General features: G+C 43.5%; 5 protein-coding genes and 1 long non-coding RNA gene across 9 annotated transcripts; 2 read left to right on the top strand and 4 right to left on the bottom strand.

The window, feature by feature from the left end:
- Positions 1-1,178: 1,178 nt before the first annotated feature.
- On the bottom strand, positions 1,179-9,579 carry LOC144717446 (solute carrier family 49 member 4-like). The gene is made up of 10 exons (XM_078592845.1): positions 9,097-9,579; positions 8,425-8,518; positions 7,966-8,056; positions 7,021-7,216; positions 6,694-6,823; positions 6,440-6,548; positions 6,043-6,110; positions 4,606-4,733; positions 3,821-4,003; positions 1,179-3,064 (listed from the first exon to the last, which is right to left on the bottom strand). Exons 1-10 carry the CDS (start codon positions 9,437-9,439, stop codon positions 2,949-2,951), a joined length of 1,458 nt encoding a protein of 485 aa, XP_078448971.1. The 5' UTR covers positions 9,440-9,579; the 3' UTR covers positions 1,179-2,948.
- A 24,213-nt stretch (positions 9,580-33,792) lies between these two features.
- BAG1 (BAG cochaperone 1) lies at positions 33,793-38,376 on the bottom strand. The gene is made up of 7 exons (XM_078592846.1): positions 38,293-38,376; positions 36,261-36,389; positions 36,024-36,115; positions 35,771-35,884; positions 35,242-35,349; positions 34,923-34,985; positions 33,793-34,163 (listed from the first exon to the last, which is right to left on the bottom strand). The coding sequence occupies exons 1-7, from the start codon at positions 38,321-38,323 to the stop codon at positions 34,074-34,076; spliced, it is 627 nt and encodes a 208-aa protein (XP_078448972.1). The 5' UTR covers positions 38,324-38,376; the 3' UTR covers positions 33,793-34,073.
- A 4,948-nt stretch (positions 38,377-43,324) lies between these two features.
- Positions 43,325-45,317, top strand: LOC144717498 (uncharacterized). The gene is made up of 3 exons (XR_013585118.1): positions 43,325-43,449; positions 43,670-43,766; positions 45,216-45,317. It is a non-coding gene; the product is annotated as an uncharacterized LOC144717498 (long non-coding RNA).
- A 1,099-nt stretch (positions 45,318-46,416) lies between these two features.
- On the top strand, positions 46,417-50,621 carry LOC144717489 (uncharacterized). The gene is made up of 3 exons (XM_078592862.1): positions 46,417-49,101; positions 49,392-50,104; positions 50,456-50,621. The coding sequence occupies exons 1-3, from the start codon at positions 47,017-47,019 to the stop codon at positions 50,529-50,531; spliced, it is 2,874 nt and encodes a 957-aa protein (XP_078448988.1). The 5' UTR covers positions 46,417-47,016; the 3' UTR covers positions 50,532-50,621.
- A 4,617-nt stretch (positions 50,622-55,238) lies between these two features.
- Positions 55,239-76,393, bottom strand: NFX1 (nuclear transcription factor, X-box binding 1). The gene is made up of 24 exons (XM_078592851.1): positions 76,194-76,393; positions 73,235-74,510; positions 72,844-73,005; positions 72,610-72,687; positions 72,399-72,504; positions 72,206-72,277; positions 71,859-71,998; positions 71,259-71,340; positions 70,830-71,047; positions 70,378-70,475; positions 69,745-69,775; positions 63,470-63,552; positions 62,693-62,804; positions 62,042-62,161; positions 61,840-61,919; positions 61,444-61,710; positions 60,899-60,972; positions 60,501-60,602; positions 59,743-59,784; positions 59,507-59,602; positions 57,887-57,953; positions 57,440-57,585; positions 56,866-56,961; positions 55,239-56,628 (listed from the first exon to the last, which is right to left on the bottom strand). Exons 2-24 carry the CDS (start codon positions 74,505-74,507, stop codon positions 56,550-56,552), a joined length of 3,624 nt encoding a protein of 1,207 aa, XP_078448977.1. The 5' UTR covers positions 74,508-74,510; positions 76,194-76,393; the 3' UTR covers positions 55,239-56,549.
- Positions 76,394-86,271: 9,878 nt separating this feature from the next.
- Positions 86,272-121,498, bottom strand: LOC144717502 (F-box/LRR-repeat protein 20-like). Of its 4 annotated transcripts, XM_078592885.1 has the most exons (16): positions 121,361-121,498; positions 121,046-121,183; positions 118,851-118,915; positions 108,965-109,019; positions 106,526-106,600; positions 100,212-100,306; positions 97,821-97,889; positions 96,268-96,363; positions 95,732-95,858; positions 94,323-94,397; positions 89,149-89,279; positions 88,781-88,841; positions 88,607-88,651; positions 87,636-87,692; positions 86,919-87,131; positions 86,272-86,517 (listed from the first exon to the last, which is right to left on the bottom strand). In XM_078592885.1, the coding sequence occupies exons 2-16, from the start codon at positions 121,154-121,156 to the stop codon at positions 86,410-86,412; spliced, it is 1,383 nt and encodes a 460-aa protein (XP_078449011.1). In that variant the 5' UTR covers positions 121,157-121,183; positions 121,361-121,498; the 3' UTR covers positions 86,272-86,409. The 4 variants fall into 4 exon arrangements, with proteins under 4 accessions (XP_078449011.1, XP_078449035.1, XP_078449027.1 ...); XM_078592909.1 differs by lacking the exon at positions 121,361-121,498 and having other exon boundaries at positions 121,046-121,329; XM_078592901.1 differs by lacking the exons at positions 96,268-96,363; positions 121,361-121,498 and having other exon boundaries at positions 121,046-121,287.
- Between the last annotated feature and the right edge of the window lie 6,785 nt (positions 121,499-128,283).

Consider the following 128,283-nt stretch of genomic DNA (forward strand, 5'->3'; position numbering starts at 1 on the left):
TGAGTGTGATGCTATTTGCACAATTGCTCTGGCTATCATGTTGTCATCTCCAATAAAATGTCACCACAGAAAGGATCTGTAACTTAAATCTAACGTTTGATTTACACGCACGGGAATAAGATTCACAGTCACGTGTCACATAGCCGTGTTTCTAAATGCATGTTAATGTATTTTCCAGACTCAATGTTGGTAGATTTTGTTTAAGCTTTTTCTGACCAGGGTGGCCATGTAAGCCGAGCGGTACGTGAAGTAGCCACCAGATAAATGTTGCATATTGGGGGTTTACATCCTGCCGAGTTGTTTCTGTATTAAATGACCAAATGGCACATTTTTCCTGTGACAGCATAACAACACCATTGTATCGTGTTGCCATAGCTAATATCTCACTTGTGAAAAATTGTCCATGCTAATGTCATGATCAGTTATCCTTTGCAAGACAGCTTTTTGACGGCTTCTCACTTGGTTAGAGACCTGTGGTATCAAACAAGCGGAGCCCATTCATCACCATTATTGCATCACTTTTTTTAAAAGACCTGTTGTGTTCTGACTTTAAGACCTGGGGCTCAGTCCTGCTCACGGCAGCTTTACCGAGGCACAAAATAAATAAGCAGGATTGTCCCCAACATGTGTTCATGGTTTAAAATGTAGCTCCAGCATATTACTGCCTTGTTTGTGAAGTGTATTCGCAATGCCCTGTTGTATTATTTCTTACTTGTACAGTGTAAAGAAAACGTTTTTTTTACGAAAATTAAAATGACATTAGCCTCACTGGACTAAAATAAACTCTTAACAGAAAACCTATGGCCGTTTGACTTGTGGTATATTATGCAGTAACTGTATTATCCTGGGTGGTGTTTTGTTATTGGTGGGGTATGGGGCAAAGGTTGTGCACCAAAACCTTTGGTAAGAATGTTCGTATCCACGTCCTTTAATTCACCGGAATAACAATAGCTCTTATCACAGCCACCACCATTCTAGTGTTACAAATTGTAATGCATGGTTGGTTATGCTGGCAGGGATGGTGGTAGTGACTGATAGTGTTGGTGTTACTATGTCAGTAATTTTAATTGAATTATTGTTGGTGATGCTTGTGGTTGTGATCATGGTGATTTTTTGTTTTAAATGTTAACACATATATATAACAACCCCCGTTCCCCAATGACAATTTGGTTCAGTCAAATGAGACAAGTCACAAGGTGATAATTTATTCCATCAAGTGCACCAAGCAGTACATAGTGGGAATTAAAGTTATTTACAAACATCTGCTGCACAGCACCTCCATGTTTGGCTTTGTACAAAGTTAAGAAAATAACAAATGTAAATGTTTTAATGTTGTACAATACACAAGATTACCCAACAGTACATTAAATACGGTGATTGCAAAGTGTCCGTCATAGTGTCAATTGGCCACCAATGTCTATGGAAAAGACGACCACTCACCTGATGGAATCATTCAGACCTTTGTTATCCACGTTTCTGAGTTGATGTTTACACATCTTTCAGACACCAATTTTATTTGGTCAATTATGCATTCACCAGAATGCTTGTGCGACATAAAGCACAACACCCACATTTGGAACCAAAATATACAGATATCCTTATAGATGTACATAATTAACATGTTAGGATCGTGCATTTTATGTTCATAAAAGCCTCAGGTGAGTTACGTTTAGCATTGGAAGAGTTTTCTTTACTGAAAAAGTATTATCTCTGTGGTGCCACAAGCACATCCTCTGGAGATTTCAAATGAAGCTTCTATTGAAGCGAGTCATGCATTCAAGATGCTGCATTTTATGCAGAGCCATGGGTCAGAAGTTACCATTTTAAACCACCTACATTACTTAACTAACACCACTCCTTCTAAACACAACACATTGACATGTTCACCCAGAGTGAAAAAAACTAGAATTGGAGTAACGAGACAAAATACCCTGGTCAACTCCTTAAAGTAAACAAGTTAATGTACAAACTGACAATGTAAGAAAAGGAAAAACAAGGCACACATTAGGCTGGGTATTAGGAATGAGTTCACAATTGTTGCTATTTGCATTCATGGCACATCTGAAAAGCCAATGCCACACAAGCAGAGTTGGATAAACTTTTGGCAATAAATCATGAGCACTTACCCCATCAACTGCCCTGTCCATAATTCAGCCACATGCTCCATATGCACAGCAGTTTCCTTGCATTTACAGCATCAAACTGAGGCCCATCCAATACGAGACTTTAACGCGAGTAAAATCTATACATAACAAAATATTCCAGCCTTTCCAAAGGACTGAAAAATAGAATAGTAAAGTGCATTCAAAGCAAGTCCATAGGTGCTCACCCCCAAGCATGACATTCATAATCCACATATTAGCTAATGTACTTCCCGAATAAAAAAAAAAGATAATATGCCAACATGAAGTTTGTGAAATGAGGATTTTAAAAAAATACTTCATTGCACCAGTACTTAACAATACAAAAACGTTTGAGACATTTCGGGCACAATCCCTTCTGGAAAAGAAGTCATTCCACAAGGCAAAATAAATTAGATTTGAACAATTATTTTAGCAACATGTAGTCTTCGTGAGAATTTTTCAAATAAATTTCAAGGAATAGTCATCCAAAGTGGGGAGAACACGGTCAAGGCAAACCAACGAAAACTCACAATAAAAAATCTAATCGTATATACAAATATGTAAAAACATGTAACACTTGTTCTTAAATGCAACTGCTTCTAAATAACAAACGGGCACCTGCTCCATGTAACCATCACCACAATACTCACGTCTACAGGATTTTGGGGTACAGGCTTGTGTGTTACTTTGTCTGTTGCAAGTGAAGGTCAGGGAAGCCGTTCGTTCCACGCTACAATTTCTGTGCAAGTTTAGCCAGCAGTGCCCACTTCCTTAAGGTTTTAAAGGTTAGTGGGGGCAACACGACAGGATGGTCTGTGCGACACATCACACAGACAGGAACACGTCGAGGTGGAGGCGGTTGTAGGTTTCGGGCAGCAACAGTATCCCCAGCACGCCGCACGCGCACGAACCCGCCAGGCACCAACTCAGCCACGTGACCTCTGTAAGCCACGTGCACAAGAAAAACAAAAACAAAAATTCCCCATATAGCCTGAACAGACTGCTGGGGGAAGTACAGTTAGCGAGCACCTATGAAGGTTGGCATGGCACACGAGGGGGTGGGTGACCAGCACCACGCCCGGCCACCTTTGTCTCCCTTGCGGCAATGTTCACAAGCACAACCAGGTACTCAGATGGACGTGCAAAAATACACACACAAAACGGAAGCTTACATGAATGCACGGATGATTCTGTAAAATGGACACGATAAGCACAACTTTCCAGAGACTATTTCAGTGTAAGTGCAATGGTGTTGTCAATTAATCTGCAGTTTTTAAAAAGCCGTACTGTATATGAATACAAAGAAATCCAGAGCATTGATTGAGAATGTCATTTTGCTGAAACCGTCTCGTCACTGTCCTCTAAAGCACAGGAATACATGGTGCCTGTGTACATGCTCACATTCCATGTATTACATGGCATGGATTAAACAGATGAGCAAATATAGTTCTCACAAACTTTATAAAGAATTAGTGCGTCATTCGACTGTATCAATTGACGAACGTACAGCGATGCTCATAAGACACTTCTTAATTTGTGTAAAGTCGGAAGAAGAAAAAAATTATATGGCATTGCTAATAAATGTATGAACGTAGCAACGAGGCATGTTGCACATCCACCACCTTGCCACGCCATTGGCAGGCAACGATTCGCAAGTGAACGCTGGCAAAAGCAGAGATGCGCGTGTCGTGCCTCACCGGCAAAGTGCGATATGAGGACGTTGAGCGGGACACCGACCGCCACGACGCTGATGAAGGCGGCGAGGCCACAGCTGAGTCCCTCAGGCACGGGGAAGGTGGCCTCAACCACCAACTCCAGCAGCAATGGCACGGCACTCACCAGGCACGCCCCAAAAAGCACACATGTGCCCAACAGGTTCCCTGCACAACCGCCCGCGTATGCGCACATGCGCAGGGAAAATGCCTTCGTCGGGTAAGCAATAAAAACGTTATTGCTAGGCTACCTCGTGCTCATCTCCCGACATTAAATGGAGATTAAAGTCAAATACAAATCGCGTACCTAGGACGTGCGTCTCGGGCTGTCGGACACAAGATTTAGTATTCTCCACCAGGGCATGTTGTAGTGATGTCACTGCATCAACCGTGTGGCTTCACTGGAGTGCCAGAGCCACTCTTGACCTTTGTGTCAGTCTTTTTTTACATTAACAAAGACTCAAATGTATGTCAGACATGACAGAACAGCAGCCTAGGTACGTAGCTACAAGAAACATTTGATGGGCTGGGTATTCCTTGAAGCAGCACTCACATTTTTATTAACAAATGAAAACAGCTACCACTACCAACCACATCATCAATTTTGGAATCATTTTTGCAAAAACATAATGCTGCTGTGATGAACCCAAAAACATCCCTCCTGTCACTGTGTGACTTCACAGTGCCTTTGGACTGGGCGTGCTCAATCTCATTCCACTGCCAGTTGAGACGTGTGGAGGAGTAATGCCGAGCAGCGTGCGGGCTCAAACCTTTGTAAAAGTGGAGAAAGGGGATGAGGCCGAGGCAGCTGAGTGTGAACCACACAGACACGATGCTGGCTCCCGCCAGGAGGGTCAGCACAATGACCTTGAGTTGTCCCGTGAAGTAATCGGCAAATCTTGCGCACGTTCCCATTGCAATATGCAGTGTTACAAACCCGCCAAACTCAGTCAGCATGCACGCTCTGTATAACCAGGAGCAGGGCACGCCCCCTTTACAAAACACCCATTAACTGTGCCAATGCTCATGTAATTTACAATAAAGGTGAGCCATGTACTCTATCCTACAAATATAAATCAATCCTTGGAAATGTGATGAAAATCCTGACATGAAAGAACACAACAAAGCTAGTTTATTTGCTTACATGTTTTTGATATTGCTTAGAAGGCAACTATAAAGAATTTAGGTTGATGTAAACACTTAAGAAATTTTATTGTTGCGGTTTTGTTGCCATTAAATTCCATAGGCCATTGAAGCACACTTTCCTACAAAAACGTGACTGCACTTGGAAAGCAGTCAAAACAATGCTGAAATTTCATTTTTAAGCTTTAGGCAGCTCATTCAAAACATATACACAAAAATAAAAACTTGTCAGTTGGTTTGTCTTAACACTACCCAGCTGGGTAATGGCCGAATGCAGTTTGTACTGCTGACCTGATGCAAAAGCCTTCTGCCTTTTTCAAATTAGGGGTATATTTTCATTTTATTAGTCCAATGTATATTTGCCACACAGAAACAAACAAACATTATATACATTATAGTGATTCCAAAGGACATGCATTGCAGAGTGGATTCACATGGGACCGTGTGAATGTACACATTACACGCAGGAGCTATAAAAACGATTTTCTATGAAACAATGAAGGAACAAAAACACGTTGACGAAATGCTGCAGGGTTTTTTTGGTTAAAGATGACAAAGCGTACGAATAAAAAAGAAACCATGCAAATGCTGAAAGGAAAACTCAAAACTGGGTTCACCCTATCCTCAGGGTACAAGGTTGTGCCATGCCATGTGAACCTGTCATTCCAGCTTTCCTTTCATAATGCACTGGAAGAGCAACATCTTGCTCAATTGAGAACACTTTCAGGCTGTTGTTAAATGGCCCAGTGATCGTCAGACGCTTGTGTATGTGCATCGTTAAAAAAGCCATCTCAGGTTTCTTCTGAGCACTAACCGTAATACCTAAATTCACATGAAAGCTTCAACACAATTTCCTCCAGACATCCCCCAAAATAGCTTAACAGCTCCAACGTCCTTTGAACGTGATCATTAGCACAAAGTAGTTCAAATGCACATCCCGTTTACACAAGTTTCTTTTCCATCCATGCTCTAAAGTGCGACGGGAGTATACCAAGCAAGTAGTAAAAAAAATTGGTATCCTCAGCAACAGATTAATTTACGGAGATAAAAATACGACATCTCACCTCGCGACGACCAGGGAGCCTGCACAACCGGCCACAACGGCAGCTAAGCTGGCCCAACCTGCATCCGTCTTTGTCATCACAACGCCAGCAGCCAGAAAAAGACAGTAAACATGAGTAGCGAATTTGCGTTATGACACAAATCACTTTACCAGAGCAAAGAGCTCGCAGAGAAACAGTTGTGAAATTCAATACCATGTCTATATTTTGAATGACATTCAACAGTTAAGTGCTATTGATATATTATACAGATGATGTTTGTGTGCTCAGAACCACAAATACTGAAGATTTTTAATTATAATGTAAATAACAGAGCCGAATTAGGTATATGAATGCAGCAATTAAGTTCACACAGACATCAGACGTGGTTGCCAATTTTGTTTTTACTATGAGCACCCACCGTTGAGACCTTATCATGGGGAAGGAAGCAGTTCAGTTGCTTCAGCCAGGCTATGCTGACTGCCAGGGGCACAGCGTACAGCAAAATCGCCACCCAGCTCCATGGCCTTCTGTAAAAAAAGAATCCCACATGCTGCTTTGAACAGGGCAGTGGAGCACCAAGAGCATTTTTACCACCATTGCATTAGGAAGCAATCACATTGCTTCGTTTGTCACAATATGACAGTTGAATGAATAATGCATCCGTGTGCTTACGTGAGCAGGCGGCAAATTGCCTCACAGTAGCCCAGCCGAGGGGTGGCAGAGGAGATGCTGGGTGGAACAGGTGGATGAGCAGGGAAGTATAAAACCACAACCAAGAACAGTGCCATCACCACGACTAGCTCTGTGAATCAGAGGCCATACAAGGCAGAGACAAGACAAACATCAATTGCACAGACGTGAAAAACATCAATTCCCGTAAGTGTTATAATGGGTCCCATTTTGCTCCCTCACTGCGCTGGTTACCAATTACACGTGCCCATCTTAAACTGTACTTTTGCTGAGCATTTTCACACAGGAGAAATCATGCCATCCACTTACCAGCATAGAGCAACAGCTGAATTCTGTGTAGGGCCTCTGACGGGGTTTCCAGAGTGGGAGGCCTCATTTGGCCATCGATGTCATGGGGGTGTGGGGCAGATCCCATGTGGACAAGCAAGGGCTCCAGGAGGAAGGCACAGGCACCCCCCAGGTAACTGGTCAGTACCCCCACTGCCGTCCCTGTGGTGCGCTCATCCTGCAAAGTCAGCGTGTCAACCACAATTAACAGCCGCACTCTGTTTTACTACAATGCTTTCACTCGACACTTGGTATTGCAAGTGTTCATGAGATGGTAACTCATTTATGTAACAGCAGAAATTTCCAAATTGTAACAAATTCTAAAAATAATTTTAGATCTGTCACTTTAAATGATGGAGTCCATGGATGTAGCTGCTCACCCCAAGCTCTCATTACTTTGATAGTGGTATTGTCTTTGTGCTGTACGCCTTTTGGCATCCTCTGGTCTAACACCGTTTTGAGACTAGGCTCAAACGAAAGCTGTCTCTGGTGTGGATCAATCAGTTTCAAAGACAATGCATATATTATCAGAGTATGTTTTTTTTGTTTGCATTCTGACCACAAGTATTGTCGTTAATGCAGACATGATTCCTTGTCAAAGGTTAAAGTTTGGTGTTTTAACATCTTAACACCTGTTTTGTTGCCAGAAAAAAGGGGGAAACCTATTCTCATGGAGTCTTTATGTATGAATTCAAATAAAATATTAGCTGACAAGAGCGCAACAAATATTAATACATGAACTTTATATCAGAAATGCACAGTTTCTTTTTTTTTGTACAGGGTATGACATTTCCAATCAACAACATTTTGACAAATTACGCGGAACTGTCTATTTAGAGACAGCCGATGCCGAATATAACAAAGGCCAGACTTGTTTTTGCAGTATTTCAGCATGATGGAGTCAAGCGAGAGGTGAATTTCTTATACCTGTGGAAACCAGGCAGTCGAAAGGTATGGGCCAGCAGCCAGTGCCACGGGGCCAGCCATCCCTATAACCAGTTGTCCCGAGTGAATCAGCCTAGAGTGGGACGCCAAAGTAGACAACTCATCACTGGCTCACACCAACACGTTAACAGTCACGGTACATTATATAAGAACAGCATAAAATGGAGATTTCATGCAAGATACTTTCAAAATGAGCACTCCCGTCTCATTGTTATCTAGGACTGTAATAACACATCAAACTTTTGTTTTGTTTATGCTAAGAATCACCCACTGGATCTCCCTCACACGGCAGCCTGTGGCACTTGTAATTGAGTCCGTATTTTTCAGCTACATTCATCTGCATTACAGCGTGACCAAGGCAAACTCCTGCAAGCAGTGTGATGGACGAGGCCAGGGCTTATTGCTGTTACATAACCCTGGGGGGGGGGGGGGGCGACGTACCATCTGCGGACGTCGTTCATGTCAGTCGGAATGCAGCGGAGTCCGCATCCTGTCGTCAGCAGAAACAGCGAGGCCAACAGCGACACTCGAAGGCCTGGGCAGTGGACAGAGATCGCAGCGTATTAGGGGCCAAACAACGTCAGCTGCTGACTTACTGCCACCCTCAATGGAAAATCTTCATAGCAGCCAGAAACGCGTAATTTGCTCGTGCAGAGGCCAATGGTTATAACAGCCGTCGTGTAATTATGTACACATGGGCATAGCCTCCCTTGGCAGTCCACCGTGCTGATTGAGCAAATTATACACATAATCAGCAAAGGACAAAAACATCCTTCTCACCCGAGCCAATTCTATGGCCATGCCCACCGCGTCCTTCCACGCCACAGATTAACCCAAGTGTTCTGGACATGTCTTGGTCAACACTTTGTGCAGTATAGTGCCGCTATAACCAACCAGTGCCTCTTTACACCATAGTAGCGCCAACCAACTCTTGGTGTCCTGGTCAAACGCGTATGCGCCCATGTGCACTGGCCATAATCAGAGGGCCCCATCCATGACCATGCCCACGCACCCTGACCAAAGCCCTTGGGGCCCATGCCCCGCAATGTCGCTCGTGCCCCCCCCAATGTCGCTCGTGCCCCAGGCAATGCCCCCCACGCTGCACCCACGAACCGCGCTTGTCCAGGAGAGCCGCGAGGAAGGGGAAGGCCGAGAATCCGACGGCGCCCCAGTTCGCCAGCAGCGCCACGTCCGTGTCATTGAACAGCCCCGCGGCTTGGGCCGTGTCCTGCACGGGCAGCCACGCGTTCCGTGCCAGCCCCTGCATGAAGGCGAAGGCGGCCAGGGTGGCGAGGACGAGCCAGCGGCACGGGGAACGGGCGCGGGGCCCGGGCGAGACGCCCACACCGGGGCCTGTCTCGTCCGCCCAGAGGGTGCGAGTCCAGCCGCGGCGCGGCGAGGATAGGAGCCGCTCACGCTCGTCGGCCTCCTCCTCCTCCTCGTAGCGCGACATCATGGCGCCGCGCTCCTAGTCACCCTCGATTAGTAAACGGCGGCGGCGGCGGTGATGATAACAGTCGCCAATGGCCACGAATTTTCGGAGTCGTTCTCACCGACGGTGGCGGCAACAACAATAACAACCGCTGGTCACGCCCCCCCCCCCCAGTGAGCCGAGATAAGAAATCACAAGACGCCCCTGAGGCAGACATTGTGAGCGCGTAGCGACGGAGCGCGAGCGCCTCGGGTGCCCTCAGAACAAATCTTATAAGTGGAGTTGTCGGAGGCCCAAGTACCCGGATGTATACACAGTGAGTTGAGGTGACGTCACGCGGGGGCGGAACCACAGCTGACAGGGAGCGCGGGTGGGGGGGGGCACGTGAGGAAGGGGTGGGACCGAGATGGCCGGAGGCGTGGCCTGTTTGCGTGGATGGGCGGGGCAAAGCCGCACCATCTCTACATAACAAAGGCTCAGTCAACCATTCTACACAACAAAGACTAATTTACTGGCAGCGATTTCAGCCGCATCATCTCTACATAACAAAAAGGCTCATTCCCTTTTACATGCACCTTTACATCATCCGCACCTAGTTTACACAACAAAGGCTCATTCCTAACAGCGTGCTTCAGCCGCACCGAACCTCACAAAAATAATATTCAGGGCCTACCTTGGTTCCTCCCACCCTCAACCAGTATATATAAAAATACGGGTTTCTTGGAATTTCTCTCACTTGATACAGCTATCGTGCTGTGACTGTTCCACCTTAAGACGGGGGCTTGTGTTGCCTCCGAAACGTCGTGATTTTTATTTTATTTTACTTTTATTAATTTTAATTTTTTACCTACGTGACTTTACCGAAAAAAACCTAAGAATATGAATCCTAGCAGTCACGAAAGCTTCAAATCTAGAATGAAGGGGAGGGGCCAGGTGTGTTGGAGGGATGGACACGCGCGCGCATGGCAGAATCAGAAAATCTGTGTTTGTACTGGAGGAGGAATCCGATGAGCTTATAAGGCTCATTTTATCCTCACCGATGTTCCAGTAGGGGCAGGGGGTCAGAAAGTTGCAACAACAAGCAATACAAAGACACGCCAGGAGTGCTACTGTGTTAGGTCTTTAATTCACCCAGAATTAGGGTCATACAAACGTGGCCAAAAATAAAATCTACTTTTAATTATGAATACGTAAAGTGCACGAGTCGTTTAGAAGATTGCAATTGCAACTTGTATCAATATACCGTCTAAATGCGAAAACATACTGTTTACCAGAGGTGTGGACTCGAGTCATGTGACTTGGACTCGAGTCAGACTCGAGTCATGAATTTGATGACTTGCGACTCGACTTGGACTTGCATAACAATGACTTTGTCCCACCTATGAGATGTGGACTCGAGTCATGTGACTTGGACTCGAGTCAGACTCGAGTCATGAATTTGATGACTTGCGACTCGACTTGGACTTGCATAACAATGACTTTGTCCCACCTATGCTGTTTACAGATGTTTTACTCAACGGAGTAGTACATTATGACATTTTAATAATAGACTACAATAAGTAAAATGCATGATCCTAACAAGGGTCCACCACAACACTACAAAATCGCATTTCCTCCGAATCACGTGTTTCCAAACACACCTGGCCAAACTAGGGACTTGTATAAACTCTGCTAGATTAAAAATTGTAGGCAGGCAATTTAAGGCATCGCTTGAACATTTGAAGTAAGGTCAAGTCATACCGCGTTGACTGGTCTTCATTCTGCTGTAGGCTTGTTCTACATATTTCTAATGTATGACCGGTCAATGTAATGATCACGGTTTTATTCCCCACTGCTTCAATTGGAGTTCATCTGCTGAGGCTCTTTTTACCGACTCCCCGAGGATATAGGAAACACTGAGTTGACCCTGACCAGGATTTGAAATATATGCTAAGATATCACTCATTGTGTAAGTGATAAGCTGCATAAACATTAGCTTGTACGATCAATGGATGCTTGTGAAGTAGCGTATACAGTATTCAAAATAATTTATATCACAATAACCATTATTTTTACTTTAAAATGCCAGAAACATTTAGCAAGTTATTGTACTAACTGCGGAGCATTAATGCATGACTATGAAAAAAATAAGAATAGGGTTTTGTAGTCATTTTTGTATTGCTTTAGTGTAAATACATGTTAATTTTGATTCATATGTTGTTGTTTTTATGACATTATGTGAACGAAAACACACAATTCGCCCGTTTTCTCATTGAAAATAGGTAAATTTCAAAATATCAGTGTCCTGGTCACAAAAGCAAAGTTTGTGGGTAATAATAGCCATTTTCTGTACTTTTGAGGCATAAGCAATTAGGAAATAACAGGAACAAAAACAATTGTTACATAGTGTAATATATGCATTGTCTTTGAAACTGATTGACCTACACCAGAGACAACCTTCTTTCGAGCCTAGTCTCACCAGTGTCAGACCAGAGAACGCCAAAAGGCGAACAGTACGAAGACAATGCCCTAACAGAGCCTTTAGAGCTCGGGGTGAGCAGCTACAAAATGCATGATTGTTTTAAAAGCAGCTGAGAACGTGAGATGGAATTGATAAATGATATATGCCTGCATCACTTTTTTAAAACTTTTATATCTTCTTCATCGTGGCTATTTAGCCTTCACGCCCCCATAGTCACTGAACTATTGCATCAAGTGATGGAAATAATGCATCATTTCTTGCAGCTCTGTTGCAGACCAGACATCTCATTAGCTCGTATATATAACAGTTCTGTAACAAAAAAAACAAACAAAATGAAATTAGAGAATTGTGAGAAACGGCTGTTGCTCCCCAGCCGATGGAGGCGATGGTGGAGAGTTGACGAGCTGTCATCCACTGCATCAAACAGCGATAGCATCAGCAATTCCCAGGCACCACACTGAAGATTCGTCAAACAGCAGTGCCCACTGAGAGTTGAGGAGCACGAGGGAGCTTCCTGCCCAAATGTCACTTGCATCCTGTTTACTGTGTGCATCTGATAATATTGCAATGAGATGACCGTGAAGTCTGGGAAAGAAATGATTAGAAATCCTCGGTCTTTAAGGAGGATTTTACAGAGTATGATGCTTTGGTGGGAATGTGAATGGTGAAAACCCCCGTGACACCACAGCAAAACAAACACATTTTACTAAAAATAACCTGGATCTAATATAGGCTTTCATTCATCAGTGGACTGACAAAGAGCTTTGGAGAAAAATGCAAAAAACTAATATTTTTGGAGAAATGCATCACTGATCCTTAACACTCTTTCAGTATGGTGATGCTGGAGATATTGGTCATTATTGAGAATTTTGTGCGTGGGAAGAAAACTGAGTGCCACGAGAATGCCACGTAGAATTGCAGCCATCTTTCTGGATTGTATTCTAAGGGCCACATGGTAGCCCGCAAGTGGGTATCTCCCAAAAACTATGATCTCTGCACGACAACGTGATTCACCAAACCCACCTCCAAAGTGTTGGATCATGGGGCGTGCACCACCACACATGGCTGACATTTAGCATGTTTTATTTTCAACATGTGCCATAATCATCCTAAACAAACAGTAACATCTCACATTCTTACGGTACACTTTCGACAACATAAAATGGTGATGCATCCTAATAGACGACCACAGAAAAACACATTCCTGTGGAGGGAGCTGGTAGGAACGTTGGGTTGCTCGGTCAATGGCCAGGGTCAACGGCGGCATGGTGTATTCCGAAAATATGCCCGACTGTGAGGGCGGGCACAAACCGGCGTGAGTAGTTTAAACGTTGCGTTTTATAAGGGCACCACGGGGTGACCAGTCCCTCCCCACCCAGCCCCTCCCCACCCTCCCCACCCAGCCCCTCCCCACCCAGCCCCACCCTCCCCACCCAGCCCCTCCCCACCCTCCCCTCCCCAACCAGCCCCTCCCTCCCCACCCAGCCCCTCCCTGCACGACGGACGGACGGACACAATAATCTCCTGTGGGCTGGTGTAACCAGGAGGTTCCTACCAGTATTAAACTAATGAAGTGAAACCCCGACTAACGGGTAAGGTCACTTTCCTGTATCTCGGGCAGGTCTGCTCGAATATCCCTATGTTTAAGTGAAGCTCAGAGAGGTTAATTGAGTCATGTGCTGGAGTAGGAAAATAGGCCCTCTCCTCCACAGAACCTGGCCCTATGTGGATTTATTTAGTAACCAGAGTCTGCCTGCTGCAAGTCAGTCCCCGAATAAAGCCCGTGTCACTCACACGGGATAGTGACGGCTCATTCGCTCCTCACCACTATGCCTCTTTTTCACATATCTGACATCTCTTGAAACAAATCCATTATCACGGAGTGCATTTTGCACAGCTAAAGTAATGGTGGAATACATTTAGTAACAAAAAAACATCTATAGCTATATATTTTTTTCTCTAGAGAACTGGTTTGTAAGCATGGGCTGTGCGAAAACAAAGAGAGCGGAATAGTTTCCTCCGAATAGCCACACATTGGCAAGCAAACGCCTTCCTTTGGCTTATTTTAAATTCATGAGGAATGTCCTTACTTCAAGTCCAATGACTGCATTCCTTTACGAAATGTATAATACACATGCAATAAACATATAAGTGAATGCAGTGTACGATGCAGTGCTATTTAAAATGAATCTTCCCTGCAGGTTGTGCAATGCCGCGTCTAAGTGTGACTTCAGTGCAGCTGGAAGACATTGGATGTTTTTTTTCTTTTTGGAAGAAAAAAATAAATTTCTACAAAACTGAAAACATTCTTTTCACACAATCACAATTTTCACGCTGCGAGGCTGCATCCCCATGATGTAAGCCCAGTCACACGTTAAATAAAATATAATCATTTGTGAGATTTCAGTTGTATGAGATTAACAGAATCAGAGATTAGTCAAATGCTTTGGGGTGGCGGCGGTGGGCTCGTGGGCCGGGAGCCATGGGGGGGGGGGGGCAACACAAAGGGCCCTTCCAAAACTGCACGTAGTCACGGCGCCACGAACAATGAGCAGTCTCATGGCGCGGAGCGCAAGGCCTGCCGACGGGATTCATTGCGGGAGAAATTTGCATTCTAATTCCGACGTCCTCGCCTAGTATTGCCCATCGTTTTGTTGAACCGAAAAGCAGAGCTGTGACAGTAGCAGCACCAGTGGCTGCTGTGTCGTAAATCACCGCCGCTCCGCTGCGTTTGTCCTGAGCTGTCTGCTCAGCTTTTTTTTCTGGCAATTGCCTTAAAGATTTATGGAAATTCATTTTATAATGCTTCTTTGGCCTTCCCCATTTTACCTTATTTGCTTTCTGCCTTTGTGCGCCGTGAAATTTCCTACTTCCATCTGGCCACAAAGGCCCCGGGGGACCGTGTTTGGGAAATATTAGCGGAGGGCTGGCACGGCACGGGGAGTTTTCCCGATCACAGTTGCACACTGAATGTTTGGCGAAACAAGTCCCCACTCCCCTTTTTTTTACACAGCTTTCCTGGAAAATTACATTTTGCATTACTGCTAAACGTATATATGCAGCATGTGTGTAAGCAGTTGTCGAAATTAGCCGGTATACGCATGGTGGTAAGTCATGCGGCACTTCCCAGTTACACTAAACGTGTATACTGGCATTGTTTAGAACGCTTCTGATACCTCTACGACGATGTTTCCGCAGAGGGAAAACAACGGTTATTAGCATGGCCTACAGGACGAATGGGGTTCATCCTGGGACGTCCACCGCGACCCTCACCAGAACAAGCGCATTGACAAAACGAACGAACGTCTGCAGTTCCATGTAAACCACTGTATAGTATTAAATCGCAGATACCAAGAGAGATGGTAGACAGGTTGTGAAGGCTTTCATCTAGCGGTGGATCAACCATGTCTGATGATGACGCCACTGATATAAAAAAGGAGGAAAGGCAATTTCCTCTACCTTCAATTGAGCATTGGGTAATGCATTGGATAATGCTCAATTCATTTGGAAGTCTGGAGAGTTTCTATGATAAGCATTACTGTATTTTATTTGTCAAAATAATTTTTTATGATCCACGTGTCCTAGCTAGCCAGTGTTCAAGCCTAGAACCAGAGTGCTGCCAATGGAATTAACCAGCCAGAGAGGACATCCACTGCGGAGATGGAGAGATGAAATCAACTCGTGTGCAGGACCCGCCAGAGAGGACATCCACTGCGGAGATGGAGAGATGAAATCAGCTCGTGTGCAGGACCAAGGATCAGGGTCGGCAAACCTGCGGCTCCAGAGCCGCATGCGGCTCTTCAAAGACTGCTTCGTGATGTTATTTAGTAAGGACCAAGGCCGTAATTATAATATATATTGGGGGGAACACATCCCCCCTCCCCCCAAATATTCAAATATGCTCAAAATGTTCCCCCCAATATATTGCTGTAAAATAGATTTTTGTTTATATGATTGTGGTTATGGTTGTACTTTATTCATCCCTAATCTCTGCCATTACATATAATGAAACAAGAAAAGGTAAAAAAACAGAGCAATGTAATACATACACTATTAGACATTATTGTAAAAAATAAATAAAAAGTCCATCCTATGTGTTAGTGATTTTTTTTATATATTTTAGGCAGGAAATGGCAAGAAAATCGTTTTCAAATTTAGATTTTTTTTTCTGGGGTAGGACCCCCAGACCCCCTGGAAGATTTAGTCCCCCCCAACGTTGATTCCATGGCTACGGCCTTGGTAAGGACAACAGTCTCGTAATCGCATGCATTGCGTCTCTTAAGGTGCGTTGAGTTTTTGTACCGAATTCGAGAAAGAAATGGTTCTTCTTGTTACGTTGGTCGCCAACCCCTGGTCGAGATGGATTGTTGCATGACTAAGTCATGGACGAAGATGGTGACAGGCGAGAGAGGTTTTTCATCCAGCAGTTGTTGATGATAATGAGGACCAATACTTCTTCAGTAGGATACCCAATGCAATATTTCCCACTCACGTTACCAACCCAAAGCGATGTTAGGTTGTGTCTCTCCTCGACTCTGTGATTAAGTTAGACACACTGCCACAGCCCCACAGCCCTGGATGAAATGTATTAATACGGCCATTAAATACTAATTTGACCCACTTGAATCTAAGTTGTTTTAAATCTTCCTAGATTCACAATTGATCGCATTGCAGTGCCATTATGAAGAGAGAGAGAGCGATACATTGCCTGGTTTTCCCCAGTAACGTCATCATCTTGTTGAGGAAGCTGTCCAGGAAAACTTGTCGCTCCGGAACATTTAATGTCAATTTTTTTGTCAGTTGTCTAATAGCATTTACTAAACCCCACTCGAGACAATGCATTTGCATGTCGTTCTCCCCTCTTTCAGCATTGTCGTGAGATATTCTTCTACCCATCACATTTTCCATTTTTTTTGTAACCTCAGAAGTGGCAACCCTTGCACCACGTGGACAGCACCGTTGGCTTGTCCACGTAGCGTCTTGGGGCCTATGGTTGGGGGATTGCCGTACCTGCCGCGGTTGGTGCAGCCCCATGGAATTCACACTGTAAACAGTTCCTCCAAATGCATTGGAGCAGCAAATCCACATGTCAAACATGTCACTTCCTTGCCACAGCAGCTTTACAGCAGCTGTGCACGGACCTGCCTTTACCACCTAAAAGCTCAGAAAAATCCTCCACTTAAATCTTTACCTTGTAAAGGGCTCGCATTTTTGCAAGGTGTTACAATGTTCAAATGCTCCATTCCTAAGCATCACCTGTAACATAAAATCCCCCTTGTCTGACATAGTTGTTTATTTAAACAGGCTGTGCAAATGAAATGCAGTGCCAACATCAACTTTAAATAGTTTTTCCAGTCTAAGACACGTGAGTAGAGGATAACACCGAAGGCAGAGAAGCACCTTTCCCTGATGTCAGATGGAAACGCTTAACGGTCCATAACGGGTCTGTCAAAGGTCACGTGGAACATCTTCATGGTGATCTAAAAAAGGAAAAAGGAGCTTGATGGGAATTGCACAATACCGCGCGACCTTGTCGTCCGTGCCAATGGCGGTGTCACGTCAAATTGTTTACTGCAACAAAGAAGCGTTGATTTTCAGATAGGATTTCTCGCTTTGCTGGTGGTTCCTGCCCCCCCGCCCCTATCGTACCCATCTATGCATGCATGGTTGAATAAGGCAGTCGTGAGACAGGGCTCCAGATCAGATGGACGGTGAGTTCTGCCCCGGGTGTTTTTTACAGTTAAGAAATTCACGCAGCCAGCTTGGACAACAGATCCGGCAATAGCCCCAGCGCCCACTGGTGCAGTAAACAGAATCTCTGGTTTTACTGTTGCGTTGCAATTATTGTCACCAGTACATGTTACCTGCAATTACAAAAGTCGAGGCGAAGATCACTTCCTGCCTGACATTGAGCTGCAACCAATGTCACAAGAATGGACAAAGTCAGAACTGCGTAGCTTTTAGTTCATTGTAAATGCACATAATAAATGGTTCGTAAAATGATCAGAAATTCCTTCTTTTTAAACCCTTTATATTAAGTTCACTTGCTTGCTTGCGCGCTTACGACCGTGCAACTCTTTCGGTCGTTTTTTAACCCACTTCCCGTGATCCAATCGAGCTGACATTTTGCACACAGACTCGTTGTGCGTGACAATTGATTTTCGTGAATTTTTTCTCTCCAAATTTTTACACTTTTTAGGAATTTTTTTTTATATTTAATTACCAATTGCTTAATGGTGGCAGGCAATCATCTGACCCATAGGTGGCAGCCATCTCAAGCCAGAGGACGAGAGGACTCTAGCCGCCACGCATATAAAGGATTTATAGTGAAAAACTTAGTTTTTACCGGTTAATTTTTTCCATTCAGCAAAGCCGCAACTGAGTCTCATTTTATATATATGGGCGCTGCATGTTTTTTTTGTAACCAAACTCTAAATAAATTAGATGTTCAGGTGCACAGCTTGTATTTATTCTCATAAATGTGAAATTAGTGTTCACCAATAAAACGGTAATCGCTGTGTATTAGAAATAAAAACAACCAACATCAACAGCCACCATCGGTAGGGCCACACCTGCACCTCGGGCCCGGCTCAGTCTCAGTGGAAACGAACACCCGTCTCCTCCCCCACTAACCTCCACTCCCCCCGGGGCTGGGACTGTGGCCAAATGTAAGCGATGTCCTGCTATTAGTGTGTCCTCACTTGCAACGATAAGCCCCATGGTCGATGAGAGCCCAGGTAAGATGCTCTTGGCACAGACAGAGTGAGACACGGTCCCCTGCCAAGGGATCAGACTCAGCACAAGTCTGCCTCCACGTGGCTTCATCGTCAAGGGAATTGTTGTTTTTAATTTATTATTCGACCAGTTTCTTTTGGCATAATTTATTTCTGCTTTACCCGATTTTAAGGCGTTCGTACAAAATATGTGCTCAGTTGTGTGCACATCGCTCCAGCATTGATTTAATTTCGACACCTTTTTCAAAATCTGGATAAGGGCGTTTCAAACGACCGGTTTTGCTTTTCCCCCAAATCCTCACAAAGCCCCGTGCGCATGCAGAAGACAGGTTTCATGATCAGTTTCATACCAGCGCTGGATAATCCTGGAACAAAGGCTGCCTTGTGCCTTCCCTTCATCGCATCGGTGAAGCTGGCAGCCCAGCCCGATAGACTATCGGCGGCGGGGTAGGGTACGAGCCGCGGGTCGGCGGCTGGCTTGGGAGTTGTGGGGATGTGTGATGGGGCTGGGGTTGGTGGTGGGGGGGGAGTGACGAGACACCGGGAGACAAGGTGCTCGCACACCTGCAGCACAAGCCTCGTCTGTTGAGTCCGATCGCCACGCGAGAGTTCCCTTTAACACCCCGCCAGGCTGACGGACCTTGACCATCAAACACCACCGGTCACCCTTGAATGATGCCATGAAGCGCTGTCAGAGCGCTTCACACGCAACACAGTGAATAGCACCAATGCGGGAGTTGATCATTTCTGTGAACGTAATGACCAGCCTCGTAAGCTGAAATGTGCCCTTCGTATAAACGTTTTAAAATCCAAATACTCTGTCGTCTCATTTCCAACGCGCTCTTCTGCCGTTGTGACAGCATAAAGCCCTCGGCACGCAAGCATCGAGCTTCGTGTGCCATCATCACTACAGTCGCGAGAGCGCTGCTCCGCACGGGGACACGAGCCGCTGATCCTTGCGTGCACGGTTCGCGTTGCTTATCGCGACTCGACTGCACGTGCAGATCCACTCATCCCGGACGCCTGCAGGTAAAAAAAAGTTCAATATAAAAAGGGGCATTTGCTTTTGATGGCTGAAAATATCCCCTCCACGTGAGGGGATAAATTGCCCAGTTGTCTGCAGTTGACAAAACATTTTCCAAGGGACGTGAGGGAGGGGGGTGGGGGGGGGTCTTGCAGTTGGGCTGCCACGTGGCGGACTAACGAGCAGCTTCGCCCGCTCGCGGCGCGCCGAGTCAACGCCCTGCTTGGCACGTCTCCGTGGTGGTGGTGGTAATGAGTGACCTCGTCTGACCTCGGCATCGCAAGGAATAGGCGTTGTGAAGAAGAGGAAGAAAAAGAAGAAAAAAAAGAGGGGGAGAATAAAAAACCTCAAGTGCAAAGCGGAGTGGAAGTATCAGAACCTCGAGTCTCTGGAAAGGGCCCAGTTACGCACCCTCGCATTCATTGATTTATTGCAACACAGTTAACGAGCTAAACAACCCTACCGATTGTGTAGCGGTAATGTTTGTATTGTACCCGCATTCGTTTCGTTACGCACACTTTCCCAACTAACTTTATTTCCATTATTATTTTTTTTTTTATAAAAAAAAATAAGTGTTAGGGTGCTTAGTTCTTATTTTAGTACACGTTTAAATCGCTAAAATGTTTCATTGAGCATAATACGCTGGGCTGATCCTTAATAGCTGCTTGGCCATGTCGACGCTTGGTGGTGTATTGCCTTTAAGGTTTCTGCACACAGCACTATTATAAGCGTGCAGATGTGCAGACGTAATATACTTCGATACTTGTACCGTATTGTTTGCAACAGTAATCACCTACAACCTTATTGCAAGAGATTGCAATATCATTTTTCGTGAGCCAGCCTAGGCAGCGTTGCATCAGACAAGGTAGATTTACAAAACAAACGACGTCTGTGCAATGTATTGTTATAACAGAGGAACGTGGTTTACATTCAAAATATGGCAGAGGTGCGAGCACATAGTCCACACCCTTTCAACCGTTAATATATTGTACGATGCTTCTCTGAAATTATTAGGTTTGACAAACTTACCAAAGTTTCTCCTTAACAAAAAAAATATAAACGTGGCAAGAGAACTACGTCCTGGTATAACTATGGGTAAAAAAACCCAGTCGTGGCTGTCCAGAACACTTTGACCACGGGGCTTGTTTGAAAGAAAGAAAGAAAACAGCCCATCTTTTCTCCAACATCCTGGACCAATTGTGCGAATGCAGGATACGAGTTTCACAATCAGCCATTCAATACCCACTTTACGTAGAGCTCGCCCCGACCTGAGACCATGGCTTTACATGTATGCGACACTCAGCCGGCGAGAGTAGCTTGAAGCCAGGTTTTCACGTGCGTGTGATTGCACGCGCGCCCTGTGCGTGACACCGCTAACGAGGCACAGCTGCCATGCCGCCCGCCCGCCAGGCTCCGGCGAGCGCCCGGCTGCCCTTACCCGAGATTAATTTCCACAAAAAACGTCACATCTGTGTGCATTTAATGAATTTCCTGGGGGGGGGGGGTCTGATTTATTTCTCCAGATTGCGTGTGTGTGTGCCTGCGTACACCTCCGGAACGGGCAGTTTTTTTTGTCTCCTTGCAGGCTTCGCCCAGCTGCGAGCCCACAGGCGCGTGTCCCTTCACCGTCCACAGCACAGATGCCGCGTGCAGGAGCAGGAGCTGGTGGCGGCGGGCAATGTCCCGCGATGTTGAGTTCCCAGTGTAACCAGTTCGCTGGGTTTCATGGTTGTTTGTTTTTGCCCACTGGCGGCGTTTATTCGAGTGAAGTAAACGCAACGTTAATCTCAACATATTTTACCGGGAAATGAATGTGTCCTACTTCAAATAAACTCCACAATCGAGTGTTTTGTGTCAGATCGCGTAAATATAAACGTGTCGTTAAACCCGCCACCAATTAGTAAGGGTTGTCACGTAAATAAAACATGCAAATTCGTTGCTATAGTTCAGCACACCGGTGTGTTGGAGAGTAAACCCACAACATTTACAATGCAAGTACGACGTTTCGCCAATAATAACAACTAGCATCATCAGGCGACAGCCAAGGTGGTGGCGGGTTTAACGACGCATTCATATTTACGCGATCTAACAAAAAATACCTCTATTGTGGATAATATTGGTCGCGAAAGCCTAAGTGTTAAATTGAGATAAACTACTAGATTTGAATCGTCCTACAATGTATATGAAGCGCTCCGGTGAATGAGGGAGATATATTTTGAATTCGTCTACGCCAAGCCATATTCCCGAATTCAAAGTTTGGCCACCCAGTGAATGTGTCCCCTGGCTGGTTGGCCGTGCATGACCACAGCTCGGTGTCGGCACCACCTCTATTGGCTCGCTGCTTCCCTCACCTGCGGCACTCAACGTATGCTGTACAGGGATACCTAGGTTCACGAACGCTTCGGTTCACGAACAACTCGGTTCACGAACAGAAAATTTCATAAAAATATGTTCCGGTTCACGAACTCTGCCTCGGTTCACGAACAGGAGCCGCGGCCATTTTTATGCTAACTCCAGGCTGTCACATGGTCGTGACTTCCTGTAGGAAGATCGTGAAGAGAAGCAGAGACACAGAAAGAAGTACTTTGAGTACTGTGAAGACACTTTCAGTGACTTTTTGATTTTTGGTGTGCTTTTTAGCACATACAGTACTGTACTGTACTACTGTACTGTACAATACTGTACTTACTGTATTGTACAGTTCACCCGTTTGAGTGCTTACGGTCTCCCACCTGCCTTCCTCCATGCCAGAAGTCATCTCAAGCAAGGTTAGTGTTCTCTCTTTATACATTACTATACTGTACAGTACTACAGTAATGTGTTTTGTCATTTGTTTCATATTTTTGTGCTTCAAAAACCAAAAAAAAGGTTAGAACGGATTAACCGGATTTACATTGAACCCTATGGGAAAATGTGCCTCGGTTCACGACCAATTCGGTTCACGACCAGAGTCAGTTCACGAATTAAGTTCGTGAACCGAGGTATCACTGTATATACGTATGTTTAATTTCTTTACTTATTTCGCACCGTATACGTAGCCAACCGTGCTGATCGGAGGTGCGGGGAAAGGACAACAAACTAAACACAAAAAGCATTTTAAATAAATGAGCTTTCAAATTAGATTTTTTATGCATAGCCCCTGTGGCTTTCTAATATCTGAAGGAAGAACTACCCAATCCGTGAATTTCCGGTGTAGATGTTCGTCGTCTAGTGGACTTGCGCACTGCAGGTAAGGAACTCGCTGCTTATATTTCGAGGCAGATACACAAGCTGTGCTTCACTGAAAGTCCCCTTCATCCGGCCGCTTGCTTGTGCCCTGGGACTCTCATGGAAATTGTGGTGGCTATATCGAGTTGTGTGGAGATGCGAGACATGGGGCCGCTTTTTAGTGGCTGGAATGCAATGCACAATTAATATGCAGGTCCTCTGTTAATTCAGCGTAGATTCTTCTTTGTGGATAAAGACCGACTGTCCTACTGCTCAGATGATTTAAATAGCTTAGAAATTATCGTTAGCCGCTATGCCATTGTTTACTCGTGACCCGTAAGGGAATTTAAACACCTCCAAATCGTAGCACACTGAGGCTCAGCAGATCTAACGAAATACATATACTCTTCCATGACACGGTGGGCAGCCTCAAGCCCTCAACTATGATTTTGTTACACGCATTTAAACAAAGTTGTGTTAACTTTGTTGCGTGTATTGCGCTTATATTAGTCCAGCACTGATCCTGGAGGGGTTGGAAGCCACGTGCTCACATCCGCGGGTCCCTCTCTGCCGCATTAAGCAAGTCACAGCATGGCCTCTAGGCAATTATTTATCCGCAGCACTAAATTAGCACGTGCGTAGTCACGGATAAAATGTGTGGTTTGATTAATAAGGGGGCGGGAGTGGGAGCAAACAATGTTTTCTTTATATTTTGCACAATCGGTTGAGTTAAACGTACTCCAGGTGTACACGTCAAAACGGTAGACCAAGAAACGTTGCATTCGAATGCTTCTTTGCGCATTGTCTGGCTGTCGTGCAGCTCACTCAACTGCAGCAAGGTTGTCACGTGAACACCAAAGGGCCGCGAGGTGAGCGGGCTTCCTTTGGAATGCCTCGACCCATTCCACACCAACTCTTGAGGTTGCAAACGCGCGCTGCATGTTCTGCGAAGATCAATTGCGCTTTCGACAGAGTGCACCTTGCCGCTGGAAGATGGCTGTGATCGTTTGCAAAACGACATGCGCAGCCAACGTTCACCTCTTTCAACATGTCCGCGTGATAGCTACACCAGTCTTAAGATGGGTCCTCGTTGAGATTTTTGGGCATTTTTTTTTATTTGCACATTTTTGCGTGCAAGAGCCCCTGCGTGTCGAGCGAAAAATCGCATCCATTATGAAGGAAATAACGCTAAAAAATGTCACAGGTAGTAGTCGACTACTTTATGTAATGCCTACTCCAGGCACAAGAGCCCTCCCTCCAGGTGGACAAGATCGAACAATCTGCACGCGAGCTCATTAATCTTTCATGGGCGGGATTAAATAGAGGCCTGCGATCCGCACACGGTGTGGCATTTGCTGGACACTCGGGAAGGCATTAAAGGGGGGCTCGATGGCGCTCACACCCAACCTCGGCTCACTGCGTGAAACAAGTACACCCCTGGCAGCACCCGGCACTTGTCCCGTTAATCCTTCAGGAGTTTAAACAACGGGATTCGTTCATCCTTTATTTACCCCCAAAAGATCTGGTTTCCAACTCTTGTGTTTTTGTTAGCGTTAGCCGGCAGAGATGGTAGTCCAAACAGAAAGGTGCTTCGAGGAACAGCACGCTGCCACGGCTGCACTGCCGGCCCCCACACCGCTCCCAACTGCACTGTGAGCCGAGCGAGCGTCCCATGGGGGGGGGGAGGGGATGTGAGATGACCCAGTGTGAGGCCAGGAGGGGTCATGAGGTTCTCGTCCCTCGGTGCCGCCCCAATGAGCCGCCTCACCGCCCGTCTGCGTCGAGTGTTTACTTAGAAAGGGGACACGCAATGGCCTCTTGTTTTACCCACCCCATCACCCGCTGAAAAGTTACGAGATATGTCGTGCTCTCTCTCTCTCTTTGGTTTAACATTTCACACTGTCAGGTGACTAACTTTGAACCATGCGGCACATGTATGCATCGGGTACAAATGTGTTGTAGTACGGAGTTAGAATGATGGCCTTAATCTAAGTTGTCTTGTGGTTGTTGTTGTTGTTTGAATTGCATCCCACTGGGATTTTTGCACACAGCGTTGGTGTACGGTGCTTTTCTGGAATATTTAGCTGTTTTTTCCTGGATTTTCTGTTTGCACATAGTCACATAGTCACTTTAAGATGTTTTCTTGTTCATGTTTTAGTCTTTTGTTTGTTGCAATTGCACCCGATTCAAGAGCCGAATGGCTCACAAGGCTATACCAAATAAATGAAAACTCAAAAAAAACTGAAGCATGGTTAAAATATCCAAGTGGATTTAAAAATAAATATGAAATGAATTGAGGTTTTCGTTACTGTATCAGCAATCAGCTGATCACCTTGCTCGTGTTACAAAAAGCAAAACTGAAGTCACTAAATCGACACAGAAGGGCTCACATGTGTAGAATATATACTTTAGTACACATAACTTGATTACACTTGGCGAACCAAAAAAATCATTGCAAAATGTTGCGATTCTAAAGATCTGCTTACATGATTAAATTGTGAAATATAAAAACAGATCATAGCATCACTTTATTTGATCCTAACGACGAGATCATTTAAAAAAAAATAAAGCAAAACTGAACACAGTGATCATAAAAACCGTATGAACAAAGTTTTGCGTTTAAATGTTTAGTCCAACTGAACTCGATTAGTTCAACATTTAAGTCATATTTTCTTAAAAACAGTGATCTTTAAAATCAAACTCCACCATGAAAAAAATCGCGTACTTTTACCCCATTGGAGACATGGTTAGAATTAGCGTCACTCACTCAACCACTCAATCAGCTCTAAGACGTGGAATAAAAACCTTGCGTCTGAGTAGTGTCAGAAGCAGGGGCTGCCATCGGAGTTTGTTTAGCGAGCTAACAGAAAAAACGCGCCCCCCTTGGCGCGTCTGTGCGGTGCCACGCACGGCACCCAGACGGCACCCGGCACCCGTCTGGCCCCAAGGCGCAGTGGACACCGCGCAGGTTAAGAGGTCACGGGGTCAGCTACAGATCCCTTGCTCGCTCCAGGGACCGGGCTGCAGGGCTTATCGCTTGATTTGAGCCGAGTGCTAGGCGGCACGGGGGATGGTCATGTAGTATGAATCTCTACCTGCCGGTCTTGTGAATCCTTTAGCTTTGATCGCGATATGCCCCATGCGTTCGTCTTGCGATCTGGCTTGACAGTCTAAATGTCGCGATGATTACGGTACAGGTAATCAACAAAACAAAAACAGCCGTGGATCAAATTCAGACCGCATGATGCCCAGTGCTGTAGCAGTTTGGACATATCTGGAAATTCCTGCTCATTATGATAAAACACCGTCCTAACTTGTTGAGCGGTTTAGGGGTTACATTAACCACAGGGGATTAAACGAATACATAGAGAGATTGCAGACGTATCTCAGTGTCAGCATCGTTGCCTCCACAACCTGACGTTTGAACCTTCATATAAATAAATAAATACAAAAACTGCATTTGCTATATTAACCTTATGGCGGGACCCCGGGGTCCCGAATAAACGGAAGTCAAAATCGTAATTATTTCATGTCTTTTTGGCGACTCCGTCCCACCTCGCACATGAGCGCCACGACCCACCAGAAATCAATCCTCTCGTTCTTCACCAAGCACCCGTCGTTGCCAAAATTGCCGTAGTCATAAACAAAACTTTGATTCATCGTGTCGAGCTCGTCGAGAGGAATAGACTGCCGCATCGTTCGCCTTCAACAGACACAAAATGACGTCGCAACGCAGTTTGTGCGAGAACCGGGGGCTTATGGGACCCCGGGGTCCCGCCATAAGGTTACGTTATCTAGAAGAAATAAGTGGCGTTGAGATATCCAATAGCTTCGTTACAACGTGTTTCCCACATGTGAATGTTGGGCCTGGACATCACAATACAAAGCTGCCATATGTCTTCATTTGGGACAGGATGTAAACACACCTCCGAACAAAAATAAACATTCGGCACAAACGGCGCAGCACTACGTAGTGAACCAAACTCATTTTCTCTTCTGAGACTGACGAGCGAGGCAATGGCAGACCATTAAACGAATTATCGGGCTCTTTCCCGAGAGAATGATTTCCAGGCGGTGTGAGGGGTTGCGCTGGCGCACGTGCGCCTCGTTTGCCTGTGCCCTCATTACAAACGTACAGTGCCCCCCCTCTCCCCCTCTCTTGAGCCTCACGATGCATGAAAACGTAATAAGCAGCGATGGAAAATGAATCCTATAATCCTTCAACTCTCACTCCCCAGCCACAGCGCATGAAGTTACTTCTTTCGCACCGTACGTAGCCAACCGTGCTAATCGGAGGTTGAAGGACAGCTAACTAAACACAAAAAAATAGTTCCAAAGAAGTGAGTTTATAATCCAGATGTAAAAGTGCGTGGCACCAGTAGCTTCCTAATATCGGAAGGAAGAGCGCATTCCAGACGGCCACAGAAGCGCATCTGAAAGCGCGCGATGCAGTGACCGTCATCGTCGGATGGTGAGGCCAAACACCGCCACGCTGCCCTGAGAATGCCCCCGGTGTCTTTGTTCGCGCGTGCTCAGCAACGACAAACGGCCACAAATCATGAGACTTTGAACAGGCGAGAGAATTATGGAGAGCCATTTAGTGTTTGATCAATTGTAAACACGAGCGGATTATGAATTACTGCATGGACACCCGATTATGCCGCAATTGTTAAACAGCCCACGGACGCGAACAGGAGCCGTGCAAAAGAAAGGTCACTGGGGGTCACCATTGCTTGTTATTGTTCGTGCTAACAATAGCTTTGTCTTCGTGACAGGTCATTATGTTGAAATATAGACAGCATTCACAGTATTATGAAAACTTGCGCTCGTTTTGGGGTCTGTCAGTCGTATTCGAGTGATGTGGTTTTTTTTTTATCCCACAGCACTGCGGAAAGATTTGTGAACAATCGGATTCTTATACTCGAGTTCACGCGCACAGACGAGGAGACAGGCAGAGACGGTGTTGGGGGGGGGAGGTCAGGGCCAGGTTCATGGGTGAAATCACGCCATGCCGCCCGCAGGGCCCAGTGCGGGGTGAGTTGGGGAGCAGCGCTCTCTCCCTGTTCCCTGAAACCGCAGTATTTTTAGACGCAGGGGTCGGGGGGGGGGCACAGGGACAGACACAAGTTCTATTTTTTCAAACTAATTTACAACGCAGAAGTTATCGCAGTTGGAGCCGTGCGTGCCTCAATGCGTCCCCTTGCATGCGCCCCATACCCCGCGTCACCCCCACCCACCCCCGCTCGCTGCTGCACGCTTCTCCCTCTGGGAGAATTATGGGGTGCTGCCCTCAGGTTTGTACTAAGCACCCTGGCGGATCTTAATAAGGAAAGAGGAAGGGGAAAAAAACTCCGAAGTCCATGCGTTATAGCCCAGTGTGTCACCCTTCATTACCAAACCAGCTCACTGTTGCGGTAGCTGCTACGTTGCACGCTCAGAAGCACTCCCATGTTGGGAAGCCGAAGGTGAAAAGTGGCAACGGTTATGCAGCATCAGTTTCAAACATGATCCCTAGATTTCAAACACATGCCTTACGTAACCGTAAACTTGTATGTATACACTTTTAATTAATCACCCCTAGGTATATCTTGTAAAACAGACTTGTCTCGATCAGTTCTGAACAAGTCTTAAAGGTTACCTGCAAGCGTATACTTAGATAGTTCATTACGTTCAAACATAACGCTCACACTCCTTCCAAGAAGTCTGGCCAGCGTGTGTGAGCAAAGCAAGATGCCCTCTGGAGAAGTCATTTATTACCGCGTCTGTTAGTGGAGGTTCTTCTACACCAGCAGTGGCATCAGCAATTCATCCCAGGCAGAGGTCGCAAACGGGTTTTGATTCCCTACCCGTACCCGTACCCTACCCGAAATGAGTGACAAATGGTTACTCACCAGTGACTCGCGGCCTACCCGTACCCATACCCGGCCGCACCAGGGTCGCAAACGGGTACCCGTACCTGGCCGGGTACGGGCAGCCGGGTATCGGGTAGGGTACGGGTATCGGGTACCCGGTTGCGACCTCTGATCCCAGGGCAGCACTCGAGCACTGGCGACCAAAGTTGTACGTCAACATGCAACAACTTAAATTGCAAATGCTATTTTGAGAGCTAAGAAAATATTAAATATTGCACAGTTTCATGGATGATTAATGCCGCTTATAACATACCAAACTGTTGCTTCAGCAGGCTTACATAATATATAGCAAGTTCATTAAACGCAAATGGGGTTTTAGGTCAACGAGGAGAACGGAAGAGACATCAATGTTTTGACCGACCTGCCTTCACCTGAATACAAACACAGCCTCGACTGCTTTCATTTCATCCCAACAGCAAATTGACAAAGCTCTGCTCGGACATGCAATCGGACTTGAGGATGATTGCATTCAGAGTTGAGTTACAGCCAAATGAGGGGACTTCGATCTCTATTTATACATTTTAAGTCATAAAAGGATTTCTTTCATCCTCCTTAAATCTGTGCTGCTTCTCAGATCAAAGTTCATTTCAAGCCATTACCATTCTGCAGACTATTTTCCATCTCGTGACAATGCACAAAGATTGCCATTCTGCGCATGCTAATGACATCAAACGCAGCTCTGAGGGACGTTTGAGCAAGATAGCAGTAAATGGCGTCAAGCCGTCACTGCGAGTTCCAATTTTATCTCGCAAAAAGCCACGTGAACTCCACGTTTTCAGTAACCTCATATGCATCTGCAACCTATAGATTTAATGAGAACACGTTAAACTGTCATAGCTGCCCAGTGTGCAGTTTAATAAGCCGACTGAAAATGCAGCTGCAGTTCAAGTAGAGTAAATGTGAGCTGAAGCCAAATTACATCGGCCACGTGTCATCGTGTCCATCAGCTCGCTATTACATGCAATTTGATTCCAGGGGTAGATGTAGCAATAATCAGACACAATGGAAGAAAGAGGTTGCCTGTAGACGGGACCAACATGAGAAGGGAAAAAGAAAGTTCATGAAAGTGTTCTCTTTGTCATCTCGAGAAGCATTCGCCTATTTTTTTTACATTCATGATTTTTAAACTTGTTGAAAGTCAATTCAAACTGGTGGACAAGATGGAAACTAATCTTAGAACCATATGTATGTTAATCAGAGGTATGGGGTTTTCTCCACATGTAAAACCACGTATGAATGCATTTGCAAAACCCATGCAAAATTCTCTTGAAAAATATTCCTTGGATTTCGTGAGGTTTTCCCAGGTCATATCATTATTAATGCCCCTTACTGCAATGTCAAAGTCCAGGTTGCATATAACACCAAGTGTTATTACAAATCACCTTTCAACTTAAAAGTAGTTTTGTAACATATAAATACAATCCCTATTAATGTTTCAACAATAACTGCATGGAAGTAATGTATCTTACTTGTTTTAAAAGGAATAATCAGCTATACAGTTGTTGACATGTTGTAACGACCAGGTACCAAGGTAGAACATTGAAGCAAGTTCAATTTTATGCCTGCGATCCAGGTGGCCAATTGAAAGGGACCACCCCACACATCCATTGATGCCAATGACGACTGGGCTGAGACTCTCAAGAGTTGGACGGCTTGCACTGCTCCTCTCGCTGTCCACTGCACGACTGACGGCAAGGGTGGAAATGGTAGAAACGTACTCCAAATGTAACAAAGTCATCAAGCGCATCAAAGAACAAGATTTTAAATAGCAATTATGCATGAGTGGAAAACGGTTTAGAGATGTTTTACGTGAACACAACAGTGCATTGTTGGCACCAAAACGAATACTTCTTAGTAGAATAAACTAAAAACAAGATCAAGATGCCTTCATAGCCAAGGTAGGCGAGGCCACCAACGCCTCCCCATCACTTTCTACCCTCTGCCAGATCGCGCACCTGCTGCACAATGAACACGCGACCCCCAAGATCTACCATCACAATATCCCACCATATGGCCTTAAGGTCATTCCTTTGGTCTTCGGACTCGTAGATAACACCCAGGCATTTGATTTATTTAATTCCCCTCAAGAGAGAGGAAATTGTCAAATATCCCATTCAGGACCCGTGTGTAACAGGTCAAGAACGAAAACCATATGGGGTGTACGCAATAAACTGGCCAAGGCATTAGCATCATGACCCTCTTTCGAAGCGTTTGTGTTGGAACAATCTTTAAACAGGTTTCCAGTAATCACAGCTGACATTCTAAGTGAACCAGTGTAGTATGAATTGTCAGTGTTCGGGCGCCCTCTGTCGTTGATGTTGTAGGCATGGTAATAACATGAAAACCATCTGCTTGCTTCACTTTGCAAGACTGTAAATACAAAATTGCATTCGTTATATCACATAAATGAATTGCCGTGTTTTACGTCCAAGTTTTGAAATAACTTCAATTTATTGGTCACTTTTATTTTAAATGATATTCATTTACGGCGTATTTTATGACATCAACAGCCATGCCTTTTAAACAGAGTACATGAATGTGTATTGTGGGTAGTTGTCTAATATGCTGCAATTTTTGTAAAATCCCTACAAAGGTTTGTACTGAATTGCCGTGTTTTACGTTCAGGTTTTGAAGTATCTTCAATTTCTTGGTGACTTTTATTTGAAAATATATTAATTTAAGGCTTATTTATGGCATTAATATTGCAGGTATATATCTAACATTTTGAAAGTCTCAATATACATGTGTAGTGGGTCCAACTGAGTCGCAAACGTTCTTCTTCAGAGGCAACACATTTATTACACAACATGTATATACAAAAGGGGAAGCTGCCCCTTTACCAGATACAGCCTAGGGTGGTGACCACCCAGCTAACTACACCACCATACAGGAGTTATGGCTACAACGGACTGGACCCGTACTCGGGTCCCGGGCCACGTGGTGGTGCCTCTTCAGACGTAGAACGTGGAGCTTCCAGCTTGCAGAACGAAGCAACCCCGGTCCCTCCCAGGGACCCATCTTTTATCCTCCCGGGTCGGGCCGGCTCCGCCTTTGGCCCCGCCCACCTTCGAGAACGTTCTAGCTCCCTCTGATCCCTCTCGAGATCTCTCTCCGGACACGTAATCACCCCCCCCCCCACCTGGGGGCCTCCCGATGGACCCTCCGGATCACGTGCCTACGGGGTCAACCAGTGCCATGGCAACCCTGTCCCTGGGCTGACACTCTCCTGCTCCCCCTTGTGGGAGCCTGCACTACACGCTATGCGTGGTACCATCGCTATCCCAGCGCTCACCAAGCCCCGCTAGGGCTGGTACTACACCCACCTGCTAGAGCCGGCATCACTCTGTAACACACACGATGCTGTCCGCGATAGAAGTACATCGCACGCCATGGCCCTCTAGGGCCGGCACCAAACAGTGACATCACCAATGTCACTACACATGTTCAAGATATTTTGACCCTTTGGATTTATAAAGCACCAGTATGACATTTCAAGGTGATGTACAGCAATTAGAAGCGAGAATGGTGATGACTGGATAGGGATGTTCTTCTGGTAGGAACCTCCTGGTTACACCAGCCCACAGGGGATTACTGTGTCCGTCCGCACCACGCACAGCGTGGGCTCCCATTGAGAGAGCGAGAGAGTGCCAGCCAGCTAGGGTTACGTTTGGGGTATGATACTCTGGCTGACCTGGGGACATGTGACCGGATGATACTGGAGGGGGGCCACTGGTGGAGGGGGCCAATGGGTGGTCACATGGTCCGGGAAGAACTCTCGAGAGCCTTCGGGCAAGGGCGGGAGAGATCGAGAAGGTGGGCGGGGCGAGAGGTGGAGCCAGCCCCAGCCCGATATAAGGGGGGCCCTGTGCAGGGCTCTGGGTTCTGACTTTTGGAGGCAGGAGATCCACGTCAAGCTGGAAGAAGCCTCCAGCCACGCGGTCCGGGACCCAGCTTGTGGTCCTGACCGGGATAGTGGAACAGTGTCTAGTTCCACCGTAGCATGGTTAGTTGGGTGGTCACCACCCGAGAGTATGTTGTGTTAATAGCCTGGAGTATGTTGTGCTAAGACAATGTCTGCGACTCGGTTGGACTCACTACATGATTAAGAACAGTCAATTGATGTGTTTTCGGGTTTTAACGAGTGTTGCTCAGCCTGTTTGATATTTCACTCGATGCAAAGGGAGCTTATTCAGGCACCGAAAAAGTGTTGCAACCCAAAAACACATACTAGAGCTAAGCAGCAGCACCACCATGAAAACGTATGCAGTAGTAGACCAGCCTGTAAGTTTGACGCCCACATACATACAAAGTAAAAATACACAAATGTGAGCTTGAAAAATACATATTTGACAAATTGAAGGACAACCCCAGAATGCAATATTTAATGGATTCCACAAACACAAGTAACATGCAGTTGTAAAATAAAATTAACTCATAAAAAATGAAAAATGAAAATGAAGATTTCACAATAAGGTTCTGCTCCAGTCTGATGTACATATTCTGGATGAAACGTGCCACTCTTCAATTGGACTCCACAGCCATTTCAACTGGAGTTATTTAAAGTATTTAAACACCGACAGAATGAACAATTAATGGAGCAGATGCTGAGCTGAGGCGAGGAGCACATGGATCTAGGAGCAATGAAATCAGATACAAATAGACTATTGAGAAAGGTAGGCTTAAAAAAGACACTCAAAAGGGTAACAGCTCGCAGACAAGACTAGTGACAGAGTAACTGAGAGGATGTGCCAAGGAAGATGACCATCATCAAGAGGAAGAATGAGATAAGTTAATACCGGTAGGAACCTCATGGTTACACTAGCCTACAGGGGATTATTGTGTTCGACCGTCGTGCAGGGAGGGGTTGGGTGGGGAGGGGAGGGTGGGGCTGGGTGGGGGTGGGAGGGGTGGGGCTGGTCACCCCGTGGTGCCCTTATAAAACTCAACGTTTAACCTACTCACGCCGGCTTGTGCCCGCCCTCACAGTCGGGCATATTTGCGGAATACACCACGCCGCCGTTGACCCTGGCCATTGACCGAGCAACTCAACGTTCCTACCAGCTCCCTCCGCAGGAATGTGTTGTGCAGGTGTGTTGTGGCATCGCAGGACTAAGATAAATCGTGGGATATGGTGGCAGTGGTGTGGAGTGATCTTCATCCAGCATCAAATAAACAATGGCTGATGATACATTCAAATTATTACTTTTAAGTATAGTACATTCCAAACATATATAGTTGTATCCATTCATCTAAAATCCAATGAAATGTAACTAACATTTAAATCTACTGTACTGTATATTCAAACCCGCAGTGTGTCACATTAGTCAGGCTGTGTTAAACTTTTTCTTTGAAGCTTTTCACCTTCAACTGTTACACTTTTCTCCAATGTGTCACAATGATCCAGGTAGCTCTGTGGCACAAGTGAAAGTTCGGATAAATACTTCAATAAAATGCACAAAAAGAATCACAATTGGATACTTTTCTAAACTTCGCATAAGTGTTAATAATAGACTGTATAGTACTGATGAAGACTTGATGATGCTATCATATTTTAAATTGTTACAGCTTCAGACACCTGGCTTTAAATACACGTTTTGGGGATTTTTCACCAAGAACAAATTTCCACGTTTCAAGTGCTTTATCGATCACAATCCTAATCATATATACTTAACGATTATTTTACAAACTCTTTTTAAGAAACTATTTGTGGAATAAAAGTGTAATTTCACTAAAACTTCCTTCCCTAGGCAATCTTATTGACTAATTGGTTTTCTCAATGTAATAGAGATGATTATTTCATAACATTGTTTTTTTAAAGATAGAAGAATCAATATTTTTTGGCGTTAATTTTCTTCAAATTAAACTGCTTCATTTTTAACGATCACTTTGACACAAAGTATTAATTTGCATAATAGGATATATTTAAAAAAAATCATTACCAATTTCTGGTTGAAACACATGACAACATATCTAGTATGTCACTGCGAAATTATTTAAAAAAAATCTTCAAAATCTCACAAGTATCATACTGTTATTTACAAATTATTTATGCATGCAATTTTTTTTTTACTGGTGGCTAATTGATCATTAATATAAAACTATTATATTTCTTACTAATTCCCGTACGTACATCTATCACAATGTCATAATCACGTCCTAATGTCCATACCTGAATTTTCTTCACGATCCTTTTTCGCTTCATTCGACAGTCCGAAAAATTCTCCGGCAGTTCCTGTTGGGCAATGAAAGATAAATTAAAATACATCCTCAGCCACCTCTCAAATTGTCAGTCTTCATGAGGCCACCCTTGTTGATTTACTACAAAATGGTACGACTCACTGGACTCCAGAAATATAATGGTTGAATCTACCCCTCACCAGAATCGACCCCTGAATGGAATTTGACTCATAACCCCCAAAACACAACTATTCCAGTGTTTCCTCCGGTCTATGAATCTGTGCAACCGTGGGCGATGCGGGAGCCCTAACCGTGCCGTCAGCTTGCTCCAGCAGCTTCATGCACTGTTCCGTCACGGCCTTCACACGCTTCTCCAGCTTGGTCAGTGCCTGCCCCCGCAGATTCTTCTCCAGGTAGCCCTGGTACACGCACACAGGGTTCAACGAACTTCAAATTTGACATCACAATTCAGCAAAATCCCGTACAAAATGGATCAGTTTAGTCTCATTTGTGTCCTGCGTTCCATAATGCCCACGGAATGAGTTTGAATAGCTTTATATTCCATATTGAACCAATATAAAAGTGGTATAAACCAATTTATGGTAAATTTCAACTATGCTGTAATTCATTACACTCTGCAAAGACACACCATCGACTCCTTGTGTTAAGATAACTTAAAGCATAACATTTAAACAACAATACAAGTTTTAATAACACTTGTAATAATACTTTCCTGATTACGGTAAAAATAAAGCAGGCTTTATGTTACTGTTTATTTGAATTGCACATTTAGTTACATTGCAGTAGAGTCGGGCTGGGCACATTGTATAGAACACTCACATTTTGGATGCCTTTAAGCTCCACTTGGATTTCATTCAGCCTAAATGAGAGTTGCTCTCCAGACTTTTCCATTTCTGTCAGTCGTTGCAATGCACTTTCCTCTTCGGGGCTATTCTGCACAAAAGCAGAATCTATTAAGTTAATTGGACAGAAAAACATGCAATTTAATTCCAGTCACAATTGGCTTTAAAGCATCCAAGCACATTTTTTACATGTGTGCCACTTTAAACGTCTCTCAGATTGCTGCATTTACCTTTTTCCCAATAAGCATGATCTTGCATCCATTCTTCATCCCACATGCTGAAATCATCCGATCAGGCTCTTTTAGGGTGTTCAAGGATTTCCCTTAAGAATAAAAATACAACCAGGTAATACAAATTGTTTTCCAATAATACAGAAATGTAAGTTTACTGTCAAAATTACAAAATAAATGTTTGCACTCCATCTGAGATATTACATCACTGTCATGTCATATGCATCACTGAGGCACCTTTGAAAATGAGCTTCTGGTTAGCCTCGGGGACAGCAGTGGCGGCGGCGACAGCCTGCGCGAGGTCGCTCAGTGTGGGCTCCTTGCCGCCCGGAGCCCCTGAGACTTGCACACTGTGCTTGGAGGAACCTATCTCATATGCAGGGGGTTCAGAGGCACCACGGAGGTACAAGGAAGAGAAATAAACATGGTTAAGTCACTCGTGGGTGTTGGACGTCAGTGGCTTCTACACCCATGGACTTGGCCTCAATGCAGTAGCATTGCACTCCCGTGTCCCAATCCTTCACTCTCTCCACTGGGTCAGCTCCTTCCCTCGTGTTTCCCTAGTGTCAATCCTCACTCAGGAAAAGTGAATTGAGATGCAACTGCATTTACATGCTGTGAAAATGCTAAAGGCTGTTAATGTTGCAAGATCATTTAATAATACCATAGGTATACGGTCATTTGCCAGAGGATATAAAAAACATTTAATAAAAAGGTTTCAACTTACTGTATAGTGAACTTATTTCGCACTGTGCTTAGCCAACCGAGTAAATCGGATGTTTCAATAGAAGAGATGTTGATAATATGAAACTGATCATGACCTCTTTATCATAATAACGATCTTGATTGCTCTGGTGAAATATATAGGGGGTTATCACTGACCTTGGCCCTAGCCTTGCCAACCCAGCTCACCTACATCACCTATATTCGTTACTCGGAGAAAGCCACCTGAGCATTTCATCTCTGTGAATTAAGTCACCCGACGGCCTCACGAGATGGTTCATGTGAGATCAATCATTTTCACAATTAGTTACCACTCAAGAAAGTCACACTGAGCGCGACGGCTCTTATTCAATACATTCCTGTATTGGGAAGGGTTGGCTGACACCAATGCCGTTGTATGTCTTTAGCCATGGGATGAAACTAATGCAGAACAAGGGTGAGCATACAAACTCTACATGAAGGCGCATGGGTTAGAAATCGAACCCAGGACCTTCTTTCTGTGAAGCACAAGTGTTACCACTGCGTCACTCTGCTGTCAGTCAGTGACAAAGCACCGCACATACTCTGGGAAATTCGAGAGGATCGCGGTGGGGTTAGTCCTCTTTTCACCTCGTATCAATTATACAACGTCTAGGGAATTCGAACGCTGGATTCTATGCAGAGCGATCACCCGTTTCTATAGCACTTCTAAGTCCATAATAAAGCTGTTTTTTGTTAGATGGCGTAAATATAAATGTATCGTTAAACGCTGTCACGTAAACAATGCGTGACGATTAGTTACTACAAGCACACAGGGCTGGGTGTTGGAGAATAAACCCACAACATTTGCAATTCGAGTAAAACGTTAATTATCAACGAAACGTCGTACTCGAATTGTAAAAGCTGTGGGTTTTCTAACACACCGGTGTGCTGAAGTAAGTAATTGGCACGTTTCGTTAACGTGGCAAACCTTACGAATTGGCTGTGTCGGGTGGTGGCGGGTTTAACGACACGTTCATTTTGACGCGATCCAACCCAAAAAAAAATTCGTATTATGGACAATATTCGTCTCTAAATCCTGCATGTTAAGCAGCAACACCGTATTTAATTCACAATTAATTCACAAGTACGACGAGTAATGCACGATAAGGTCCCACCCCTCGACTGCTACCGCCGTCTACCTCATCTTCAGAATCGATTTGTGTCTCGTTTTGTTGTCTTTCCTCCGCGCCTCCGATTAGCACGATTGGCTACGTACGGTGCGAAAGAAGTTCAACATACAGCATATACAGTCTTACCCTCACCCCTTCACCCCAGCCCCCCGTCACCCACCACCCCTACCCTCACCTTCACCCCCCATAACCCTCACCCGGCCCGGGTAGCCCCGCTAGGCGAGGCCGAGGTCCCGGCGGCTCAGCCTAGGCCGCGCGGACACCGCGAGTCGCGGAACGAGAATGAAACGGAATTGAACGAGGGCGTGAATGAAGACGTCGCACGGACGTCGCGATGTCCTCGCGGAGCCACTGGGGGCCACCACAGCGCGCTCACGCACGACGACCTCGCTCACCGTGCGTGAGGGTGACGCTCAGCATCGCCATTCGCGCCGCCGGCTTCCCTTCCTTGAATGGGGGAAGAAGCTATGACGCGGGGGGTGACGTCACGCGTAAAACCGCACGGGGTCACGTGCAGGGTCACGTGGAGGCGAGACAACAACACAGCACGTGGCGGTGGCCGTCGACAGAAACTCGCGTCCAGCAGAGGATCGAGAATGGCAGTGGCGTCACGATGGGGGTGCAGGCCGCACCGGGTGACACCATCAGAGGGGTTGACACCAAAATGGCTGTACACTTTTTGTGCAGTGTTTCAGCAGAAATGTATTATTTTATTATTATTAAAATATTCCTGTAGTTAATTCTAACAACAAAAACATTTTTCGTAAGCCCAGCTTACATGTAGAATGTACCTACAACGCTAAAACTCTATGCTAATTTACTTTTTGAACCTTCTAATGCGCTCCGGTCAGAGCTGTCATTGTTACCCAACTACAGTGCCGCTTCGAGTCACGTGGTTTCGTCTGCACGCGCCGCAAGCACGCGCTGTTGTTTTCGTCGTCAAATTTTCTTGTGTTTTAGCTACAATATTGTGGTAATTAGTATTTGTGAACCTATATCAATAACTTTTTTGAGAATTACGTAGTAATGAAAGGAAATATTGTCATTTAAAAGTATAATTTACCATTTTCTAGTTGTTCATGTCACTACCATTGCCATTACATTCAGTGATATACGGGATTTACGATTTAGGAGTAACAGTACAAAAAACATTACTAAAGATTCTGTATGGTCTCTATGGGCGGAGGTCCATGAGGGGTGACACCATGAGTTACCGCACTGGGTGACACCATGAGTTACCGCACTGGGTGACACCAACCCCTAGTGACGCCACTGTAGAATGGAATTGTTTTCTTGTCAATAATCTTCACGGTGTCACTGGCAACTGAAAAAAAACAACCTTAAAGTTCTTAGATATTTACACATGGGCTGCCTGTACCATGCTGTACAAGACGAGTTTAAAGCTTCGTTTATATATAAAAAAAAAACATCACGTGCAGAGATATGCCTTCTTATTAACGCCACTGCAGTTAGGTAGTACACGGGGACAACAGTGACGTCACAAGAGGGACATACACGACTTAACTTTAAAGTGTATTTTCTCATTAACGGATTGTATTTACCTCGATGAAACCAAGACGTGCAGTCTTATTTTTGCTAGTTTTACCAACCCATTACAGATGATGGGGCTGACCACACTTTTCCTGCATTTGTATGTTTGGCCACTCCATTTTATGTAGGAGAAACTCAGAGTATGCAGAGAAAACCACGTATGAGGCGGGGCGGGGGAGAACACGAGGTCATCTTGCTTCTATAATTGAAATATTTCACCTAGATAATCCCTTGAGATGGATCATCTCGTTGTGCGAGCATGTTCACGGTGTCAATTGACCACGTATATAGCAAACACAGTCATGACATAAAAAAATATATATAAATATCTAACGTATGCTGGATGCATTGACACCATGCACGTCACACCTAAACGTCTAAATACATAAATAGTTAATTGGTGTGCAGCGCCCGTTCATAGAGAATGTACGCCAACTGAAATGTTGGACAAGTGGATTTCATTCGGTAAAGTCACGTAGGTTAAAAAAGAAAACAAATAAATTAAATCACGACATTTCGGAGGCACCAAAAGCTTCCGTCTTCAGGTGGAACCGTCGTGATTTAATCTATGGGTTTTTTTTAACCTACGTGACTTTACCAAAAAACCAAAGAGTATGGATCCTTGCAGTCACGAAAACTTCAAATCTAGAATTAAGTGGATTTCAATAAAATATTTCAATAAGTTGCACTTATGCGCACATAAAACCACCTTGAACACCCGCGCGTTTTAAACTCTGCTTCTTTGTTACTGCAAAAACTAATAGCATGGTAAACAAGTAAAGTGGACACAAGAGTTGCTACGCCAGCTATAGTTCATTTCCAGTTCATATATTCCAGGAACCAAACTTTTTAGAATAAGTGGGAGGAAATCCCAAATTTCCAACTTGAAGAATTCAACACTGCCCTTGACAGTATAATGAAAGGTAAAGCCCCTGGGCCAGATGGGGGAACTGCGGGCATCACCAAAGAAGCTGGATACGTTGTTGCATCACAATTCGCAGAATCGTTCTAAACGATATATCTTCACCATGGAATAATTCCTCAATAATTTTTATTTTCGAGAAAGGTTATAAAACGAACAGATCCATTAGCCTCTCATCACACGTGCACAAATAGTTACCATAGACAATTGGGAACAAAATAACGGCAAGTGCATTGGCCAACCTACCACACGACGTTACCATCAACCACGTACTGTACCAGAAATCTAATTCTGGAAGAGACCAATGAAAGTCAACTACTGTTTCGCATATGTGGAATAAGAAAGAGGTTTGAGTCGAGTGTAAATTCAAGCAATCATCCAAGCCCTCAGAAACCAAGGCTAAAATGAAATATCTTTTATAAATAATACAGACCATTTGCACAATAGAACAGCTACACTGAGAATGGCTAAAGAAAATTAAAAAAATATGTATTAGATGGGAAATCAGCCAGGGAGACACGATTTTACGAAAGTAATTTACAGCAACATTGGAACTTTTTTTCCCACCAAAATTGAAGTGGAGAAATAAATCCATAAACATAAATGGAGACAATATTTACCATTTCAGATAGGCTGGGAACCCATGCAGAGGCTCCATCATAACATCTTTATCAACAATGTCATTGTGCTTTGACAGAATCATCTTTCTCTGTATTCTTTGGGTCTTTCGGTAAAGTCACGTAGATAGGTTCATCTACGTGACTTTACCGAAAGACCCAAAGAATATGAATTCCTGCAGTCACGAAAGCTCTAAGTCAAGATTTCACCTTTCTCTGCATGGGATATTTTTATTGTGGAATACCTAAAAAAATGCACGGACCTAGACTCGCAGTGTATATTGCACCTGGTCAGCACACAGAAACCCCCTGGCTGCGGCTTGTGCAATGTTTACACTGCGCATATCCAGGAGGAAACACTGACAAAGCCCAACCCCCAGGTGCCAATCCTCAGCATAAATCAGGGCAGCACAAACGCGTGGCATAGAAGCGAAACGTGAGCAGACAATCACGGACTGAGTCTCAAGTCTGGCTGCCAGTGCAGGAGAACTCCACGCTGCCATAAACACAGTTCAAGGTGAGGAAAACATCGCATGAGATCACTTCTCCCTCTGTAGTAACAGATGTATATTGCGCGTCTGTCAGACGCTAACTGACTTGTGACGATGCAGCGTTCACATTTGGAGTCCTGAGTATGGAACCACGGGACATTGCACGTCTATATCTTAGCCTCTTTATAAAGACTCACTTGTATGTTTTTGTTAGCTGTAGCATGCTTCGTGAGAGGTGGCCTACGGCTTGAAGCGGCCTTAATCCATCAGTGGATTGAACACGGTTGATGTTGATATTTGTAGAACGGTTCCAGACATAAAATGCTGACTTGTTCCGTCATTGCTGTTGCGTGTTTTATCATGCAGTTTTCATGCAGTGTGTTTGAGGCACTACAAATAGTCTACAATGGTTTTCAAGATTGTCCTGTTTAACAGCAGCTGTGAACCCGATCACCATTCAACATGCTGATCCTGATATTATAGAACGCTCTCCAACACGTGACTCGTGACCTGAGATCGTAACTGGATTTTACACAAATCATGTTGTGCATGCACACCACGAATGCGTGTTGAAGTCGAAGAAACTTTGTGTTTTTGTAAATTTAGAATAGTTCAACTACTTAACGATGTCACTCAACCTTCCTGTTTCTCGCATTTAAATCCGGCTTTTACATTTATAAGCCGATTTACATATTTTCGCCAATGTACTAATAACAAAATAATACCGTCAGAAAGTGCACAATTATTTCCCCCTTGAAATTAGAAACGAAAGGCTGTTTTTTTTCCTTTCAAAATACAGTATATTCGTTTTAAAATGACTTCTTTAAAGATACTAAAGTTTATTTTTGTGAAAACAATAAAAACAATGCTTGTGGTTATTTTCCACACAAAAAATGTGTTGTTCATTTACGTAACCCATAATGGTGTGACGCAGAAATTAATTGGGGATCTTTTTTTTTACATATATAAAGAGACGCATGGACATAAACAAAATCCAGTAAAGGTCTCTGGTGGTTTTAGGTGAGCGCCTGAGTCAACTTGCAATGAAGTCACGAGTTGCCTCACCCCCCCCACCACCTCCACGAGAGTGATTTTTTTATCCTTGACTTAGCAAGCGATGGTGCCCCACAGCGAACACAAAGAGCCCTCACACAAGCACGTGACCCCCCCTGGAAACACGACCTCTGCTCTAACTTTGGGCTGTCATCATCGTGCCATTAACAGTCACTAGCGGCAGTGTGTACAGCACACCGTATTTATTGCACACGCCAAGCAGTGTTTGTTTTAAAGTGTGTTCTCAGTTAATGCCATATTCTTCGTTTCTTAATGGCGCACACTCATAAATTCACTGAACCAAACGCACCCTACGTGCTAGGTACAGGGCAAGTGATGAAGCGCGGGCGATTGGAGTAACGCACGCCGGAGTGTTTTCGTGCAATCCTTTTCTATCACCGCCTCTCGGATTGCGGAAGTTTCCCAGCTCGCCGTGCCGTGGGACATTTGGGCCGAAAGCCACCTCAGCCCTTGGCCGCCAGGCAACCGTCTCCCTAGCACTGTGGGCAGAAACAAATCCGTGCCCGTGTTTCAAAGCACGGGCATAACAACAAGAAATAGAATCTGTGAAGAAAAAACACATCAACGCCGCTCCGTCGCCTTCGTCGTCCTTGATGGGACATTTATCAGGCTAATTATCTCTGCCAGTTTTCCTACAGTGCACACCGGTGTTGTAATGTTCTTTAAATAGCACTGCCTTGTGATTACCATGACTAGGCGAAAACCGTAAACGGTTTACTATGTAAAGCACACGTCATTGTTGTCCGATTCATTGCGAATGTAGAATTCACAGGGAATTCCAAAATCCTTCAATCAGCAGCACTACTGCAGCTGCTACTGGACATTGGTCACCATCACCACCACCACAAGCTATTCCACTGCGAGGAGATGACGAGATTGGCAGAATCCTGGACAAACGTAATCCTTCTGCGCTGTGTTCTTTACACTCCCTGAAATAAGGCGAGATCTTTTTGTTATACAGAATTGTCAACACATCGATTGCACGACTTGAATAGCACAGAAATGCAATGGCTATGAATCGGAGTGAACTCAAATGCGCTGATTGTTTTCGTCCATGGCTAATGGACCAAATAACGACTCGTAAGTGGTGGTTGTCGAACGTGTTTGCGCGTTTAAGGTGCAGACATCCGCTGCACTTTGAAAGTGAAGGAGATGGACAGGGTGGAGCTGAGGTCCGCGCAGGATGGACATCAAGAGAAGCCTCCACCAGGGAGGTAAGCGATCTCACGCCAGCCACTCGTCAGCACAACAAGCGTTCGAAGAACACTTCTGACTGCGGTGTAACAAATCGCCCGTATGGCACATGCAGGGCTTAATTTCAGGCCTGTCTGTCCGGGTCAGCGACTTGGAAAATGATCACGCACCCGACAGCACATCCAGTGAGGTATTGCCCTCGCTATGGCTGTGGCTACCAGTTATATGCCGACTATTCTTTACTCCCTGCGCTGGCTCCCTGTCAAGGACAGAATCGACTGTAAGATTATTCTCTTAACGTTTAAGGGGCCGTCCATAAATGACGTCACGCAACTCGGGGGGGGGGGGTGTCAGACATTTGTGACGATGTGTGACGAGGGGGGGGGTGAGAAATGTGACGTCACATCAAAATGCGCAACTTTAAAGAAATATAGACAACACGTTGTACTTAATTAAATAGACTTTTTAATAAATGTTTTCTCCTACAACATCAGTGCAGCGGCACATTAAATACGCACTACAATGACAATAGTTTAAAGCGATTTGAAGCATGTTTTATTTTTGGGGGGGAGGGGGGCAGAGCTTTGTGACGTCATATTTGAGGGGGGGGGGGGTCTGACTTTTTGTGACGCCGTGTGACGAGGGGGGGGGAGTCAAAAATCGTCCAAAATCGCGTGATGTCATTTATGGACGGCCCCTAAGGCCTTGAATGAGTTGGCTCGTAAATATCTTACCGATCTGCTGAAGTTGTATACTCCGCTGTGAAAACTTAGATCTGCTCATACTGGGTCTACTCATTATTCCAAAGACCAGACTGTGTTCTATGGGAGACAGAGATTTTTGCAGCCAAGCTCCGCGATTTTGGAATTACCTTCCACGGTCGATTAGGGAATCTCAGTCTGTTACACTTTTAAAATCGCGTCATAAAACTCACCTGTTTTTACTGCAAGCTTTCTCCATAACTTAAGCTTCATGCAAAGTGCTTTGAGGTCTTGTAATAATTGCGCTATACAAAACCGAGTTTATGATTATATTACCCTAGTCTATCAACAACGTTAAATATATAAATTGAGAAATTAAGTCGTGGGTAAATGTTAATTTGACCAGAACAGCAACAATGTAATATGGCATCCTGCTACATTTAAAAGTCCCAAAAACTCGGCCTTAGGTTGATGGCCATGTGTGCCTGCTCATAATCTGATTATTGGACTTCTGACAACCAACTTCTCTACCGTTGTGTAACAAACAAACAAAAATCTCCCACAATTATTGTTGCCTCGATTAACAGCACTAATAGGAGCTCTGAGGCAATTGCCCACAATGTGTTTTAAGTCACCTGATCTCTGGCAATTCACCAAATTCTCTTGCGCAACACGTCCCTTGGGCAGTTTCATGTGCACTCGTAAGATGTGGTCGTGGTACAGGTGTGCACAATTCACGGCTTTTGTCTTTCCTCTCTCTCTGTGCAGGGTAGGGCTTGAGCAGGAATCTAGGGGATCCGCCAGACCTGTGTCTGGGGCTATGCAGAAGTCCCCCACGAACACCTCCATCTCCATCAGGGTTATGATGAGGTACGATGTTTGTCTCTGTTATGTGAAGAGGTTGTGCTCACAACCGTCGTTTAATCCGATTTTACGTTTAGAAACACAATAGTCTGTAATGAAAGACCTTTGTATTATTAAGTGTTGATGTATAACGTGCTTGTCTGGAGATCAGGTTCTCAGCATAAACAGACTTTAAAAAGATAAAAAGTTAGAGAGAGAAAAAACCCAACTCATTCCTGGTTCGTTGCCAATACAATTCCACCTGTTGACAGCTCTTTTGGCTCAGCGGCTTCAGAACGTGACCTTCAATAACGTTAGCATTCGAGCGAAACTTTTTATGGCGTACGGTCTACTGCGCGCTGCATTGATGTAACAACACTTGCGCTTTCTGCAATCATCACGCACGGGCAAAAAAAACCTAAGCCCCTGCGTTAACGCCGATTGTATAGAGACCCGTGCAGCTCCAGCCTGAAGGAAGCAGAGCTCGGCTGCACGTCGGACGTGGTTGATGCTGGGAAAATGGACCTGGTATCGACACTACGGCCCCCGGATGGTCATTGCAGGAAGGCAATGCACAGCAGGCAAAGTGGAAACAAGTTCGCCTGGGAGCTGGACAACCACAAGCATCAAACAAATGCACGTGAAATGCCAACTCCGGTCACTCCTCACTCTGGGGGACAATCTCTGCGTAAAGAGGGAATTAATGAATAGCGCCGTGTGCGTATCACGTGCACATGCACAGTGCTTTTTGTCAATGCACGTGCTGGATGAGGGCCTTTCCAGGCCATGTAGGTCATGGGGGTTATATGACCATACTTCATCACGCTGGTCAGTGCAGGTTGCCGAATGTAGGGTGGTGGGGGGGGGGGGCATAGTACAGTACAATACATTTTACTTCACTGCCCTCTGCTGCCCCCCTTGTAGGCCCGCAGCCTGCAACAACCTCTATGGTGGTCACCCACGCCAAGCCTCCATTATAACGATACTATATTGGGAATTAACTAATTAATGAGGTCGGGGGTATTTTTAAACACGTCAGATAGTTAAACAGAAACAACCCATAAACCATTGCCTATAACAACCATACACGTACATGTGTTTTTTTGTCCAATGGCAGATATAACGTTTTTACACCGCAGTGAAAACATGGTGCAAACTGGAGACCGCGTGTTTATTCCCACAGGTGTGTCTGCCACCTATTCGCAGCGCATCACTGCCATTGCCTCCCCCGCTCTCCCGATCGCCGGCGGAGGGTAGCAGATCACTTCCCACGCTGGGGCTCTCCGATCCCCGCCCGGGGAGTCGGGCGCAGCTGCCCGATGTTCCGGCGTGGCTCAGGCCTCCTTCAACGCCGAAAAAATTCTTCTCACCCCTTCCCGAAATCCATTCCAAAGCTTACGCCGAAGCTAATTCATCCGCGGTTGGCATTCGGAGATTTTGCGACACACCTGAGGACTGTGTTACTCACAAGGATAGCGCCGATTTTGTGACTCCAAGGAAGAGCTACTTTCAGGGTGACGAAGTCAACGTCAGACGTTACAGAACATTCCCGTCTTTTTCTCAGACGCATCAACCTCGTCTGTGGTCATTCGTGCCGGCCCGTGTCCAGCACTTGAGGCCCACTGTCACACAAGCATTACTGCCAGGGAGAGACTTTGGTGTTCGTGTTACAGCGCACGGAAAGAACCACCTGAAGGATTTGGAACCTCGCCATGACGACGAAGGGATGAAGACGACTCCTAAATGCGCCAATGTTGAACACCGTGTGAGTGATTACAACGGGTCTAAAACGCTTGCGAATTATGTGAAAAACCGTGGTTATCAATTGAATCAAGATATGAGGAAAACATGCTTAAATAGCAGCGCGGTGAACGAGTTAGTGCCGATTGTACAGGCACTCCATAGCTCAAGTAAAGCCATAACTTCAGCAACAAAACACGAAGACACAGAGACATTGTCAGAACCACGCGATCCTAGCTCAAGGGAAAATGTTCAACATCGTAAACCTAATTGTTGTCTTAAGAATGACTCCGTACCTGTGGAAGATACGAGTGAAGTGTGTGAAAGCCATCAAACCCTGTGTTCACGAAAACAAGAGGTGGACACTGAACCTGTGAAAACAGAGTTAAATGCAGTGGTCATACTGGGAGTGAATTCGGCTGTGTCTGCAGGGATAAAAGTGGATGAGGTCAAGAAGAGAACTTACCTGTCATTGCACACTGACGATGTGAAAGCCACTGCAATGAACAGAAGTGTGTCAGTGAGGAACAGATCCCAGTGTCAGCCTGCAGCCATTCCCCCTGACTTCATAGCAAACACAGTGGACAAAAGTAAGCCTTCGAGTTACACGGCTGCTTTTTCCGGTCATCTGTTAGCAACTACAGAACGAGCAGTGCCAAAGGAACAATTATTCGTCGGCAAAAATAAGTCAAAAGAACCGACTCTGATCACGACGACGCATGTGCCCACTCCACTGCTGCGGTGCAGCTGCCAGCATTTCTGCCAGCATTGCTGCCACCCTACAGAAGCATCAGAGACAAGACAGGAGAGAGGAGCTGGTGTTACCAGTGGAGGGAATGACAGAGACAGTCTCGTTAATGCAGCAAATGAAGATGAAGCCAAGGTACCCCAGAAGCCAAAGTCATGTGCAGAAGTGGTAGGGAGTGAGGCGAGGCCAGGTAAGCAGGGTGGACCAAACGAAGAGGCAATTTATCCGCCTGGAATTCCGCTCATAAGAGTGTGGAAGACAGAGATTGAAGAGTCTTTGGTGAAAAATGCGGTCGATGTAAATACTTCCTCAACGAAAAATGCTCCAATGAGAAAGGGGCTCAAAAAGACGAATAGGGCAATTTCCTCGGGTGTGACAGTTGAAAAATCTCATAAAAAATATACAGTCAAGCATCTGAGAACTCCAATAAAATCTCCATGCCCATCATCACCTCAACACGGACGCATCAGCCCCAACATACTCGGCATTCCAAGGGAAGGGATATCCCAGGGCACGCAGGTGACCAAAGCTCGTTCTGCAAAGAAGCGTCTTGCTCGACACTCTGCACTGAAATTAAAGCTGCACGACGACAACACGAGGGCAGCTTTGAGCTCATTGAAACCCCACATTTTCTTGGAGAAACGTGGCCCGCCCTCCATGTCTGCCGGGGACTTTGCGAAGCTGAATTACGACGACCTGTTTTCCGAGTCTGCTCGAAAAGATGTGCAGACTCCGGCCATTTGGCAAATGTTCACAGGCGCCGTGTACGTTGCACGGCGGCAGACTCAGCCTTTGAAAGGTCCTGTTCGGCACCCCCGCTCTGTGTCTGCCGGACAACCCAAGTCACCGGCGAACGCTCGCCCACGTGGCCGAAATGTTAAGTTGCACGGCAATGAGGGCCGTGTCAAGAAGCTCAAGCCCAAGTTGGGGTTTCCTTCCAGACAAAAGGGGAGCCCAGCGCGAGCCGAGCAGAACCACGCGAGATCCAAAAGTGTAGACACCAATGGGGAGAATAGAAAATCAGGAGACGAGGGGAGAGAGGGCTCGCGAGAAAAATCACTTGTTGAGCGGGAGCTGCCTGCACAGGACAAACCACAGCCACTTGGCACTCTCAAGGAGGACACTTTAGAAAGTTGTAGAAATGATTTCACTGCACTCGCCTTACAGACGTTCAAGAGGGAACCGTTAATTGAAAAGCCAGAATGGCACACATCAGGTTCGCAAAGTGTTCCGGAGGCAGCGAGCCTCAGCGATGATGCCACACAGGATCAGACTATCACTTGGATCAAGGGAAACCGGCTGGGCAAGGGGGCCTTTGGAACTGTGAGCATCTCCATCCCCACTACCATTCCCTTTATTCGATACGTAAAGCTACCCAGAAAACAAATGTCTGCCTAATAGTTGGAACGTTTTACCATGTTATAAAATTTATTATTAAAAAGTAAAACTGATTGGCAAACTAAAAGCCAAAAGGCATGAGAAACTGTGAATTTAAACAGGTTTAAAACATCAAGGATTTACTTTTACACATTATTTGTATTCAAATGACATTAGATTAAAATTAAATAAAATTACAGTCCTGTTTTATAGGCGTTTTCATTGATCTCCAACAGGTGTTCCTCGGGCTGACAAACCAGGGCAAGCTGATTGCCGTTAAGGAGCTGGAGCTCAGAGATTCCCAAAGTGCGAACGGCAACCAAGGTGGACAAAAGCAGAGCGAGCTGCAGAAGCTGCAGGATGAGGTGGAGCTGCTCACCACCCTGCATCACCCCAATGTGGTCGAGTACCTGGGCACGGAGATGGAGGGAAACCGCTTCAGCATTTTCATGGAGTTTGTGCCAGGCGGCACGGTGGCGGAGACGGTCCGGGGGTTTGGGCCCCTCGGCGAATCCGTGTGCCGTAGCTACATCGCGCAAATGACCCGCGGGCTCGCCTACCTGCACGGCCACGGCGTGATGCACGGCGACGTCAAGGGGAGCAATGCGGTGATCACGCCCGCCGGTGTCGTGAAGCTCATCGACTTTGGCTGCGCTGAGCGGGTGGCGCTGGCACTCAGCTGCCACGAAAATGGGGGCCTGCACTCCGTGCACGGCACTGCCTATTGGATGGCTCCAGAGGTGATCAACGGCACAGGCTACGCGCGCAGGGCCGACGTCTGGAGCCTGGGCTGCACGCTGCACGAGATGGCTGTGGGTCGGCCACCCTTCGCCTACATGGCTCCCATGGCTGCTTTACTCCACATTGGCATAAGGAATGGGATTATGCCTGGTCTGCCTCAAGCTTTTTCCAAGGAGGCACAAGAATTTGTGGAGCAATGCTTCATCAGGTGAAGATGCGTGGTTCTCAGTTCCACACTCGCATTTGTGTAATGATGGTTATGAAAGTGTAGGTAACTGCAAACTCACCGGTCTAAATATTAAATCCTGAGTAACTGCTTTGTCTTCAATCAAGTATCTCAATGGAAGGAGAACCTTCTCAAGTTACCTTACCATATTAAAATCCAATCTACAGTACATAAATTATGAATTTTATATCAGCTCGACCGAGGCTATTTTATTATTTTGAATCAAAAGTTCCATTGCGCATGCAGGAAAATGTCATGTTGAAGGACAATGTTATGTGTTCCATTTAGCGATACAATAAAAGTGATGAGGGTAACATCTTTGGCTGATTTCAGGGACAAGCTGAAGAGGCCATCCTCCCAGGAGCTTTTGAGTCACCCCTTCATCTGTGAGGAGCCGTGTGCCCGGTGAAACAATGGAACGTCAATGTATCTTCGTATCGCCTGTACTCTTCACACAGAGCATCATTGAAGACACAACAGCGTAGTCGTCGGCATAAACTCAACTGCACTGTTACTGGTAGGAACCTCCTGGTTACACCAGCCCACAGGGGATTATTGTGTCTGTCCGTCGTGCATCAAAAAATGGGAGGGGTGGGGCTGGGTGGAGAGGGGAGGGTGGGGAGGGGCTGGGTGGGGAGGGTGGGGCTGGGTGGGGAGTGGGAGGGGTGGGGCTGGGTGGGGAGGGGCTGGTCACCCCGTGGTGCCCTTATACAACTCAACGTTTAACCTACTCACGCCGGCTTGTGCCCGCCCTCAGTCGGGCATATTTGCGGAATACACCACGCCGCCGTTGACCCTGGCCATTGACCGAGCAACCCAACGTTCCTGCCAGCTCCCTCCACAGGAATGTGTTTATCTTCTTGGTTCTTTCGGTAAAGTCACGTAGAAGGGAAGTAATAAAATAATAAAAATAAAACATAATAAAATAATTCTCACGACGTTTCGGCCACAATGCAAGCAGCCGTCCTCAGGTGAAGAATGAAACACCACCAAGCCTGGAGCGTATATTTAAGCTGGGTTGGAGGGGGGGAGGTGGGAAGAAGAGCGCCTTGACAAAATAATTTGCATATCAAGAGGAATTTAGCATATGGAAAATGCGTAGGTGGGCGCGGGGGTTTCAAATTAATATTATGCCCGTGCATTATGCAGGATTAGCAGCATCAAAGGGAGGGGGAAGCATTAACCAAGGAAAGGAATGTTAATAGTATGTAGTTGCAGTTACTAAACAACCACGTAGAAAACTAAAGTATAAACTACATAAACAACTAAAGTATAAACTACATAGCATCATCAGTATACTTACTATACTCTACAATAAGCTGAGTTACTAACAGTAAGTCATACATTACAATTCTACGTCGTAAAAATTATATAATATGCTTCCATCTAAACTTTATTCTCTTACATCACACGAGTCTACACCATACTATATACTGCCATAGACAAACCCAACATTAAATTATATACTGTATTGCTATAAACCACCTTATACATTTTAATATAACACTATGTATTATTCTACCCACCCTAATGTGTATCACACTGCTATATATATAATCACACTTATCTTTGAGTACAACAATGTCCACATCGGATTGGGAACATGTAGATAAAATGACTGCCTCTTCAGCTGCCGCTATGTCGACCAAATGTAAGGACAACTTGATTTCCAAATCCAAGCGCCTCTCAAACAAGAAACCGGACCCACACATTGAAAAGCTAGATGTTAACAATGTCGTAATTAATCGCAGTAACAGTTCTATTTCTGAAGGTCTGAAATCCGTTTTAACCAAAGGACTAAACTTTGCAGTCACACCTAGACACATACCAGTTAATGATATAATTGCTAGAGTAGATGTAGCTCTCAAGGGCCTGAGTCACATCGCTGCAGACGTAGCAAGATCTGAAATCTCTGCAACCCTCAAAAACGCTAAGATGCCAGCTAGCAACATCAGCAAAGATGAGCGTTTTGAATAAGCTCAATTAAAAAAGAGGGATGACATTGTCATCCTCTCAGCCGACAAAGGCAATGCCACTGTCATCATGGACAAAACAGAATACAACAACAAAATCCAAGAACTACTCAACGATGGCAGCTATACAAAAATAAAAAGAGACCCCACCAACAGCCTCGTCTCTAAAACCAAGCAAATCATTTCTGATTCAACCGCATTAATTGATCAGACCAAACAGTTCTCGTTGAAACCTTCTGCAGCCAGGCCACCAAGATTATACGGCTTGCCAAAGATATGTAATAATTCTCCGGAGACGGATTCGGAATCGGTCTTCTTTATTTTCACTTCACGGTACACTTGTTCCCACACGCTCCGTTGCTGGCAGACAACGGAGAGCGGCAGACTCCCACAACTCCCACCGCGCACGTGGCACCCGGAGCCCCGTTCGCGCGTGGCTCTCACCCCGTTCAGTTCCCCGTCTCCTCTCGATCATCCCTCTCTCCTCCCTCTTAATCCCTTCGTCACGTGGTCCCCCCAGCCAATCCTCCATGGGCAATCTCGACCGTTCTCGATGGTTCCCTGTCACTCCCGGGACCACGCCTCTTATCCGGATCCCCATTAGCTGGGGCCCCAATGGCTGGGCCAATCACCCCTGATGACATGCCGTGATCACGCCCGCCCCACGCTCCCTATCTCGACCCTTATTGGCTACAAGCAGGACCGGCAAGCCAATCCCCCACGTGAACCCACTATAGCTGTTATTACAGATACACAAAGAAGATACACCTCTTCGTCCCATTGTCTCTACTATCAACTCCCCCACCTATAAATTGGCTCGTTTTTTGTCTGAAATCATACGGCCTTTCACTGGAAAAACCACCTCTGCGGTACTAAACTCTACTGACCTGGTATCGACAATCAAGGGGATTGCCCTGTCCCCAGACGACCTGCTTGTCAGTTTTGATGTGGTTTCCTTATTCACCAAAGTTCCTGTACCTGACACCATCGCAATCATTGAAGACTTGGTTCATCAAGGACTGAATGCTGGGGTACCCCCCCCCCCCCCCTGGTGAGACACTGCTTAACCAATACATACTTCACCTGGAATGGAACGTTCTACAAGCAAACTGAGGGCACCCCAATGGGCTCCCCCCTATCTCCGGTTGTAGCCAACATCTTCATGGAGAAATTTGAGACTGACGCCAGCCAGACCTTATGAAAGAGGTACGTAGTAGACACTTTTGTCATCTGGCCACATGGCCGGCCTGCTCTAGACCAATTTATCGACCACATCAATTACATACACCCAGCCATCAGATTCACCATGGAAGTCGAAAAAGATGGCAAGCTACCCTTTTTGGATGTCCTAATTAAAAGGAGACCTGATGGTTCAATGAGCCACTCTGTCTACAGGAAAGCCACCCATACGGATGCTTACCTAAAACCGGATTCCCACCACCATCCATCCCAGAAGAATTCCCTCATCAAGACTCTATACCATAGAGCTCAATGCATCTCCGACCAGGAATACATTGCCAGTGAACTCAAACACGTACGCCAAGCTCTTAAGGCTAATGGCTACTCCGACTACACAATCCGCAAAGCCATCACTCCAACCATCAAGAAGGATCCTGTTGAGCCTTTCAAGACCATCACCTTACCCTACATTGCTGGGGTCACAAAAAAGATCTCCAAAATCCTGATTAAACACAAGATCCAGGTCCTATTCAACACAGTACATAAAATCCGTGATCTGGTCCCATCTGTAAAAGATGTGGTTCCAGACATACAGTACCCTGGCGTCTACAAACTAAGTTGCCTCTGCGGTAGCAATTACATTGGAGAAACCAAACGACATGTCTCGGACCGCATCCGTGAACATCAGGCAGACCTGAAACACGGTAGGACAAACACCTCAGCCATGGCAGATCACTGTTACAACTCAGTGGGCTCACATGACATTGACTTCTCCAAGACAGAGGTTCTCTGCAAGCCATCTGGCTATCATGAGAGATTCGTTCATGAGGCGATCCACATATACAAACACAGAGACAATTTCAACTGAGAAGATGGATTCTGGCTTAACAATCATTGGAAGGACGTAATAAACCATTTCGGATCTTAACTGATTGTGTTCACGTTTACGGTGACTTTCAGACCGCGTTCCACTCACTGGCATTGTATTCTCCACAGGGAATGAATTCTTTGCTCCGCTGCAAGTTTCCCCCCACGACTCACCCATTGACACGACGGTCAATGGTACAGTGTATAATAACAAATAGTATAACATTTATATGCTTAATACAATGTACAAAGTAATATATAGTATCGTAATTGTATAGTAAACATATAGCAGTGTGATACACATTAGGGTGGGTAGAATAATACAGTGTTATATTAAAATGTATAAGGTGGTTTTTCGCAATACAGTATATAATTTAATGTTGGGTTTGTCTATGGCAGTATATAGTACGGTGTAGACTCGTGTGATGTAAGAGAATAAAGTTTAGATGAAAGCATATTATATAATTTTTACGACGTAGAATTGTAATGTATTACTTACTGTTAGTAACTCAGCTTATTGTAGAGTATAGTAAGTATACTGATGATGCTATGTAGTTTATACTTTAGTTGTTTATGTAGTTTATACTTTAGTTTTCTACGTGGTTGTTTAGTAACTGCAGCTACATACTATTAACATTCCTTTCCTTTGTTAATGCTACCCCCTTCCCCCTCCCTTTGATGCTAATCCTGCATAATGCACTGGCATAATATTAATTTGAAACCCCCGCACCCACCTCCTACGCATTTTCCATATGCTAAATTCCTCTTGATATGCAAATTATTTTGTCAAGGCGCTCTTCTTCCCACCTCCCCCCTCCAACCCAGCTTAAATATACGCTCCAAGCTTGGTGGTGTTTCATTCTTCACCTGAGGACGGCTGCTTGCGTTGTGGCCGAAACGTCATGAGAATGATTTTAATGTTTTATTTTTATTATTTTATTACTTCCCTTCTACGTGACTTTACCGAAAGAACCAAGAAGATGAATCCCTGCAGTCACGAAAGCTTTAAATAGGAATGTGTTTAAACACAAAGCACCTGAAACATCCAATTGTTATTACGAAGAGGACTGTTTTTGAAAAGAACAAACATTGCAATGGACAATGCAAAATTGTTTATTTTCTTGATCACGTGCAGCAAAAAAGCAGTTTTTATGCAGTTTTCAACTATACATGCCTCCGTGAATGATTAAAATGTCAAGGTTTGTTTGTGGTTGTAAAGAGTTCAGGCCATTTGAGACCTTACTTCTTAGCGCTTGACAAGCGATCTTACATCTAGTTTTGCAGCGGTCCGATGCACATTTTATACAGCGATTTCATCTGAATTGTCAGGAACCCAACATTAAAATGGTTCATACGCAATGCCTTCTGAGGCATCAAGCATTTTAAATTGAACATACATGTAATGTACAGCCATGTTATGCATATAATTATTTGTACTTTATTTGTTTATGGTGGAACTAAGTAATATCTGCAAATGTATTATGATACGTGCACTGCAAGTCCTCTCAATTGAATAAAAAAGCATTTTAAAACATAGTATGTTAAGTAGTTGATTTGAATGCCCACATTGTGTAACTATTATGCTAAAGGTTTACAGTTGCCTATAAGATGACTTAATTATCATGCACAACTGACCGCCAAATCTGTCAGCCTTGCCAACTGTGATTACCACAGGACAAACCTCGTTAATTTTGTGCTACAGGTTCTAAACTTCAGGACTTTTTTAATCGGGAAGATCCACAACTAAGTAGCGTTCGTTAATTCTGCAAAATAATTCAGTGACGGTTATGCATGCTACAAAACAAAAGGCATACCTACGTTTAATACAGATTCCAAAAGGCAGCACTCTAAATTCCAAAAATGCAAGTTGAATTTGCAAACATCTTTCCTCAACAGCACAATCTGAATTGGTTTCGACTTTTATGATTGATGTGCTTACAGGGAGGAATGTGTAAATAAGCAACCCTAACCGTTTACCATCTTTTAAATCGACCTCAATCATGTCCAAGGGGTCACGTCCAGCAATGCACCTTAAGCTTTTGCATCATACAGTCAAGAAAATGCAAACAAATGTATGCATGTAAACGCTGACTTTGAAATTCTCATTACATACAACCACCCATCAATGAAATTCAAAAGTATGCTTACGCAACATTAATTAGAATTATTTTAAATGATCATTTACTCCCATTTGTAGTTTTGATTCTTTAAACCAGTCTAAAATCTGAAGTGTTTCCAATGAGAACAAATTGTGGTGGCATGTAACGTTTTAGTCAATTTAAAAAGTTACGTTGTGTATGCACTCATCAAGGAGAGTTTGGTCTACCAAATATGACGTCCAAGATTGATGTACACAAAAGAAATATACGACGGCTTCAAAAACCGAGAAGACGGTGGGATTTCACGACTCATTCTTGCATGTCGAAGTAGTCGATGGTAGGTTCATCTTTCGCCACTGCTGGGACATCCGACGCTGGCTTGTCAAGGCTTAGGGCACACAACCAGAGGGCCAGTTATGACTCGGCAGTTTAAATTACTCAGGCCGAATGCTCTACTTAGCAAAGCATTTGGCCACATTCAAGCAAATAAAGTATTACACCAATGCACACGCATATTAAGTGATTATGCAATAAGGCAAAAGCCTGGACCTAGAAAGATTTTGAAGTAAATTACACACACATACATAAACCCAGTAACGTGTTACAGTTTTCTGTGTACACTCACCGATTTGCGTGGTGTGGTATTGGGGGAGGAGGCTTGGGTCCCAGCTCCCTCTCTATCAGGGCGCACAGGGGTGGGCTTGGGTTGCACGACTTCCCCCTACAAAAAAATAATAATTTCAATTGCATCAAATGTTTTAAGGGAAAAATCCGAGGAAAAATGTGAGGAGTTGGAAGGGACTCTCAATGAGAGATGTGGCAGGTTGCCAAAGGTGGAAAGCATTTGAAATGAGCACCAACTGACAGTTATGAGGATTAACCGAGTTATGATAAATCACAGTGATGAAGGTAAACTGATAGTTGACACCAGACAGAAATTGTGTGTGCAAGCTCCATATAAATGACCAAATATTCAAAATGACCAAATAGTCCTATTTTCCCCATCCTTGGGATGAGTTTTTCTCCGCATCTTATGCGGGCAATGTAAACTTAACAGACGCGACAAGAGATCAAAACAACTGGAAAGCGGAGGTGTGGAGAGCACAGAACATGGGGGGAGCCTCGAGTGTTGTTGTCAAGTGAAAAAAAGCCCAGCCATCGCACAGGGAATGAATGGTAAAAGAGCAAGGGCAGCAGACCTGATGGCCGTGACGACAACGTTGCGCTTGGGCTCATTGTCGTAGCTCAGACTCTCAAGCGCGTAGCTCTCGGCCAGCTCGTGAATCACGCGCCGGTGGTCACGGTTCATGGGCGGAAAGCAGTGGCTGCGACGTGCGTGTTTGCCCTGTAGCACAAAAGCAACCGAGAGGCACTTAAAACACCAGGGGGGCCCGGCAGGTGACTGTTCGTTTCCTCCAGGGCCTCAATAACAAGGTTATTCAGGTCGCACTCTAAAATATATACCCGTAAAAATCATGTTATGTGTTGACAATGATTTAACATGTGAAAGTAATTTATTGGATTCAGTTTTGTCGTTTTTAAAATGTATAATACACTAGCTTCATTTGACGAAAAGAAAGATAACAGTTATTCTTTAACGTCTGCAGTTGAAAATGAAAGCGAATGAAGCCGTTCTTCCCACCCACCTTGTTCGTGGCTTCTACCAGATTGCGTATTTCGTCTTCTACTCCGCGCACAAACTTCAAATCTTTCCTGTAATGCATAACATCGCTCTTACAGCCACTACATGAGAAGGAAATATGAGAATGTGGGTCACTGTTATCAGTCCATCGTACCTTTGGTTAAACCGTCACGTGAGTTCATTTTCTAACTGCCATTATTATTGCACTGCTCTCAGAGAAATGTTGGTTTTATCATGAAGCCGCCCCACCGCTACTACTTTTCCTCCCCTGCCCCAGGCCCCCATTACTACCCACTCGCGTTGCATCACTCAAATCAACTTTCTTTATCCCACAGTTGCCAAGACTCACAGAAAAAAAATGGCACAGTCTTTAAAAACATGTCCAAAATTATTATTTCGCATGGCTGATGGAAATGCAGAGCAACAACTACAATTTAACATTCAGGTGGATATGCCAAACAACCGCATCAGGGGCAGCGGAGTGTATCACTGTGATGTCTTCTTCAAATTTGTGGTTCAGGCATTGCATCGTAAGATGTTGTACAGTGAGAATTGTTTTTAAACCCTTTTATCTGGCAACAAAACTGACACCTTTTTTTACAAGGAGTCATGCTTACATTGACCACAATACCTGCGGTCGGAATGCAAACAAAAAACACAACTCTGATAATGTATGCACTGTCCTTGAAATTGATTGGTCCACACCTGAGACCGCTTTTCTTAGAGCCTAGTCTCACATGGTGTGAGACTAGGCTCTAAGACGCCAAATAGCGCCTTTTGGCGTCATCTGGTCCAACACCATGTGAGACGAGGCTCTAAGAAAAGCTGTCTCAGGTGTGGACCAATCATTTTTAAGGACAGTGCAACATTATCAGAGTTGTGTTTTTTGTTTGCATTCCAACCACAGGTATTGTGGTCAATGTAAACATGACTCCTTGTAAAAAAAAGGTGTCAGTTTTGTTGCCAGATAAAAGGGTAAAAAAACAATTATCATATTTTGTTACTGGCAAAGGAGGTTCCAATGATGTTGTACAGTATCTTCTGGATGACCACTGTCGCACACTGAAGAGTTTTTATTATTTTAGATTTGTGATCCATGGATGTGGTAGACACTGGCATGTAGGGCATCCCAAGACGTGAGTATCCTCGGAGCACCAGGACATCAAGTCCGTGTCTGGAGGAGGGGGCGAGGGCTCAAGATAGAGGGGCGGGACCTCAAAAGGAAGGGGTGGGGCCTCAAGATAGATGGACGAGGTCTCAAGAGGGAAGTATGAAAAAATAAACCCAAATCTTCAAATAGAGAAGTGCATCAACCATGAACTTCCTTGATTATTTAAGGAAATGAAAGCATGAAATAACATGTCTAGCAGGGAGCAAAAATGTAATGGCCGCAGATGTGGCTGTCGGCCAACTCGTTATGAAATGTTTTGTCCACGTGTGTCAAAGTAATTTAAAACGTAAATATTTCAATGCAACCTTTCATGCTTTGTACACTTTGTTCAGCCAGCCTTACATGATTTATAGAACGTATAGATACTTTTATACATTTCCATAAGAATATAATGAGCTATTATTACTCCTGCAGGGAAGGAAAGCACACTGGTACTATTAATAAACATAGTACCTGGCCTCTTCCTTCAAGAAGTCAGAGTATTTCATGGCAACTGCTTTGTTGAAGGGGTTGGTGGATGGATCAATGTTCAGGGCCTCTGCCAGCCGCCTGGAAAACAGAACAATGAAGAGCCATGACAAATGTTCGAAAATGAACCACCAATGCACATAACGAAACGATTACACAACTATTTTTCCATGGGTTATTATGTGTAGGATATAATGCGCAAATAATACAATGTATTTCACCTGTTTCTCTCCAACACAGCACACTCTTCTGTACATTCCAGTCTGTCAAGAAACAAAAAAAATCACTGCAAGAAAACAAATATGTTACAAACAATGTTACGATATTTTACAACACCATACTTGTGGTAAACATTTAAAAGGAGATTTTGTTTATCTCGAAAGCGTAACTACAACACTGTTATACACCTTGCATACCATGACATACCAGTGAATTGAATAAGATGCCTCTTGGAATTTTTGCATCAAACTTCCACAAATACTTGGCATTGTTTTCTAGGTATGCAGTGGCATACAGCACAACTTGAAACTAACAATTATAAACCACTTGTCACTTTAAAATATATATGTAACTAAAACATGAAGAATGTGTTCATTTAATGGAAGGAATCACAATTGGGTTGTTTTTCTTTAAACGCAGATACACACATGCAATGTTAACTTTAACTTATTTGACCAAGTACTGCTGGTGAGCTTTTATGAGGCCAAGTTTAGAATTAGGAAAGGAGTTGGTGGGGGTTTGCAGGGGAAGGGTAGGCAGGAAGGGGGGTAAGGCAGGGGGGAGAGGGTAGCACTAAGTATGGGAGTCCTTCTATTTCCAGACACTTGCAATTAAATCAAGTGAGGGAGGGCCACGTGACATAATATCCTGTTGTTGAGGTGCACATCTGGTAGTGAGATGAGAGTTGTAGGGATTCTACTGCGATGCACTCTTTCTTTAAGTCTTTAAAAGTGTGATCAACAAAACACCGCGTGTGCACCTGGACTGCTGCGCCTCCTTCTCAGTCACCAATTTGGCGAGCTCCGTGCACTCTCCCATCTGCATGTCTGAGAGCTTGCTCACCAATGCTATTGTAGCAATTCTGCGAAGGTAGAAACACCCGCAACCACAAGTTGCACATCGTACCATGTCACAAAAGGTTCATCAACAGGTTTATGAAAATGAATAAAAACACCTTGAAGCATACTCCACATTCATTTGTTTAACAGTTCTTACAATCAAATCACAGAATACATGATGAGACATGTAAAATTCAAAAGGGCGTTCTCAAAAAATATGATCTAATAATGCTCGTTCAGATTGACTAGGGATTGTTTTTGATGAGCGTTACCGATTTGAAAGAGAAATATCAAGCCCCAGCTGGGTTGAGAGCCTCACCGCTGGTAGGAGGAGGACGACTGTGAGCAGGGAAGCTTCTCCTTCCTGTGACTGCAGCTGCATAGCAGTGTCACCTGCAGGAAGGCGGACACGCACATCAGCTCGCTGCAGCAGCGACCTTGCACAGGCATCTTGTATGCATGTACGTATCATGTTGAATTTCTTTCGCACCATGCGTAGCCAGCTGTGCTAATCGGTGGTGCGGGGGTAGGACAAGAAACTTAACACAAAAAGTAGTTATAAAGAAATTAGTTATCAATTTCGATTTGAAAGTGCATAGCTCCAGTGGCTTCCTACTATTGGAAGAGCATTAGACGGCCGCAGAAGCGCATTTGAAAGCGTGCGATGCAGTGACCGTCTTTGTTTAATGGCTAGCCAAAAGCCGCTGCAAGGATGACCGAGTTTGCGTGATGGTTTATGCTCCTTTACGAAATCAGCAAGGTATTGTGGTACAATTTTGGCAAGCACTTTGTGTGTAATGAGTTCGACATTATAATCTATTACTTCAGCATTTGCGCCAGTAAATTCAAGTGGGCACACCGTACCTCAGCTTTGCACGAGGTCCTGGGGCACGGCAGCCCAGGGTGGCATACGGAGCCACAAGGGTGGGCACAGCCTGACCGAGGGATCGTGCAGGGCTGACCGCACCCCAACACGGCAGAAGGCTCTCCATGCGGCTCTGCCAGGGCTCTGGGCACACACTCTCCACGGTGGCAGGCCTTGGCACACTTGTGTTGTCCGCACGGTAAAGTCTTCTGGCAGGGCAAGCCACATGAAATCTCCCGCAGGTAGCATGGGATATTACGACGTAGCTGCAGTGTCAAACAGGAAACAAAACAAAAAAAGCATCACTCCATTTGTTACTTGGTTGGGTAAAATACAGTGCTGCCATTAGTTTAAATTGATCATTAAAGGGAGGCTCAAGAAACATGGCAACAAACCTCATGCTTGCCAAGACACCACCTCTCGACCAGGTATGTGCAGGGAGGACACTTGTCATCACTGTGGCACGTGTGGTACACTGAAAAAAAAAGAAATCACAGCTACAATTCCTTGTAGTTAAAAGACTGCCACCACCTGTAATGGGTAAATAGATCTTACTCAGAGCAAGCAGTGCCTCAGTGAGCAGAACTGTAGACTCACCTGGATGATCACAATCATGCTGGCGGGAGCAAGGCTGCTTGCACTCGGGTGGTTTTGTACCGCATGACACTGGGGGGAATAACACCTCAGCTCCGCAGTAACACATCAGCTCCTCAAAGCCTGCAAAGCACAATAAGTACATATTCTGCTGATAAAATGTTGCAATTTTCAACACATTACACTTTGTGTTTAGTTTGTTATCCTTTGCCCGCAACTCTGATTCGCATGGTTGGCTACGTACGGTGCGAAATAAGTTCTACATACACACTTAATGTAGTGGAATAAAAAAGTTGTTGGCTTCATCAACTTTATATTCCTAATAAAAAAAGAGCAGGAAAAAAAACTTCAAGTGACATGGGTGGTAAACCAAGCAAAACATAGGTAAGAGAAACCTGCACTGTAAATTACACACTACTAACACAATGAGAATGAGGTTGACAATGATAAAGCACACAAGGACCACCAGTATTGAAGAGCATCAAGATCTCTTCGTTGGTGGCCACTTTGCATTATAGTTTACGTGATAAGAACACTCATTAAAGCAGAGGAGGCAATGGAATAACATGTTACGCTATCGAGGCACTGACTTGCAACAACCAATCTGAAAACTGCTTATATGTTCACTGCTGCACGATGCATGGAGACACGCACTTGTCTGCCAGCACGACTGGCAGTCGCTGCGATGGCAGGGCTCCTCGCACTTGTGCAGCTTGCACGACAGCGTGCGACCACATATCAGAGGACACGCGTGCTCGGGATCCTGCTGGGAATGGGGGGGGGCAAAGGGAACAGGGGCTTGAGGGACGGACTTGCTTAAAATTACATCACTGCAGCCCCATGCCTCCATGGGTGTCCAAGACCAGAAGACTCGGCCGGGAATAAACTTCACGTTTTAGGATATGAAACAAGTGAAATTCCTGCATTGATACTTACTTGAAAGTCAATTACCAACTACAGCGACATTTGCAAAAGTGACTTGTAACTATGCTCTCAGAACTGTAGAACTTCAATTGAAATGTACATGGATTCTTTCTTTGTATCATTTTTAACTATTACTGTTATGTTTTTCCATGCAATATTGTTTTAGTTTGAGTTTATGTACGATTGCTTAATTTATCTACCTATAAGAGTTCCTCTGTAATTTTCCGCCATTGCCGATCCAACTTTGGCTGGACACCTGTGATAAAGTGCTTTATAGCTCATCAGGATCTTCAAGCTTAAATTTATCTGTCTAATTGAAGAATAACATATATTTATAACCATTTCCTGATGCAATTTCTTTCATATTATTTACTTAAACGTTGAATTTCACTTGACAAATACATACACACCAACGGAGCCTTTCAACAGACTTCAGATTTTATGCATCACAGTGATTGCACCGAGCCTCTGGGTGTCACCGACGTCTGAGCTGAAGGGATTGCTTACCATGCAGCACACTTGGTTGCACTTGTGTCGGCCACACTTTCTCTTCTTGTTGCACCGCCTGTCGCAAATGAAGCTCAGCCCTTCTGCAAAACAAGTCATCAAGTCACATGCAGCTTCTTAATAAATTTTGATTTAAAGCTTTCATGACTGCAGGGATTCATATTCTTGGTTCTTTCGGTAAAGTCACGTAGAAGGTAAACAATAAAATAAAACATAAAAATATAAAACAATAAAATTCTCACGACGTTTCGACTGCAACACAAGCAATCATCATCACCTGATGATGATTGCTTGTGCGTTCACCACAACCAACAAAACGATTGTGGAGACGTCCTTCAAGAATATGAAGATTTTACCATGAATAAGCCTAAAAGTCTTGTTTGGAAACTTGTAGAAGCAGGACCCTAAACTATACTTGTTTGTATCCAAGTTACATTTGTGAGTTGTGACGTAAAAAATTTAATGAAGATGCTCAGGGCCACTGGGAAGGTAGCCAAGACAATGGCGTTAAACATGTGAACCAATTGCTTGCTTTTGTAGTGCATTTTTAAAAGGCACGGGGCACTTGGAACCAACGAGCTATGTAGCAGTGAAATAATCTGAGCCCAAATGTGAAGCACACACTCAAGGACTGAGTTGAGGCTACAAAGAACAAGCACATTTTGTAGCCGACATCAGTAAAAACCACAGCCTCTTTGTCCGAATGTGCTTGTTCTTTGTAGCCTCAACTCGGTCCTTGAGTGTGTGGTTCACATTCGGGCTCAGATTATTTCACTGCTACACAGCTCGTTAAAAATGCGCTACAAAAGCAAGCTATTGGTTCACATGTTTAACGCCATTGTCTTGGCTACCTTCCCAGTGGCCTTGAGCTTCTTCATTCAATTTTCTACATCACAACTCACAAATATAACTTTGGATAAAAACAAGTCTAGTTTAGGGTCCTGCTACTACAAGTTTCCAAACAAGACTTTTAGGCTTGTTCATGGTAAAATCTTCATATTATTGAAGGACGTCTCCACAATCGTTTTGATGGTTGTGGTGAACGCAGCGATCCTGTGCATATTATGCAGGCACAGGAAACAGGTGAGAGAGGGCTGTCTCATCTGATTAAACCCATCACAAATGAGGTACGTTCTGCTAGAGTTATCATCACACTCGTCATCCTGTATGTCGTCTTCTTGAGATTAGATATCACCAACTCCGTGGATATTGCCTACACATTTCTGGGACATTCAATAAAAGCTACAATGCTGCTCAAGAATGTGGTGGCTGCCCTCTATGCAGCAGTCTGTCCATATGTGCTTGTGGCAGGAAACCAGAGTTGAAGGCATGCGTTCAGACAATGAACATTGCCAAAGAATATTATTACAGCAAGCAAATGTTTTTGGTTACTCATCAAAGTGTATACACTATTTCCTACAAAGTGTAAGTTTACATTGTGCTTCATCTCCATTAACAGATGTCAATGTCCATATATGTCTCCTTCTGCTCTGTGATACATATTATGTCTTTTTGGTGAATGATAACTGATAATTAAATTATCATTGGTTTAAAATTACTCGTTGGGTCTTTCGGTTTAAATTTCATATTAACATTTATAATAATAAATAATAATTAACCTATACATTTTTACTTAAACTTTCGTGACTGCAGGAATTAATATCGTTTGGTTCCTTTGGTAAAGTCACGTAGATAGAAAAATAATAAAAGAATAAAGTGAAAAAATATAACAAAAAATATAAAACCACTGATGTAGACTGTAGCCTGGTTCTTAATCAGTGTGAGCGTACTGGCAGTCTATAATTGTAGACTGTAGCCTGGTTCTTAACCTGAGTGTACTGGCAATCTATAATGTAGACTTATTATTGGTTCTTTCAGTAATAAAAATAAATAAAACCATGACGTTTCGATCGCAACACAAGCGGTTGTCATCAGGAAAAGGGGGGTTAGCCTCTAAAGGCAAACTGGTTATAAAGGTTTAGAGATGGGCGTAGCCCAAGTGTGTCGGCAGCATGGGCGGGGCAGCTAATGTTAATGTAGGAGAAGACAAGCAACTACACCAATCAAAGGGCCGCCAGGCAATCATTGCACCTCGCTCCACACACCCACACTGCTGACGGTGGAGGTTAACAAGAAAAGACAAATCAAGTCATGACCCAAAGTGGTTGATGACATCTTTCCAATGATTGCTGAGTTTATAACCATCCTCTCGGTTAAAATTGTGTCTCTATCTATATATAAAATCGCAAATCTGTCTGTCTGTCTGTGTGTGTGTCTGTGTGTCGCCGGACCATACGCAGTTTCATTGGACGGCGGTTGCCCCTGGCAACGGGTAGCGACGCATTCGCTGCGGGGTGGACGCCATTTTTAATTCCCGTTAAAAATATGCGCACACATTAACACGCGACTCTGAGGTAAATTCATTAAAGTTTCACGTCCTCTTCACTCCCCTCCCACCCTAATGTGTGCAATTACTATTATAGGGTCGGCAGATAATAAAATTATAGCGATTACACAGTATTATTGTAGCGCGGGGGGGGGGGGGGGGGGAACGGCACCCGTACCCAGCCTCAGTCGGGTGGGCAATTTAGGCGAGGCCGGAGGCTCTGCACGGTACTAGGCCTCGACACCCACCACGCGACTCTGAGGTAAATTCATCAAAATTTCACGTCCTCTTCACTCCCCCCCCACCACAATGTGTGCAATTACTATTATAGGGTCGCTAGATAATAAAATTATAGCGATTACACAGTATTATTGTAGCGCGGGGGGGGGGGGTAACGGCCCCGGTACCCAGCCTCAGCCGGGTGGGCAATTTAGGCGAGGCCGGAGGCTCTGCACGGTACTAGGCCTCGACACCCCACCCGTGTCAAGCGACGACTTTGTGGTATAAACTCGATATACCCAGCGTTGCCCGGGGGGAAAATACATTTAAAATCTTATGAAAACTTTCAAACATTACATACCAATGAAAAAACAACTGTCTAATTACTTTTGAACCCGACGCGCCAAGAATCGATTCTTTAAATGTTGACTGTACAAATAGTCATTAAGCTGGGTGAGTGTACTGCCAGTCTATAATGTAGACTGTAGCCTGCTTATTAAATTGGGTGAGTGTACTGCCAGTCTATAATGTAGACTGTAGCCTGGTTATTAAGCTGGGTGAGCGTACTGCCAGTCTATAATGTAGACTGTAGCCTGGTTATTAAGCTGGGTGGGTGTACTGCCAGTCTATAATGTAGACTGTAGCCTGGTTATTAAGTAAAGTTAGTCAATTTGTAACACGTAGGCTTTCGCGACCATTATTCATAAACAACGTTATTGGGTTTAGATCGCCTTATTTATTAATGTGTTCTAACCCTCCACCACCCGACACGGCCAATCAGTAAAAAAGTGTCCCGTTGATAAAAGACTAATAGTTCACTGCTTTAGCCCACCGGTGTGTTCAAGCGTAAAACCACAACAATTACCATTTCTGATGAAAAAACAACTGTGTAATTACTTTTAAACCCGACGCGCCAAAAATCGATTCTTTAAATGTTGACTTTACAAATAGTCATTAAGCTGGGTGAGCGTACTGCCAGTCTATAATGTAGACTGTAGCCTGGTTATTAAGCTGGGTGGGTGTACTGGCAGTCTATAATGTAGACTGTAGCCTGGTTATTAAGTAAAGTTAGTCAATTTGTAACACGTAGGCTTTCGCGACCATTATTCATAAACAACGTTATTGGGTTTACATCGCCTTTTTTATTAATGTGTTGTAACCCTCCACCACCCGACACGGCCAATCAGTAAAAAAGTGTCACGTTCATAAAAGACTAATAGTTCACTGCTTTAGCCCACCGGTGTGTTGAAGCGTGAAACCACAACAATTACCATTTCAGAGTACGACGTTTCGCTGATGCTGGATGCAATTACCAGCAAAACGTCGTACTCAAAAATTGTCTGTCCGTCTGTGTACGCTCGCTTGCGAGGGATTTGCCGGGAGGCACGTCCCGTGCCCCGCGATGGGAATAGGCATGTCAGTTTTTTTATCCGTCACCTTTAAAGTGGTTTAATGATCGATTTAGTGTTATTCAACTTTATTTATTTATTTCATCTGTGTATATATGTAAGGTTATTAAGAAATATCTTTTTCACCCGGGCAACGCCGGGTACTACTGCTAGTGTCTGTATATATGGATGGCTTCATGAACAAATCTTTGTTGATAGCCATTCGGCTTGAAAAGTACCATCATCTTAGATCTTGTAAATATTTTTGGCTACCCCTATGTATGGCCAGGTGATGGTTTTGATTGGATCCTCAGATGGCTCCTTCCTCACGGTTGGGGTGATGACTTTGCGGATTGTGTAGTCAGAATATACATTCGCCTTGAGAGCTTAGTGTACTGTTTAAGTTCATTGGTTAAGTGTTCATGGTCAGAGATACATTGAGCTCTATGATGCAGCGTTTTGATGAGGGAATTCTTCTGGGATAGATGGTGGTGGGAATCAGGTTTTAGGTAGGTGTCAGAATGGGTTACTTTCCTGTAGACAGAATGGCTCATTGAGCCATCTGGTCTCTTATGGTCTCTTACATCCAAGAAAGGTAGCATGCCATCCTTTTCTACCTCCATGGTGAATTTGATGGATGAGTGTATGGAATTGATGTGGTTGAGGAATTGTTTCAGAGCTGGTCGGCCATATAGCCAGATGACAAACGTGTCATCCATGTACCTCTTCCACAAGGACGGGCGTAGAGTGGATGCCTGGATGGCATCAGGCAAATTTTTCCCATTAAAATATTGGCTACAACCGGAGATAAGGGAGAACCCATTGGGGTGCCTTCAATTTGTAGAATGTTCCATTCCAGGTGAAGTATGTATTGGTCAGGCAGTGTCTCACCAGGGCTGGTACATCAGCATTCAGTCCTTGTTGGACCAAATCTTCAATTATTGCAATGATATCGGGCACAGGAACTTTGGTGAACAGAGAAACTACATCGAAACTAACGAGCAAATCACTTGGGGACAGTGAGATGTCTTTAATTGACGATACCAGGTGAGCCGAGATAAGTACAGAAGAGGTGGTCTTACCAGTGAATGGCTGCAAAGTCTTAGACAGATATCGGGCCAGTTTGTAGGTGGGTGGGCCAATGGTGGAGACGATGGGACGAAGGGGTGTGCCTTCTTTATGGATTTTTGGTAAGCCATACAATCTGGGTAGTCTAGCAGCAGAAGGTTTTAAGGAAAACCATTTGGTCTGTTCAATTAATGAAGCTGAATCAGTGATGATACTGTTCGTTTTTGTAACGAGGCTGTTGGTGGGATCTCTTTAAATGTTTGTGTAGCTACCATCATTAAGTAGGTCCTCAATTTTGTTTGTACACGGTTTTGTCCCTGATGACCGTGGCATTGCCTTCGATGATTAATACATGTACAGTAATTTAAGCAACCAGCTCAACTGTGAAGCCAAATTAAATTGGGAAAGGGGATTTATGATTTTGTTTAAAAACTTACAACGTATACATTTTTAAATGTGCAATGCGTTTACACTAGTATCCTTTGCATATTTATTTTAGACCATGATACAAGTGTGTTTGTATTTTTAAGCTTAACGAGCAAACATTTGCATTTACAAACATCAGCACACCCACAGTAAAGCAAATTATAGATGGCCGTCTTGTATTAAGAGAACAAATATTACCCATTGTCCTTTGTATGAAGTATTTGATCCATATTAAAAGCCCATCTAAAAACTAACATTAAAATATTTTAACTCAAAGCCCAAAGCGATGCTGTGAGTATAATAATTATAAAAAGGTAATCAAATGTAATACTGATGAACAGTAGTTTAATGCGCAAGACATCATGCGTAATTTAAATGTGTAATAAATTACATCATGCAAAAAAATATTTTAGGACTGTTTAGACCATCAATCAAATAGGTATACACCCGCCATGCAATTTTTACTTTTGCATTGGAAAAAACTTATCTTATTAATTTAGCCACCAGGCAGGAGGAAAATTAACACAATATACTCTAGGGTTGATACAACAACCTCAATTGAATAGCATGCCAGAAGTAAAAGAATACATTATATCACCATTCGCAATTGCATTTAACATGGAAAAAGAGTGACCTGGACTTGATGTAGACCTTTGTAGTCTTAAGTATGTAAAGTAATTGAAAATAAGCATACAATATTATCAAGTTAGAAATAATGTAAAGTTTTTTTCGTGTTTAAATATCAAATGTTAATTTGCAATAAGATTATCAAATGAGCTTTCACTTACCACTTTCTTGAACCTCCACACAGGGGACCTCCTACAAGTATAAAATAGTTTAACCTCACGTAGACAACAATTTGCCCTCTATTTATGCAAATAGAACACAATATTTTAGTGAATTTATTGTTGCTTTTCCTGTAAAAAACTAGACATTTTAAATGATCACATATAACTGGAAATATAACTGTAAAAATAATGTGTTGAGTTTAATCTAGCACAATAACAACACATACGGTGCAAAGCTGGCTAAACTACAAGAAACAAGTCACCATACAGCAGAGTTGCTTCCCTGCTTTCGGTTATATGCAACACATTACAATCATTCTCATGAACTCCTCAACGTAATAACGGCAGCATGAAATGCATTTTCAAGCGAATGAAAAAAATGAAAACAATCTTGCAGTCCTAAATGTAACTTTAAAATAAAAGTTAGTTCTGAACCGGGCTAATGTTGTGAACTTGCATTCGTGGAAACTGATTAAACCTTTTTGTTAATAAAACAAAATGACAACTCATCATCACATGTTGGAGCATGTGAACCGTGAACAAGATTCTCATAATTTCTCTATGAACAATAAAAAAAGGAATGGCCTCATAAAGAGGTGTAAACAAATGTTTTGACAAACAACAGGTGCCCACCTTAGTTTTGCATCCACATCGACAAACAATGGTCGACACACCTGTGCATGGTGCACAGGGCCCTTCGTGGCATATAGCCGGGCAGGTATGAACCAGATCTGTGAACAACAGCAAACATCAACCACATATGAAAGGTTACTACAATTCCATACACAAAGAACGACAACAAAGTGCCAGGTGGATTGTATGTGAACAAGCAGAGGCGTCACGAAATGAGGGTTCCTAGGGAGTATATCTCCTTTATACACTAACAGGTGTGCATTTTTAGAAAATCATGCAATTTACTCAGTTTTGTATTTGATAAAGTACATGAGTGACTCAAATGGGCACTCATCCTGTTAAACAGTTTGCCCTTATGTTAAAGTGGCAGGGAAAAGTGACCGGGCATTCAACCGTTGGTGAACAAAACACTCCACGGGCACAAGCACACGCGCAAAGTTAGTTCTTCTCACCATCTGAGCCACAGGGCAGGGGCTTCCCGCACACATTGGTGCAAGTGGGCAGGGGGTCTGTGCAGCTCTTGCGCTCTGGGCTGCCCAGGTCGAGAAGCTTCTCCAATGATGTCTGTCCACAGGGACAGCTCCCGGCCTCCCCAGGCAGCAGGGGGCAGAGCCGGCAAATGCCTGGGTGGCACAACTCCTGGCAGCAATGGTTTCCGCAAGCCAGAGAACTGTTCAGTGACAAAGTGGAGAAAAGAAAGTAAAGTTTTGTATTCGCTAATGAGTTCTAAAAAAGCAGAAAAAAGAGAGATGTCAATGCCCATATTTAACAAACGGTTGTATCTGTATTTGAATTCAATGATGCATATTGACAGTGCTCTAAAATCCTTTTCATTGATGTGAAAATAACAATTGCCACTTGTATACGAGTGTAGGACTGACCGGTTGCACGGCTTCTCGCAAGAGAACTCTTTAAGTTCTCCCCCACAGGGCACTTCTCTTTTGGTAGCTCCACAGTGACACACTGCCAGAGGTTGAGAAATAAATACATATACAGCATACAGCATGGAAATATATTTTTCAGGCTAACAGTAATTAGAAATTATATAATGGCAACAAACATGAATAACTATTCCTGTTTATAATACTATATGCACGCTTTCAGACCCAACTTTATATTATCACAGGCTTTATACATCAATGTAGATTTTCTTTTGTTTCACCTTAATTCACATATATTGGAAATAATTTTAAGTAGGCTTCAAAACACTAAAATTGCACAAGTTAAATAGTTTAAGAATATGTTATCATATTAAGTTAGCAGTCAATTATTATCTAGACCAGCAACTAGTGAAACAGGAGTAATATAAGTTATAATTACATCTTCTGTAATTATTGTTAGAAGTCAAACTGTTTCGAAAATGTGGATTTTAAAAATGTTGAATGCCTAATTATGTATTATATGTCACAAAAGTGGCAGTTGAGCAACAAAAATCGAATTTGAGTTTCCAATTATGTTTCAGTTAAGATTATAGAACGCACCTTGTACCAGCTTAATGGGGCATGATTCACAGTTTCCTGGATGACAGATCAGAGCACAGGTGTGCTTCCCACAGTTCAGCAAGTTGTCACAAACTTCGGAACATCGCACTACGGTCGACTGACCACAACGCACAGACTGGCTGCCAGAAAACGCACACAGTAGAATTAAAACCAAACAGTAACACAGCTTGCAATGCAAATCGGATAATACAAGTCTTCAAACAAAAAACCTATCCAGTTCTAATAGAGAAATACAATAGCAAATGGGTGTCGTACATTCAGGTGAGGAATGTTTATAATAATATTAATTTTGGATTCATTTCTTAAAAAAAAACAGAAATGCTTACCTGTTTCGGCCACATTCACATTTTTTGGTGAGGAAAGCAGGGCATGATGGACATGGGCCAGGATGACAAAGGCTATAGAACATGGAAACAAGCAACATGTTCAAGTCAATTATTCGGCATTCGACAAGTATAACACCACGCCAGGGTTGCATAAAAAGTATTGTTTGTGTAGGAACAACGCCTGCCAACCTACATGTTGCAAGGGTGAAGGCAGTCGCTGCCCTGCCTGTGCTTCGCACACATCTCTCCGCAGCTGTGAGGGATATCCGTCCGATTCCATTCAGGGTTGAGAACCTTTCCTGAATAAAACACCACTATTTACTGTATGGAAGTAGCCTTTATTGTAGAAAATTTGCACGTAAAAGAGATAACACTTTGATATACAAAAATACATGTGTACTGACCACAGAAACAGCGGTAGTTCGATGGAACCTTGTCGGTAACATTCTGACAGGCTGGGCATCGCCAACCATCGCTCCCATCTACACATGTACAGGCCACAACAAACAAAACATTTCACTAAAAAGACATGTAAACAAATTACATGGATTAAATTGTACACGAAGTGTAGATGTGAGTTTACAATTGAAGCATTTTCCATGAGTGGCAAGAACCATGTTTGTAAGGTGACCAAGTACCTTCAACTTTGGCAGTGGGTGACCGTGCCCACTTATTGACGCAGGGTAAGTGGAAGAGATGGTAGCAGTTCTGGCAACTCCAAACAGCTGAGTGGCCGCGTATCCTCTCACAACACACCATACACTCGTATGTGCTGGCCATCAGCTGCTCGATTAGCAAACCTGCATGCACACGGTGTATATAACAAACTGATGCTACAGATTTTAAAAGGTCTCCTCACATCCCGAAATGGGTATGTGGTCTTAAAATATCACATGCCATAATAGAAACGTGCTTTGGAAAAAACAGATATTCACAAAAAATATAAATTGATAATCATAAAAACGTTGAAATATATTTTAAATGTTGATATAAGCATAATAACAAAAAAGAACATGTATCCATACACACCTGTGTGGGTCTCTTTTGACTTATACACTTCAGGTCCTGGTTTTTTGGATTTCCCAGATTTTTTCTCAACATCAGATTTTTTCTGAATGCTCTCTACAGGGTAATTGCTTCTTTTATGCACTAAATCTTTACCATGCTCTCTAGAGGGTTGATTAATTTCAATTGATTCAGCTTTGTTGGCATTATCCAAAGGTTTTATGGAAGTTTCTAATTTTAAATTATTCTTTGCTTCATCAGCTCTCTTTACACCATGGGCGATGCTTTCACTTTCATCTTCAGGTTTTCTGTTGCTTCTCCAATTTGCTTCAGAGGAGCCTTTACCTCCTTTAAAGTCCCTTTCATATTTCTTTTCAGATCTGTTGTAATAATTTCCTTGCTGATGTGTATTACCTTCTGTTTCATGTACTCTCTGCTCTGACTCGTACATCTTTGACTTGGTTTTCTTGGAATACTGAGGTTTTTCCTCCTTCTGTTCCAAATTAAAAACCTTGCCTACTTCGGGGCCTGACATTCCCCTGTTTACTCTAGATCTGCCGCTATACTTATCATGATATTTTGGCCTTGTTCCACTTCCTGTACCAGTATCTCCTGCAGCCTTCTCACATGAGGCACCCCGACTGTAGCTTTCACCTGCAACTTCCCCCTTGTGGTCTGTGCTGCTCTGTGCACCGACTACTGCCGTTTGGCCAGAATTATAATTTAAACTTTGGTGTTGTGTTCTGCCCGTAATGCCACCAACTTCATAATTTCCACGGGCTTTTCCCCCATCGGACAAAGGATCACCATATTGCTTTCTATTCCTGCGAGCATTTTGAGCACCCTGTTTATTTTCTGTGGGGTTCAAACGGCTTTTACTATCTTGTTGAACGAAGGTGTCTGTATCACGGTTTGCCTCCCTTCTGGGAAACCCATCGGCAGCGTGGCCTCCTCTAGAATAGGAATCTTGTGTGCGGCCCCTGTACAGCTCTCGCCTAGGAAAGGGCCGTCGTGGACCATCAAAGTGGGGTCTGACATCAGCATCGTTGTCACTTGGCAAAGGTTGATCCACATGACCAGATGCACTATTGATTTGACTCCCAATGTGCTTTTCAGCAACTCTTGCGTTGTCCAAATCTCCATCAAACGTGCGAGATTTGTTCTGACGAGCTGTGTCGGAATTTTTCTGAGCTCCTGCAGGAGGGGGGCATGCTCTGCTGCTGTCAGAGTACTGGATACCCCATTGCGTTGGATGTGATGGATTGAAGGCTGCTGCTTCGGGATTTAAGGATCCCATTGCCTAAAGAAAACGTATTCAATATCAATCTTCAGAAATGTACAATGTTTACACTTGCATAATGGGCCGACGTATTAAACGTATAAAGCAAACGAACACTTGAAGAACATTTGCCGATTTTAACTATAGCGTTAACTGTATTTGCTCACAGCACAGTAAGCAATTAATTTGCATAATTTACCATAATATCTAGCAATTCAGTTACACATCTAGACATCAGCCCCAGATAATACATCAGCTGTGAACATATATTAATAGTTGATGAACAAGTTCGTTAAGTTACATTTATATGACGTGTCGTGCTGACAACGTTCTTACGACATACACCCGTAGCATATGCAATTCAAAATCCCTTCCACTTCCACCTATATAAGTTTCTTAAATGTGTTGTTTATCTTTCATGATTTTGTTGTTTATAAAGTGAGGGCAGGTTGTGAGCCAGGCAATCGGGCTGAGATAAGGAAACACGTAGTCAACCAGGCCATGCGTTAATTGTGTGTTAACCGACTCTCTGCGTTGTATTACATCACATTTCAATATTTTACTAGGTTATTTAATTTTCGTGTGCCTGTATACTCCTCTCTATGTGTGCCGTTGTGATGTCTGTCTGCTTGTATGTCGGTCTATAGTTTTCTAGTTAGATTTTTGTTGCTATTTCTTTTATGCCTGATGATGATTGCTTGTGTTGCAATCGAAACGTCGTAATGTGTTGTTTTATTTTTATTTATTATTTTATTTTTAGACGTGACTTAACCGAAAAGAACCAAAGAATAATTCCTGCAGTCACGAAAGCTCCCAAATTAAGACTGAGTTAAGCAGTCTAGCCTACACCGGTCAGTTGAATGAAACATCATCAAGTATACATCTTGACTTAAAGCTTTCGTGACTGCAGCAATTCATATTCTTTGGGTCTTTCGGTAAGGCCACGTAGATAATACGTGACTTTAACGAAAGACCCAAAGAATAACTTCAAATATTTAACGTTTCACTTCTCACAATAACATCAAGTGTGTAACGCTTCACTTACACGACTTTAAATGACAAAGGCAATATTTATTATCCTGAGGTGCCTTATGTAACTGTAACGTAATCTCAACTTTTAGTGCAACAATGTACTATACTATATAACATACCGAACATGTCGCCGGTTGCATAAAATACTCCCAAGCATGTTCAAATAAGATACAATTGAAGGGCAATCGCCCTTTGTCCTAAAAGCCACTTGCACAACGCACCTCGGTCAACAATTTCCTTATTACACACTGCATTTACGTGGAAACCGAAGTGAAAATCTCACTTATTTTATCATGGGAGGATATAAAGTGTCCTACTTGAAACCGATCGAGGCTCGACACGAAGGGAGCAATGTCCGAACTAAACTCAAGGCATTTGATGAAACTCCCTTGACTCTCACGGGGACGGAGAATTACACTCACGACCGTGACACATTCACACCGAGAATAAATCCCCCCCCCACTCCGATTTGCTTGCCAAAACGCCCGAGAAAGACGACCCCAGCCAGCCACTCCCCGATGTTATCACGCGATACTGAGAAGGAGCCTCGCCGCGTTGACACGGGGGGCGAGAGTGGAGGCGGATCGGCGACGGCGGCCACGGCCGACAATCAGGATAGAGGCCTCGGCCTCCCTCAAGCCCAGGGCATGCGCCCCGCGACGCGCTACTCACCCCCAACGCGGGCAGAACGCGACACCGGCTCGACCCCCCTGGGCGTCTACACGGCCCGCTGGGTTCCCGTGGGTCTCCCCGGGTCTCCTGTCCACACCGCCCCCCCCCCCCCGTGAGGCAACTCCGCGCGGGGCCCTTCTCGCCTGGACTTCCCCTCGTGTTCCCGACGGATGAACCAGCGAGCGCGATGGCGTCACCGCGTAACGCGTTGACGTCACTTCCGTGTGCGGGTGCTTAACGACGTAATGACATCACTACCGGCGTAATGACATCCACGTGTCGGTGCGACGCGATTGACGTCATAGTTCAGCACCATTGGAACCTCATTTGCTAGTAGAAAAATATGATAATTGTTTTTTTACACTTTTATCTGGCAACAAAACTGACACCTTTTTTACGAGGAGTCGTTTGGCGTCATCTGGTCCAACACCATGTGAGACTAGGCTCTAAGGAAAGCTGTCTCGGGTGTGGACCAATCAACTTCAAGGACAGTGCATGTATTATCAGAGTTATGTTTTTTGTTTGCATTATGACTGCAGGTATTGTGGTCTATGCAAACATGACTCCTCGTAAAAAAACGTGTCAGTTTTGTTGCCAGATAAAAGGGTAAAAAACCAATTGTCATAGTTCAGGTTAGAAATTGGACGATCGTGTAGGGCAGGGGTTGGGCAACATTTTTTCTGCCAAGGGATCATTTGGATATTTATAGCATCATTCGCGGGCCATACAAAACTGAAAAATGTGCCTGTTATATTTGGTCAAACATTTAATTAATTCGCCCTTAATGTGATGGCTGGAACTGCTTCTCTTTGGTGAGGTGTTTGATGTTAGCCGGTATTGATGATGTTGCTACTCGAAACTGCTTTTCCAGATTTGCTCCTAGATTTATTGAATTTCGAGTCCCGCCTGCGGTTGCCTTGGCAGGGCCACACCAAATGATTTCGCGGGTCTTATACGGCCCGCGGGCCGGACGTTCCCCACCCCTCGTGTAGGGTGTTGGGTTTGTTTCACGAGAATAAATCCCGTTTCGCCAGTTGTCCGGCTATTTTACAAGGGAGATCCGTAGTGCGTGAACACAGCAGCAGCAACAACAATAAATCAAGACAAAAACAACAACAATATTGCAGAGAACAAGTGCAGGGGTCCGAAAGGATCATTGCGCAACTAACGAAGTACGTAATGGTCGTGAATGAAACTCGCGAATCTAAAACAAACGTGAACCTGTGTCAACAAGAGGCGCCATAAAAAGGTAGTTGCAGGTGCAAGCAAGCATTGTATTTTGGTCAAATATGAACATTAAGAGGGGGAGTGAAGGGAAGGAACCAAGTTGTAGATGAACGCCAAATGTATTCCAGAAACGTGGAGCAGCAACGCGACATGTTTTGCCAAACGAAGTTTCAACAAATAAACTTTGTACACCCACGTAATAAACGAGGGTATCCACCTCATCAGACACGAGGTTTGCTCTTCTCTGTAAGAAACCGATGAGCTGCTGCTGCAGTAGCGTTCATCAAATTTGGCACCGAAGTCCCCGTTGCAGCCGATTGGCTGGTGGAGTGGGAGTGATGATGTAATCCATAGCAACCACTGACGCGCCGTCCATGTTTGCGGAACGGATGCCATGCGCGGAGGAACTTCGCATTTTGCACCATGCATCTTCGGTGCATACGCAAATCACTGTCTGATAGGATGTTAATGTACTCAGGCCCCCATCCAAAACCTCTAGACTTGAGAATCCGGTTTAATCGTGGGTGACTGAATCCTATATTTTTAATCCAGGATTCTATTGGTGCTAACGAACAAAGGGGGGCCCATGTGGCACTGTGGTGCCACGACCAGGGAGCAACTCCGCAAACGCTGTGATCCCCTCCCGGACCCCGCACTAAACACACACCCGCACGCAGCAAACCCACGTAGTGTCCTGACGGGGGGTTGCCTGGCACATCGGGTTTTAATCTGAAGGGCCCCTAGAGGGAGAGTCCCACGGTTTCCCGGTGCCAGGAGATTGGCCGACCCTCACAGGACAGGTTACATTGCGGTGTCCCTAAATTGGCTTAAAATTGTATGGGCACACAGAAACTCACCGGGCTAACCGCAATGAGAACGCTCACAGCACGGGGGGGGGGGGGCCAGGGGGGAAATAGCATGCGGGCGGCGCAGACGGGGAGGGAAAACCCTGGACCCCTCCGCGGAGGTGTATTCGGCGGAACGGCAACACCGACCAAACTAATTCTAGATTTGAAGCTTTCGTGACTGCAAGGATTCGTATTCTTAGGTTTTTTCGGTAAAGTCACGTAGGTAAAACATCAAAATTAATACAAATATTTCATTTTATTTTTATAAATTTTGATGTTTTACCTACGTGACTTTACCGAAAAAACCTAAGAATACCGACCAAACTGACTGAATCCGGAAGGGGGATGGTGGGCGCATACACAAAGGGTCTAGGCCAGGGGTCGGCAACCTGCGGCTCCGGAGCCGCATGCGGCTCTTTTGAACCTTGACCGCGGCTCCGGGGCGGATGCTAGCGAGGGGAGGAGGCGCACTGTGACACCTGCTCTGGCGTTGCCGCTGCTGACAGGTCGCCGCTCCGCTCCACACTGCCCGCCCGGTGACAGGCAATAACGTTGCCGTTGCTTTGTCACATGTTTGGAAGAAGTAAAAACCTTCCTGGGCAGCAAAGAGCTCACCTTTGCTGAGCTGGAACAGCCAGAGTGGCTGGAAAAATTACATTTTATGGTAGACATGACAGCACATCTAAACACGCTAAATACAACCCTTCAGGGGAAAGGAGGCACATCCCTGCACATGCTGGAGGAGGTTTTGGCATTCGAGCGCAAGTTGATAGTGTTTGTCAAAGATTTACAGAGAGGTACACTGTCTCACTTTCCCTCTTTGAGAGAGTTCAAACAAAGTCATGATACGATAAATTTGGAATATTTCAAGTCTGCAATCACCACAATGCAAAGTTCGTTTGGGAAACGATTCTGTGAGTTCAGAGAGGAAAAAACGACATTATCCTTCCCTGTCACTCCCCTGGCGATCGATCCATCCCTATTGAATATCAACCTGATCTTGAGATGGAACTGGCCGATATAGCCGACAAAGATATATGGGTGTCCAAGTTCAAATTCTTGACCGCTACTCTTGAGGATGTTGCCCGTCAGAAGGCCATTCTGGCTCAGAATCATAAATGGAGTGATATTGAAAACCTTCCCAAACAGGACAAACTTGTATTCGAAACATGGAATGCCATCCCCAACACTTATATAAACATGAAAAAGTATGCATTTGGAGTCCTGTCGATCTTCGGCTCCACATATGTATGTGAGCAGGTCTTCTCCAACATGAACTATATTAAAAACAAACATCGATCACGCCTCACAGATGACAGCTTGCAAGCCTGTGTGAAAATGAAGGTGACGTCTTACAGCCCTGATGTGCAGACACTGTGCACTGAGGTTCAGGAGCAAAAATCCCATTAACCAGGTAATTTAGCTATTAATTTGCAAAAATATATTTTACATTGTTAAGTGAAAAAGTCCTTTTTTTATTCAGATTGACAGCTGACTGCACGATCCTGTATATAGCAATAAGGTAAGAAACAATATATGCAGTGTTATATTTGTTTTAAATGTTGCAATGGTTTTGCGGCTCCCAGTTTATTTTTTCCTTCGGAAACGGGTCCAAGTGGCTCTTTATGTCTTAAAGGTTGCAGACCCCTGGTCTAGGCGTAACGTAAAATAATGCCCCAGGTAAGGGCGGGACATCAGTTTGCTAGGCGCATGATTGGCTGCGCAGCGCGACATCCCCATGGGCCTTTGAAGTTAAGAGAATAAAGGTGGGAGCCCCGGGAACATTCGGTCTCTTGTCTTCAACCTCCGGGCCGTCAAGACCCTCTCCCTGCCATCCTGCCTCTTCGAGCCGTTCACAGCATCCGTGTGATGCCAGCGAGTGCTGCTGCGAGATAGTGATAGGTTAAGTCTTCTCTCGTCCTTCTCCCGACGACTCTCTCAGCGTCCGTGGGATGCCGTGAGTCCAGCTTCGATGTACGTGGTAGGACGTTTGAGCGACTGGGTTCGTAGTCAGAGTTAGGCTAAGCTTTTTGCGCGAAGTATTTGCGCCGGTAATACGTTTTAGTTCAGAGGATCGGTGTAGTGTGACTTCTGTGTGTGGGTGGAACCTCGGTGCGGTGCTGGTAATTTGAGCGTGTGTGAGGCACGCGTGTATTAAAATATACACGGCCGCCGACGCTTGCGCCTGTTTACAGGCGCGTGTGTGTGAAAAACGAGTGCCTGCAGTGTGCCGCGTAATTAAGGCGGGGGCGGAGTGCGATAAATCCACTCGCCGGCGTTTACACAGCGACAATAGCATTTACAGCGAGGGGTGCGCGCATATTCATACCGCCGCTGGTCCTTTTTGTTTAGCGCTAGCCTTTGTGTGTGAGCAGATTAGGGCTTAGTCACCCGGAAGTGCGCGTGCATATTCATACAGCCCTTTGTGTAAAACGAGTGCATGCAGGGCGCGCGTGTGCATGCAGCCGCCTTGATATTAGTGGTGTACGTGGGCGTGTGAGATAACCTCCGGGCAGTGGTGAGCCAGCCACTTAGCTATGTCCCTCAGAGAGGGCGTTGGTGCAGGGGGGCCGATCACCCGATCGGCAGGGACCCGGCGAGAGGGGTCGAACGGCGTGGTGGAGGAAGGAGTGGAGGGAGTGGAGGGGGAAAACGTTGCGCTCCACCTGCCCAACGAGGGCGGTGGGGCGGACGTCGGCCCCCACAGCACTCGTGCTTAGGCATCCAGGAAGCTCTGGGCGGCGGCTTTGGTTATTCACACCGTATAAACTGTCAGTTACAAGGAAGATCTTTCCCCAATTTTGGAGATCCAACTAATTGGATACCGGTTCGCTATGCAGACCTTTGGGGGGGGGGGCTTTACACAATCTAACCCAGAGGTCGGCAACACGTATTTATGGACTGCTTTTTTTTTACAGAATTCGAAAAAAATGGCTCTTATTTTAGTTGCCGACCCCTGATCTAACCTTAATCCTCCCCCCTTAATTTTGTTTTTCTTATTGGATGCAACAGGAAAATAGAATTAATGTGGTTATGCAAAAACATCTTGAAAGGTCTTTTTGGTTCTTTCGGTAAAGTCACGTAGAAGGGAAATAATAAAGTAATAAAAATAAAACCTAATAAAATACAATGTCTTTTTATTATTTTAGTATTTCCCTTCTACGTGACTTTACCGAAAGAACCAAGAAGATGAATCCCTGCAATCACGAAAGCTTTAAATCGAAATCTTGACAGGTTTTAGGCACGATTTATTCATTAACACAATTCCTTTACAACCTTGCTCTCGTATATGGGGAAAATATATTAACTGCCAAATATTATAGGCATGGTCCTTATATTTGGGTGATACTATACATAACAAAATTATATTTCGCTTCATTGGAGACTAAGTAACAAAAATAGAAAAAGCAGACTGTCACCTCCGATTAGCACGGTTGGCTACGTATGGTGCGAAAGAAGTTCAGTTCCATATCGCATATCAAATATTTTTACACAACCATCCGCTCCATGGCCTTCTGGGAGTGCATAATTTCAGCAACATTGATTCAAAACAAACTGGACCAGTTTTGACCGTCTAATCAATAATCAGGCTTGCATAAATCAATGCAGGTTAACTGCCAGATGTTATCGGCAAGGTCATCTGGCTGTAACAAGATATTATAGGCAGATGTTATAACATATGGTTGTTTATCTAGAAGGAATATTTGCGAAATGATAGCTTACTCATCTGGGGTAAGAAGTACCATGGCAAAATTGCAACAAAATAACAAAGTTTAATCACTTTGATATCAAAATCACTCCAAAATGGATTTTCAATACAATATATTTTAAAGTGTGCTTGCATACATGTAAATAGATCATTTACTGTATACTTATTACAGCGCCGCACTCCAAAAATGTATAAATATAAATACAGCTATCACCAGTGTAGTAAAATCGAGAAGGAGCAGATAAAGATAACACATTACACAGGTCAACAGAATTTTGGGAAAAACTAAAAGTTTACTTATGACATATAAGCATAAAAACAAACTCCAAAGCCATCCATCCTACAACACCACACCAACATTTCTCACAATGCAACACCGCCGACTGGAATTGCGCATTACTTTGTACTTCAAAATAGAATTGCTGCATATGCTAAATTATGTCATATTTCCTCTGATTTGTCAGTCATTTCCTGCCCTGCCCTCCCTTATATTTTCTGGCGTTTGGAGTGGGGAAAAAAACCTCAATACGTTCAAGAGTTATCAGTACTGTAGTAAGATCTGAGAATGTAAACCTAAAATACTGTATTGAAATGTATGACTTTAAAGTGAGACATTTACTCTGTGCGACTTCTGCTAGCTTTACAGCCATGGTGCTCAGTCAACTGCACTCGCGTTTGACACCCTTTGTGCCGTTCCATGACCAAACCTGTTACAATGTTCATTATGGCTTTGAGACGAGCCTAATAGCAGGACTGCTTCGAGATGCTCGAACTGCTTGGTAGCAAAGTCAAGGACTTTGTTTATTGTGGGACGTGGTAAAAAGGTCCAGCTTTACCTTGTGAGCAAGTTTGATCACCAGAGCGCAGCCCAGCTGTTTGATGCAGGTTAGAAACCAGCATTTAAATATTGTAATAGAATGTTCATCACACAGGACCATCTTCCTTAGTCACAAATTCTATCGAGTATTTTTTGTAGAATCATTGAAACTGTGCAAATGAATGTATTGTACATACCAACAGAATATCAGCACTGCTTAATGAGCAAAACATTGTGCTTTGATGCAACTCGTGTTGTACATAAAACAAAAGCTTCAGATAAACACCAATCCCACTGCCAGTCAGAGCTTTATATAGTGAGAGTTTGTGACGAACAATACATTTCCACAATTTTAAAACATTTTAAACTAAATGTACCATTAATACTTGCAGCCAGTTAAAGGTGTATTTTTTGTATTTAGTTATAATGAACTTATTTTCCAAGCCTTAGACATTTTGATTTATCAAAGAGTTTAACATTTTTCTTTTTTTACATAAAAGGCAAATTTTTAAATCAACGCTTTGGCTTTTTATAAATAACAGCCAACATAACTTTACGAGTCCACTCCACTGAAGCCTTTGTATATGTAAATTGTGATTTAGGATCACATAGAGCCAAGGTTGGTCCATAAAACCTGAGACCTTCCGATGCAACTTAACCATTCATTCTTGACAATGGAGTTACATTAAATGGAACCCTGTGAGTTAGAGACCACATGTCTATGAAGACCAATTTACATGACAACTATTGGTGGTCATCATAACCGCAAATGTTATGTTATTCACATCCTATATGGTCTAAGATGTAATGATAGAATGCACAATTGTCAGAACCCAGAGTGGTACAACTGTATTTTCTCACATATTGTGTGCATGTGACTACATGGATATTCACATACATATGCAGAAGTCCAAAACACTAGACATTCTGACAAGTTCCCAGAAATGTATTTACCACATTATACAACACAATAAGGATGATCATATTTTATCATAAGCTACAATGATTGGCATTAGTGCAAGCGACATAATGTAATTGTCACAACAGTTCAAGACATCCTGTAAAATACATCACAGCACTGGAAACGTACGACTATGTTTAACTCATAATGCAAACACAGAAGCACAAAATACAATTCTTATTACATCTCATTTACATTGCAACCACAAACCTCTGTGGTGGCCGTTTGTGTTTAGTTCCTCCAGGGTGCTCATAGAGACCGGTGGAAAGATATATATTAGCTTTCCAAATGGCCACATCACTGTTGTCATCAGACTGCCTGTTGAATAAAGCTGTCACCACATGGTCCACATCTCCAGTTGCTGTTCACAATTTATGAATGCTGCAGCCAGCACACCTTCATCATGCAGCAGTGCAGATAAAAGCATGTCAAGAGCGTGCAAAAACGTAGTACAGATTTTGTTTGAGAATTTTTAGAATTTTTTTTTATCCGCAATTGCACTAAAATGCATAGAGCAAGTCGAACAATTTGTAATCATATATCACCCTTAACCGTTAATTTACATATTAACATATTGGTTACAATTTCTGCACTTTTGTAAAATGAACATATCCAACCAATGTCAAATTAACGTATTAAGTGTATTTTGGTTACAACTAATTAATTTGGTAGGGAATACATTACATTGGTTTTATAGAATCCAGTTAACTGTAAAATAAAACCACCTGTATATTCGCTTTCAAACATGAAGCATTTCCAAAAATAAAAATGGCAAGTTTTTATTTTTTTAACTTTAAACAAATCAGTCAAAATATGCACCAATGTATTTTCAGTGCTTGCATTTATCCAGTTATACTTGGAGCAAATATTTAATCGCTCAGCTATCCAAGGGCACCATTGTGAAAAGACAGATTTCAATTCTGGCATAACCTCCGCCATGGTGTTTACACTGCATTTGGAGGGCAACCCACAAACGTTTGCCAACAGCAAACACCTTACACATTTCAATACTTGGATCCCATATTTTACAAATGATAAACGCAATTACAGTTCACAATATATGTATCTTCATGAATGCTGAAACTGTGAAGGAATCAAAATATTAGATGTACAAAATCTAACAATAATTTCCCTAAGAAAACCGTTAACACAACATGAATTCCACCGAAATAGCTACACGCGTCAGTCCATTGGTTACGAGTTTAATGATGTATTAGTAGCAAACTGAGTTTAGGGGGTTAATTCTTGTGCACGTAAAAAGCCCTGTTTTCATTTATTTTTTATGAATTGCAACTTTATGTAGTCATCGCTAAAAGCATTTTATCAAGTTGTCAAGACCAACGTTTATTAGTTAAGCTACTTCTGAAGTTTGCTCTAAAGGCATCAAAAACACGCACACATATCTTATCACCAATTGCAAGTCTAGGAAAACACAAAGCCTGAAGTAATATCTATATATGCACTAGACAGCTAGACCAGCTGGTTAATAGCATTAAATTTAATGGTAAGAGAGAAGCCTAATAATTTAATCCATCTCACTTGGTTTGAAAATATTATTGTGACATTGTGACAACTGTAATCATAGGATAAAAACTGGAAGCTTATACAAAAACATTGAACCCTTTATTTGTTTTAATGTTTTATGTTGGTGACAGTTAAACCATCCGAATTCAGCGCTGTGTGTCATTAACGTGCATAAAAGAAGCAAAAAAGGACAAATAAAGGATTCCATCACACCTGTCCGTGAATGCAAAGTGGCCGTGCCCAGTAATACTGTACACTTGCAGTTTAGCAATTGTAAACTCAGTCTTATTGCTGGCGAGGGTAACACCATCCTGTGACACCTTCCATGAAGCAAGCACTAAGCTGTGCCACAACAGTGCATTCCAACATTTTCCCAGGGCTCCCACGCATTACACCATGTAGCTTCAAATCTTGCAGATGATGGTTATGGCCTTGTAAACTTTTTTTTATAACGCTGTTTGATTCTTTCGCAGTCGAGGCTTGTTTTCGATTCAAACCTTGTACTGTTTCTGAGTTCATACACGAGATCACCTGAGATCACTATAAAGTGATCAGCTCTGGAAATGAGTATTTTCAGACCAGGAATTTGTGATTTTATTTAGGGCTCCAGAATTTATATCCAGTCCCAAGTAAGAATATCCAGCATGAAATGTCTCGAAGCCCAGCTTCAGTCCTTTTTTGACAAACTGTCCATTGGTTGCTCAATTACTAACATCGCAGTTTTGGCAACAAACACATTGAAAATAAACTACTCAAAAGCCAAGCTCAACACAAGTAAAAAAAAACGTGACAAATCAGCTGTTTGCATATGCAGAGTATATGTATGGGTCACTGCTGCATGTCAGTACAGTCCAGTTGATACTTCTTCAGACCAATTTCTGCCACCACTATTCCATCTCGGAATGCACTTCAATGACCGTAACAATTTCGTCAGGGCCTGTGCTCTCGTAACCGTATTTCTACCACAAGGAGGTAAAAAAAGGCAGCAGGAGGCACCGAGCAGTCCCAGAAGAGCTAAATATCTCTCCCATTTTGTACATTACCCCTTATGTAGGTCTGTCATCTGCAGGTGTTGGGAGGCAGTAGTCATAGGTGCGGCTGTGTTAAGGCGCACGGGTGAGGCCCATCCATCAGAGGATCACACAGCAGCGGCAGAAGCGAGCACGTGGCCCAGGGGCCACCTGAGGAGGGGTGCTGGGTGCAAAGTAGGCGTGTACCTTGATTTCTGGCAAATGAGCCTGTGGGATAAAAAAGTCATGTTGGGAATGCATAAAACAAAGAAACGAGTTTTACAATTAAAAAAATTCCAAAAGTCTGCGTCATCGCATGCAATCAAATGCTGGGCAGTGGTAATTTCTGTTAGTGGTCCAGTGGGTGGAAATTAGGAATTCCTTGGTTGAATTCATCCTGAAGCAGAGTAAAGATGATTTCATATGATGGTACACATTTTACTGACCTTGGACATATAGTCGGAGCCAACTCCACATCGCTTTTAAACTGTCAGAATGTAGCCAAAATGCATATAAAGCAATTGTGTCTAAAGTAAAACATCTCCAGTTAAACATAAACCATACCTAATACTTCCATGATGTAAAATGGCAAGAAACAGGATCAGATCAACGGTCCAAGGGTTACCCACCCGCAGGCGTTTGATGCCGGCACGCGTGATCTGCTGGCAGTCATAGAGCTCTACGCGTTGCAGGCTCTGGCAGCCCTTGAGATGCTCGAGAGAGGCGTCCGTCACCAGGGGGCAATTGTCCAGCTCTAGCACGGTGAGGCGCTCGTGTGAGCATGCTCCATTTCCCAGGTGCCGGATCCCGTCGTCCGTGATCAGCTCGCAGTGAGAGAGGCTCTGCGTGTGTAAACAAGGGTATTATTATTATTATTTAATTTGGAGTGGGGCTGGTTGTTGATAACTTCGTTTTCAGCTAAAGGTGCTTTCGAGACACTAACCTTTAGGGCAATGAGGTGCCTGTAGGAGGCGGTACAGAAAAGTAGAATTCTAGCAGGCTATATGTTCTGAGTGTGAGTGTTCACCCTCACGGATGCATAGATTTTATCCAGGCATCCTAGCTTTCTTCCAAATACACATACTCAAGGTGTTGGCTCAACATCATGCGCAGCGCCCTCCTGAAAAAAGTCTTGGAGAATCAGTGGAGCGATCTGGGATAAATAATTGTATATCCATAATTGTTTCATTATTCCTGTATTTGTCATTACAATTTTAAACAAATAATTTTTTATAAATCTCCACTGTACCATCACAACTCATATCACCAAACACAGCAATCATGTTTCAAGACCACCAAACATGGACATTTAAATTGTCTCTACACGTGTGTTGCATTACACATACCAGCACCTGCAGTCGAGGACATTGCAGGGACAGCTGGATGAGTGTAGCATCAGTTATCTAAGAAATAAAGAACACATAAGTCTCTACGCACAAGCAACACATACCTCAGCAACTTCATATACAAACATACACCTTGGCCACTCAAAACACATCATCAATACTGACGGTTTATAGCTCCCAAAAAAGAAGCGTAACATGCATACCATATTAAGACACGTAAAAACAATGGCATATGCGATACATAATTATACGGTCTTACCTGTCAGTTCACAAAGAACCGTACACTTCTCGTACAAGTCTATAAAGTATGAATGAGCGAGCCTAATTTTTTGTGCTTTTCGAATAAAGGAATAACATTTTGAATTGAAGATAAACCAGCTACAGTACATGTTGAAATAATTGGTGCCTGTAGTTCCCTCGAAGCACAAGACCAAACACTAAAAAAATGTAAGTGAGAAATTAATGAGAAAGACAAATCTAAAAATGTTGTGGAATAAATAGAAAATAAACTTTGGTAAATACAAGTTCTGGGGAATATTATTTACTCATTTGTAGTTGATGTGTAAGTCTTATGATTACAGCTCTGGAATTTTCATCGTAAAAGCTCCAACCACACTCTTAAGAGTGTATTTCCTCTGCAGTTTAGCTATTGCAATTTCCTGTGACAATGACTGGTTAAGCATTGCCTTTTCCCAAAGGTGCAGCGCATGCATGAAACAAAACCCAGCGCTATTTAAAAATGATAGTTACGAATGTGAGGGTCTATTGTTTACAACAAAGTGGCCTTGCACAATATTACACCAAACAATCAATTGTAACTAAAACAAATTATTTTCCTTCCACTGTTGCAATGATATTAAATGTCATGAAAATAAAAAAATGAAATGTAGACTGCAAATATAAGCATAATCTCATCTATCGAGTGAGTTGCCAGGTATGGTGCAACAACAGTTAAGGAACAAAAGCCACACCTGGATGCACTCTTCCAAGTCCATCTTCTCAAGGTCATGACAGTTCTGCAGGTGAAGACATTTGAAAAATACCCCCTTTAATCTCAACATAATTTCAATTGTATGTATGCCAGTCATGTAATGGCTTTACTTTGATTTTTTTAAAAATATAATAAATAACAACATTCACCTTACCCTGGCAAGCATTTGAAAGCCTGTGTCAGAAAGCTGAGAGCAGCCGGCCACCTCCAGTATCCTATTGGTAATAAACACAACAGATATTTACTTACCATTAAAAACAAATATAAAAACTATATCTTACACGTGTGGCTGCATCTGCAGTATAAGCAGATGCAGCTAAAAATATAAAATTAAGTTCACGTAACAAGTATAATGTAAATGATGTTAAACAGCACTCTTTGTAAGAAAGAAACACTTAAGACATGCCTCATTGGCACAACCACAGCTTAGAATGCACTCAGATCCACTCCTAGTACCCGGATGTCCACACAATCTCCAAAAACAGCCAGCACAACAACATTGTGCAAAGTGAACAAACGCACCGTAGGTGGCAGCAGTTGTGGCCAAGAGCATTGAGCAAGGCGTCGGTGAGTGCGTTGCAGCCCGACACAGAGAGAGACTGCAGCTTGTGACAGCCACGGCAAACCGTGATGACGCCATCGTCAGTCACACGCTGCACACACAGAGGCAAGGCAGTGCGCTTTTAAACAGGGTCATCTACAAGTTTTGTCTCAATAAATAAATCATTTGTAAAAACAAACCAGACTACACGAAAGGGACTAATGACGGATGATTTGTCTGCCACATCGTGTATTTAGAAGGGGATCGTTTTCTTCTTGTCATTGGAAACATTCTAATGTTACAGGTTGCTAAAAAATTGTTAGTTCGTTCCTTGTGAGGGTCCCAGTGGCAGCATGTTGAGTAACGCAGTCCAGACCTCCCTTTCCCTCGCGACAAACTATCTCTTCCTGGGGAATTCCCAGGCGTTCCCAGGTCAGCCGAGCGACATAGTCCCACCAGCGTGTGTCCTGGGCCGGCCCCGGGGTCTTCGCCTAGTGGGACATGCCCGGTAGAGTTCCAGGGGGAGTCTCTCGGGGGGCATCCTTACCAGGTGCCCGAGAACTATCTCAACTGGCTCCTCTCGATCCGGAGGAGCTGCGGCTCGACTTTTGAGGCTCTCCTGGATTACTGAGCTCCTCACCCGATCACGGAGAGTGAGTCCTGCAACCCTGAGGAGAAACCTCATTTCGGGCCCCTTGTACCGGCGATCTCCTTATTCGGTCATTACCCAAAGCTCATGACCATAGGTGAGGATGGAAATGTAGATAGACCAGTAAATCGTGAGCTTTGTACGAGAACTCAGCTCCCGCTTCACTACTACGGAATGGTACAGCGCCTGCTGTACCATCACTCGCGAAAGAGACCCCTGAGGTATTTAGAATCCTCCACTAAGGGCAGCTGTTCCCCCTTCACCTGGAGAGAACAATTCACCATCTCCCGGGAGTGAACCATGACCTCAGGTTTCGAGGTGTTGATCCTCATCCCAGCCGCTTTCACACTTGGCATCAAATAATTCAAGTGCATGCTGGAGTTCACAAACTCACGAGGCAAAGAGGACGTTATCTGCAAAAATCAGAGATTCCCCTGTACTGGATACCCTCCATACCTTGGCTGCGCCTTCATATCCTGTCCATGAAAATCACAAACAGGAGTGGAGACAAGACGCACCCTTGACGGAGTCCAACACCCACAGTGAACAACTTTGATTTAACACCAAGAATACGGACACAGCTCTCACTCCAGGAATAGAGGGACCGGATAGTGCATAAAAGCGGCACCGGTACATCATACTCTCGCAGCACCCCCCACAAGACATTGCGGGGAACACAGTCGTATGCTTTCTCCAAGTGTACAAAGCAGAGGTAGACTGGAGAAGCACACTCCCATGACCCCTCAAATTTCTGTGAGATGGAAAAGAGCTGGTTCATTGTTCCATGATCATGACGGAATCCACATTGTTCCTCCTGAATCTGAAGCTCGACCACGGGGTGGAGCCTCCTCTCCAGCACTCTGTAATAAGCTTTACCTGGGACGCTGAGGAGTGTGATTCCTCTGTAATTGGAGCACACCCTATGGTGTGCTCCAATTACGACCCCAGTGTGCCAATCCTTAGGTTCTATACCTGCTGTCCACTGAAGAGGTGTGTTAACCACAACACTCCTACACTGTCCAGCACTTTCAACAACTCTGAGCGAATCTCATCCACCCCAGCAGCTTTGCCATTACGAAGGCCTTCGACCACCACAGTGACTTCGGCAGCCGTGATGGATCCGACACCCCCAGCTATTTCCAGAGATGCCTCCTGAGAGGAGGGCATGTTCACCGGGTTGAAGAGCTCGTCAAAGTGTTCCTTTCACCTCTCGACTATCTCCTTAGTTGATATTAATGTTACGCCACTCTTACTGAACACAGCATGGGGCACGTCCCGTCAAACCCTCCTAAGCTTTTTTTTTTTTTCGATTTAAAGCTTTCGTGACTGCAGGGATTCATCTTCTTTGTTCTTTCGGTAAAGTCACGTAGAAGGGAAGTATTAAATAATAAAAATAAAACATAATAAAATAATTCGCACGACGTTTCGGCCACAACGCCGTCTTCAGGTGGAGAACAGGTCTGTCAAGTAGACAGATGCGGTCCGAGACATGTCGTTTGGTTTCTCCAATGTAACTGCTACCACAGAGGCAACTTAGTTTGTAGACGCCAGGGTACTGTATGTCTGGAACCACATCTTTTACAGACGGGACCAGATCACGGATTTTATGTACTGTGTTGAATCGGACCTGGATCTTGTGTTTAATCAGGATTTTGGAGATCTTTTTTGTGACCCCAGCAATGTAGGGTAAGGTGATGGTCTTGAGAGGCTCCTCAACAGGATCCTTCTTGATGGTTGGAGTGATGGCTTTGCGGATTGTGTAGTCGGAGTAACCATTAGCCTTAAGAGCTTGGCGTACGTGTTTGAGTTCACTGGCAATGTGTTCCTGGTCGGAAATGCATTGGGCTCTATGGTATAGAGTCTTGATGAGGGAATTCTTCTGGGATGGATGGTGGTGGGAATCCGGTTTTAGGTAAGCATCCGTATGGGTGGCTTTCCTGTAGACAGAGTGGCTCTTTGATACTGCTAATACTGCATAATGCATGGGCATAATGACTTTAAACCCCTCGCCAATCCTCCGACGCATTTCACAAGTAGTACTAATCGCATATCTGCATTTCCCATAAATATGCTAAATTCCTCTTGATATGCAAATTATTTTGTCAAGACACTCTTCGCCCCTCCATCCCAGCATAAATAGTCGCTCCAAGCCTGGAGCGTGCCATTCAGACTCTGTCTACTTGACAGACCTGTTCTCCACCTGAAGACAGCTGCTTGCGTTGTGGCCGAAACGTCGTGAGAATTATTTTATTATGTTTTATTTTTATTATTTTATTACTTCCCTTCTACGTGACTTTACCGAAAGAACCAAGAAGATAGACTCTCCTAAGCTGTCGGATGGTTTGCCAGAACATCTTCGTGGCTGTCCGGTAGTCCCTCTCCATGGCCTCTCCAAACTCCTCCCACGCCCGGGCTTTCGCTTCAGCGACTAATGCAGCTGCCGCCCTCTTGACAAGCCGTTACCTCTCAATCGAGTCGGGAGACCTTTTTCTGAGCATATCTCAGGGGAAGCCTCCTTCTTTAACTTGACAGCTTCCCTCACCACTGATGTCCACCAGCAGGTCCTAGGGTTGCCACCATGACAGGCACCAACTGCCTTCAGGCCACAGCTTTTCGCAACTGCATCCATGATCGAGGTCCTGAACATCGTACACTCGGACTCAATGTCCACGACCACCCCTGGAATGCAGGAGAAGTTTTCCCGGAGGTGGAAGTTGAAATATTTCTGTACTGGGTCTTCCGATAGACATTCCCAGAAAACCAGCACTATTCGTTTGGGCCTTCCATGTCTATCTGGTCAGTGACCAAAGCATCGGAGCCAACTTACCAACAGGTGGTGATCATTTGAAAGCTCTGCCCCTCTCTTCACCCGAGTGTACAGAACATAGGGACTTAGGCCTGATGATACAACTATAAAGTCAATCATTGACATTCTGCCCAAGGTGCTTTGGTACCACGTACACTTATGAGCACCCTTGTGTTTGAACATGGTGTCTGTTATTGACATTCTGTGACTAGCGCAGAATTCCAATAACATCTCGGGTTCAGATCAGGGGGGCCATTCCTCCCAATCACTCTCCAAGTCGCATAGTAAGACTATGGAGCCAGGAAGCGGCACTTTTGTCGGGCACTGCACCCACCGCAATTCATGTTACCTACAGCACTAAATGTGCATCAAATACAATATGCAGTTTACATTCTATGTTACTTAAGATTCTGCTTTTGTAGAATGTGGTTTACAATCAATTAAGACCACCGATTTTTTTAAAAGTGAAATTTGACACTGAACAGTGCAAAAATGCGGATGCATTTTTTTTTACGAATAGGACTAAGGGCTGATTAAAAAATATTTTACACTCTACGCACACTCCCAAAATAATTTATGCTTCTAGATCAGCCTTAACAAAATAACTTAAAATGTACGTTAAACTTTGTAACTTACCAATAAAATATTAATATAAAAACTACATCGTATTGCTCAAAGCATATACTAAAATATTCAGTCACATTCTAAAGTTAATTATAACATACAACATTACTATTCATCAAAGCAAAACAAAAATTGGGCTGCTTTAGATTCATTGGGCATTGATTTTAATTTGTGCACATTTGACCCAAGATAAATCGAGCCTTTTTAATGCGTAATGTATCATGTGTCCAAAAGGGTATTTAATGGCAGGAAACTATTTTATGCCAAGAGAAGTCCCCTAAAAGAAACAAAATATCATGTGAGGAAATAGGGGATGCATAATTTAGTGGCCAAGGCAGTCTAATTTAACAGCCTGTTGAAATTTTTATGTTATTAAAATAAAGGGCATGTCGCCACAGTCGATAATTAAAGATTTTCTAATTAGGTTGTCCAAGTACATGGGGATAATGACTTATTAAGGTATGTCCTCCGAGTAAAGATCAAATAACACAACATTTACATTGGGTAATATACATATTTTTTCAAGTGAAAAATCACAACTCCCTAAATTAGAAAACAAATAACATAATTGACAGTCCAAAAATTAGGACAATGGACTTCTAACTGCAGTGTCACATATATCAATATGAAACCTACAAATACAAGTAACCTATTTCTATTTCAAATTATACAAAAAAATGGTAAATAGTATAAACCCTTTTTTATCTTAATTATAAAATATAATTAACAGGTAAAGACTTGAGTACATTTATTCCAATCTGTGTTAAAGCAATAGCCCAAGACATCGTTGACGTTACATTCCCCCCCCCATAATTTACTGAATTTAAAATGCTTATTTAAATAACAGACAGAGATAGGTTTGCTGTGTAATAACAGTTACTCTCCAGAACAGTAGTATTTCTCTTTTAATACTTAATAGAGGCTGCCTCAGCCACGCTCAGCTGGGAGGCAGGTCGTCTGTCAGACGTGGGCATGTGACAAGCATGACATATGAAGGCCCCGTGGCGCAGTGCTGGGAAACGTGGGGAGGTGGGGAACGTGGGGAGGTGGGGAACGTGGGGAGGTGGGAACCTCACCGAGCAGTTCTGCAGGTTGAGTGTGACCAGCTCAGGGCAGTACTTGCCTATTTGCTTCAGCGATACATCATTCACCTTTGGAATACACACGACAAAAGCAAACATTGACAGATGATGACAAAGTAGCTTAATGAGCTCACTGCAGCATACTTTATGGTACAGACTTGCGCATTGTAATTAGCCTTTGTGAACAATGTTCCTCAAAATTACAATTTACAATTTGGATTTATATAGTGCCTGAACATGTCCACATTTCAATTTGCTGCAGAAAAACAGTGAGCATATATATTTTACACAGCGGGGCAATCCCTTATTGGCAAAAAAAGGAGGGTCTTGAGCCTTGATTTAAATAGAGGCGGGAAGTCAACAGCACCTATTGCTGGTGGAAGGGGCAACCTCTCACTGACCGAAGACCCAATGGCAGCTCACAAAAAGCCTTTGATGCAGCAGCAGTGTGTGTGGAGGAGAGTGAGATGGGATGAGAGAGTGAAACAGTGGAGAGTCCATGGATGATTTTGAAGATGATGTGATCTTGAAACTGATCAGGGATTGGATTTGAAGACAGTGGAGGGATTCAAGTTTTGGAGATATGATCTCATTCAGGGGCAGGGGTGAGAAATCTGGCAGTGGAATTTTGGATCATGTTGAGTTTGGAAACGAGGTGTCTTGGTGGAACCGTAGAGGAAAGAGTTACAATGGTTGAGTCGGGATGTAATGAAGATATGGTGGAGTCAAGAAATGGCAGATGTTGCAAAGATGGAAGGATAAAATTCTGCAGAGTTGAAATATGTGGAAAGAGAATGAGAGCTCAGGATCAATAACAACTCCATGTTTCACACACTCTCTGTCACTGTAATATCCGTTCAGAAGATGCACGTTAAAAGAAGTGTTTATTGAGAGCAGACTTGTTTTCTGATAAAGTCAGAAATTATGATTGACGATAAATCTGGTGAGAAATTTTCAAAGAAAAGATATATGAAGAATAGCATGGAACCAAGAATAGCATGGAGCATTGTGGGAGATTTCCACGTATGGAATTATACATTGAAATGTTCAATAGGTAAGAGTGGAACCAGCGCAGTGTGCTGCGTACGCCTACATAGTTATGAAAACACTCAAGGAGGATGGAGTGGTTTATATTGTCATGGAAACTAGGACAGTGATCAGCAGTTTGCAGAGGGGTCATTCACTGCATATAAGAGAGCAGTTTCAGTCAAATGGCCTGAGAATAAACCATATTAATGGGTCATGAAGACCATGGAAACCAATGCTGTTTCTTATATGTTGCACAACATATAAGATCATACTTCGACAATATCCAAAGTATTTTTCAAAAGCAAGGGTGCAGACTTCAATGTTTAACTCAAGTAAGCAAATAATTGAACTGCTGCAGCAGAAAATTGGCTCACCATGTAGCAGCCTTTGAGCAGAAGCACTTTCATAGAGTGACATTCCCTGGCCAGAGCAGTAATACCATCCTCTGTCACTTGGTCACACCACGACACGTTCAAATGCTCCAGCCCTTTGCACCCATCACTGACACAAATATGTATACAAGTGTAACATTGTTTTTTATGGTATTGAATGCTTTACTACAAATAATTAATCAAAAATAAATTTTAACATTGTCTGAGATATTACTTTATAGGATGATTAGGTATTGCTGCTAAATAACACAAATATCCCAAGTATAATTGAGACTCAACATACATTATCCAGTAACACTGACACCCACCACATTCAGTCCACTAAAACCTACAAATAGACATGAATATTTGAATGCCCTTTTCTCATACCAATGGACTGCATTGGAAGCCTGTGGGCAATCCCCCATGTGTAATGGCCCAAAGGCAACACGATGGAAGATCATGGCAACTCAAAGCCACCGCAGGTCCTCCCACGGAGACTGGGCCTGAAGTCTGCAGCTATGCATGTTGGCCATTGCCTGAGAGCCTTGAGTGAGTGGTTAGTGATGGCCGTGCAGGAAGTGAGGTCCAGCTGCTTCAGCTTGGAGCAGAACTTGCCAAGGCTGGCGCACGTGCTGCACACGCAGTCAGTCAGAGTACTCAACAGGCAAGAAATGCAACTTTTAATCCCCCCCCCCCCCAAATAAGTAGAGCAAATGTACAGCTCACAAAATAAACGCTGACAGATTAACAAGTTTCCCCATCATGGGACCTCCTTTGCCAGGACCAAAATATGAGAATAGGTTTTCCCCCTTTTTTCTGGCAACAAACAGCTGTGTTAAGATATTAGAACACTAAACTTAAACCTTTTACAAGGAATCATGTCTGCATTAACCACAATACTTGTGGCCAGAATGCAAACAAAAAACACACTCTGATAATAAATGCATTGTCTTTGAAACTTATTGGTCCACACCAGAGACAGCTTTCTTTTGAGCCTAGTCTCAAAACGGTGTTAGACCAGAGGACGCCAAAAGGTGTGAAACTAGGCTGAAAAGAAAGTTGTCTCTGGTGTGGACCAATCAGTTTCCAAGAGAATTCATATATTGTCAGAGTATGTTTTTTGTTTGTATTCTGACCACAAGTATTGTGGTTAATGCAGACATGACTCGTTGTAAAAGGTTTCAGTTTGGTGTTTCTAATATCTTAACACCTGTTTTGTTGCCAAAAAAAAAGGGGAAAACCTATTCTCAAGTTTCCCCATTTTAGAATTTGCATGTTAATCCATGCATATGCAATATATCTCACAAGAACTGAAAATATATGAAAAATCTACATTTCTTACAAATGTTGTCATTGTAATAGAATGAATAATGTACAGCTATTTGTCAATCCAGTTATAGATGTAGTTCTCTCCCCCACATCATGTCACTGACAGGGCTTGTTTAATCGTACTTCATCATGCTGGTCAGTGCAGGGGGGCACCAAGAACTGGTTCAGTTATCATTCACCACTGATGTTAGCCTTGGCCAGGAATCAAATTCACACCGCCGAGTTCATTGCAGTGCGCGAACCACTCCCATCAGTTATCATTTTATCGGTAATATTTCATTTTTAGAGTTTTTACCACAACGGAATGGGTTACTCTCATATCTCAGCATCTTGACATGAACTTATAGCTATTGATAAACTCTGATAATGTTCTCCTAACCTGTCTACCTTCTCTTCTCACACAGGTATGTAACATTGAATACTCTTACGTGACAAATATTGTTACGAATACCTAACCTTAAAAATGTTCACCTCATTGCATACATATTTGACGCAAGTCTTTTGGACAACTATACAGATATTATATTGACACATTTTAAATGACTGAGCACCTATCTGTTACATGATGCTTGGCTGAAATTGCTCATGCTACATTGTGTACATTGTATTGTGACTAAATGAAAGAGCAGTTGAGAAATGCAACTGTGTATTTTCGCTTCTTAGCATTTGTTGAATCATTACCAATATGGAAGGTGATTACTATAGCCTGGTGATAGGTAATGGGAATACGTGCTTTTTTCGGGAAGACCAGTCAACTTACTTGTCTGTAATTTTTGTGCAGCCGTTAAGACTGAGTGTTTCTATATTTCTGCAGTTCTGAGAAAATGTCCTGCAAAAGAGCACGCCAAAAAGTTAACAAATAAACAAAGAACACTTTAGACACATCACTCTGTGCAACCAAAGCGGCAGTGGCATCAAGCATCACATATATGAAATGCAGGCAAGCAGCAGTTTAAGTATGTATGAGAGAATTACCATGGTACAACATTTAAAATGCAGAAATAAATCTGCATTTTACCCTTTTGCAAAATATTACCGTAAAGCCAAAGTTAATACCTTTAAAATTAGTTAATAAATCATTGATGGTTCTAGAAATATGGCGCACCGTACGGAATTCACACGCCATCAATCCAAGATGTAGCGGCAGACATTTTAGGTCAAGAAATATAATCCCCACATCATTAATGCAGAATGGAATAAAGCTATATGATGGATGTGACAAAGTTTAACACTTTCAATATTGAATTAGCCTAGGTATTGAATGAAATTAACAGCATCAATCAAGACCTCAACCTCAAAATGCATACAGTGTTTGGGAAGATGGAAAGATGCAGTAGAAAAACACCCCAGTCAGCAGGATGAACTTTCATGGTTATAATAAGCACATGAAGCACAATGCAATAACAAATAGGAACACCGCTGTTTTAAACCAACCAAACAAATGCTCGTATAATGATTCGCGGAGGATTTAGCATACCCTGCCAAGTATCACTGCTCTCAAATTGAATGCAACCTTGAAATGCTCAGTGACACAAATGTTATTTGTTTAAAAGTACTGAACACGTTGATGTCCAACAAAAAATCAATCTGATTTTTGTACATAAGCTTACAATGCCTGTTGGGAGAGACGGCACAGTGTGGCAAATGTACATAATGGCTAAAACAAAAAAAATGGTGTCCCAAACAAGCATTGCCAAGCAAAATGGTGAAGATTTACATGGCTTGCTGCCCTGCCACACAACTGCAGGACGTGCCCATTCCAAATCATATACGCTACAGTTCCACGGCAACGTCAACTCTTAACATCAGCAAGCCCACTCTTAACCTGGCACAATCACTTGGTGTGCTCCTAACATACCAGTGTCATCCAGTTAAACATCCTGCACTTTTTTTCTGCTCAGAATTCTAAGACCCGATGGGGCCAAACTCAGTGCCGTACTGTAAATCACTGCTTCGGCTGAACAGAGAGGAGCTCTCAAGAGGTTTGCGCTGGTTCGGTCCTTAGAAAGTGATATTGTGCTTGATGGAAGAATTGAACTTAAGCTCCATCTTCAAGGGCATGCACACAATATACAAGCTCTGGAGGAGATCCAAATAGAAGATTGAGATTGACTGATCCCAGTAAGAGCTGTACAACACTTCACTCCGAAGGACAATTGTTGACAAGGGTGTGCATAGCTATGCCACAATTGAAGGATTTATTTGTGTAAACATTTAGTAAATTTGCTCTCAAACTATGATCAAACAGGTGATCTTGTTTCTTTGATGTTTGCAGTTATTCCATCTGGTCTGGGAGTTTTTTATTTATTCATATGAAGGATAGTGGTTATATTAATATTATTTGTCACAAAGTCACGTAGATAGGTTCAAAGAAAATAACAAACAAATAACGAAAAACTACGACGTTTCGATCGCAACACAAGCGTTCGTCATCAGGAAGAGGGGGTTAGCTTCTAAAGGTCAACTGTTTATAAAGGTTTGAAATGGGCGTAGCCCAAATGTCAGCAGCTAATGTTAATGTAAGTGGTGGGCAGCGACCGCGACGGTGATGGGTTTTCACACCAATCAAAGGGCTGCCCAGTAAAAATTATCATAATGTAAGAACGTTGAGCAGCCTCCACAGCGGGCGCCCGAGGTGGCTTTGTTAATGTGAGAGATTAGCATGTTAATGGCAGATCGCAAAGCAAAAACCTCGAGCTCGGTGAGCGAGGTGGTTGTGTTAGGGTGGTTATTTTTTCAGACGTGGAACATTCTCCTTGTCTGATTTTTTGGGATTCTTTAGGAAATATGATTTTTTGCTATATTTGCATATATTTGCTTTCACATGTTATAGATTCACCTTGCTCTGTGAGATCTACTGTTTGAAATTGACCCATCTCCAACATTTCTCTGCTGTCATATACCCATCTTCAATTGTGTTCTTTTCTACAAATTCTTTCCTCATTCTTGGCAAATTATTTTACAGTTCTGCATATTCTAGATTGTTTGACATTTTCATCCCTAATCATCCTGATTCTTACCTTCAACATGCTTTATATGGTTCCAGATAACTGGATGAGGCTATTTGAGGGCAAAGGTTAACTAATTGGCTCCATTCTCCAAGTGGTTCGGTGCTGCAAGTGAATGATGCACGGTCGTAGAGGATGCTTACCGAAGAGCACTGTCCCCGACGCCTAAGCACCCTCGTAAGCTCAGCTGCCTGAGAAAACCGCCGCACCTCTTGGAAATATTCTCGACCACGCGACCCTGTCACATGTACAATAAAGACAAAGATCCCTCCATATGACTGTTGGGGCAAGTGCTGTTAGCCAGCACCTAAGAAGGACGGCATGGTACACGAGGGGGTGTGTGGCCAACACTACACACGCACAAAACACACATGGCACAGACGAAAACCAGGGTGTACGCCGCTCACAAACTTAACAGCCTCTCCTCCAGGGAAAATCCTCATCACTGTCTACGAGCATCACCTCGAAAGAAAATAACACACAATACAAACATTTTCTTTTTCGTTTTCATTTTGACAATTGCAGAATAATCAGGTTGGTCAGCAACCATGCCCCAGCTTGAAAATGGCTTGGCAAATGCTTGCTTTTGCAATGCCTGCAAGCTCAATCTGGTCATTTAAACTTGAAGAGTATAGGAGTGCACAAGAGGAAGAAATAAACATGTTTTTTTTTGTAAGACAGCATGAGTAACATGGTTTATCAACCACATCAAAGCATACAGCAGGATACCACATTGCCTATATACAGTTGATATACATGTAAATATGCATTACAAATAACCACTACAAGCACCACATTGCATTAACCAACTGTACAGGATATACCGGACCATTATCAAGAGCGTAATCACACCTACAGGAACAAACTATTAACCCAATTTTCTGAACTCCTCAGTTCCCCTGGAAGCTGTACTACTGGGGGTAGTCAGTCCTCCACCTTAACCCTTCACATGCCCAACTCCCCCAATAAGCCGTGCATGCAAAAAGCAGGAGCAGCCAACAGCATTTAACTACACACCCTACTTTAATTACAAACAAGATGCACAAATCACATGGGAATCAACAAAGCAAAGCAACTTGTACAACAAAGAATGTTGGAATATACATTCAGATTTCCACCTGTAAACCCCTTATCCGTGCCTACCTTATTAAAGACCTTACTGGTCACCTCGTGCCCTTATAAATCTCATCGTTCATCCTACAAAGTCCCATCAAAAGGGAGAAACACAAACAAATAGACAAAAAAAATGTACCCGTATTGAAACGGCTGTCCGCTGTATAGACCTGAAAACTCAATTTCCCTGTACAAGAAAATGGGTAAAACCTTATGGGTTGACAGGTATGTTACTGATCTCGAGGAAACAGAGTCTATTACAAAATGTATTAAACCATGCGGTATAAAGTTGTGAAAAAATGAAGCATTCAAGTTATTTCATTTTTTAAATGCATGCTGTATGGTTTTACAACAAATATCACACGGTGAGGAAACCGTTTCCAGAGCTGCCACAAAATGTGTATCAGACAGCACTGCTGCTCACAGCCAACGCAGTTCCTATGGAAAAAACATATCTATTTAACACATTTAGCACACTGAAATGTTAACAAATTAAATTGTTATTATATGTAACCATCTTCCCAGTTTAATAGAGTTTAAAGAATTACTTATATATCTTCTCAGTTTGGTATACCTCAGCAATTTATATTAGATGCTTTTTAGCCAAGTCAGTAGAAAACGTAAGTATAACTATACATTTGTGAACGTGCACTATTAAACTGTTAACACTTTTTAGGCATGTTATCGTGACAAGATCTTTCTGATAATCTAACATGATGTCTTCTGCATCTACATATTTAAAGATTCGTTGTATAATATTGATATCACAATCCACTCAAATATTAAACAATTCTAAGTGTAAAATGCTTTACATTTGTGGATTACATACATTACATACAGTGCCTACAAAAGTTAAAACACGACGTGTGCCTAACAGCTTGAAGCAGCTGGCACTCAGTGTGAATGTTAAACCCAGCCTCACACATCGCTGATGAAATGCCAGCATGTCACACCAAAAGCACGATAAGAAAAGGAATACCTGTTTACCAGCTCTATAAATTAAAAATAAAAGTAAAGGATATTTTATGCAATAGTATCACAATGGCTCAACACACTATTAAGAGAAAAACTAAAAATGTCTAGTACTGAACATGACATGAACTACCTTAAATCGCTATTAAGGGTCGAGCGAAAAAAATCACTTACGCTGGAGAGGAGTAATAAAAGGTTAAATGCATTTCATCCCCAGGGGATTGTGGGAGCCATTCCTAGGAAGATTCATAAACCCAGTCATGTCGTCCTTAATTCCATCTCGACAGGGAAAAAAATATATCTTATGTTACTGATGACGACAAGACATGTACCCCCAAAGTCTGTAACTGTGAAAATCACTGCGTTTCAGGTAATGAGTACACCTGTCATTCCCATCACAGAACTCCTATATTTAGATGTTATTAAACAAGCATTAATTATAAGCGTCTATAAACCACTCCAGAAGAGGATCCTATAGCTTATATTAAAACTGCTACTGGATTAGGAACTCGCAGGAAGTAACCGGCGTTGCTCGGAGGAAAAAGATATTTCAAAACTTCTCTTAAAAACATAACATAAATAAATACACAAGTACTAAGCTATTGTGAAAGGCTGGCATTCCGTTTGTCTGTCCATTTGTCCATAAAAAAACATTTTTAGAGGCTTGAAGAAGTCCTGAATGAAAAAGTAATAGAAAGTGTTCGGTAAATAGTTGATCAAAAAGGTGTCGGAAAATTGTCGACCTGTGCCCCCTACAAAAATATTTTTACCCCCCCCAGGCATATATACCTACACACCCTACATGCAACAGAGTGAGTAGTGTCTAGTGACTGTATTGTAGTATCTGGCTCTACAGTAGTATCTATTGACTGTATAGTAGTATCTGTTGACCCAACAGTAGTTTTTTTTGCATTACGACTGCAGGTATTGTGGCCTATGCAAACATGACTCCTTGTAAAAAAGGTGCCAGTTTTGTTGCCAGATAAAAGGGTAAAAAACCAATTATCATATTTTTCTACTGGCAAATGAGGTTCCAATGGTGTAAATGCTTACCCCGAGCTCTCATACTCTGATGGTGCATTGTCTTTCAGTTGTGCGCCTTTTATCAGTTATTTTTTTTGCATTACGACTGCAGGTATTGTGGTCTATGCAAACATGACTCCTTGTAAAAAAGGTGTCAGTTTTGTTGCCAGATAAAAGGGTAAAAAAACAATTATCAGTGTCTACTGACTCTATATAGTCGTATCTACCGACTCTGCAGCAGTATATACTGACTATAGCGGTATCTACTGACTGTACTATTATATACTGACTCTATAGTAGTATCGACCGACTCTACGGTACTATCTACCGACTCTATATTAGTATCTACTGACTCTATAGTAATATCTACTGGCTGTAGTAGTATTTACTGACTGTATAGGAGTGTGAACTGGCTGTAGTAGTAGCTATACTAACTCTATAGCAGTGTAGTGGCGGTAGTAGTAGCTATACTAACTGTATAATAGTATCATGAGCGACTTCCGCGATATGTCGTGTAGAGGGTACTTCTTTATTACATACACTGGGCACAACACAGGCCAATACTTGTTCATTCTCACACCGAGTACAACACTAGGTATTAACGTCTCTACTGGCTACACACAGCCCATCACTCGGCGTGGTCCCATCGCCCTCATTCGGCTATGCCGCTGGCTGGCCGGCGTGACGATGACGGCGATGGAAACCCCGCAGGAGATCTTCCACGTGGCCGGACGACGGAGAGAGATATCGGCGAGCAGCGACACAGCCAGGACCCAAGACCCCACACGAACCCAGAGCCCCGCGTCCACTCCCCCTTATATCCCCCCAGGCGTGGCTAGGCCCCGCCTCCGGCCACGTCCTCTCGTGGAACCTTCAAGCAGGTTCCCGGAGTTTCTCGGCTAACCCCACCTTTTACCTTAGCCGCAGATACACCTCCTACTCTGATTGGTTGTTACTTAACCGTGCCCGTACCCATGATTCCACTTCCATGCCAGCAGGTATCAAACTGTAATTACCAGAGGTGTGGACTCGAGTCATGTGACTTGGACTCGAGTCAGACTCGAGTCATGAATTTGATGACTTGCGACTCGACTTGGACTTGCATAACAATGACTTTGTCCCACCTATGAGATGTGGACTCGAGTCATGTGACTTGGACTCGAGTCAGACTCGAGTCATGAATTTGATGACTTGCGACTCGACTTGGACTTGCATAACAATGACTTTGTCCCACCTCTGGTAATTACATCAGTACTAAATTCTTGAATAAAAATTTGCGTGACTGCAAGAAATCATATTATTTGTTTTTTTCGGTAAAGTCACGTAGATAGAAAAATAATAGGAATAAAGTGAATAAATAAAAATAAAATAAAATTAATAAAAAACACTGTGGACTGTAGGCTGGTTATTAAGTTTGGTGAGTGTACTGGCAGTCTATAATGTAGACTGTAGCAACGGTTATTAAGCTGGATGAGTATACTGGCAGTCTATAATGTAGACTGTAGCCTGGTTCTTAACCTCGGTGAGTGTACTGACAGTCTATAATGGTTATTAAACGCTCACTCAGTTTAATAACCATTGGTACAGTCTACAATCATAAACTGCGAATACGCTCACCAGCTGAAAAACCAGGCTAGTCTACATGATAGACTGGCAGTACACTCACGCAGCTAAATAAGCATTGCCGCAGTCTACACTATAGACTGCCAGTACACTCACCAAACGTAATAAGCAGGCTACAGTCTACATTATAGACAGTCAGTACGCTCATTCAGGTTAAGTACGGGGCGACAGTATACATTATAGACTGCCAGTATGCTCACTCAGTTTAATAACCATTGCTACAATCCACATTACAGACTGTCAATATGCTTAAAGAGCTTAAAAACCAGGCTAGTGTACATTATAGACTGGCAGTATGCGCACCGAGGTTAAGAACCAGGCTACAGGCTATATTATAGACTGCCAGTACACTCGAGGTTAAGAAGCAGGCCACAGTGTACATTATAGACTGCCAGTACACTCACCCAGCTTAATAACCAGGCTGCAGTCTACATTATAGACTGGCAGTACACTCGCTCCGATAAAAAAGCAGGCAACAGTCTGCATTCGTGGTTTATTTGTGTTTTATTATTCTTATGTTATTTTACTATTTTTATATTGCTTAACTGCAAGTATTACTATTATTTTTATATCTACGTGACTTTAGCGAAAGAACCAACAATATAGTACTTAACAGTAACGTGGTGAGGCTTAGTCCCATGCAGAGGCCGTGGCCTCGCCGAGATTGCCCAGCCAGCCGAGGTGGCACCTTGGCAGGCTGGGGCTGGGCCGCTACCCCCCCCACCATCCCACCGCCTGCTCTACAATAACAGTATCTAAGCGCTATATAAGTATCTCCCGACCCTATAGTAGTAAGTGCACACATTGGGGTGGGCGGGGGGGTAGAAGAGGACATAACACTTTTGAATAATAAACCTGTGCTTTGTGTGTATTTTTTTCACATTTTTAACGCAAATGAGAATTCCCCCCTCCCCCCACCGAACGCGTGTGCATGGCTGGGGACAAGCACGGCTTTGTCGCGCATGCGCAGATGCATACTTTGGCGCGCGCTCAGCGGCGTAAGGAAATAAATAAATGTACTAAATTGGCCATTCAAGTACTTTCAAGTTGACGGATGCGAAATCGGAATAGCGTTGGCTCACCACGGGGATTATCACGTGGTACCTGGCAACTTTTTTGTTATCGTAAACCCCACGGTTTGCAAGCCAAATCCTTTGCAAGTTGTGGCCACACACAGACAGACAAAAAAAATGCAAATGCCTTTTACAGGTTAGATCAAACAGAATGCACACCTAAGATTATTTTGTTTTGATCTGGCTAGGCGGCTCAATAGTAAGAGCGGCTTGCAATCAGAGGTTGCGTATAAAATCCTGGTTGGGAGTTCATCATCCCTCTGAGGTTAATCAAATGTGTAAGACTTTGTGGGGAATTAAACAGTGGTTGTCCTATGGATAGAATTGTCCCCGCCATACGAATGTGGAAGTTTCACCATTGGCTGAGGGGTATACACAGGAAACGCGGACCACTTCAATGCTCAAGAGGAGAATATTACTTTGACTTTTAATTTCTTTTTAGCTTACTTCTGCCAAAGATCTACTCAGCCAGTGAAGGGAAACATGACTTAATTAACTGTGCATACAAAGAGCATAAAAGTTTAACTAATTTTATAATTAACAGTAGAAGACAGTAAGACGATGTGCCCTAATGTTATAGGATTACTGTTACAACTATAACGATCGCCGACAATGATGAAATTACTTGTAATGTTAAGTTTGATAACTCTTACCTCAATGTCCCTTTGGAAGTTGAAGAGATCGATCTTCTGCCAGTTGCTTCCATCAAGGGCCAGCACATTCCATGCCTATAGGGTTCAGTGCAGAGATGTGGTCACATTAATTGACAATGAGCAAAACAAATACAGCCATAACTGGCACTGTACATGAGTATGGTACTATTCTACTCAAGTCAAAACTCAACAGGGAGCTTCAAATTACATTTTATTGTGACTTGGCGATCACAGCATGTACATTTTAAGTGCCAAGGCAAATACATCCGTATTCAGTGACAAAACACACTAACAGAGAAGAAATGACAGCAAAAAAAAAAATCACGTGGATTTTTAGAAAATGTTTCTTTGTTAAATCGTGCTAAAATGGCAAATTAGGAGTCATATTCTGGGTTCTTTCGGTAAAGTCATGTCGAAGGGAGCAATCATCATCAGGTGTGAAATCCACAGAAAGACAATTTTCTTTCTGTGGATTTCACACCTGATGATGATTGCTTGCGTTGCAGTCGAAACGTTGTGAGAATTTTTATTGTTTTATATTAATATTATTTTATTATTTCCCTTCTACGTGACTTTACCGAAAGAACCAAGAATATGAATCCCTGCAATCACGAAAGCTTTAAATAAAAATTTAAATTAGGAGTCAGTTAAGTATTTATACCGACCGAAATGAAACAACATGACAACTCAATAAGGGCTTAAAAGAAATGCAATAATTCTTTGGTTCTTTTCGGTTAAGTCACGTCTAAAAATAAAATAATAAATAAAAATAAAACAACACATTACGACGTTTCGATTGCAACACAAGCAATCATCATCAGGCATAAAAGAAATAGCAACAGAAATCTAACTAGAAAACTATAGACCGACATACAAGCAGACAGACATCACAACGGCACACATAGAGAGGAGTATACAGGCACACGAAAATTAAATAACCTAGTAAAATATTGAAATGTGATGTAATACAACACAGAGAGTCGGTTAACACACAATTAACGCATGGCCTGGTTGACTACGTGTTTCAAAATTTGCTAAGTTAGAATTTTAAGTGTGAGCAACAAATATCTAACTAGAAAACTATATACAGACATACAAGCAGACAGACATCACAACGGCACACAGAGAGAGGACACAAATCGGCACAAAGAGATGGTCGTTTCTGTGACGGTCCCTTAAATATAGAGAGGAGGGGGAGGGGACGGGGGGAGGGAGAGGGCGGGGAGATCAATGGGTGCACGCCAACGTACTCCTATTGTAAGTGAGATGATAGACGCGGCACGGGAGGCAAACCTGAAAATTAGGACAAACGCGGCACGGGAGGCAAGCCTGAAAATTAGGAGACAAGCACACGAAAATTAAATAACCTAGTAAATTATCGAAATGTGATGTAATACAACACAGAAAGTCGGTATTACATCACATTTCGATAATTTACTAGGTTATTTAATTTTCGTGTGCTTGTCTCCTAATTTTCAGGCTTGCCTCCCGTGCCGCGTTTGTCCTAATTTTCAGGTTTGCCTCCCGTGCCGCGTCTATCATCTCACTTACAATAGGAGTACGTTGGCGTGCACCCATTGATCTCCCCGCCCTCTCCCTCCCCCCGTCCCCTCCCCCTCCTCTCTATATTTAAGGGACCGTCACAGAAACGACCATCTCTTTGTGCCGATTTGTGTCCTCTCTCTGTGTGCCGTTGTGATGTCTGTCTGCTTGTATGTCTGTATATAGTTTTCTAGTTAGATATTTGTTGCTCACACTTAAAATTCTAACTTAGCAAATTTTGAAACACGTAGTCAACCAGGCCATGCGTTAATTGTGTGTTAACCGACTCTCTGTGTTGTATTACATCACATTTCAATATTTTACTAGGTTATTTAATTTTCGTGTGCCTGTATACTCCTCTCTATGTGTGCCGTTGTGATGTCTGTCTGCTTGTATGTCGGTCTATAGTTTTCTAGTTAAGATTTTTGTTGCTATTTCTTTTATGCCTGATGATTGCTTGTGTTGCAATCGAAACGTCGTAATGTGTTGTTTTATTTTGATTTATTATTTTATTTTTAGACGTGACTTAACCGAAAAGAACCAAAGAATAATTCCTGCAGTCACGAAAGCTCCCAAATTAAAAATGCAATAATGTTTAAGATAAATTCTCCCTTGAAGTTCACTGTTCGACAGTTCAGCTTTATTCACATCGCGTGCACAAACAAAAAAACGATGCCTTGGCTCCTAACGATCTGCCCTCGGCCATTCCTCACATGGCATGTGAGCAGAACAAGTCACACTTTGATATTCCAGTATCAGGTAATGGCTAATAAAGTACACTGTATGAATTAAATCATTATTATGCAGCAATTAATGCTAGGATGTGATCAATTACAGCCATCATTTTGACAAATGATGAATATGTGAGAGTGTTAAAGTTGAAGACTGGGAACTTACTCTGGACACCTGCGCACAGCGGCACAAGGTAACAACATCCAGGAAGGAGAATATCCTTGGGAAATAAAAACAGATGCATGCGAGAGGTTAGGGAACATTCTGCACAAAGCAACAGCACAGTAAAGTTACACTCTAGTTTGTAGTCCGGAGGCTCCCACGTGGCTCATTTACTCATTTAGGACACACGGATAACATAGGGAATCTGTTATTTATAACATACAACCACCAGGTAGGAAATATTTTCCTGTGCTTTTTTTCATTACTTTTCTAAAACTTAAATATCTCAATTAAAATCACCAATAAGCCCAATGTTCAAGGTGATGCCTATCAGAGTGCACAACTCTATAGTGGGAATTTAAGTCCTCTCACTTACCAGAACAATTTAAGTGCTAAAAATGTAAGAAAGAAGGTGGGAGTTACCAGAACCACAAATAAACTTGCATTAAGTGTTCATCTCAGTACACTTGACTGGTTATCAAATCGTTAATTCTGTCAAGATTGAGCTATTGTTCTAGTCGAATATTCTGCTCAGAGCACACATTTATTAATTTCGAAATATATTACAACAGAGGCATCTAGCTGTGACAATATTTGCAAGAATCCGACAACTAAAATCCTGCTACTATCCGGTTATATTAAAACACAACAAAATATGGTGCCATGGTCTAAATGTGCAAGTTAAATGATACATGTATAAACAACAGCTTCCTCTGAAGGTGCTGCATATCTCTTTAAGGAAGTTGTACCATACCAGTGGCTCAATCCATCATAAATAGAAATATTACAAAGGGACATTGTTCTGGGCTAAATACTCTTATATAAGCGCACAACTTTAATTGTGATGAACGCTGCACTTTCCGTCGTTTTCATGCAGGGAGCGCTGCAAACCTACGCGTTCCCTGCATGAACGACGGAGGCGCAGGGACAGACGTTCGATTACGTTGAAATAGATCTGCAGATGGCGGTTTTCTCGCACGGCCAGCTCTATGTCGCCTTATCTCGATCCCGCAATCCCAAACAGGTGAAAGTCCGCATCGAACCGAACCCCCAGCAAGGCCATCTACTTAACGACGAGAGAAAATTCACACGAAATGTCGTTTTCAATGAAGTCTTCCAGATATAAAATTATATAAGCTTTTAATGAAGAAATAAAAGTATCTAATTCAAAACATAATACAATTCAAAGATGTTTCATTTTTTTACTTCAAAACGGAGCATCGGGTGCTTGCGTAAATACGTCGTTCGCGTGCAAATGTTTTTGTTACTTTCCTGGCCGAAGGTCGTAAATGGTTGTGAGGGGGCGCCGCAGGCACCCCCGAACAACCCATAGTTATGTATATGGACATGCATAGCAGAATAGCATCATGAAGCAGCCAACAAAATTACCTCAATTAAAGAGTACAAATTAAGATTCTGTGAGTGATGATTGCAGTGAAAATGACGATACTACCACAGTTATCCTAATAATGTGTAAATTAGTGATAAATATTGATTGCCATAAAAATAGCATCATCACACAATCACAATGAACATTTTCAAAACTCCTTTGGTAAATATATTACAGTCTTTCCAAATTACATTTTTTTCTTGGAAAGTGAATCTTCATTCAGTGGACTACAATCAGATGCTATTCATCTAAACTATGACTGACTGGAATTATGCTATTACACAGCAGGACCCCAATGATTTTGAATGACCCCTTCTCAACAGTCGATTATTATTTTACTTAGTAGGCTTGTTAACTCAGGAAAGCCTCACTGAATCCCATTACTATTTTTAGGAGGCTCCCGCCAAGTTTTTCAAATAGCAGACGATGATTGATATGCTTTTTAATTCAGTAATTGGCAAAATTTGGACCATGACACAGCACGCAATGGCCAACTCTTCTGAATGACATCGTCAGGTCCACTATGAAGCAGATGGTGCGTATTTTTATGATTCACGTTTAATACACCCGCAGTATTAACCAGGCGAATTGTGAACCTCTGCAACAAGCAGAAAACATACTATCGCTATGCATAGGCATCGAAATATAACATTTGCTTTATAATTTCTCCCTAATACCTACTATAATCACCCAGGAATGTATGTACTTAACGCTCGTGACGTCACTCCACATTGACCAGCCCCCCTAATATTCATGAGCAAGTGACGTCCTCCAAATGGACACACCCCTCCCCCCATTCAAAATAATTAGCGGCTGACGTCACTCGACATGGGGGGCCGAGGCGCCTCATCCCCCCTCCTCAGCGTGAACTCACAACCCTCACTACAAAGGCTCACGTCACCTCACGTCACGCGATCTCCGTAACGCTACTGAGACATCAAAGTAAAAAGGACGTCATGATGAACAAGGGATTTATAACCTTAAAATAAAATAGGTCTGTGTCACCGCGCCCTTACAAATTGCACACGCATTCATGCAACGAATTTTACGTCGCGGTCTGCTTTTCGCTTGCAAGTTTCAGATTTACTGCAATACACCCGTCCTTGGACGGGCAAAAGGCTAGTCATTTATAAATAAATAGATAACCCTGTATACTCATTACAGTTTTCGTTAATAGTTTGCAACGTGTGTGGAGAAGCACAGCTGATCACCTGCACACTCCTGCAGTCACACGTAAGCCTTAGTATGCTAGCAAATTGATTTAGGTATAGTATAAAGAAGCACCTTGGACAAGACATGCACACTCGTGCAAAAAGTGATACATTGTAAGTGGGATGTTTGGTTAAGAGAGAGAAAAAATGCTCAGCTCTCAGCGATCTATTTAATAATATTTCGGAAACACGATGGTTAATTGTATTAATAGTTGCTGTATAAGTATACCTTAACAGTGGCCAAAAAGAGACAAGTTAATTTAATGCAGAGTACTGTAGAGAAAAGTGTCACGGTCTTAACTAATGAGTTTTTACAGCAGTAAATAACATTTTTAGCTTAATATGATCTTATTAAGCAATAGGATGATTATACACTTGAAGCAGTAAATATGTCAATGAAAATAGAATGCAACACACTCACAAAAAGTGCGAATAGGATTGTAGTGACATCAGGGATGTCACTGCATGGTGCCGGCGTGAGAGGGCCAGGGCACGCGATGCACTGTCATCGCATACACCCTGTGGGCGGGTGTAGTACCATCCCTAGCGGGGCTTGGTGAGCGCTGGATAGCGCGGGCACCACGCATAGCGTGTGGTGGGAGTGTGAGAATATCAACCCAAGGGCAGGATTGCCCCGGGCCACGGCACTCTGGTTGACCCTGCAGACACGTGATCTTGAGTGTCCATAGAGAGCCCCCCAGGTGGGGGGACTAGGAGGTGATTATCCAGGGAGAGCTCTCGAGAGGGAGCTAGAAGGTTCCAGAAGGCAGGCGGGGCCAAGGGCGGAGGGGGATATAAGGTGGGTCCCTGAGGGGGACTGGGGTTGCTGCATTCTACAAGCTGAAGCTCTACGTCCACCAGCTGAAGCCTACATCGCAAGCTGGAAGCTCTACGTCTTCGAGGCAAACACGTGGTCGCGGACCCGACCCTTCGTAGCAGTAACTCCCCTGTATAGAGTAGTTAGCTGGGTGGTCACCACGCTAGGCTGTATCTGGTGAAGGGGCAGTTACCCCTTCGTGTTACGGTGTTACAAATAAATGTGTTGCCTCTAAAGGTACAACGTCTGCGACTCAGTTGGACTCACTACAGGATAAATGAACAGCTTCAGCAATCCTTTTTAATAAAGTTCACACACCCACTATCCTAAATGATTTAGGTTAACATGACTTACTACCACATTTTCAGGACAAAAAATATTAGTGCACACACAGCTGACTACAAGACTGGGCCCTCTTAAGCCGACAGTTACTAACAAATCCCTATTCCCACGCATGTCCTGAGAAGGTTGATAGATGCAGAACACGTTATCCAGGGACCTTCCCTGGATAACGTGTTCGTGGTGACGTCACCGCCACTTAGTGGCGAATGGCGGTTGTTGTTGTTGTATGTGCTTTATTGACCTGCTCAAGGCCTATGATACTATCAGTAGGCCTGGCCTCTGGCTTGTTCTTCATGCTTTCGGAGTCCCTCAAACTTTGCTCACGATCCTTAAGGACCTTCATGATGGTGAGCGGCCCCGCTTCAAACTACATGGCCGTCAGTCAGAGCCATTCCCTCTACACCTTAGGACGTGACAGGGATGTCCTCTGGCTCCACATTATTTAACATATATTTTGACTACGTAGTTCGTGAAGCCTTCAATGGCTGTTCCCGAGGAATTACCATATGGTACAGATACAATGGGAGACTGATCGATGCCTGGGTGCGGTCAAGGGATGCCTCCCTATTGCTCAACCATGTTATGTATGCCGATGCTCTGGTGATTGCTGCTCACTGCGGCTGAACCTGGAGCTTGCCACTAAGAGGTGGGGCCTTACCATCAGCCCCACCAAAACTAAGCACCTGCCTGGGTATTTTGTATCATCGAACAATCCACCCTCACAACTCACAATTGGTGATGCGGTAGTTGTGGAGAGATTGCCGAGATTCCCATACCTGGCCAGTATGCTCATGACCGGCTCCAGTTTAACAGCAGAGGCCTCACTCCAAATCAATCGAGCGCCATTATCTTTTCATCGGCTGCGTTACGCTGTGTGGAAGCTACCTGGTCTTTCGCTCCGCATGAAGCTCCAGGTCTTCTCGGCCACGGTAATTCCCTCCCTTCTCTACGCTTGCGAAACGTGCACCCCCCTAATGGAACATCTTCGCCAGTTAGAAACATTTAGGCTGGCCTGCTAACGATCCTTTCCTGGATTTAACCATATATGTGTGTGTGCGTCTAGGTTGATGTGTGTCTATGTGTCTGGACCAATGTCTGTGTGTAAGTCCATGTGTGTATCTTCCTTTTTTGCCCGAGCAACGGCGGGTACTTACCGCTAGTCAAACTATAAAGGCTGCCTTCCAGAACTTACTGACATAATCCACAAGCTTGAGCCAACCCACCTGCTGGGCTCGATAAAGGCCCATCACATGAAATGCCGGTTAAAATTACTTCTGGACAGAAGCAGCAGCTAATATGCATGTATTGCTCTATTGCAATAATTAAGACATTCGTTAATTGGTAACGAGCCAAGCATTAATGACTGAAGTGAAAATTAAATTCAATAGAAGCCTCTTCCGGCTGACAAAATGGGATATATATCCTATATAGGTCAATGTTTATGAGAAACATGAGTGCTAATTTAGCTTGAGAATAACATTTAAAATAATACACTTTTCCAAGAGAAATCCATTTTATGTTGCGTGTTATGTCAATGGCAAGACAATTTCAAATCCATAAAAACCAGATGTACTAGAAGTTGAGGATGTAACAGCATTTGTATTTCAGGTTAGACCAGTTTCGTCACATTTTAGCTGATGGGAGAGCTCCAAAGCGAGTGTGACTGAGGCTGTCCCAATAGACTATGGTCTGAACCTTAATCTTGTTTGACTGTAAAACCAGTTCAGATAATTGCCTTGAAATATGCAACAGGTATATTCCAGTTCACAAGCCACTCGCATCCTCTACAAGCAGAAATAATTTTAAACATCACAAAGTACAAGTACCCCCCTTCTGACTACAAGCTAACATCAGGACTCAAGATAAGTGAAAATACAACTTTTCATTTTCTATTTGTTACTTTATTTCATGTTGCATTTACTATGCAGTATTTTTTAGTGTTACATGCAAATCTACAATATTTATTCTTAATTATGAATTTAACAATGCTTCCCTTTTTGTTGAACCGTAATACATTTCATAGCACCGACCATATGGGCATTTAAATAAGTACATTATTGTTCCAACTTATTAACCTTTGACTTTTGAACAGGTCTCAGGAACAAATTAGGTTCCTAACCCGAGGACTGCCCATATAGTAAAAGGCCACTTATGACTTCCAAAGTGGAACAAGTTTCAAGCACAAATTATGGCTAAGCAGTAAACAGTATCAAATACCTCATAAAGGATTACACATTTAAACATAAACTTCTCATACTGCATAGAGTTTAGTTTACGGCACAAAGTTAACTTTTGAATCAAAACACCATCAGTGAAAAAGTCTACTTTAAAATGTCTATTTATGGAGATTAAACACGGATTTTTTAAGCCAGTGGAACACATGCAATAAAACATGTTTTTAACACGGGTACTGAGCCTTCTTGGGAAATCAAAAGTCTCAGCTATGTCCATATATACTCGATATTTTATATAATTCACTGCTTTCATCTTTTCCCTTTACTTGTATGCTACATAGTAATCTTCTGATGCCACGATCTTTTCAGGAGAGAATACCTTATGGACTAAGAGGATAATGTATGGCATCAAACTAATGAACAGTAAACCATTTAACATCAAAACCATATGGTCTAGTACTGTCAGGAAAGCACTCATGTTTTAAACAGCAGGCCTAATATATAACAAATTTAGCATATTTATATATTTTCACTAGCATATGTACCCGGCGTTGCCCGGGTGAAAAATATATTTCTTAATAACCTTACATGTATACACACCCTCACCACTCACCACTCACCCTCACCACTCTCCCTCACCACTCTCCCTCACCACTCTCCCTCACCACTCTCCCTCACCACTCTCCCTCACCACTCATCCTCACCAATCACACCCTCACCAATCACCACTCACCCTCAACACTCACCCTCACCACTCACCCTCACCATTCACCCTCACCACTCATCCTCACCAATCACACCCTCACCACTCTCCCTCACCACTCATCCTCACCAATCACCACTCACCACTCACCCTCAACACTCACCCTCACCACTCACCCTCACCATTCACCCTCACCACTCTCCCTCACCACTCTCCCTCACCACTCTCCCTCACCACTCTCCCTCACCACTCATCCTCACCAATCACACCCTCACCAATCACCACTCACCCTCAACACTCACCCTCACCACTCACCCTCACCATTCACCCTCACCACTCATCCTCACCAATCACACCCTCACCACTCTCCCTCACCACTCATCCTCACCAATCACACCCTCACCACTCACCACTCACCCTCAACACTCACCACTCACCCTCACCACTCTCCCTCACCACTCATCCTCACCAATGACACGCTCACCAATCACCACTCACCCTCAACACTCACCCTCACCACTCACCCTCACCATTCACCCTCACCACTCTCCCTCACCACTCTCCCTCACGACTCATCCTCACCAATCACACCCTCACCACTCACCCTCAACACTCACCACTCACCACTCACCCTCACCACTCAACCTCCCCTCACCACTCACTAATCACCACTCACAATCGCCACTCACAACCGCCCTCACCATTATATTTTTGCCCCAGTCAACGCCGGATATTTCCCATTCGTAGCAGTTTATATCAACTCTATAAGCAACTTATATTAAACAGGAAGCGCGATCCTGAAGTAATTTACAACCTTCGATTAGTCCTTTGTGCGATTCAAAGAATCGATTCCTGGCATGTTGGGGGTTTACATTTTGAATGATAGAGTTTCATTTTCATTGTTATTTTATTTTTTTATTTTTTCATGAGTTTTTAATTACATTTTTGCCCCGGTCAACGCCGGATATTTACCGTTCGTAGCAGTTTACATCGACTTTAAGCAACTTATAGTAAACGGGAATCGTCCGAATCTAAAGGAATCTACAACCTTCGATTCCTTTGCGCGATTCAGAGAATCGATTCTTGGCGCGTCGGCTTTAAAAGTAATTACACAGTTGTTTTTTCATTGGTATGTAATGTTTGAAAGTTTTCATAAGATTTTAAATGTATTTTCCCCCCGGGCAACGCTGGGTATATCGAGTTTATACCACAAATGCGTGCGCATATTTTTAACGGGAATTAAAAATGGCGTCCACCCGGCAGCGAATGCGTCGCTACCCGTTGCCAGGGGCAACCGCCGTCCAATGAAACTGCGTATGGTCCGGCGACACACAGACACACACACAGACAGACAGACAGATTTGCGATTTTATATATATAGATGATAGATGACATGGTCTTACAGCAACTCTTCTAAGAGCACCCAGCAATATGAGATTAACTAAAGGCAACACCAGAACTGCATTTCAATCTCACTTGCCGATAACCATGAGGACACAGTGCACATATTAGTCAAACTGCTGACCCTGTGTGTACACCCCAGGTCTTCATATTTGCCACGCAAAACAGTCCCAACCCCCACTGGGTGTCAATGATAAAAACAGGCACTCAAGGACAAACAGCGAGGGAGGTGGTCTCTGAACATCTGCTCCTGAGGGAGAAAACAGAATTTGCCAGTTCACGCCTCTAAACTTTGGCCAACCCCAGCCATCATCATACCCATGCCATGGTTGACCTGTCTATATGTTACAATTACAGCAATACACCAATACAATTGGACTGCCACACATACAATTAATTATGCTTGCATTTTGTGAATGTTAAATCTATGAGCTTTTATATCCCTGCAAAAACTGGAAATGTGACAACTAGGAGCAGAAACAGGTGCAGTTTTGTAAGGTGGGTGCGTGCAAGTCTTTTTCATCCATAAACTCAGCACAGACTTGATGAGCTGGGCTATACAGCGTTAATTTGCTTTCGTATATTAAAACAAAACCCAAGATGTATTGTTCTTGGTAAAAATACAGGTGTGTTGTAAATTCTACATTACCTTAAGCTAATATATTTCCCTATGATCCACAATTATTTTCCATAGAATATCTAACCACAAAAATATACACTTACCATACTATCATGGATTAATACTTTAATATATTTAGTTGTCTAACAACAAAAAGCTATTTGTAATATTCCAGCAGATAGCAGACAGTGCAAAGCTCAAGAGCGATCAATGTTAAATTTTTTAGAGAACAGAATTATTGGCTACAACACAAACCAGCGCGCTTGCTGTCACAGCATGGGAAAAATTCCATGTTATATTGCTAACGTGGGCTGGACACATCACAGCCCACATCTGAATGAAAGCTCTGCAAGCTTGGCATTAATAACATGCCAATGGGCCAGTCACATGATATGTTTAGCTTCTAATGGATGTGTGTTTCACATGCAAATATCCAAAATGTGCAATGCATTTCACAGATGTGGTGCATTAAGTCCAAACATTAAAACCTCGAAACCATTTTCTACACTTTGTACTGAAGTGTAACGATGCAAAATGGTAGTGTTTCCAATAATTAGCTCGAACATGCATGGTAAGCAGAGAAGCAATTCATGTTTTTTTATATTTGCAATCAAACATTTTAAAGTTAATTTGATACTGAACTGTATATGCGATTTAATTCATTTGTAATGGAGTACTGTATTAAGTCATGTTTCTCATACTACATAATTCATAAAATATATACCTGTTAATTGCATAGGATATAATAGACTGCACTACTGTAGAAGTATATACAGCCTGCCTATTAGACTGAGGTCTTGACCAATTCGAACCCGTTAAATCGAGGGCGGAATCTAATTTTCAGTTCAATATAAATGATTAAAGAGTGCAGTAACAATGTATGAATGTATTATTGATATTGGTACGTGGGTAGACTTGGTTATTTCATGAACAATCAAGTACTGGCACACCGGTTGAATCGGCACAAGTTCACCTTTTTCTTCTTCCTATATTGTTGCAGATTTTTTGGAAATTATGTATTCTAGGATAGAATAACTCCCCATTTGCTCTTTATTGTTCAATACAATACTTTACTACCTGATGCGAAACTGACAGTGCAAATGCGTTTTTATGATTACGAATAACATTTGATTAGCTAGGAAAGCCTCAATGATCTCAAACTCTATTCAGGAGGGTCCGATTATGTTTTTTTTGTAAGAAAAATAAGCTACAGTGCATGTCACCAAGCTTACCTCAGCAGCAGCTCCTTAGGAAGCTTTCTGTTAATAGCGGCTTCATCACCACCATTTGAAAACATCTGCTTACAAACATAAACACAAGTACATACAAATCTCAAGTCTGATTGGTTGAGTCAACAACATGCATGTACAGTATACAAAATATAACCTGTTGCTTAAATCGTTTTGGTAACCCAAAATGCCAAAACACCCAACCAAAATAAACTATTATACAGGATAAAATCTACTTTCGTATGCTCAAAGCTAAAATCTCTACAATTTCCCATAATTGGAGGGGACCCAAAGACTGAGAGGGTGCAACCATGTATACCAGTTAGCGCAAAAACATTTAACCACTACAGAAAAAGATTTGAGCATACGAAAGTAGCCTTGGTCCTTAAGTAACTGTAATTTTGTTGAACTTGAATTTCCATTTAATAACAGAGTATTAACAAAGTATCAACATGGGCGGATGTGCCTAAATAAACACCGTCTAGTGGATATGTATACACATGACAAAATACTTTTAAGGCTTGTGAAAAAAATAACAAACATTACGTTTGGGAAAGTAATCTTACAATAAGGCTTATATCTACTGAGTGCAGCAAAATTCCAGATTTTAAAGCAAAATCAATGCCAGTCAAGTCCATGTTTGTTATACGACAGGATTACATTGTTATTCCACCGAGATGAATACAATGTTTAGAATTGCAAAGTGTTTGTTTCTAGTGGTTATTACTGCAACCAGTGGGATTTTAATTTGGTTACGAAATCTTTGCACTGGCACACAATGTCCCACCCATGCCTGTAATGTTGGGGGGACGATGAAAAAAGTAAAATGGCCGAGGAATGTCGAGTTTGAACCCTACTACACTGATGTAGACCCAAAGAAATAACCAGTTAGAAACTCCAGGCCACACCGACACCTACCCAGCGACACAGCCTGCATGTGAACACCGCCTTGAAATAAAACCAACAAGATACTATTTGCAGCTACTCTAAGATGAAGGAGAAACTCTTTCCCAACAAACGTAGGCACTAGTAACTTATTTACCTCTAAATGCAATGCACACAATAGCTTTTTGTTTATAATTTCAAGACAGACGACTGCCAATGTCACTTCAATGTTCAAATTATGAGGGAGAAAGAGTCAAAAGGGGTCCTACACCATCAGCTGACTGTGCCTCATAGATAAGGATGCATGGAGGCACTGTGATACACCAGTCACAAGAACAAAGACAGGGCAGATGAAATAACTGAAAAGCATCGCGGGCTAAGCAGTGGACAGAAACAGAGTGGAATTGGTGGTGATTGGCTTGGGAAATTAGAACATGTACGTTCGTGAGAAATGTAATGCATGTTTGTGCGGTTGCAGACATGTCTATTTATGGTTGTGCATCTACGTCTGTGCTAGAATGGAGGTGTTTATGATTGTATATTGTGACATTGGTGGTAGTGGCAGTTATATCAACTGCATTAATAACAGTAGTGATTAAAGAGTTGAAGATGGTGTTGGTAGTTTTGATCATAGAGGTAAGAGTCGTGCCAATGCTGCTGATGGTTGTGATGATGATATAAACAGCGGTAATTACGAATGTATGGGGGTGGGGTAACTGTAACAGCAGCAATGTACAAAAAATGTGGTAGTCCAGGTAGTGACAGTAATCGTACTACTTAAAGAATGTGGTAGTTGTGCCGACGGCAACTACAGCCGTGGCAGAAACAAAAACAGCAGCATATACTAAACAGTGATGATTATGCTGACAGGGGCTGTGAAGATGGTGATGGTCTTGCTGGTGGGGGGGGGGGCAGCATGAATAAGTTTCTCTGCGAGATGCGAGTGCGACCCAACCCAACGAAAGTCGCTGTCCCCCACCACCTCCACCGTTTCGACCGACCCCACCAATCCCCTCAACCACCACCAAGTCACACGAGCATCACCAACATCATCCCCAAAAAAACCCTCGCACCAACCACTTTGACAAATCTCACGTAACCCCACGGCGGTCCAATCAACAATTACACAACCGACAGCACAAATCAATACAAATCCCACCGCCTCCCACATCCCCATCCACCACAACTCCGCCTACAAAGTCCACCATCGCACCAAATCCACCCACCCCCTCCCCAACCATTGTCCCCACCAACTCCACCAGTCTCTCCAAAATCCATCCGCTAACACCGACGTCCTCCTCGTATCGGCTCACCTCGAACCTGCTCCGTGCCACGCCGTTGCAGGCCATCCCGCAGGCCGGGCCCTCGTCCCCACCACGGGGCCGAAGCCGCCCGCTCAGCGCGCACAGGACGCTCACGCACATGCGGGCCCGGCAGTCGCCAAACACCGCCTCCTCACGCACAACGCACACAATCGCACACCAACACCACCACCACCAACAACAGTCGGTGTTATTATCATCGTCGTCGTCGTCACCGCTGCTGTTGTTGTGGCTGAATAAGGCGGGGGAGACAGTGAGGGGAGTGGTGGTGGTGGTGGTCGTCTCTCATGACATTCGCTATTACACCTCCTCGTCGTCGTTGTTGTTGTTGTCGTCGTTATCGTGAGGGTAAGCGATGATGATTATCCTCCTCCTCTCGTTATCGTTCTCTCCTCCTCCTCGTAGTCGTCGTTGTTGTTGTTGCCGCCGTCGTCGTCAGCTTCGGCCAAGGCCGACGCGCCCCGCCATTGGAATCCCTAGCGCAGATGCGCTCCTCCCATTGGCCCACGCGAGCGGGCATCCGGCTGGTCCGGTGGGGGGGGTGTTGGTTAGCGCGTGCCAATGCGCGCTACCAAATGTGAAGGCGGGGAGGAGTCGGCGACGGGCGCCCGCACGCGCGCGTTCTGATTGGACGGACGAGGTTCGGAATCGCTCGGCAATATCCGTAACGGAGGGCGGCGGGGGCGGGGCTCTGGGCTATGGATCACCCCCCCCCACTCCTCCCTCCCTCCCCCCACCTTTCGTGAATGGGCATTTAAACTTGAGTCGTGTCACCCGGGCGCGTCGATTCTTACGCTCGCGATCGATAGGCTGGTCGTAGTGTGCTTCTCGAGATCTATTAACGCGTGCGCCGTGTGTGCAGATTGTATTTTAGGAACAATGGGACGACGGAGACGGAACATACCCGGAAAGATTAAACAAAAGCAAAGGGAAAAGTAGTGATTTGAGTCACGCAAAATGAACCGCATCGTTGTGTTCTGCATCGACAGGTGCCTATTTTGAATGTTATAAGTATAACCCGTAAAAACAAAGTTTTTCACTATAAATCCTTTATATGCGTGGCAGCGAACTTAATATAAAGGATTTTAAAATATATTCGCCTGTGGAGGACGCAGGGATCGATCCCGCGACCTTTGGCATGGGAAGCAAGGGCGCTACCAACTGCGCTACTCCACCACGGCCTGTGGAGGGGTTACGCTCTGGGCTCTTACACTGTTCTATTTGAATATATGTAAAATATTTTTTTTTGCCTAAAAAGTGTAAAATTTTGGGAATTTTATTTCAGGAACATTAATTGTCTGGCACAACGAGTCTGTGTGGAAAATGTCAGCTCGATTGGATCACGGGAAGTGGCTTAAAAAACGAGCGAAAGATTTGCACGGTCCTAAGCAAGCAAGCAAGCACGCAAGCAAGCAAGCACGCAAGCGAACTTAATATAAAGGATTTAAAAAATGCACAATGGCCAGAAGTGTGGGTGAGGTGGTGGGGTCCTGGGACGACTGCGGGAACGTGGTGCTGGAGGCTTATTCGAGCGCGTGGGACACCACGGCGTGTCTGAAACTATCATTACACCCGGGGCACCTTATATCACGGGGCATTGCTTCTTCACTGTATCTGCACTGATGATGATGGGCTTAAGCGTGACATCGAATATTGGGAGGGTATCAGGGTATTATTGTAATGATGATCCCTCGTAATGGAGAATCAGAATCGTCATCTATGGTTATATTATCAGTGGGGTTGATAAGACTATTTTTACTACAGGTGTCATGCAAAGTGTCCTGTTTAAACTCTCACCGATTGTGAATTATTACAATTACTCTTGCTTACCCATGAAATCCACACAGAGTCCCAAGACTTTTATTCAGGCGGGTCACGCCATGATTTTGGTAGTCGGAGGCAATGTTGCGATATGTAATCTTAATTGAGTCATTTGCTGGTAATTTTTAAATCCTTTATATTAAGTTCGTTTGCTTGCTTGCGTGCTTGCGTGCTTGCTTGCTTGCTTACGACCGTGCAAATCTTTCGGTTGTTTTTTAACCCACTTCCCGTGATCCAATCGAGCTGACATTTTCCACACAGACTCGTTGTGCGTGACAATTAATTTTTGTGAAATTTTTTTTCCAAAATTTTACACTGTTTAGGGGAATTTTTTTTTATATATTTAATTACCAATTGCTTAATGCTGGCAGACAATCATCTGACCCATAGGTGGCAGCCATCTCAAGCCAGAGGACGAGAGGACTCTAGCCGCCACGCATATAAAGGATTTATAGTGAAAAACTTGGTTTTTACGGGTTAATTTTTTACAATTTGACAAATGAGAAAAATTAACTGCGCATGCCGCTAGGGGATCTTTAATTTTAATCACGGGCAGTAATAATGAGGGTGTCTGCTGGATTGGAACCGTCAACCTCTGCCAGGCCATGTCACCTTAATGATGGTGAAACCGATATAAACTATAATACCATATTGGGCGCCTCGGTGGCGAGATGTTAAATACATCGCCTGGTAAACAGGTGGTCGTGGGTTTGATCCCCACCCTGACATCTGTATATTTGGATTTTGCATGTTCTTTTTTCCCCGGTTCCCTCCCTTTTTCCCTCCTACATCTCCACATGATAAGCCACTTCGTCGAACTATCATGTGGCCAGGTCGCTTCTGAAAAAGAGCGAAATAGCTCAGTGGGTCTTTCCTGATAAAATACAAATAGTTGACATAAATTTAATTTGCTGGCACAAAATGTCACATTAGCAGCGCTCTTCTTAAGGCTGGTGGAAAATTCTCAAACTTGTGACATACCAGTATAGGTCATAGGGGATATAGTTTATCAAATGAGGCTCCGTGGCCTGAAATTATGGTTTCTTGTGTTTTCATTTTTACAAAGCAAGGTGTAAAAGTGCATAGATATGGATGTAACCAGAGTTCAATTATAATAACTGCCGCTATGTCGACCAAATGTAAGGACAACTTTATTTCCAAATTCAACCGCCTCTCAAACAAGAGACCGGACCCACACATTGAAAAGCTAGACGTTAACAAAGTCGTAATTAATCGCAGTAACAGTTCTATTTCTAAAGGTCTGAAATCCGTTTTAGCTAAAGGACTTAACTTTGCAGTCACACCTAGACACATACCAGTTAATGATATAATTGCTAGAGTAGATGTAGCTCTCAACGGCCTGAGTCACATCGCTGCAGACGTAGCAAGATCTGAAATCTCTGCAACCCTCAAAAACGCTAAGTTGCCAACTAGCAACATCAGCAAAGATGAGCGTTTTGAATTAGCTCAATTAAAAAAAAGGGATGACATTGTCATCCTCTCAGCCGACAAAGGCAATTCCACTGTTATCATGGACAAAATAGAATACAACAACAAAATTCAAGAACTACTCAACGATGGCAGCTATACCAAAATAAAAAGAGACCCCACCAACAGCCTCGTCTCTCAAACCAACCAATTCATTTCTGATTGAACCGCATTAATTGATCAGACCAAACAGTTCTCGTTGAAACCTTCTGCAGCCAGGCCACCAAGATTATACGGCTTGCCAAAGATACATAAAGAAGATACACCTCTTTGTCCCATTGTCTCTACGATCAACTCCCCCACTTACAAACTGGCTCGTTTTTTGTCGGAAATCCTACTGCCTTTCACTGGAAAAACCACCTCTGCGGTACTAAACTCTACTGACCTGGTATCGACAATCAAGGGGATTTCCCTGTCCCCAGACGATCTGCTTGTCAGTTTTGATGTGGTTTCCTTATTCACCAAAGTTCCTGTACCTAACACCATCGCAATCATTGAAGACTTGGTTCATCAAGGACTGGATACTGGGGTACCCCCCTGGTGAGACACTGCTTAACCAATACATACTTCACCTGTAATGGAACTTTCTACAAGCAAACTGAGGGTACCCCAATGGGCTCCACCTATCTCCGGTTGTAGCCAACGTCTTCATGGAGAAATTTGAGACTGACGCCATCCAGACTGCCACTCTACGCCAGACCTTATGGAAGAGGTACGTAGATGACACTTTTGTCATCTGGCCACATGGCCGGCCTGCTCTAGACCAATTTCTCGACCACATCAATTCCATACACCCAGCCATCAGATTCACCATGGAAGTCGAAAAAGATGGCAAGCTACCCTTTTTGGATGTCCTGATTAAAAGGAGACCTGATGGTTCAGTGAGCCACTCTGTCTACAGGAAAGCCACCCATACGAATGCTTACCTGAAACCGGATTCCCACCACCATCCATCCCAGAAGAATTCCCTCATCAAGACTCTATACCAGGGGTCCTCAAACTACGGCCCGCGGGCCACATGCGGCCCGCCGAGGACATTTATCCGGCCCATGGTCACTAATTGGGCTGCGCTTGTGAGCACTAATTGGGCTGCGCTGGTGAGCACTAATTGGGCTGCGCTGGTGAGCACTCATTGGGCTACGGTGGTGGGCACTGATTGGGCTGCGGTGGCGAGCACTGATTTGGCTGCGCTGGTGAGCACTGATTGAGCTGCGGCGGTGGGCACTGATTGAGCTGCGGCGGTGGGCACTCATTGGGCTGCGCTGGTGAATGGTTCAATGGGCCAATTGACTGGACTTGCCCCCCAGGCCTAAGGCTGCCAGCCCTCCCCTGGCTGCGTTTGACTGGCTCTCCCTCCCTCAGCTCCCTCACTTGCCCCTCGGCTTCACTCCCAGTGATATTCCTGTGTGCTGGGGATGTACTGCGATCTGTGAACAAAACTGCAGGTGTAATTAACTTTTTAATGGCACCCGCACCAGTGTGAGCCTGGGGTAAAAGCGGAGTTCCCCCAATCAGACTGCATTGATGGGCAGTGCAGTCTGTATGTCTCTGTGTGGGCAAAGTTATTGCTGGTATATTGTTTTTGTAGCGCTGTATATATATTGGTATTTTACTAATAGCAATTTTGACTCCCTAGGAAACAATGATGTCAAGAAAGAGAAAAATTTACTCGGAGTGTAGGATATTCAAAGAACAGTGGACTTATGATTACTTTTTCATGCAGTACAAGGAAAGAGCTGTGTGTCTGATATGCCAGAATATAGTGTCTGTGTTCAAAGAATACAATTTACGTCGACACTATGAAACTCAACATAAAGATAAATATGATTGTTTGGTCGGAGAAGTGAGAAAAGATAAAATATTAAAACTGAAAAATACATTAACAACTCAGCAAAATAATTTTGTGAAGCAGAAGCAGCTAAATATTTCATCACTGCGAGCAAGTTTTCAAGTTGCCAAGCTAATAGCGTGCACTGGCAGACCATTCGTGGAGGGAGAATTTGTTAAAGAATGCCTTCTTTCTGTTGCCAAAGAGATGTGTCCACAGAAGGCCGATTTATTTAGTACAGTGAGTCTTTCAGGACCTACAATTACACGGAGGATTGAAGAAATGGGAGACAATTTGCATCAGCATTTGCAAAACTCCAAAAAAAAACTTTCCTATTTTTCCTTGGCACTCGACGAAAGCAATGATGTTCGTGATTCTGCACAACTTCTAATTTTTATTCGTGGGACGAATGACTATTTCGAAGTCACAGAAGAGCTTGCTGCACTGCAAAGCATCAAAGGAACAACTACAGGAGAGGATATCTATGAAAATTTTGCCAAACTGTGAATGGTTTGGAGCTGAACTGGGCTAAACTAGCCAATGTGACAACTGATGGTGCTCCTAGCATGGTGGGGTCTAAGAAAGGAGTAATTACTCGCATTAACCAAGAGATGGACAAACATAACCATTCTCATCCAATAGCCATACACTGCCTCATCCACCAACAAGCGCTGTGTAGTAAATCACTGAAGTGGGACTCTGTTATGAAAATTGTGGTATCTTGTGTTAACTTCATTAGAGCTCATGCACTAAACCACAGACAATTTCAGGAATTTCTGTCTGAACTAAATGTTGACTATGAAGATGTTCTGTACCACACAGAAGTCTGTTGGCTGAGTCGAGGGAGAGTTTTGAAACGTTTCTATGACTTACTTCCACAGATTACAGCTTTTCTGCTTTCAAAAAACAAAGAAGTACCAGAGCTCAATGATGCAGAATGGAAATGGCACCTTGCCTTTCTGACAGATGTAACAGAGCTACTCAACAGTTTCAATGTGCAACTTCAAGGAAAGGGGAAGCTCATCTGTGATATGCAATCACATGTCAAAGCATTTGAAGTAAAATTAGGCCTCCTCATCAAACAAGTTAAGGAGAAAAACTTCTGCCATCTCCCCACAAATCAAAATCTGTTAGCGGAAAAACCATTGGTTGCAATTCCCAAACAAAACATGTGTGGATTCACTGGAAAAATTGCAAAAGGAGTTCCAATTTAGGCTTAAAGAGCTTCATCTCCATGAACAGGACATACAGCTTTTCCGTAACCCATTTTCTATTGACATTGAAAATGTGGATACAATTTACCAAATGGAACTGGCTGAACTGCAGAATTGTGACTCTCTGAAAGACGCATTCAAGTCAAGCAGCCTTCATAATTTCTATGCATCTCTCCCCTCTGAGACATATCCTCATCTCAGGAACCATGCACTCAAAATGGCAACCATCTTTGGCAGCACTTATGTCTGTGAACAGACTTTTTCCAGAATGAAACATTTGAAATGTCCAACCAGATCTAGACTAACGGATGCACACTTGCATCACTTGTTACGACTAGTAGTGACAAATATGGAACCGGACATTGACCATCTCATTAGCCAAAAGCAGGCCCATAGTTCCCATTGAAATACTGGCAAGTTTGTTGATTTAACTTTACTTGTTCTTCATTTTAAATATTGTATTTGTTCCCGTTTTGTTTCTTCACTTCAAAATAAGATATATGCAGTGTGCATAGGAATTTGTTCATAGTTTTTTTTAACTATAGTCCGGCCCTCCAACGGTCTGAGGGACAGTGAATTGGCCCCCTGTTTAAAAAGTTTGAGGACCCCTGCTCTATACCATAGAGCCCAATGCATTTCCGACCAGGAACACATTGCCAGTGAACTCAAACACGTACGCCAAGCTCTTAAGGCTAATGGTTACTCCGACTACACAATCCGCAAAGCCATCACTCCAACCATCAAGAAGGATCCTGTTGAGGAGCCTCTCAAGACCATCACCTTACCCTACATTGCTGGGGTCACAAAAAGATCTCCAAAATCCTGATTAAACACAAGATCCAGGTTCGATTCAACACAGTACATAAAATCCGTGATCT

This window comes from Lampetra planeri, chromosome 1, assembly GCF_965212315.1.
Source record: "Lampetra planeri chromosome 1, kcLamPlan1.2.h2, whole genome shotgun sequence".
In the NCBI taxonomy this organism is placed as follows: Eukaryota; Metazoa; Chordata; class Hyperoartia; order Petromyzontiformes; family Petromyzontidae; genus Lampetra; species Lampetra planeri.

Coding starts and splice junctions, on each gene's coding strand:
- LOC144717502 (XM_078592885.1), bottom strand. CDS start 121,156: ATGTGCGTGAGCGTCCTGTGCGCGCTGAGCGGGCGGCTTCGGCCCCGT. Junction 109,020..118,850: donor CCTAAGGAGCTGCTGCTGAG/GTAAGCTTGGTG, acceptor TTATTTCCCAAG/GATATTCTCCTTCCTGGATG. Junction 86,518..86,918: donor CCGGCATCAAACGCCTGCGG/GTGGGTAACCCT, acceptor TTTATCCCACAG/GCTCATTTGCCAGAAATCAA.
- LOC144717489 (XM_078592862.1), top strand. CDS start 47,017: ATGAAGACGACTCCTAAATGCGCCAATGTTGAACACCGTGTGAGTGAT. Junction 49,102..49,391: donor GCAAGGGGGCCTTTGGAACT/GTGAGCATCTCC, acceptor GATCTCCAACAG/GTGTTCCTCGGGCTGACAAA. Junction 50,105..50,455: donor GTGGAGCAATGCTTCATCAG/GTGAAGATGCGT, acceptor GGCTGATTTCAG/GGACAAGCTGAAGAGGCCAT.
- BAG1 (XM_078592846.1), bottom strand. CDS start 38,323: ATGGCGATGCTGAGCGTCACCCTCACGCACG. Junction 35,350..35,770: donor AGCTTAAAGGCATCCAAAAT/GTGAGTGTTCTA, acceptor TGCGTGTACCAG/GGCTACCTGGAGAAGAATCT. Junction 34,164..34,922: donor GGATCGTGAAGAAAATTCAG/GTATGGACATTA, acceptor CTTGTGCCACAG/AGCTACCTGGATCATTGTGA.
- LOC144717446 (XM_078592845.1), bottom strand. CDS start 9,439: ATGATGTCGCGCTACGAGGAGGAGGAGGAGGCCGACGAGCGTGAGCGG. Junction 8,057..8,424: donor ATGAACGACGTCCGCAGATG/GTACGTCGCCCC, acceptor GTCCCACTCTAG/GCTGATTCACTCGGGACAAC. Junction 7,217..7,965: donor CGACTGCCTGGTTTCCACAG/GTATAAGAAATT, acceptor CTGACTTTGCAG/GATGAGCGCACCACAGGGAC.
- NFX1 (XM_078592851.1), bottom strand. CDS start 74,507: ATGGGATCCTTAAATCCCGAAGCAGCAGCCTTCAATCCATCACATCCA. Junction 72,278..72,398: donor TGCCTTCACCCTTGCAACAT/GTAGGTTGGCAG, acceptor CATGTTCTATAG/CCTTTGTCATCCTGGCCCAT. Junction 56,962..57,439: donor GTTGTCGTCACGGCCATCAG/GTCTGCTGCCCT, acceptor ATTTTTTTGTAG/GGGGAAGTCGTGCAACCCAA.